This window comes from Rhinoraja longicauda, chromosome 27 (genome assembly GCF_053455715.1).
Source record: "Rhinoraja longicauda isolate Sanriku21f chromosome 27, sRhiLon1.1, whole genome shotgun sequence".
Taxonomy (NCBI): domain Eukaryota; kingdom Metazoa; phylum Chordata; class Chondrichthyes; order Rajiformes; family Arhynchobatidae; genus Rhinoraja; species Rhinoraja longicauda.
This window is the reverse complement of record NC_135979.1, coordinates 16,259,560-16,403,738: the sequence shown is the minus strand read 5'-3', so window position 1 is coordinate 16,403,738 and position 144,179 is coordinate 16,259,560. Positions and strand designations below refer to the sequence as shown.

The following is a 144,179-nucleotide window of genomic DNA, read 5'->3' as shown; positions in this document are numbered from 1 at the left end:
GGGGCAATGCAGTAATCTCCCAGGTTATATGAAAGGGCCATTGTTGTTCAGTGTTCAGGGCCAGTGTTCAGATGTGGTGTCATATCTAGGATCATGCTCAGGTATTTAGGATGGATAAGCTACTTTTTGCAGAAAGAAACCCGAATCCATTGTATAACATGGACATTGCTGTCTTATCTGCTTCAGGTCAGAGATGCCAAGTTCCATAACAGTATTCTAATAATTGCAAGTGGATGTAAAGGCATTCCTTGTTTCCTCTCGCATAAATATTTCTGTGAGCTAAACAATTTCACAGGCATAGAGACACAAGATACTGCAGATGCCAAGATCTTTAACAAAGCATAAAGTGCTGGAGGACCTTAGCAGGTCAGACAGTATATGTGGAGGGAATGGACAAACTGAAGAAGGGTCCTGACCTGATGTCATTTGTCGCGAAGGGTCCTGACCAGAACTGTTCTGTCCATTCCCTCCGCAGGATCTGCTTCATCCACTTTGTTTCTTGTTCAAGATTCCTGCCTCTGCAGTTTCTAATGTCTCCATTAAAATAGACTTCTTGCTGGATAGTTTTATCCTTTGTGCAGTTTTAGTTTTCTACCTCATAAAGTGCCAACTTTGTGAATTTCTATAAAGGGTATTCTATTATTCATCAATGTGTATTTTCTGTGTTGTCAAGTGCACCAGAAAACAAGCATTGGGAATCACAAATATTTAAGAATTAACCTCAGTCTGAAGAAGGGTCTCGACCCGAAACATCACCCGTTCCTTCTCTCCAGAGATGCTCCCTGACCCACTGAGTTACTCCAGCATTTTGTGTCTACCTATGAATTAACCTATTGCTTTCCGAGTAACATGGTCGTAGAATGCAATAAGTCCTGAGCATGCTGTTGGATGGTATCTCAAAATTAGAGATTAACATAACTGAAAGCTAATCTGCACTATTCAGTCAACCTTCACCTCTTAAAGTGCAGTTTATTGTGGCTGTAGTTTAAGGAGCGTCTTTGCAAAACTTATTCTGAGTCTTTGAATTGAACTGGCAACTGTGAAATGAAAGCTGCATTCACTTCCAAATAGCTCCAGGCTAAGGTTCAAGGCCTTAGCTAACTTTGACCGGCAATGTGATGGGTAAGCTACTTTTTGCAGAAAGAAACACGAATCCATTGTATAACATGGACATTGCTGTCTTATCTGCTTCAGGTCAGAGATGCCAAGTTCCATAACATAACACCCTGCTCCAAGGTTGGATTTATATTGCACCAGATGGTTTTTGGTGATGATGGTCCTATTGATGTCAATACTGCTTTGTGGAAATGATCTCCCTTCCGTTGAGCCTTTCCTCCCTCTCGTAATAGCTCTGTATCTTCTGTTTATTTTCGTCATCATGCTGTACTTTCTGCTGGAAACTGGTTATTAAAGAAGTCTTGGATTCAAGAAAATGTATTTTAGCATCTGCCATGCTACTCCTGCAGACCTCTGCAACTTTAAATGATTGTAAAGTGAGCAAGTCGCGGTGGTACTGCTGATAGACCTGTTGCTTCACAGCTTCAGCGACTTAGGTTCGATCCTGAATGGGGCTGTTTATGTGGAGTTTGCATGTTCTCCCTGTAACCACGTGGGTTTCCTCCCACATCCCAAATATGTGCAGGTTTGTAGGTTAATTGGTCTCTGTAAATTGCCCTTAGGTTGTAGGGAGTAGATGCGAAAGTGTGATAATATAGAACTAGTGTGAACGGGTGGGCTAGAGGGCCTGTTTCCATTCTGTATCTCTAAACTCTAAAAGTTACATAAATATACCAATAGCTGGTAAAAATCAATTAATTAATAAGCTGAACACATATAATGGTTTCTTTGAAAGGTGCTGTTGTGATGTCTTTCCTGATGCTTAACATGTGGTCAGACATATATGATTGGGAGAGGACAATAGCTGCAACAGTGAATTTCAAATTGGCAACACTGATCATCACATCAGCATTGAAAACTAACTTCATGATCTGCTTTCTCTGAATCTCTCTAGCAGATTTTAGCTGCAAATGTCAATATTCTCATCATATGGGATCCAACATGGCGCAACAAACATGATTAAAAAAATATGTAATTAAAAAAAATGTTGTTACACCCATATATTTGGATAATTAAACCTCCAAGACTCAGCCTGGCAGTGTTATGAATCAGTAATGCTCACAATAACACCAATCTTCCATGTCTTACTTTTCTTAACTTCTGCATCGTGTTTAGCATTATATCCTCAGTCTGCATTGATCTATTACCACAGGGATTTTATGTCCAATATATTAGGTGGTCATAGAGTCATAGTGATACAGTGTGGAAACAGACCCTTCGGCCCAACTCACCCACACCGGCCAACAATGTCCCAGCTACACTAGTCCTGCGCTTGGTCCATATCCCTCCAAATCTGTCCTATCCATGCACCTGTCGAACTGTTTCTTAAATGATGGGATAGTCCCAGCCTCAACTACCTCCTCTGGCAGCTTGTTCCATACACCCACCACCCTTTGTGTGAAAAAGTTACTACTCGGATTCCTATTAAATCTTTTCCCCTTCACCTTGAACCTATGTCCTCTAGTACTACTCGATTCCCCAACTCTGGACAAAAGACTCTATGCATCTACCCCATCTATTCGTCTCATGATTTTGTATACCTCTATAAGATCTCCCCTTATCCTCCTGTGCTCCACGGAATAGAGACCCAGCCTACTCAACCTTTCCCGATACCCTCTAGTCCTGGCAACATCCTCGTAAATCTTTTCAGAACCCTTTCAAGCTTGACAATATCTTTCTTATAACATGTTGCCCAGAACTGAACACAATATTCTAAATGCGATCTCACCAACATCTTATACAACTGCAACATTACCTCCCAACTTCTATACTCAGTACTCTGACTGATGAAGGCCAAAGTGCCAAAAACCTTTTCGACCACCTTATCTACCTGTGACTCGACCTTCAAGGAACCATGCACCTGTACTCCTATATCCCTCTGCTCGACACTACCCAGAGGCCTACCATTCATTGTGTAGGTCCTGCCCTTGTTCGACGTCCCAAAATGCAACAGCTCACACTTCTCTGTATTAAATTCCATCAACCATTCATCAACCCACCTGGCCAATCGATCCAGATCCTGTTCACAACCATCTTCATTATCTGCAAAACCACTAACTTTTTGTATCATCAGCAAACTTGCTAATCTTGCCTTCTATGTTCTCATCCAAAATACTTATAGCATCAGTGCAGACATTAAACACTAGTGGAATTTTCCTTCATAGACAACCCTTGGGGATAGAGGTTGACTTGTTCAGATGGCAGTTGTGCAGCCCCATGTGTTACTGAGCAATAGTAAATCTGCCGCCTTACATCTCCACTAACCTGGGTTCATTCCTCACTTCCAATGCCACTTGGAGTTTGCACAATGTCCGTTTGCACATTCGAGACAGGTAAGTTGATAGGTCAAGACACAAAAAGCTGGAATAATTCAGCAGGTCAGACAGCATCTCTGGAGAAAAGGAATAGGTGACGTTTCGGGTCGAGACCCTTCTTCAGACTGAAGAGTCGGGGGAAAGGGAAATGAGAACTGTTGACAGTGCTGTAGAGAGATATATTGTCAGAGGCCTCCGTTGTCAGAGTGAGGTCAAACACAAATTGGAGGAATAGCATCTCATATTTCACGTGGGCAGCGTACAAAGAATATTAACCAATGAATATTGATTTCTCTAACTTCAAGTAACCCTTGCATCCCCCTCTCCATTCCTCCTTCACCCAAGTCATACCAGCCTCAAAGTCGTCTTGAGTCTGATGTACAAGAACACCCAGATCTCGTTGTACTTCCCCTTTTCCTAATTTGACACCATTCAGATAATAATCTGCCTTCCTGTTCTAACAATAGGCTGTTTCCTTTATCGTTACTTTTTTTGCGAATCTTTCATTCATTTGGTCTATATCTCTCGTTTCCCTTTCCTGACTGTCTGAACGGTCTTGACCTGAAACATCACCTATTCCTTTTCTCCGGATGCTGTCTATCAGCATATGCAGTTACTCCAGCTTTTTGTGTCTATCTTCCTACATAGGTTGATAGGTTAGTTGGATTCACCCCCAATATGTATGTAAGAAAATAACTGCAGATGCTGGCACAAATCAAAGGTATTTATTTCACAAAATGCTGGAGTAACTCATCAGATCAGGCAGCATCTCAGAAGAGAAGGAATGGGTGACGTTTCGGGTCGAGACCCTTGTTCAGACTGAATGTGTATATGTGAATGGTAGAGGATCAGGTGGTGGGGAGAATTCAATGAGATTGGTGCTTGTCAGTGTAGGCAGATTCAGCCCCAAAAGTCAGTAGAATGTCTCTGTGAAGTCTGTGTTCCTTTTGCTTCTAGAGGGGGCTCATAGCTGGATGGGGCAGATAATGTTTGCAAGTTCATACACGGGTTCACTCAGGTAGTGCCTGTTTTCGCTTGCCCCACCATAGGCTCAAGTAATGTGTTCCATGCCTTCCTGAATGCTGCTCTTCCACTGTGAGGTGTAGCCTTGGCATTCCCATGTTTATATTTGTTCCCAAGACTGAGATCCTTTAAACATTTTCACATCCGACACCTTTTTCCAGAAGATAGGCCAGGAGCCGGTTGTCAAGCTAACAAAGTCCTCCCCTTTGGAGTGAAGAATTTGTACCTAGCTTAGATGCCAATATCCATTTGTTAAATGTGCCAATGGATCATAGGGAGGGTTGTGATAAAGGTTCAAAGGAATGGGTGACATTTCAGATTGAGACCCTTTTTCAGACTTCAAACGTTATCCATTCCTTCTCTCCAGATGCTGACTGTCCCACTGAGTTACTCCAGCATTTTGTGTCTATCTTCGGTGTAAACCAGCATCTGCAGTTCCTTCTACATATTGTAAAGGTCCTCCATGGCTTACGATGCTTCGACTTGCGATATTTTGACGTTGCGATGGTGCAAACGGCAGTGACCCGTAGCTTGCTTCCGGCCACGTGATTACGTGTATTCAATGCATTTCGGCTTACGATATTTTTGGTTTCCGATGGGTTTCTCGGAACGGAACCCCATCATAAGCTGAGGAGCACCTGTATTTCCAAGCATAGGGATTACTGCAAGCTGCAGTAATGAACTATCAGGTGCCAGATGAGGTAATGGGCAAACTTTTTCTCAAAAATGATTCAACTCTCAAAGTTGAATAATGCAACCAAATAATTCCCAACAGTGAGTTGTTGTTTTATGCAATTAATGATTTTTTACATTCCATTTTTTAAAATGTCACCTGCACTACCTTCAAGTCATTTAATAGACAATAGGTGCAGGAGTAGGCCATTCGGCCCTTCGAGCCAGCACCGCCATTCAATGTGATCATGGCTGATCATTCACAATCAGTACCCCGTTCCTACCTTCTCCCCATACCCCCTGACTCCGCTATCATTAAGTGCTCTATCTAGCTCTCTCTTGAAAGCATCCAGAGAATTGACCTCCACTGCCTTCTGAGGCAGAGAATTTCACAGATTTACAACTCTTGAGTGACAAAGTTGTTCCTCATCTCCGTTCTAAATGGCCTAGCCCTTATTCTTAATCTGTGGCCCCTGGTTCTGGACTCCCCCAACATTGGGAACATGTTTCCTACCTTTAACTTGTCCAATCCCTTAATAATCTTATGTTTCAATAAGATCCCCTCTCATCCTTCTAAATTCCAGTGTATACAAGCCTAGTCGTGCCAATCTTTCAACATACGACAGTCCCGCCATTCCGGGAATTAACCTAGTGAATCTACGCTGCACTCCAATAGCAAGAATGTCCTTCCTCAAATTTGGAGGCCAAAATCTCTTGATAAATTGCTAAATCATCTCTTGATCTTGCCAAATCTACACGATATTTGTCCCGTCGTAGTCCCTGGAAATCTATGGGTCTGACTTCTGATCCCGTGTATGATAGAATATATTGCACAGTAGAATGAAATGATATTTAGGGGAAAAGTGGCCGAATGCTAATATGAACAAAACCAGCTATGGCCATTGCTCCATTTGAAAACTGGAAAGTCTTGCCCCTACCCACAATATTGATTTGCTCCAAAGATGCTCTCCCACTGAATTACTCCCCAACATTTTGTTTTGACGTGGTGAAGTTAGCAATAGTCAAAGGGGAAGGTCAACGTCCACACAATCATCCACCAAATGTTTGCATGTGACTAAGCATGCAGATGCCATTTACCATATTAACCCAATAAATTTGAACTTGAAACTGAAATGGTGTTGGATATTTATTAGTTTTAAATCATTACACAACCAAAACAGCTCCTAATTAGTGAAAGGACATTTACAATTACAGATAGCTTTGGAATCTACGTTTAGAATCCATCATTCCTATCCTTTCCTTCTGAATTTTTTTCGATGCATCTTGATCAATATCCAGTATCTCATTAATACACATATTTGGCTGGTAATGAATAAACATTTTGGTGGTGTCAGTCTCAAGGTTTGCTGGATCTTGGTGGCTGGTGGTGATATTCACTTCTTCATAATTTTACTGGCAGCCTTGGTGAGTTTTCCAGATTGTTCTTTCTTAGAAACTGCCTTGATCACACCTACAGCCACCGTCTGTCTCATGTCACGGACAGCAAAGCGACCTACAAGAGAAAAGGTAGTTGTTAGTGAATCCTCTTTGCTTTTTATATTGAGAACTACTAAACCCAGATCAACCCACAATATTTAATGAAAGATAAGAACTGGAATTGGCTTACAAATGTTATGGCATTCAATATAGTACCTAACTCACCTCCTGATAGCTCAGAATCAAAATAAAAATCTACAATTTCCCCATGCTCCTCCCCTACTGCCTCAAGGCTGCATTTCTTTCGTCTTAAAATTGCTGCAGTTTCCAGTTCTCAGGAACATAACCAGCTGTAATTTTTGTTGCTTTGATTTTCATTATAGATACTTTGTTGCCTATTCCAGCAAGTCTCCTTGTCTAATTGCCAAGTACATTATTCCTGGTACCAGGTGTGATCTAACCAGGACTTGAACCAATTTAAGATATTACAGCAAACATTAAGCTTTCACAGATGCCAATGAACAAGCACAATATATACACATATGATGAACTGATGACAAACTAAAAAATAACAATCTTTTAGAAACATACCAAGAGGTGGATATTCAGAAAAGCTCTCCACACACATGGGCTTTCTTGGCATCATGGTGACAATGGCTGCGTCTCCAGACTTTATAAATTTGGGGAGATCTTCCAACTTCTTGCCAGATCGACGATCAATCTTCTCCTTTAGTTCACTAAACTTGCAGGCGATGTGAGCAGTATGACAATCAAGTACTGGGGAATAGCCAATACTAATCTGACCAGGGTGGTTCAAGATAATGACCTACAAAAGAAAATTACAAATCAATCAAACCTTTGGTAGGAAAAGACAAATAAACCAGTATTTTATTCGACAATTGATTGATGCTGGACATCATTATTTAGGACACGGGCATTTGTGGCAGCATCCACCATTTACAATTGCCCTGAAGTTGGTGGCATTCATCTTAACCTACTGCAGGGTTTAGCAATTCATTTTTATTCAACTTTGAGAATATGTTGGTGGTGTTCATATCTGCTACTCTTCCTAACGAATTTGTGGGAACATTTTGAATTAGATAACAGTATTCAATGATTAGGATGGTAGGCAGAGTGACAATAGTTAGCTTTTCTTCAAAGTTCCCTAAACATTTTTTTGACTAATATACAAAATTATTTAACACAAGAGTACATCTACCTGTGTGCATTGTACAAAACTAGATTTCAGACAGAAAGATCCTTACCAGTTCAGTCATCCAAACACCATTGTAGTAACTGTTTTCAAAAATCAATCAAGCAGGCATAAACATCATGATAATCACTAAACAGAAAGTTCCACATTACAAATTAACTAGTTAAAAATCTGGTCCTACCTGTGCAGTAAACTCTGCAGCTTCCATTGGAGGATCACATTTGTTGTCACCAGCAACAAAGCCCCGGCGAATATCCTTAACAGAAACATTCTTGATGTTGAAACCAACATTGTCACCGGGAAGAGCTTCAGGCAGGGCTTCATGGTGCATTTCTACAGATTTTACTTCAGTGACGAGTCCATTGGGAGCAAACTGCACTAACATTGTAGGTTTCAGAATACCAGTCTCAACCCGACCTACTGGTACTGTGCCAATACCTGAAACAGAACAAAGAAAAATTCAGAACGCATGCAAGACCAACAGAAAGCACTACTACTGCAAATTTCCTAATAGCAGCCACAATACAATAGTTAAAAAAACACTGCACCACAGAGATCACAATCTAAATTAGGTTTCAGTGAAGATTAGACAGAAACAATGGGCAATTTTAAGTTGGGTCTTTCATATTGTGGTACCTCTTCTCAAGGGCAGCTCTCTTGGTTAGCCCTCAAAATGCTAGCTTGTTCACTCCCACTATAAATTTTGGTACTTATACTGTGTATAGGATGAACAACTTACCACCAATTTTGTAGACATCCTGGAGGGGGAGACGAAGAGGTTTCTTTAATGGGCGCTCTGGGGGCTGAATTGCGTCCAGAGCTTGCAGCAAGGTGGTCCCAGTGGTTGATTCGTTCTTCCTAGTAACTACCCAACTGTCAAACCAAGTCATCTGTAAGAGCAGAAAATATTTGTACAAATGCCCAGAACCAAATATTTCAATCTTAAAGATTATTCAAAATTTGACAGCACTGAACATTTAAATAAATTTTGCAATGCTATTTGCTCCATTAAAACTTACATTCGGACTTGGTTCCAGCATATTGTCTCCATTCCAACCAGAGATGGGAACAAATGCGACTGTTGCTGGATTGTAGCCAATCTTCTTAATGTATGTGGTGACTTCCTTCTTGATTTCATCAAATCGGTCACGGCTATATGGGGGTTCAGTGGAGTCCATCTTGTTAACACCAATAATGAGCTGCTTGACACCCAAAGTGTAGGCAAGAAGGGCATGTTCCCTTGTCTGACCGTTCTTCGAGATACCAGCTTCAAACTCACCCACACCAGCCGCAACTACCAGGACTGCACAATCAGCCTAGAAAGAAGTAGATATGGTAAATATAGCAAATTCTGGTAGTAATATTTAGAAACTGGGCCAGGATTACAACCACAAAACTCATCCAATTGGCAAAGTGCAAGGAGAACCCAACAATGATTAAATAAAAATGAGCAATAAATACTAATATATATTCAAGGAGCAAAAATAGAGCAGCAGCAAATTCAAAGTTCCAAAGTATGCTGGATATACCTGCGAGGTGCCGGTAATCATGTTCTTGATAAAGTCCCTGTGTCCTGGAGCATCAATGATGGTGATATAGTACTTTGCGGTTTCAAACTTCCAAAGAGAGATGTCAATGGTAATTCCACGCTCACGTTCAGCTTTCAGTTTATCCAACACCCAGGCATATTTGAAGGATCCTTTCCCCATCTAGAAGATATCAGGTGAAATTAGGCAAAAACTCAGGACACATGTCAGCCTTCTAAACAATAGGTCATTAGATCAACTTGAAACTCATTGGCTACTTCAGTTTCACCAATGCCCTGGACATGTTTTCCAATTTATAATTGGCAATCACTCCAGAGTGATTTTCTCTTTTTTTTAAAAATGGGGGCAAAAAATACAAACCTCAGCAGCTTCCTTTTCAAATTTCTCAATGATTCTCTTGTCAATGCCACCGCATTTGTAGATGAGATGACCAGTGGTTGTAGATTTGCCAGAATCGACATGACCGATGACAACAATGTTGATATGTATCTTTTCCTTGCCCATTTTTTAACGTTGGGATGAGTGCTGTTAAAAGAAACAAATTGAAGAAAATCAAAGTGTGTAAATCATATCTGAACAAGCACTACATTGAAACTACTTAGAACCTTGCAATAAAACGACAAGTGCCCCCAGGCAAGCATACCACTAGCTAACTCAGCTTGTTAAGCAATAAGAGGGACGCAATTGTTAAAAATACCGTATCCTTCCAGTTTCAATGAAGGCCTCCGCACAGACGATCACATCCTTATGAGTGAGTCATTGGGGGACGTGGCAAACGATTCACTCGTCAATGCCAATGACATCGGTATTACACGACGCCAGATGGCTCCCTTCGAGAATGAACGGCAAAAATAAGTACACTGGGTGCTGATAAAAAGGCACGTTGAGAGAAAAAAAAATAGTACACGCCCTGCCCAGGAGGCGGTTTCAACAAGAAATTTCATGCGGAAACCTCTGGAGGTGAGCTCAACTACTTAAAATCCAATCCTTAAAATTTAAAGCCAATCATTGTGTGATCTTAATATCGATCCGGCGTGGATAATTAAACATGCCCCCATTCTTCTAAAGGGTCAATTGTGCGCAACCGTGGTGGGAACCAGCGGCGCGGTGCGGCGGCCCGGCCGGAACTCGCCTACGGTTGCATCAGCCGCCGAACAATGGGCTCGGCCTTATTAATTTCACCTCACTCAGCAGGTCAAAGCCACAAAACAATCCCCCCCCTAAAAAGTACAAATGACATCGCGAAAAGTTAAAAGACGGTCAAAATGTTGTATCTACCCAGTCGATGTCACCGGATGGCGAAGTATAAGTATCGGATGACAACGGATTGTGTGCCGCCGAGAGCCGCACGCCCATTCTCCGCCAACAAAAGCGGCCTTCGGCGCCGGCGCCAGCGCGCCACTCTTCACAAGGCCGCCTCCCGACCGAGAAAGGGACAGGAAATGCCTCTCCCATCGTACTGATCCGGTGGGTGGCTTTTAATATCTTTATTATCTTTACTCCACCCGCTCATGAGAGGAGAGGGAACAAAAAAAAAAAAACCGCCATCGCGGATCTGAGATGAGAAAATCCTTGACAGAAAAATCTGTCGCCAGGTCAGGACGCCGGTGACGGTCGGGTTCCACAAACCGTCCGGGTGGCCTGTTATATCTCGTCAATTAAATTGGATTCTACCTACTCGATTCCAACGTCGAAAACTGCTTTCCAACCAACATTTACTGAGTTTTTTAAATAAAAAATCCCACCACACTAAGGTTACCAAAATAACCGGCGCCGAGGCCCGGGCCCCATCCCGTCGGGCAAATCTGCCGAGTTTGGAAAGGCCAACGGCCATTTCTGAAATAGTTACCGTTTGGATACAGCCGCAAACCTCCCTTTGGTTGACTCGGAGACTAAAGGACCAAAGAGATGGCGTCGTGGCAATTTATAAGCAAGGAGGGAGGGAGGCTGACGCCCACGGCGCAATTCCTCTTCCCGCCCCCTTTTTCATGGTGGGTGAATGCACGCTTTAAATATTTTCCTCCAGGCCTCTTTCTTGCCTTTTCACGTTCTCTTCCGCCTCCAAAGTAAAACTCAAAGTCAAAGGAAACGTGACATATCCGCGATATTTTTCTTTGCGGCTTTCATAAGTGTTTTCTGTACCCAAAAATCATTTCAATCTTCCGAGATCCATTCGGGTTGCTATCCATCCGATTCTAAGGCGGGTTGACGTTATTACCTCCCATCTATCTCCAAGTTCCACCCAAGAAGTTTCAAGTATAAATGACGTGCCGGAAATTTGATTGACTTTTTGTTTGTTGACTTCTGGTGCAATGCATAATTTTAACTACCGATTTCAAGGTACTTTCAGACATACAAAATAATTCGAGTAATGATTTCTATCAACATTCCGGTTCGATTTTCAACGAATTTATTCACAATATAATAGTGATGTTTTAAAGAAATGGTTCCCGACTCCTCCCCCGTCATTGTACGATATGAAGATCTTAGTTTTATGTACACTCTAGAAATTCATGATATTTAAAACAAAACAATAATGTTGGAAATACAAGAGGCAGACAGCTTCCTACTAAGTTAAATTGTATTGAAACAGGCTACCTGGTAACTCGTATCTGAAAATACACAGTAAAAGCCTGTTATTGATTTACACATTTAATTACATTTGCCCATCCGGAGTGATTGGAATAGCCCAATCTTAAAATGTGCAGTCCTTATTTAAATTTAAGAGTAAAAGGATGCCGGTAAATGACAGAACCCATGCAGCTACTTCATTATACTTCATGATTCAGAATCCTCCACATTAATCTCTCATAGTTCTTTATGTTTTTGTGCACACTTCAACTATGGAAGAAACTATGTTCTACTTCTAAATCAAATATAATTTCACTAAAAATGTTTGGAAGCAAGTATTTAAAACATGTCCGTATAGATGGCAGTCCATCTGGTTCTTCAGGTTTGTTCCGCCTTTGATCAAGAAGATAGCTGATCTACTTCAGTGTATCTTGGTCTGCCATCTCTATATTTGTTTATGACCAGACCTAATATCTTCGTTTGAATGGAATTAGAACATCCACAGCATCAAGGGTAAAGAGTTCCAAGGGTTCCCTGCCCTCTGAACGTGGACATTTTTCTTTAGTTTTATTCTAAATGGCCTATTGCTTATTTGGGGTCAAATAATAAAAAAATGTAGATGGTCATCATTAAACTGGTATCATTTGTCTCTAATTGTAAATTGTTCAGATACATTCCCAAATAATATATCTAATTTTACAACGATTGAAAACTACTTTATATAAGTTCAGAATTTGGATGTGAACTTGTAACTATTGTAACTAATAATAACAGTTATTAGCTACAGATGGTTTCAATCTGAAAAGAGGAAATGTAAACTTTAAGCATGGAAGTTAATTTCAAAAATATAAATGTCTTGAAATACTGATTAATTAAATTAGTTTTAATACTAATTATTCTTCAATTATGCTGTCACCACGGCTTAAAAACATTTCTATTAAATGGTCAGTTAACTTCATTATCATTTTTTTAAATGTATGCAGTTTAAATAAGTAAATATACTTTTAAGAATTGGGATTGCCATGTGGTATAACTTTTAGATACATTCTTGTACCAGATATTCTTAATGGTTCAATTAAAATGTAATTTTTCATAAGATCAGAAGAAATAGCAGAATTCGGCCATTTGGCCCATCAAGTCTACTCTGCCATTCAATCATGGCTGATTTATCTCTCCCTCCTAACTTCATTCTCCTGCCTTCTCCCCATAATCTCTGGCACCCGTACTAATCAAGAATTTATCTATCTCTGCCTTAAATATTTCCACTTGGCCTCCACAGCCTTCTGTGGCAAAGAATTCCACAAATTCAACACCCTCCGACTAAAGAAAATCCTCCTAATCTCCTTCCTAAAAGGTCCTTTAATTCTGAGGCTATGACCTCTAGTCCTAGACACTCCCACTAGTGGAAACATCCACATCCACTCTATCTAAACCTCTCACTATTCTGTACGTTTCATTGAGGTTCCCCCTCATTCTTCTAAACTCCAGCGAATGTAGGCCCAGTGCCGACAAATGTTCATCATATGTTACCCTACTCATTCCTGGGATCATTCTTGTAAACCGCCTCTGGGCCCTCTCTAGAGCCAGAACATCCCTCCTCAGATATGGTGCCCAAAATTGCTCACAATACAATACAATTACAATACATCTTTATTGTCATTGTACAGGGGTACAACGAGATTGGGAATGCGCCTTCCATACGATGCAATAAATTGATTAGTTAGTCAGTATTAACTTAAACAACCCAATGAAACAAATGAGAACAGTTTTAAAACAGAATAAAGTGCAAGTCGATCTGTGCCAGTTCACTGGGCGATGTTACCATCCGGCTCAGCAGGACCGGTTCATAGCAGCTATGGCCCTGAGGATGAAGCTGTTCCTGAGTCTGGAGGCGCGGGCGTAGAAGACCTTGTATCGTCTGCCCGATGGTAGAAGTTCGAACAGACTGTTGCACGGGTGTGAAGAGTCTTTGTGGATGCTGGTGGCTTTTCTGAGGCATTGTGTGTTGTAGATGCCCTCCAAGGCTGGTAGCTGTGTTCCGATAGTCCTCTGAGCTCTATGGACTACCCGCTGAAGAGCTTTCCTCTCTGCCTCTGTGCAGCTGAGATACCACACAGGGATGCCATGTGTTAGGATGCTCTGTATGGTGCAGCAGTAGAAGGTCGTCAGCAGCTGTTGGGGTAGACCAGACTTTTTCAGTGTTCTTGGGTAGAACAGTCGTTGCTGTGCCTTCTTGATCAGCGCAGCAGTGTTATTGGACCATGTTAGGTTCTCCGAAATGTGAGTGCCCAGAAACTTGAAGCTGGACACTCTCTCCACACTGTCCCCGTTGATAAAGATCGGAGCGTATTCCCCGTTGTGTGACCTACGGAAGTTGATGATCAGCTCCTTGGTCTTGGTGGTATTTAGGGACAGGTTGTTATCAGAGCACCAGTCCGCCAGGTTCTGCACCTCCGCTCTGTATTTTATTTCATCACCGTCGGTGATCAGCCCGATCACCGTTGTGTCGTCTGCAAACTTGACAATGGTGTTGGTGTCGAATGCAGGAACACAGTCGTGTGTGAATAGGGAGTAGAGCATGGTGCTCAAAACACAATCCTGTGGTGTGCCGGTACTTAGGGTGATAGTGGAGGACAGGTGCGGGCCCATTCTCACTGCCTGCGGTCCAGCAGGAAGTCCAGGATCCAGTCGCATAACGACGAGCTGAGGCCTAGCTGGTGGAGTTTGGTGATGAGCTTGGTGGGGATGACCGTGTTGAAGGCAGAGCTATAGTCAATGAATAGCTTCCTCACATACATGCCCTGTCTCTCTAGGTGAGTCAGGACAGTGTGAAGAGCCAGAGAGATGGCGTCCTCTGTGGATCTGTTTGCCCTGTATGCAAATTGATGTGGGTCCAGTGAGGCAGGGATGCTGAATTTGATGTGTGAGAGGACCAGCCTTTCAAAGCACTTCATGACTATAGGAGTTAGGGCAACCGGACGGTAGTCGTTCAGGTTGGCACTATGGTAGCCGACTTCAGGCACTTGGGGATATTCCAAATGTGGCCTGACCAGTGCCTTATGGAGGGAGCCTCAGCATTATATCACTGTTTTTCAAGACAAGCTCTCTCTAAATAAATGCTAGCAATACATTTTTGATAGTTCCATCACTATCATTTTCCTTTGTGAGCAACTACACAAAAGCACCTATGGACATTGAAAATATAGTCAACTGATCATCTGGCCAGTTTCCCTAGTTTACAGATCAACTGTGTGATCCCACTCCCTCATTTTCTGGATACAACTTTCTTCTACCCTTGTAGCTCAGTCTCCTGGCTGGAGCTCTGGGCTAGGCTGTCATTCTTTAGGCTGGCATCTTGAGGCAAGAGGCCATTTTCCTTATGGAGCTTTGAAGTGGGCAGTCCTTTTTTCCAGTTGTGGTCCCTGGATAAGTTGATATTCTCCAGATTTTAGCCTCAAGGTAGCCTGCCATTCTCCAGATGGAACAGGGTAAGCTACTGTTCTGCTGACAGAAGTCACAGGCCAGGCCACCGACTGCAGTGGGAACACCAGGGCCAGCAATCAGCTCTAGGTGTAGATGGCTAGTTGATTTCTTGTGGGGTACACATAGAATGTGGAATGGAGTCAGACAAGTTGTGGTCATATAACCTCATATTCTTCCACTTTGTATTCCATCTGCCTTAACCATTGACTTATTCTGCCTATCTCTCCTCCTGAAACCCAACTATTGATGTAGATTGCGAACAGCTGGGTCCCCAGCACCAATAACTACTGCATCCTGCTTACAAACTCAAAATTTGATCTGTTTATCTGCACTCTGCTTTCTGCCCATTAGATTGGGTTGCTCTCTGCTCTGCTAGCTACAACCTCAAAAATCGTAAACGCTTTGTCAAACATGATACCTCCATCTTGATTCTGCCCATTTGTATTATTATTTTCTAAGTACTGATAGTAACACATTCTGACATTTTCTCTACAACTGATCAGGTCAGGTTTTTACCACAGTTGAAATAAAACTAGGCCAGTTTCATGCACACACAGACGAATCCCTTTGATAAAGTCATATGACTCTGAGTCATCATATGCTATTTTGGTTTTAAGTAAAATCTACCACAATCATTTTGTTCAGAGAAAGTGAACACAGGTTTCAACTCCAATTATCAAGAAAGTAAATAAACTGACAAATTAATTGTTATCCTCTGAACTACAGAAAGCAAATTACATTATTTGATTTGCATCTTATACTGGCTAAATGTAAAAGCTTCAGAAAGAGTACAAAAAAAAAACTAATGTGATTCCAGGGATGTGGAACTTTATTTTGCTAGAGTTAGGGTTATTTATGTGGATAGATCAGAGATTCTGGGATACACAAGAGGCTGCAAATGCTGGAATCTGGAACAAAACATAAACTGTAGCAAGAACTCAGGAGACAAAGAGAAAGTGGACATTTCGGGTTGAGAGGCTGCATCAATGAGTGTAGAGAGAAGACAGCCAACATATAGAAGTGAGAGAGAAGCTGCTGTGGAACCAGATTGGGGAGGGGTGAATGATGGGCAGATAGAGCCAGGTAGGGGAGGGGGAGTGTTGAGAAGGAGGCTGGAAGGTTATCGATGGAAATATAAGAAATAAGTTAAGGCAAATGGAGGTAAGTAGGGGAGGGGAAAGGTGCAGACTGAGGCTGATAGATGATCACTCCCACAAGTCTCTCCAGGGACCTTTCCCTTTGTTTACCTTTCCACCTTCCCCCCCCCCCCAAATCTATTATCTCGACTCAACATCCTCCATCTCCTGCTTCCATCTACCCATCATCTACTTACCGATCAGGGTTTGTTCTCCCTTGGTCCACCGTTCCTGTCTTCGCCCTCATCTGGTTACATTTGCCATCACCCTGCCCTGATCTAGTTCAATCAACCAGCCTCCAAGAGCTCTTCCAGCACTTTATTATGTTTTGTTCCAGAGGAGCTAGGATTGTGTTTTGTGTTGAGTGATTAAGGTCCAGAATGCACATAAAAAGATTGTAGTAATGGCAGATTTGATTGTGGCATTGAACAGGGGGCTGGATGAAGATCCAAAAGAATTTGCATAACCATGAGGAGAGTACAAGGGAGTGGGACTTGTGTAGAAAGGAACTGCAGATGCTGATATACCGAAGATAGACACAAAGACAAAAAGGATGGGTGGCGTTTCGGGTTTGAAGAAGGGTTCCTTTTTCTCCAGAGGTGCTGCCTGACCCACTGAGTTACTCCAGCACTTTTTGTCTATCAGTGGAACTAGTTGGATTGCCTTGGAAAACATCAGCTATCGGGCTGCTTTCACTGAGACCTTAATGGATTAAAATGGCTTCTTTCTGTGATATAATCATGATGTGATTCTTATCTTTATACATTTACATCTCATTTCATTATATTTCTCAACTTTTATTTTTAAATAATGCCTTGAAATTCTACCAATCAACACTATAAATTTGTGTAAAATATTTTACATGTTGCGAACGCAATAATGAAAAGCTATGGAACTTAAACAAAATTTTAAGTCTGCTAAGATTTTCACAATTTTCTGTTTATTTTACTACAAATGTGTTTGTATGCAATAATTAAGCTTGCTCGTAGGGAGATAAGGCAATCATGTTGTTTGAAAATATCAAGAACAAAGCGGTACCAAGGTTTAGTTGTCCTTAAGAATGAGATTAAAGGCTAAAGAGTAAGACTTTCCAGATTTGGTGATATATCTAACTAATAGTCTGTTTTAAAAATAAACAGTTTAAACAATGATCAGTGAGTATCCTAATTCATACCAGTTAATTTCAAGTTTGTGCATATTGTCTTTAGCTAGAGTAAACCTGAGGGACAGACCACAGCATGGATAATAATTCAAAAGATCTTGTAACCCACTGTGCCTGGACCTGATCTTTAAGAAAACTTATTGAAATTATACTTGATGATAGGAAGAAACCTATGCCCATCAAACTGTCCCCTAATGCTATGCAATGACAGATCTGTGGCCACCAGTGAACCAATGTATCCAGACTCATTCAAAATATGAGACCAGGTTCAATATGTTCTTTGGTCCCAGTCCAGTCAGATATCTATTCCTAAGGCTAGTCAGGTCTCCAATACCAAGCATGTTATAAAAGAAAGCTCCAGAACCAGCAATGTTTGGGACCCAGAAGGACAGCAGGTGAAAACAATTCAATATTACCTCTGATTTCTACCCTTCGTAGTACTCGTCCCAGTCCCAAATGCTTCTGTTGCATGACCACTCTGACTACTCCTTTTAAAGAGCTGGGGTTGTCTTAGGGTTTCTTGAAAATATATTGTAAACTTAGGCTAATCCATGAACCCAGAAGGCTTATCTCATGTGTCGCAATCGATTGCTCCTTGCCTGAATGTCAACGATTGCTGGCTATCACATGTTAACATGCTTGTTAGTATATCATGCGGTGGTGTACTCAGTACATTGATGGTGTGATAAAACTAAGAATGAATATGTGTGATTGTGAGATTGTACAGCTGATGTGTATAAATTAGCATGTCAGAGGACAATTTTTTTTAGAAAGTAATTAGTTGACTTTTGTTAGATGTTTGCTTATTACACCTGCTCAGTGTTGTCCAACTACCCTTATTTGCTTTAGTTTAATTTAGTTACTTTAATGCCATATACACCAGGGTGCAAAGATATTCCATCTTTGCATGAATGTTTGGAGATAAATGGTCTTGTTTGATGTGGTATCTTGGTCGACATGGATGAGTTAGGCCTGTTTCCATGCTGTGTGGCTCTGACTCGTATGCAAGTTGGACTTTAGGCAGCAGTTGATTTGTACAAATATAAGAACTAAGAAGGGATACAAGGAACTGCAGATGCTGGTTTACAACAAAAAAAAGACACAGTGCTGGAGTAACTCAGCAGGTCAGGCAGCATCTCTGGATAACATAGCATGGTGACATTGAAGAAGGGTCTTCATCTAAAGCGTCAGCTATCCATGTTCTCCAGAGATGCTGCCTGACTTGCCGAGTTACTCCAGCACTTTGTGTCCTTATAAAAGCAAATAGTTTGATATAATTTAACAGAACAGGGTGAAATGTAGGTTGTTAAGGATAGTGGTGATGATAATATAGAAGTTTGGGCATACCACTTCCAAGCTATGAAAAATGTTATATGAATGCAATTTGTTCTTTTACTTTAGCTGGCACCACAAAAGAACTAAATTATTGGCTTTTGATTCTGTGGTAAATCTGTTACTGTACTCATCAGATTATACTTTGTGAAAACAGGAAACAGTTTGCAATAATATTTCTGTTTTGACTATTCTCTTTTACATTGTACTTTTTCCCCAAATGTTACAGGGTATCAAATGTATAAATCAATATCAAATTGTATCGAGCATGATTGAGCAAACTACTTGCTCAATTGTAACAAATGATTCAAGATTGTCCTTGAATCATAGTTTCAACCAGGTTTGTAGGTTAATTGAAGGTAGACACAAAATGCTGGAGTAACTCAGCGGGACAGGCAGCATCTCTGGAGTGATGGATGGGTGACGTTTCGGGTTGAGACCCTTCTTCAGATTGATATTGGAGTGGGCGGGACAGAGATAGAACGTAGTCGGAGACAGTAAGACTGGTGGGAGAACTGGGATGGAGGAGGGGATGGAGAGAGAGGGAAAGCAAGGGCTATTTGAAGTTAGAGAAGTCAATGTTCATATCGCTGGGGGTGTAAGCTACCCAAGCAAAATATGAGGTGGTGTTCCTCCAATTTGTGCTGGGCCTCACTCTGACAATGGAGGAGGCCCAGGACAGAAAGGTCAGATTGGGAATGGGAGGGGGAGTTAAAGTGCTGAGCAACTGGGAGATCAGGTAGGTTAAGGCAGACTGAGCAGAGGTGCTCCTCCCACACTCCAAAGATGTACAGGCTTGTAGGTTAATTGGCTTGGTGTATGTGTAAAATTGTCCCTAGTGTGTGTGGGGATCGCTGGTCATTATGGACGCTGTATCTCTAAACTAAACCCCTCCATCACACACTCTCTGAGAGTCCCTTATTAGGCCTGTGGGCCGCTGTAGGCCCAGACAGTATAGGCTAACGAAGTTCGTTAACATTAACGGTTCAGGGAGTGGGGCCGAGTGTGTTCGCCGAATGGAGGTTGCAACCCGCTTCCCGACCCGGGCGGCCGTCATTGGTGGAGTGGGAGCATGTGGCCGCTGGCTGGGTGAGGTCACGTGGGGTGTGGGCGGTGACATCACTTTGTCCTGTATTTAGGGCCCCTGTAATGGCAGTTTCTATACCATCTCGAAATCCCACTTCGATAGCCATTACTTCTCGGGGATGAAATGTAGTTATAGCTTACGCACACGCCGCACCCTTATATGACAAAACAAATCTTCCAAACTTCTTTTCTTCATTAATTGGTTTTTATTTAAGTAGCACAAATCATAGAGTAATTCATCAGTTTCCGTACATTATCAACTGTTTCTTCTTCTAACAATATCTAGAATTCTTGCAGTTATTACCGTATGGTTCTTACAAATATAACCGGTGCGAGCGCATGGTAAAGAACTATATGCTCACCATCATCCGAGTCTAAACTGACCCACAACCTCTGTCGACACGCTAGTCTCTCCCATCTAGACACTCCCCATTACGCATTAAGTCACACCCACAAGCAGGCAAAAAAGACATAAACTAGAAATATTAAAACATAGCCATAACACAATGACAATAAATGAATTAAGCATAAATGGCTCCTACAGCCCCTTTATAACATATGCGACGAGCCCCACACTAGCTTAATCCGGCCCTGTGGAGGAGTCCACCAAGTTCTCTATGAGAGACGTGCAGAGCCCAGACACTGACCTTTAGTGTGGAAGCCCTGTTCAGTCCTTTGCAAGGACTGCATGACAGTATTGTTTACTAGTTATGATATCTGCTGTATATATGCAGATGGAGGCTCCATAATATTTTTCTGTTTTTGTGCAGTCTCACTTTGGTCCATATGCCCTTTTGCATTCACCCTGTCAAAAATATATTCCCTTTGTTCTACCCATGAATCCACCCAACATCTTCAACTAGAAACCAACTTGTTTTTCTCTTAACTTTTTAGTCTCGCCATAGATGCTGTCTGACCTGCCTTTTCCTATGTTTTCTGTTTTTATTTCAGATTCACAATTTCAGCATCACAATTTGTTTTTGATTTTCATTGTATGTATATAAGTGTAAGTATGTTATTAAGAACAGAGTGTACCATGTGGTATGACTTAATTGATTTAACTGAGACCTTACTGCCTTCAATAAAGGGAAGTGCAATAAACAATACCTGCTACGTCTCAGTTATTTGTATTTAAAACATCAACACACAGAGCCATAAACACTGGGTTGTCACTCTAGATGTACAAAATGTTGGTGAAACCATACTTGGAGTAATGTATCCAGTTTTGGACACCCTGCTTAAGGAAAGGTGCCACTAAGCAGGAAAGAATTCCGAGAAGATAGATGAAATTGTTCGGGACACAAGGATTTGTAGATGTTGTTTTACCAAAAAAGGCACACAATGCTGGAGTAATTCAGCGGGTCAGGCAGCATCTCTGGAGAACATGGATAGGTGATGTTTTGGGTCAGGAGCCATCTTCAGACTGAATGAGGTGGGGAGAGAAAGCTGGAAGAGAAGTGGGGGCAGGATAAAGCCTGGCAAGTGATAGATAGATACAGATGATGGTAGGGAGGGGAGAAAGAAAGATGGGAAGGAGGAGGGGGCAGGATAAAGCATGGTTTAGCCCACTAAATCATTCCCTTTATCACCAGCACAAATAATCCCCCTCGCCTGTGTCTACATATTACCTGCCAGGCTTTGTCCTGCCCCTTCCTTTCTCTCAGCTTTCTGTCAATCAGGCAAGCTGTTCTGGGTATTGTCACGTTTTGGGAGTTGTTGGTGCTACATTTATCCAGGCAAACAGAATATTTCATTACACTCCTGACATGTACCATGTCGATGGCCTTGTGGTATTAGGAGATGAGTCATATGTTATATGATACACAGCCTTGACCTGCTGTTGGAGCTTTGGCAATTATGTGATTGGTCTAGTTGAGTTTCCTGTTAATATGACAGCACTTCTCTTCCCCCCCACCTGCTTTTCCCCTACTCTTCACTGTGCCACTGGATTCCCTGAATCCTACTGGATTTTCACCCATTTTTCCCTTTTTTCCCCTCCTCTCGTCGCTTTTCACCTATATTCCTTCTTTTGGTTCCACAATTCGCACATCTTCTATCCTTATCTTCTTATATCATACTTTTTGTCTTTTCATCTCCGGCCTTGATCTGACAATCAAAAGCAAGCCTCACATGTATCTATCACTTGCCATTACCTATTATGTATTGCGAAAGAAGGAGCCGCAGATGCTGGTTTAAACTGAAGATAGACATAAAAAGCTGGAGTAGCTCAGCGGGACAGGCAGCATCTCTGGAGGGAAGAAATGGGTGACATTTCAGGTCTCTCGGAAGAAGGGCCTCGACCTGAAAGGTCACCCATTCCTTCTCTCCAGAGATGCTGCCTGTCCCACTGAGTTACTCCAGTTTTTTTGTCTACCTATTACCTGGCGTACCACAGTGGTATGGATGCGCAGCGGTGGAGTTGCTGCTTTGCAGCCCCAGAGACCCGGGTTCGATCCTGTCAATGGGTGCTGTCTGTATGGAGTTTGTATGTTCTTCCTGTGACCTGTGTGGGTTTTCTCCGAGTAATCCTGTTTCCTTTGACACTCGCGTTTACTCCACCAGCATGTAGGCCTAGGTACGTAACCTGTAGCCTATGTACAGGTTTGTAGGCTAATTGGCTTGATAAAATTGTAAATTGTCCCTAGTGTGTGTAGGATAGTGCAAGGACGATGGGCTGAAAGGCCTGTTTCCATGCTGTATCTCTAAAATAAACTAAGCTAAATTTACCTCTGCGCCACTGTGTTGCTCTTTACAAACACAAGTAGACCTGTCTCATCTTTTTCCATTTAACCCCTTCCCCCTCCCGGGAATGAGTAGCAATATTATGTCTGGGCATGGAGGAAATCATAACGAAGCCCATAATTTTCTTTAATTCATTGTCTGTGAAAAATAATCCATTCCAGGATTAATTAATACCAAATGGAACAAAGATCTAGCCTCACTTGCCATTGCAGCTGACATCAGCCAACTTTTCAGCAATTTCCTAATTCAATTGGTTTCTTATATCAGACATAGACCACAGCCTATTTAAGTGTTTGCTTGCTCAGTCTAAGACCATCATCTTGCAGTAATGTATATAATTTATAACTGCATATAGTCGATGGTTGTTCGTCTCCACACCAGCATGGTGCTTTTGGGAGCACATCTCGCTTTACTGTTTCGATCTTTGGTGGATTTTGGTTCATCTCTTTTAGGATTGGGTTTTAAGATATGTACTTTGACTAGGCTTGAAGAAAATAAAACTTACTGATGGACAAAACTCAGTTCCACACTTATTTTATAAAGGTATGTTCAATACCCAGTATCCTTGTAAAAGTAGATAGAGGCAAGACTCGTGACTGCATCATCACATCCAATATTCTGAAATGCGTTTTCATGTTAAATTGTTGTACACTATTTTCTCAAATATAGTACCAGCATGCAGATCATTGAAGTTGTTATTTAATCTCACCATTTAGGCATGTTTTACATTCATTAAACCAAAATTACTTGTTGGTGGTCACATAATGCAAATTAAAGTTGGCTTTGGATAATCCAGAACAAAAAAATCAAAATGTTAACCTATGCCCAAACTCCCACAGATGCTTTTCTCAAGTGGGCACTAAGAGATAAACAGAACCGCTTACCTTGAGTTTCCTGACAGTTGATGCTTGACCTTGGTTTGGCATCTGATCTTTGTGTTACAACCAATGCTGGAAAATTTCTGTGAAGCAAATACCATGAGAGAACTTTCTGCAACTTTGTGGCATGTAATTCAATGCTCCATTTCAACGGAGTAAATTTTGCAAAATGTATTAGTGTAATTTAAAAATAAACTGCAAGATGAAACATAGAAACATGGAAAATAGGTGCAGGAGTAGGCCATTCAATATGATCATCCAGTGAATTGGTCTCCACTGCCTTCTGTGGCAGTGAATTCTACAGATTCACAACTCTTTGGATGAAAATGTTTTTTTCTCATCTCAGTCCTAAATGGCCTATCTCTTATTCTTAAACTGTGACCCTTGGTTCTGGACTTCCCCAACATCGGGAACATTTTTCCTGCCTGTCTTTTACCCTGGATTTTCTACCCTGTCCAATCCTCTATGAATGTTATATATTTCTATAAGATCCCCTCTCATCCTTCTAAATTCCAGCGATTACAAGCCATTGACACATTCTTTCATCAGATATGTCAGTCCCGCCATCCTGGGAATTAACCTAGTGAGCCTATGCTGCACTCCCTCAATAGAAATAATGTCCTTCCTCAAATGAAGAGACCAAAATTGCACACAATACTCCAGGTGCGGTCTCACCAGAGCCCTGTATAACTGCAGTATGACTTCTTTCCTCGTATACTCAAATCCTCTCACAATGAAGGCCAACATGCCATTAGCTTTCTTCAGCCTGCTGTACCTGCATGCTTACTTTCAGTGACTGATGTACAAGCACACCCATGTCTCATTGCATCTCTTCTCCTAATCTGAAACCATTCAGATAATAATCTGCCTTCCTGTTCTTACCGCCAAAGTGGATAACCTCACATTTATCCACATTATACTTCTGCCATGCTTCTGTCCACTTGCCCAACCTATCCAAGTCACCGTGCAGTCTCATAACATCCTTCTCGCAGCTCACTCTGCCACCTAGCTTTGTGTCATCTGCAAACTTAGAGATGTTACATTTAATTCCCCCGTCTAATTCGTTGCTATATGTTGTAAACAACTGGCATCCCAGCACCGAATCTTGCGGCAACCCACTAGTCACTGCCTGCCATTCTGAAAAAGACTTACTCTTTGCTTCCTGTCTGCCAACCAGTTCTCTACCCCCAATTCCATGAGCTCTAATTTTGCACACTAATCTCTTGTGTGGGATCTTGTCAAAGGCTTTTTGAAAGTCCAGATACATCATATCCAGTGGCTCTCCCTTTAACCATTCTACTTGTTACGTCCTCAAGCATGATTTCCCTTTCATAAATCCATGCTGACTTTGACCGATCCCGTCACTGCTTTAACATCTTTAATAATTGAATCCAGCATCTTCCCCACTACCGATGTAAGGCTAACTGGTCTATAATTCCGTTTTCTCTCTCCCTCCTTTCTTAAAAAGTGGAGTTACATTGGCTACCCTCCAGTCCACTGCAACTGATCCAGAGTCAAGAAAACATTGGAAAATTATCACCAATGCATCCATGATTTCTAGGGCCACCTCCTTGAGTACTCTGGGATGCAGACCATCAGGCCCTGGGGATTTATCTGCCTTCAATCCCAACAGTTTACCTAACACCATTTTCTGACTAATGGGGATTCCCTTCAGTTCTTCCCTCACACTAGATCCTCGGTCCCCTCATATTTCTGGGAGGTTGTTTGTGTCTTCCTTAGTGAAGACAGAATCAAAGTACTTGTTTAACTGTTCTGCCATTTCCTTGTTTCCCATTATAAATTCGCCTGTCTCTGACTGTAAGGGACCTACATTCGGCTTCACTAATCTTTCCATTTTTACATACATAATGAAACTTTTACAGTCAGTTTTTATATTCCCGCAAGCTTTCTTTCATGCTCTTCCCCCCCCCCCCCCCTTGTAATTAACCCCTTTGTCCTCCTCTGTGTTCTAAATTTCTCCCAGTCCTCTGGTTTGCTGCTTCTTCTGGCCAATTTATATGCCTCTTCCTTGGATTTAACACTATCCTTGACTTCCCTTGTCAGCCATGGTTGAGCGCCTTCCCAGTTTTATTTTTTCGCCAGACGGGGAAGAACAATTTCTGGAATTCATTCATTTGGTCTTTAAATCTTTGCCATTGCATCTCCACTGTCAACCCTTTAAGTATAATTTGCCAGTCTATCCTAGCCAATTCCCATCTCATACCTTCAAAGTCTCCTTTATTCAAGTTCAGGACCCTAGTCTCTGAATTAACTGTGTCACTCTCCATCCTAATGCAGAATTCCACCAAATTATGGGGCCTTGCACAACAAGATCGTTAACTAATTCTTCTGAAAGAACCTTTAATTTTAATAAACAATATTAATTAAGGTCAGATGAGCTTTGTGCAGTTCCTCACATGGTTGATTTGATAAAAGGAAGAGTAGCTTTAGGGCAGATTTGCTCTGATTGCCCTAGGCTTGATTCTAGTTCGTTTCAAGTCAGTTGGAATTGATAAGGATGTTGCGATGAGTCAACCATAGCCTTGAACTGCCCATGGGTAGAGTTTGGAAACCAGCCACACTTCCTGCAGCACAATACCAATTAGTGACTCAATTAGAAGCAATGCCTGTTGGTAAATACAGAAACAAATACTGGTTGTACCTTGGTGGCATTGCTGCCACTTAGACTTCCACATTCTAGGAATCACCACGAACCGGAATTTAACTGGACCAATTGAAGTCATGAATATGATAGAACCCGCAAAATTAAAGAACCACAGTAGCATACACTGTGTCTGCAAAGCAGAGTGCAACAACTCAACACGGATTCTGACAGCAACTCCCAAAACTACTACTTCTGCACCTAGAAGGCCAAGGAAAGCTAGTGCATGAGATCATCAACAGCTGTAAGTCCACCTCCAAGTCACACACAATTTTGTGGATATTTATTCATTGTTTGCTTGATCTACAGCCTGGGTCCCTCCCTATAGAGGAGGATGCTAAGAGGCTGCAGGGTGACTTGGATAGATTGGGTGAGTGGGCAGATGTATGGCAGACAGCAGTGTAATGTGGATAAATGTGAGGTTATCCATTTTGGTGGCAAGAACAAGGCAGATTATTATCTGAATGGTGTCAGATTAGGAAAAGGGGATGTGCAACAAGACCTGGGTGTTCTTGTACATCAGTCACTGAAAGTAAGTATGCAGGTACAGCAGGCAGTGAAGAAAGCAAATGGCATGTTGACCTTCATAGCGAGAGGATTTGAGTATAGGAGCAAGGAGTTCCTACTGCTGTTGAATGTGACCCTGGTGAGACCACACATGGAGTGTTGTGTGCAGTTTTGGTCTCCTAATTTGAGGAAGGACATTCTTGCTATTGACGGAGTGCAGCTTAGGTTCAACAAGTTAATTCCTGGGATGACAGGACTGACATATGATGAAAGAATGGATCGACTGGGCTTATATTCACTGGAATTTAGAAGGATGAGAGGAGATCTCATAGAAACATGTAAAATTCTTAAGGGATTGGACAGGCTAGATGCAGGAAAAATGTTCCCGATTTTGGGGGAGTCCAGAACCAGGGATAGGCCATTTAGGACTGAGATGAGGAAAATATTTTTTCACCCAGAGTGTTGTGAATCTGTGGAATTCTCTGCCACAGAATGCAGTGGAGGCCAATTCACTGGATGTTTTCAAGAGAGAGTTAGCTCTGAGACCTAACAGAATCAAGGGATATGGGGAGAAAACAGGAACAGTGTATTGATTTTGGATGATCAGCCACGATCAGATTGAATGGTGGTGCTGGCTCGAAGGGCCAAATGGCCTACTCCTGCACCGATTTTCTATGTTTCTGTCATGTGGCAGAGCATGTGAAAAGCTTCACCATCTTTAAAAAGCTTAAAGCTGCAATAGTTCAAAAAAGTGACTCACCACCACTTTCTTGATAACTAAATAACATTTTATAGTTAGGATTTAAAAATAATGTTCAGCTAAGTGCACAAAATATATATTCTGCTGAAAGGATGGAACAAACGAAAGGTTATGAAACTTCAGCAATGAACGATGACATAGGGAACAAGTTGGGAGAAGGATAGAGGTATATGTTAAGTACATTGACAGTTGGGGAGTACGTGCCAAGAGAGTACAAAATGGGAAGGAAATAAGTCAAAATCATTCAGAAGCAAGGAGGACCTATGACGTTATCAAGGAACGTAAAACAAAATAACAAAATATTGTTCATACATCAATAAAAATGGCAGGTTAAGATGTAATGGGGTAGATAGTAAAGGACAGGCAATGCGAGAAGACATTCATTTTGCTTTGCTATTTACCAGGGAGATAGAACTGATGAGCAATAGATGGTGAGACGAGGAATGAGATTAATCGGTTAAAAAGGCAGAAGAGCTATATCAAATAAATTTATCAAGCTTAAAAAAAGTAAAACTCCTGATCTAGATAGATTGCATCTATGTGGAATGTGGCTACACTAACATTCATTGCGGGTCAGGAAATTCCTGGGATTGCTTCTTCTACCAGTTTGATGAAATGCAAGTTAAGTTCTTTACAACAGTCAGATCTCTCCAATGTACCACAACTACTATTCCCATGCCTTCGCACAGCCTCAGCACACCGCCATCGCAGGACCAATTCGTTTGAAGTATTTATAACATGATTATAAATGCCATAAAAATACGTTTACCATCGCCAATTCTCTGCTTGTTAAATACAAATGCATCTTGTAACGGCACAACCGGAGTACTAGATTCAACGGATTGAAGCCATTCGTGGCCACTCGGTGGAGACTACATCACGTGATTTGAATCATGTGACTTGGGCAAAATGGTTGTACACGGAGGGACGTTGTCGCTGCTGCTCTTCTGCTCCGTCCTGGAAGCATTACCATGGCAAACAGTCCGCAACAGCACGCAGCCGCCTCCCGTGATCATTTGGCACGGCATGGGTGAGTACAAGGAGACAAAATATCAAAGATATTGACAATTAAATATATTCAATTGATTGATCTGATGTTTCTGTCCCTCTTTGGTGGCAGAATCGTCGATGCTTTATATTGATGTGCAACTCATAAACAGTTAATTCAGAATTATTTAAAACGTCAATTGGAACAATTCAGTGTTTGGTGTAGTATTCTCTTGCACTATGCACTATGTTCCCATTGCACTATGTTCAAGCTTTGAGATCACGAAATATAGAAGTGAAAGTTGTTAGGACGCTCACGGGAAAATCATTCTAAATACGCCTTTATTAAAATTATGCAAATATTTTGTGCCGTAACTTGGAAACATAAATATTCAAATTCAATAAACCATTGTCTAGTGTTTTACCCTTGTTTTTATATTCTGATGTAACTCAAAGAAAGTACTGATTCTTAAAAATCAATTGATCACTTTTATGAAAGAAGAAAATGATTATGCTATTGTTAAGGTTTTTATATTGTGGTGATTACTATCTTTTTATTACAATCCTGTACAATTTACTCATTTTAGGTGACAGTTGTTGTAAAGAACTTACCTTGCATTTCATCAAACTGGTGAAAGAAGCAATCCCAGGAATTTATGTCTTGTCTTTGCAAATTGGAAACAGTATTGAGGAGGTGCGTGTGAGGAAAAAATGTAATGATAACAACTGAACCAACTTTTTAAATGTGGTTGTTTTGTGCTCTTAATTACCATGTAGCTGTTTTATTTTTTTGAATGGTTTGCACCAAAAATGATACTGAACAGAGCCGACATGGATTTATGAAAAGAAAATCATGTTTGACTATTCTATTGGAATAGTTTGATTTATCTAAAAGAATAGATTGTGAAAATGGTGGATGGGGTGTATTTAAATTCTATGCCTTTGACTCCTTTTTAAAGCATACCTTAAAATCTGCCATTTAAACTACAGTTTAGGTGGTCCACTCTAATAACTTCCTCTATATTGTCAAATTTTGTTTGGTAATGCACCTGTGAAGTATTCTGAAACAGTTAATTATGTTAAAGGCACTACATAAGTAAAATATGTATTGTACTGGATATTGTAGTTATTAGCTGTAATGAAGACTGCCTATATTTCTTTAGAAAATAAAACAAAGTGTTGGAGGTATGCAATGGATCAGGCAGCATCTGCGGAGGGAATAGATAAATAATAGACAGTTTTGAATCACGACCTTTCAGACTGCATCTAAGGTTTTTGTGTCTATATTTCTTTTAAAGACGTTTATAGACCTCCCTGGTGATTGGGTGGCTGTAATGCATAATGAGATAGATAAGATTTGGGCTAATTCATTTCCCTCCTTTCCTAACCCATTGAGTAACGTGACATTTACATTTTGTTTCATCAATGTCATTTGGAAGTAAATACTTGAGTGCATGTAGGTTAGGACTTTTGCTCCCAGACTATGTTTTTTTTAAACAAATAATGGTGCTAAAAATTTGAATGTTGTCTGAAAATATCCCATAACACACATTCACTTCTCTTGGTTTAATTTTAGGATAGGGAATAATGCTGAAGATGCAATCAGGCTGAAAATTTGGCAGATAAAACAATTTTTGTTTTATATATCCTCTTTTAAAGTTCTGTTTTATGTTAACTTTCTGCAAACCATGATTCCACACTGAAAACCCACCACTTCCACCACCACCAAATATGACTACCAGTAAATGTTTTCTTCATGGTTGCTTTGGCTAGTTACATTGATTGCCCTGTTTTTATTAATCTATATAGTTATTTTTGCAGGTTTGTGATTGGAGATCAATGTGGCAAAGACTAATACTCTTGAATCTTTCAACCATATTTGCACAAATCTGAGGCGTGGGCTGGTAATGAAAAACATAACCATTGCATTATAAATTTATTTAGTTGGTCTACAACATAACCCTAAAGTATGCAACCAGAGAGCAGCTAATGCTACAGTCCAAGGAGTGAAGCTGTGAACACATCTATGTGGTTCACCACATACAGTGCCTTCCATAATGTTTGGACCAAAGACCCATCATTTATTTATTTGCCTCTGTACTCCACAATTTGAGATTTGTAATAGAAAAAATCACATATGGTTAAAGTGCACATTGTCAGATTTTAATAAAGGCCATTTTTATACATTTTGGTTTCATGTAGAAATTACAGCTGTGTTTATACATAGTCCCCCCATTTCGGGGCACCATAATGTTTGGGACACATGGCTTCACGGGTGTTTGTAATTGCTCAGGTGTGTTTAATTGCCTCCTCAATGCAGGTCTTTCCATCACCTTTGGAAACTTTTATTGCTGTTTATCAACATGAGGACCATAGTTGTGCCAATGAAAGTCAAAGAAGCCATTATGAGACTGAGAAACAAGAATAACATTGTTAGAGACACCAGCTAAACCTTTGGCTTACCAAAATCATTAAGAAGAAAGAAAGCACTGGTAAGCTTATTAATCGCCAAAGGACTGGCAGGCCAAGGAAGACCTCCACAGCTGATGACAGAAGAATTCTCTCTAGAATCAAGAATAGTCCCCAAACACCTGTCCGACAGATCAGAAACACTCTTCAGGTGTCGGGTGTGGATTTGTCAGTGACAACTGTCGGCAGATGAAATTCATGATTAGAAATAGAGGCAACACTGCAAGATGCAAACCACTGTTTGGTCGCAAAAATAGGATGGCCAGGTTACAGTTTGCCAAGAAGTACTTTAAAGAGCAACCACAGTTCTGGAAAAAGGTCTTGTGGACAGATGAGACGAAGGACGAAGATTAACTTATATCAGAGTGATGGTAAGAGCAAAGTATGGAGGAGAGAAGGAACTGTCCAAGATCCAAAGCATACCACTTCATCGGTGAAACATGGTGGGGGGAGGGGGGTGTTATGGCCTGGGCATGTATGGCTGCTGAAGGTACTGGCTCACTTATCTTCATTGATGCTACAACTGCTGATGGTAGTAGCATAATGAATTCTGAAGTGTGTAGACACATCCTATCTGCTCAAGTTCAAACAAATGCCTCAAAACTCATTGGCCGGTTGTTCATTCTACTGCAAAACAATGATCCCAAACATACTGCTAAAGCGAAAAAAGGGTTTTTCAAAGCACCCGATCTGAACCCAATTGAGCATGCCTTTTATATGCTAAAGAGAAAATTGAAGGGGACTAGCCCTTGGCTGCAAGATGGCTGCAATACAGGCCTGGCAGAGCATCATCAGAGAAGACACCCAACAACTGGTGATGTCCATGAATCACAGACGTCAAGCAGTAATTGCATGCAAAGGAAATGCCACAAAATACTAAACATGACTACTTTCATTTACATTACATAGTTGTGTCCCAAACATTATGGTGACCTGAAATGGGGGGACTATGTATAAACACTGCTGTAATTTCTACATGGTGAAACCAAAATGTATAAAAATGGCCTTTATTAAAATCAGACAATGTGCACGTTAACCACATGTGATTTTTTTCTATTACAAATCTCAAATTGTGGAGTACAGAGGCAAATAAATGATGGGTCTTTATCCCAAACATTATGGAGGGCACTGTAGGTTCATAGTATTTTATTAAGGTAAAAATGAAGTGGATGTTGCAAGATTAACACAATTTAGACATGTGTATTATGTTAATTATTAAATGATTAAAAATTAAACAGCCAAGTTTCAAAAATCAAAAACCTGGTCTAGACTTGTTAATTATACAATTCCTCAAAGTTGATATGTATTAGGAAACTTTCTTTTTAGGACATTAAGAACGGTTACTTCATGAATGTAAATGATCAAGTAGAGTTGGTGTGTAATATATTATCCAAGGACAGGAAGCTGAAGAATGGATACAATGCAATGGGCTTCTCTCAAGGTGGCCAGTTTATGTAAGTGAACAATAGGACCATTGCGTTGGAAAAAATGTCATTTGTAGAATGTATTCATATTCCAAAGTATTTTGTGCCAATTAATACAGTTTTGTAAAATGTAGTTAAATAAGGGGCATTTTATAGTTGGCTGCTCAGTTGGCAGATGCAATTCTCTCATCATGATTCTGTATCCATTACAGAAGAGCTGTAGCACAGAGGTGCCCTTCTCCTCCTATGATTAATCTTATCACATTTGGAAGTCAGCATCAAGGTAACATTTACCCCTTTGTTCTATTGTAAGGACTTATCTGCCAAGCTACACTGACTTCCCACACTCGACAAGGCCCACCCCATTCTGCTTCCTAAACCATTCTCATATTTTCCATTACCATCCCTCAAAAGTTACTGCAGGAAGCAGAAACAAAGGTGCATTATTGTGACTAAAAGAAATTGATAATGGTATTCCAAAGTTAACTTCAGTAATTCCATTCAGCAATTAAATTGGGAGAAACACCCTTCTTGAAATTTCGTTTTATCGAGATCAATCACTGCCTAGAAACTAAATGCATTCCAGTGATGTACTCTAATCAAGAATGTTCTCCTCTCTATTTGTTATATCTCTCCAAAATTGTCGTGGCATTTGAACACGGACTACAAAATTTAAAATTAAACTAAAATATTTAGATGAAGCATAAGGTCATATGATCATACCGAATGGAAACAGGCCATATGGCCCAACTCTGCCATGGCGACCATTGGACACCCTTCCATATTATTCCCTTCTCCAGCACTTGGCCCATAGCCTTTTGTCTAAGCGATTTCAAGTCCTCATCTATCAGGGTCTGTGCTTCATCCACTCTCTCAGGCAGTGCACTCCAGCAGGCAAGATGAGTTAGAACAGATCTGGAACCAAACATGCAATCATTACAGCAAATCATATTGAATGTACCAAAAGCCTGAGCCTGCAGATTTCACATTGTATCAAAGTTTTTATTAACAAGGAGAACAAATTCTGTACTTTCATTTAGATTTGATTATTTTATCTCTTGCACCTGCCTCCCCCCACCTTCATTTTCACCACTCGGAGTGTATGGAATTGATGGCGTATTGCATCAACGTTTTTATGAACAATGAAAAAAAATCAGATCTTTCATTTAGATTAAATTATCATTCTATCTCTTGCACCTTTCTCTCCCCACCTTCATTTCCACCATGAGGAGTGTATGGTTTACCCCGCTGTCCTGGAGAAAGTTCTAAATTCTGCAATTGGATAAGGAAATTGCTGAACTTTGGTGCTTACAGAAACTCCATTCAAAAGCAGTGAGTACCAACACTTATGTTTGAAGATATTTCCATCTTGCACATTTCATGAATTGCCTGACTAGTCGAAATTGAGGCAAAATTGAGACAGTAAATATATTTTTGTGCACGTATGCCCTTGTCTTTTCCAGTGGTTTGGAAGAGAATCACTGCAGATTTCTCTTCTAGAACATCACATTTTCTAAACTGCAGTTTTGGTTCTATACTCTAACTTTGTGTATCTTTAGTTTAGAGATACGGCATGGAAACAGCCCCATCTGCCACCGAGTCCTTGCCAACCTTCAATCACCTGTCAACACTAGTTCTGTTATCTCACTTTGAATCCTTTGATGTGTATCTTTTCTTCATTTTTATATGGCTTTCTTACTAGTTTGGTGCAGGCAGAATACTGGCATGATCCTTTGAATGAAGAACTTTACAGGAGCAAAAGTGTTTTCTTGGCAGACATTAATCAAGAAAGGGTATGTAGTCAATATTATTTAATTATTTTGCTTCACGTTGGAAATTCCAAGTTGTGAACTCTATCCATTAAATGTATCCAGCCACCATTACGACACACTTTGTATCTAATCATTTTTGTCTAGCACTGTGTTCCCTCTTGTATCACAGACTATCAATTTTGCTGTTGGTTTTGAGCATTGTTATATAGTAGCAACTGAGTTTCAATATGCAGAGGAAACTACTGTAGATATCAGATGATATTTAAATCTGTGGTTTAAATGTTCTTTTGGGAATGTAACTGCAACCAATATTGTGTTGCAGGTCATCAATGAAAGCTATAAAGAAAATCTGCTGAAATTAAAAACGTTTGTAATGATAAAATTCTTGAACGATTCTATGGTTGACCCCATTGATTCGGAGGTGAGAATGCAATGTTTTGATTCTCTATTTTTAATGGCATTTTTTGGTATTAATAGTTGCAGTTGTATAAAGTTATATAAAAAGCTGCTTTTAGGACTTTCTTGTTCATATGGATTTGACTGTAATATCAGCTACACCTCTTCCCATCTCTGCATGAGCATTTAAATAATCCACCATCTGCTCCCTTATCTTTTTGAACTGTAGTTTATGTGGAATATATGTGTCATTGACAGAGAAGGAAACCCATGACCTATTGTCTCTCCAGTTACAGGAAACGGCTACCTCCTCCAGCCTGGAAAGGGACTAGGGAGAGAGATGAGATCTCTTGTGGTCCACTGTACTCTTGCCTGTATCCTTGGCAGCTTCGGACAGCGTTAAGAATCTGTTCAGTTAAGAACTAAATTAATCAGAAAAACAAAGGTGGCTATTTCTGGATAAAGTTACTGGGAAATCTAACAAGCACAAGGATTGATGGTAGTTCAGAATTCAGCAACAACAAACCAATATATCGATTAAGAAAGGTGGAAAATTCATATGAGAGTAATTTCACTTTCCATAGAGGTAGTGAAATGACAGTTCATCAAACTGATTATTGGGATGGATGAACTGTCATATAAAAAAAGGTTGAGTCCTTTCCACCTGAGTATTGAGTGAAGCTCCTAATTTCTACTCCTACTCCACTCCTAATTTTCTGCAGGCTCCTGTTAAAGTGAAACTGAATAATTTTAAATCATTGTTTCAAAATTCAAGCAGCATCGCAAGCTGTACAGTGCTTTATATGACACAAAATTTATCATTCTGAATTCTGTTCCAGTGGTTTGGTTTCTATAAAGCTGGCCAGGCCAAGGACACGTACACATTGCAAGAGAGTGCCCTTTATCAGGAGGTAAAATTAAATTTTATTTGTAATTTCCCTTTTTCTATAATATACAAAGTTAATTGTTAATTCGTTTTTTAATTGATAGGATTTGTTTTGCTGTCAAAGCCACAATTTAATACACTCAGTGTGCTGAACCATTTTGATTTGCTTCAGTCTTTGTAGCAAAAATTAGATTTTGAGTGCAATGGTTTATGACTTGGCAGTGAGTAAGGAACAATGACATGTTTCAGAAGTATGTGACTTGGTGAATTTGCACATGGTGGCATTCCCATGTGTGTGCTACCTATGCTCTTCCAGGTGGTAAAGATTTCAAATTTTGATGTAATCAAATGTAAGATGGTGTGCCAGAGGAAGGGAAAGTTAATTGTTAAAATAGAGACTGGGGTTCCCATCAAGTGGGGGGTTTGACCTGGATGATGGTTTGCAACACGTTCATCTAGGCTGTGGAGTGTGTTCCAATACTTTTGTATTCTGATAGAAAGGTTTTGGGGAGTTCAGGGCAGGAACTCTTGGCGTCTGACTTGCTCAGTTGGCCAGAGTATTTATGACGGGCCAAATGAAGATTCTGGGATGTGGCAATGCTAATATGCAGGTCTAAAACACTGCTGTTTTTCTGCATCCCCCCATTTCAATTGTTGTTATATTCTGATAGGAATCTCAGCAATCAAACTAGTTCTACCAAAATTTGGCTAGATGGGGTCCAGATTCAGTTGTTGGTGTGCACTATATTTCATGATCTCAACTGAAGAAATGGTGAGGTGGTCAGCTTGCCTGCTTTAGATCATTGTTTAGCAACCATTGGTGGAAACACCAGTTGTGCGAGAATAATTTATGGCTTGGATAAAACAGAACCTTTGGGAGACAGGAATGGTGGCCAGATGAGCAATTTACCAGAAGTCACCAAAACGGCAAGAAATGAGTGTTGAATAGAAAATCAGTGAAAATGTTTATTTTGTTTCCAGGATCGATTGGGGTTGAAGGCAATGGACAAACTGAACAAACTGGAATTTCTAAGCGTGGATGGGGATCACCTTCAATTCTCACAGGAATGGTTCATCACTCATATAGTTCCTTACCTAAAATGATCTTGTTAACGCTGCAGCAGCTGAACTAATCGTTTTGGCCTAAATCAATGCATCTATTTCCTTGCAATATAAATTCTATAAAGACTAATTCACTCAAAATATAATTGTTCAAACATAATTCATCCTTGTGACCATTCTATGAAGACAATACCTTTTTTTGCCTAAAGGGGATAAATTCTGTACACAGCTTCCTTATAAGGTGATGAGGTTTGTCTTGAACCCTTATTTTATAATGTAAAAATCACACCTGAGACAATTTGATTGACAAACCTCAATCCCACATAAACCCTCTTCATCTTGTCTGTTTGTCCAAGTCCACTGAAGGAAAGGTCAGCCTGTTCGAGGATTTGACCATCGTCTCACACAGATGTTTTGATTAGAAATACTCTGAGTTTCTCAGCAGTTTGAAAAGCTGCTGATCGGTTGTTGCTCAGCAATGACTTGAATATTAACATTTTGGAAGGCTCGGTAAAGTTGCTAGGTGCTTTTTCTGTAGATTTGTGAGTTCTATAGACCGGCTAAACACAGGTTCAGAGGAAGTTCCCAGTTCTCTTAACTGGTTTCCATTTGAAAAGTTCATTTAAAAAACCTTTGGTTGGGCTGTAACCCCTGCTTTCCCTCTCTTTGTCCTTCCCCTACCCTAGTTTCACCATCCTCCTGATTAATTTTACTGTTGTATGCCTCATTGTCACCTTCCCTACAGCCAACAATGAACCATTCTACATTTCCCTGATCAGCGTCTGCTTTGATCTGTCATTTTCACACCTTTCCCTTCAACATGTCTAATTTCCCTCCCCTGACTCTCAGTGTGAAGAAGGGTCTTGACGCGAAACGCCACCCATTTTTTCACTCCAGAGATGCTCCCTGTCCCGCTTGGTCAATGTTTGGATGTGACAAGACCACACAATCAAAACAGATTTTTGAACCCTTTAATATTAGGTTTATGTGAAATTTTACTTACGCTTTCTTAAATGGCAGTGTACATTAACATTTGCTGTAAACTGCTGAGATACCAATCACTAATTGCAAATTTTGCATCTGAGATGTTGTGAACATTATGTACATTGTATTATAAAATGTGCATAAAATGCTGAAATTGCCACCATTTCTCTGTTAAGGCGTTGCATAGTGATAAGTAATGTTTTAAATTTTGGAATTGCCTTGACTCATCTTTAAGATTAGTGTTTTCAAAAGCTTCACTGCATTTCAAAATGATTACATAAGGCATGCATGTAAATTTTCATTATTTTCTTTCAACTGTTGTTTTAAATAAAATCCCATTTTCATTTTGAAACTCATCTGCCTTTGTTTATTCAAATCACAATGTGGAATTATTTTATAGACACTTCTAGCTCCTAGAATATAGGGTTGCAGGTGTGGTGTGACTGAGAGACCAATAAAAAGTATACACTTTTTAATGAAGCTACCTTTTAGTAGCAAGAACACGCTGTGGCAATATATACTTAACATTACTATTTTAAACATGGATTTCGTCCTGCTATTTCCATTTTAATTTCATATTTTGTTTCTACCAGGAACAAATGTATCGGAAAAGCCACCATGTGTAAATGTATGTGAAATAGAGAGAATGTAGGATTGGGCGAATGCACAGTCTTAAACCAGAAGACAGGTTTAAGGTGAGAAGGGAAAGATTTAATAGGATTTAATAGAAACCTGAGGGGCAACTTTTTTTTACACAGAAGGTGGTGTATATATGGAACAAGCTACCAGGGGAGGTAGTTGAGGCTGGTACTGTAACAACGTTTCAAAGGCATCTGGACAAGTAAATGTATCGGAAGGATTTAGAGGAATATGTGCCAAATACAGACAGGTGGGACATGTAGGCATCTTGGTCAGCATGGGCAAATTGGGCCAAAGGGCCAGATTCTGTGCTAGATTCTGTATGACTAAATTGCCTAATAAGCATACGAGGAGAATCTGCAAGATAATGTTGAGATACCTATTCCTTTTCTCCAGCAATGTTGCCTGACCTGCTGACCTGCTCCAGCATTTTGAGTCTGTCACTGTCAGCATTTTGTGAATGGCATTGTTCCGCATCACCCGTTCTGGCTAATTATTTCGCCGGTCAACTTGAGCCAACAAGCTACTGCAGACGCTGGTTTATGCTGAAGTAACTCATCGGGTCAGACAGCATCTCTGGAGGATCCTCTTGCATCCCTTCTCTCTCTCCATCCCTCCCCCGCCCTAGTCGTTGTACTAGTATCACTGTCGTTCTGGTGAGTTTCATTGTATGTATAACTCATTTTCACCTAGCCCACAGCTATCAAGGCACCGTTTCCTTCATCATCATTACTTTTATGCATATTTTTCATTCATTTCTTCTATATCTCTAGTTTCCCTTTCCCCTGACTCTCAGTCGGAAGGGTCTCGACCCAAAATGTTACCTATTCCTTTTCTCCAGAGATGCTGCCTGTCCTGCTGAGTGACTCCAGCTTTTAGTGTCTCTCTACAGACAGATGATACTTCTGATTAATTTTACTGTTTGTATGCCTCGTCACCTTCCCCTCGGCCAACAATGAATCATTCTACATTTCCTTGACCATAGTCTGCTTTGATCTGTCGTTTTCACACCTTATCTCGTCTCCTTCTCCCCTGACTTTGAAGAAGGGTCACAACAAGAAACGTCACCCATTCCCTCTCCAGAGATGCTGCCTGTCCTGCTGAGTTACTGCAACGTTTAGTGCAAGGTAAAGCCAGCAAAGAGCCAGCTAGAAATATGGAAGGATAATCTGAGAGACAGCAAATAGGTAGATAGTAACTCAGCACTGCTCTCTGGTTGTGGTAGGATGATTCAATTGCCTGATAACAGCTCAAGCAACGGTATCATCCCACCACAACCAGAGAGCAGTGCTGAACTACCATCTATTATCTACCTCTACCTACTATTCACCTCTTTGATGTCCCTCTGACTATCCTTGACTGGACTTTGCTGGCTTTAACACTAAACGTTATTCCCTTATCATGTATCTATCTATACACTGTAAATGGATTGATTGTAATCATGTATTGTCTTTCTGCTGACTGGTTAGCATGCAACAAAAAAGCTTTTCACTAGACACAAAATGCTGGAGTAACTCAGCGGGCCAGGCAGCCTCTCTGGAGAGAAGGTACAACTATTTAGTGTCTGCCTTTAATGATGTTGCTGGTCCTAGACTGAGCCCGTGGGGAGATCACGTGGCGCCGCCGCATCATCACGTGACCCGGCAAGATGGCCGCGCAGGCAGTAGGGTGGTCGTTGCTGCTCCTCCACTTCTCCACTTCACAATCATGGACAGTCCAGAACAACACGCAGCCACCCGTGGTCATATGGCACGGCATGGGTAAGATAAAAGAGGCGTACAAATCGAATGTATTTAGCAAAGGCGCTCTCGCTCTGGGAAGGACACAAAGTGCCGCAGTGGTTCAGGCGGCATCTCTGGAGAAAAGGGACAGGCAACGACGTTCCAGGGGTCGAGACCCTTCAGATTCTTCTCCAGAAGGCTCCCGATGCATAGTTCTCCAGAGATGCTGCCTGACCCACCGAGTTACTTAACAGTTTCTGTCCTTTTGTGTATTAACCAGCATCTGCGGTTACTTGTTTCTGCATTTTCTGGGAGTTAAGTCTACCCGTAAACGAACCGTATGTCTCTCGCTCTTTACTTCAATTCATCCTATTACCCTATTACATATTTTTTCAAAAAAGTGTTTGAAACGTTGTGTTTCAATATTTGCTTTAGCTATATTATATATTATTAGATATATTATATATTAAATATCTCGATATTTGCTTTAGAAACGTTCTAAATATCGGTCTATTATAATTATTACAGCTATTTCACTCAATAGGAGCATTAAACTGTTTTCTGTGAGGCTTTGTTGTTACTTTAATCTTCCTCCTGATATCCAGTCAGGCAAATCCTATTAGATAGTAATTAAGCGTGGCGACAAAATACAAGGGACAGCTTCAATGTGGGCACAAGGAATTTTAATCTATTTTTTTTTGCAGTATCCAAGATACTAATCTGCAAAAGAATTGTTCCTTTTGAATTTTTTTAATTGATGTGACTTTGTGCTGCATGTGAAACCACGTGAACATGCAAATAAGTCATAGGAGCAGAATTAGACCATTTGGCCCATCAAGTCTACGCCGCCATTCAATCATGGCTGATCTTTCTTTCCCTCTCAATCCTATTCTTTGGCGGCACGGTGGTGCAGCGGTAGAGTTGCTGCCTTACAGCGAATGCAGCGTCGGAGACTCAGGTTCGATTCTGATTACGGGTGCCGTCTGTACGGAGTTTGTACGTTCTCCCCGTGACCTGCGTGGGTTTTCTCCGAGATCTTCGGTTTCCTCCCACGCTCCAAAGACGTACAGGTATGTAGGTTAATTGACTGGGTAAATGTTAAAAAAAATTTTTTGTCCCTAGTGTGTGTAGGATAGTGTTAATGTGCGGGGATCGCTGGGCCGAAGGGCCTGTTTCCGCGCTGCCTTCTCCCCATTACCATTAACACCCTTGCTAACCATACAGATATCTTTGGTAGAATGTAAGTATTTTATTATATTTGTTTTTTGGTTACTGATTAGGGAAAAAGATGAGAGGAAGGAAATGTCAAACATGTTATTCCCTTATCTTGTATCTGTACATTGTAAAAGGGTAGTGAGGGGCAGGATAAGGACACCAAGGTTGATTTGAAACATAAGTAATTTTAGTGACTCAGACAACCCTACGAATCAGGGCAAAGAGGCTGGAATTCTTTCCAAACTGGCTCACGACATAACTTTATTCTCAAATCCAGGATTATCCTCTATCTTGATAAAAACATAGAAATATGCTGGACGTGGTATGGAAGGATATAATTTTACAGCAAAATTGAGCATCTTGTCTGCTCAGGGCTCCGATGTCAGGCTAGCACAATTGTCAATGTGTATTATTGGTTGTTCCTTGTATTGATAATACAACACACTTAATTTACTGTAACAAAAAGCAAACTACTGGAAGAACTCAGTCTGTCAAGAAGCACCTATGGAGCAAAGGCACAATGTTTCAGGTTGGGCTTTGCATCAGGAGTGGGCAGAAATGTCTTGACCCAATCCTTGACTATCCCTTTGCTTCCACAGATGCTGATTGACCTGCTGAGTTCTTTGAGTAGTTTTTTTGTTTTTGCTCCAGACTTCAACATTTGCAATATCTTATCTCTTGCACAATTAAGTTTTTTTCCCGATATTTCATAGTCAAATAGTAAAGCTGGTGAATGAAAGGGGTGTGGGAATCAGGTCCTGTTGAGTGGGATGCTGAGTTATTGGGATCTCTGAATAGTTGGATAGTTGATTATTGGAGTTTTATTTTATTTTTGACACGTCAAGCTGTTGCTTTGGAATATGTATGATGCTACTTGTGTAAGGGGTTTCTGCGCCGAGCTTTCGCCTGACCTAAGGTCCCCGTGCCTTGCTCTGATCCCTTGACCAGGCCGTGCACACTGGTTCCTCGTGAGTGGTTCGACCCACTCACCCCTTACGGTTCTAGACACTGGACTTAGATGCAGGAGCTCTTATAGTGCAGAAAAATTCCACCAGACCAGATTTGAAAACCAGGGTTTAAATGAAAATGCTTTTATTTAGCGCCTGGGACTATTGTCCATGAATATTTATACATTGCTATATGACATATCTATTAAACACATATTGAATCACATGAATACCTTTGACTTATGAATCACAAAACGCACAGTTCCACAAGACATATACACGAATACCTTTTTCGCTGAATTCTTAAACACACAGTTCTACAAGACATATACACGACTGTAAGATGGGGAACGTACGACACATCGCAAAATTGACCAACACATATTTCTTCACACACCCAACGTTTATTCAAACCACCCTCCCCTCTACACTAAACTATGTCCAGGATATGCAGGATTTGGAGTACATGCTCACCATGGGGCTATTACTGGGGTTACTGGCTGTTCGTTTTTCAGTATTTCTCCTTGAGTTGCGTGCCTGTTCCTCTCTCTTGCATCCGTTCTTCTTGCCTGTCGTTTCTTCCTCCTGCATTCGTTTGACTTCCTTCTCGCGTCCATTTCTTGGAACCCGGTTTTCTATGCGTGTCTTGACTCGAGGTTTTTTCTTTACTTTTTGACTTGAGTTTAAAACCCAAAAGTAGTGGCCAGTTATACTATTTCTGACCCGTCCTATCTCCCGCCAGATCTTGGAATCTCTTTGTTCAAAAAGATATGTACGAGTTCTTTTCTGATCTGCGCTTATGTCCGGGGATACTGGGGATGGCCAGACGGTGTTAATTGGTATTTCGTTGCGAGGTGATGGGTTTAACTGGTTTCCCATCACCTACCAGGTAGTTTTCTATGGGCTATTGTGCCCCCTTAACGAGATGAACTGTTTAGGTCGGCTTGGGGCATTGTGAGTATGCTGATGTTAGCGCCCCAGTGTCTGTACTTCGACCTGGTTTCGTAGGTTTCTGCATGGCCAATCCCCATCCATTGTTCTGGCCGTGGCTTTGCAGAAACCTAGAGACTGGGTTGTAAGGTTTTTACTTTTTGTGGCTGGTCACGAGGTCCTGCGGCCATTTTAGGACCCACGGATTGTGACATCCTTTGGTAATCTGACCGCAGCCTTTCTCCGCTATCAGCCCCAGTCTCTCGTTTAAAATGTCCAAACTGCAGCTCTTTGGTTTGGTGTTGCTTTCCAAATGAGGGAAAACTTCTCAAATCTTACACTTGGACCAATTGATACACTTCAAAGGACCAATCCTGCTTGAAGTGTCTAGTCAACATTGTTAGAACAAGAATATGTAATTGCAATAAACAGCATTGCTGCACTAAAGTAGAAGTGACAATAGCACTAATGAGGAAATGGTTAAGTTGAAGCTGTAATATGGGAGGAAGTTTGTGAACTTTAGATAAACCATTTGGAATGGCGAGTCTCTGCAATTTTTTAACAAAAGTAGCTATAGTAATACTTCAGTACAGTCCTGAACTGTTTTGTACAAATTAACTAGGTGACAGCTGCTGCAACCCTCTCAGCATGGGATTCATCAAGAAACTGGTGGAAGAAAAAGTTCCAGGAATTTATGTTTTGTCTTTGGAAATTGGAAAAAGTATTACAGAGGTATGTTTGAATGAGAGAATGAATTGAAAATGTGGTCCAATTTCTTTGAAATTCTTTTTTGGGTCATGAGGTTGGGATGGATCATTAAAGATCCAGAGACAAAATTAAATCTTCCCATAGTAACTAAATGGTTTAAGTTCCATTAAATATCTTGGAGAGATGTTTTTACAATAATATGACTGGTTGATTAATTCAATCCATGCTTCTTGTTTAATCTAATCTGTGTGTGAATAGTGCCATAGCCATTTGCATACTTCTGAACTCCTAGCAAGCCATACGGATCTAGGGCAACTTGGGACTGTCACTGAATAATTCAGTAAATAGATTCAAGAACAGTACAGTGGTACCATAACTAGTGGCAGACGATGTTGAAGGACGAGCAACAATTGAAGACTGCAAATTAGAAGTGAGGAACTAGTCCATTTCAGATGTTTGCAGTAGGGTTTCTGTTCCTAATTCCAGTCCAGCTATCCCAGCGCAAACTTTTCAATAGGATATCTGTCAACTTCGTCGAGATAGAGCTCAACTGTGTTTCCTCATTTAATAGTTCAATCCACAGTCCCAATTGTGCTTTAAAATAAAGTTCTTTATTATGACCACATAATTCAGATACTAGATATTAACTAAGTTTTGCTCAAGATGCTTTCTTGGAGTGAAATTTGAACATACATGGTTTTAACTGCTCTTTACAAGTATCTGTTACTTGAATTATCCTAGATATCTGTTGGTCAAGCTTTGATTGTGGGAGATTTAAGAGCAAAGTCTTGATTAATGGTTCCAGTCCTTTTACCAGGACTGTGGAGTCCAGTATTAAAGGACACAGGTTTAAGGTGAGAATGGAAAGATTTGAGAAAGCTGGTGGGTAATTGAGGGTGGTGGATGTATGGAACAAGCTGCCTGAGGAATTGGTGGAGGCAGGTACAATGGTGATGTTTAAAAGACATTTAACCAGGTAAATGGATAGGCATGGTTTAGAGGGATATGGGCCAAAAGCAAGTAAGTGGGATTAGCTCAACTATAAAACCTTGTTAGTGTGGATATGTTGGGCTGAAGGGCCTGTTTTCATGCTGTTTGACATGATAATCTAAATGTGGATTATTCTTCTCTGTGGTTACAATATAATCCTTCATGTAGATCTTTAATTTTGACCTTTTTCTTTAAAAAGGACATGGAAAACAGTTTCTTTATGAATGTAAATGACCAGGTAGAGCTGGTGTGCAATATATTATCCAAGGACAAGATGCTGCAGAATGGATATAACGCAATGGGCTTTTCTCAAGGAGGTCAGTTTCTGTAAGTATCCTATCAGATAAAAGTTAAAAAGCAGCTGTTCGGTTTATAATTTATTTAACTAAAGAACCTAATTGTGGATTTCTACCCATTACAGAAGGGCTGTGGCACAGAGATGCCCCTCTCCTGCCATGAAAAATCTCATCTCATTTGGAGGCCAACATCAAGGTAATATTTAAGGACACTATTCATCTGCATAATTGTATGAAAAACCTATTAAAGTAAGAGGTTGCAAAATCCAAAAATTATTACATCTGTAGGTGATACTAGGTAGGTAATTGTATAGAACCCTGATTGGATTATTATTTAAGATTGTGCTACCATCTTTGCACTATTCTAATGTTTTACATTCATTGATGTATTTATTTATTGTGATCATCATTATCATGTATACTGTTTATCCTGAGCTGAATAGGAACAGGGAATTTCATTGCACCCTGCTGTAAATCAGTAGTAAACTAAGACAGTAGGGCGGCACGGTGGCGTAGCGGTACAGCTACTGCCTTACAAAGCCAGAGACTTGGGTTCGATCCTGATCGGGTGCTTGTCTATGTGGAGTTTGTACATTCACCCCGTGACCTGCGTGGGTTTCCTCCGAGATCTTCGGTTTCCTTCCACACTCCAAAGACATAGTAGGTTAATTGACTTGGTATAAATGTAAAATTGTCCATAGTGTGTGTAGGATAGTGTTAGTGTACGGGGATTAGTGGGCCTAAAGGCCTGTTTCCACATTGTATCTCTAAACTAAACTAAGCTAATGTGAAATCTGAATCAGAATGCAGCTGGAATATTGTACATTGACCGAGTGTCTCCATCTACAGGAGAGGATCTACAGTTCTTGCTTTGGAGGAAGTGCAGTAAATATTCACCAAATTTATTCCTTTTAGAAGTGGGTTGAGAAAAGTTGCCCTTAAGAGCTCTATCCAGCTCTCTCTTGAATCCAGCTCAATCTTGAGTTTAAAAGGATTGGAGGTGGTTTCATTGGCACTTAGAAAATTCTCAATGGGATAAATACAGGCATTTGTTTTCCCGTGGTTGCGGTGTTGAAATTTGGAATTGGTCACACAAAATAGGGTCTTCTATTCAGGACTAAGATGAGAACATTTCTTTACCTGTCAGTAGTGAATCTTGGGGAATTCTATATCCATGATTACTGTGTGGAGGTTTAGTTAACAAGCAGATTGTAGACGTATTATACTTTTTTTGAATGTTAGAATTGATCAATGTGATGTTACTTTGAAAAAGTGGTGCTTATCTGCAACAGGCACTAAAGGCAAAATGGCCAACTCCTTGTTATTGATTTTGATCCTACTGCAAATTCAAATGTGTTCGGCCCCTAAACAGAATGCACCAGGCTCATCAAAAAGCTGACCCTCAGCATCCGAGAGGCAACCAGTGTGTCAGAATGGCGTTGAGAGGCAGGTAGGGCCTGGAGATCTGCTGCAGAGACTCTGCCTCAGCATGCCATTACAGTCTGTTGCAGGCAGACTCTGACTTGAGGTTTTAAATCCTGAAACTAAAATAACTTTGCATTTCAAGTGGTACTAATTCTGTTTCTCCCAATCTTCCTTCACAGGTGTATATGGTTTACCTCGCTGTCCTGGAGAAAGTTCCTATATCTGCAATTGGATAAGAAAAATGCTGAACTGGGGTGCATATTCCAGTCCAATCCAAGAGCAGTAAGTAATAAGCAAAGAATGTGGATAAGCGATTGAAGCCTGGAATAGATTAGAAGTTTTGAATTTGAAGTGGTGAACTTTGACAACAGTTAAGAGGCCATCGTAGGCATAGTGAAAAGTAATTTAAAGACAGTGGAGGAATGTGATGTTGTGATCCATGGGTAGAGGGTAAACATTTGTTGACTGGTTTGACTAAATGACATCTTTTATTTTTTAGAAGTGCATGGGAATTGCACAAAACATAGAAAATAGGTGCAGAGTAAGCCATTTGGCCCCTCGAGCCAATTAATGCGATCATGGCTAAGCACCCAAAATCAGTACCCCATTCTGGCTTTTTTCCCCACATCCCTTGATTCCCTTAGCCCTAAATCTAACCCTGCCTTGAAAACATCCAGTGAATTGACCTCCACTGCCTTCTGTGGCAGAGAATTCCACAGATTCACAACTCTGGGTGAAAAAGTTTTTCCTCATCTCAGTCCTAAATGGCCTTCCCCTTATTCTTAAACTATGACCCCTGGTTCTGGACTCCCCCAATATCAGGAATCTTTTTCCTGCATCTACCCTGTTCAATCCTCTAAGAATTTTATATTTTATGGTTTACATCATTACTATAACATTTCAGATTTCATTATGAAACAAATCCATAGTCTATTTATTTTCATTTCAATTTCTGCCGAGGTCATCAGCCCCTGATTGTCCACAATGACTGTTTGCAGTGCATGAGCACGTTTGATAATGCAGAGGAGTAATTATTCTGATCAGCAAATATGGCTACACAATATGTCTATCAAATTTTGAAATTTGTTTTCAGACTAGAAATGAAATTCTGCATGGAATTGTTTAATCCTCAGTTGGCAGCTTTCAATTTCCTGGTCCAACCAGGTCGTCCTCGCCATGGATGTCCAATCCTGCTACATCTCAGTCCCACACTAAGATGGCCTTGCAGCCCCAATTGCTTCCTCAAGTGAAGGCTCAACCAGTAGTTCTTCACCACCATCCTTATTTGCCTGGCTGAGCTCATTCTTACATTGAATAACTTCTCCTTTACCTCCACTCACTCTCTACATCAGAGGTAAAATGTAATCTGCATGGGTCTAAAATAAGTCAGTATCTTTGTGGAATTGTTTAAGTTAAGATGGAGCTCCTTCCTTCCCCTTCGTACACTGACCAGATTGTTGCTGCTTCCTGTACTCATGCGGAAGTTAATTTATTTAGTTTTTCTGCCAATCTCCTTTCTGCTCTTATTTTTATGTGGTCCATATCCGACTCTTCCCTTTCTTGACTTCTCTATCTTGGGGATGACGGTAGGCTAATAACAATAACACAGCAGGGCCCATCCACTACCACAGCCATCTTGACTATAATTTGTTTCCCATCATTGTAAGTTTTTCCTATTTAATTGTTGTAATGAGGCTTTCTGCACCTAGTGTCTCGGATGGCTCCCCTTTTCTTTAACCATGGCTTATGCTCTACAATAGTTGACAAGAGCCAAGTCACTTTATTTCCCATGATACCTTCCCTGTCTTCCCAGCAGAGCAATGAGGTTCCACTTATTCTCGCCTTCCACCCTTCCATCCCCGATGTTCAATGGATCAACTCCATTAATTCTGCAACTCCCCTCTCAGCATTCCAAAGGGATTGATCGCTCTGACGCCCTGGTTCGCTCTGGCATCGTCATGAGCCACCTCCTTTTCGCAGTACTTTCCCATGCAACCTTTGGGAGGCAACACCCGCTCTTCACCATGTCCCTTCCCAACACCGAAAAACCCAAAAGGTATTTTTTGGGTGAAACAGCAACTTGCCAGCACTGATGTTTGTTATTAGTACTACAATGTGGGCTTTTATCTTGGAGAAACAGTGCTGAATGAGTGACTGTTTGCAGCATATCTCTTCAATCTGCATCGACAACCAGAATTCCCAATTGCCTTTTTAAATCTCCATTGCTTACCAACGTTGGCTGCCACAGTTCCAATGAAGCCCAAGAACAGCACATCATCCTCTGTCTAGGAATGTTTGAATTCCAAGAACTTGTATTGAATTCAGTTTTGAGTAAACAGCCATTGCTGTTTGTGATAACTACATATTTCTGGTGTGAAGTCACCACCTGTAAGAGTTCTGGCATATTGCTTTGTTCTATTGATTGGCCTCGCCTCCCTCTGTTTGCACTCCACATACAAAGATACATAGACGATAGGTGCAGGAGTAGGCCATTCAGTCCTTCGAGATCAGCCATTCAATGTGATCATGGCTAATCATCCACAATCAGTATCCCGTTCCTGCCCTCTCCCCATATCCATTGACTCCGCTATCTTTAAGAGCTCTAACTCTCTTTTGAATGCATCTAATGAATCAGCCTCCACTGCCTTCTGTGGCAGAGAATTCCACAAATTCACAACTCTGTGTGAAAATGTTTTTTCACATCTCAGTTCTAAATGGCCTACCCCTTATTCTTAAACTGTGGCCCCTGGTTCTAGACTCCCCCAACATCAGGAACATGGTTCCTGCATATAGCATGTCCAAGCCCTTAATAATTTCATATGTTTCTATAAGATCCCCTCTCATCCTTCTAAATTCCAGTGAATACAAGCTCAGTCACTCCATTCTTTCATCATATTGACAGTCCCGGGAATTAACCTTGTGAACCTACGCTGCACTCCCTCATTAGCAAGAATGTCCTTCCTCAAATTAGGAGACCAAAACTGAACACAATACTCCAGGTGTGGTCTTGCCAGGGCCCTGTACAAATGCAGAAGGACCTCTTTGCTCATATACTTAACTCTAGATAGGTCAGCTATGGTTAACAAACATTCGTCATGCTCTGACAGCAGCAACAACACTTGTCATCTGGATAATTTTAACCTCCACCTGATCGCAAAAAATCCTTTACTTACCCATTTCACACCCTCTTTTCTGCAACTTTTAAAAATAATTCTCATTTTTCCAATTATATGAAAAATCGTTGACCTGAAACATTAAGTGTTTCTCACCCCATGTATGCAGCCTGACCTGTTTGAGTCTTTGCATCAGTTGTTTATATTTCAGATTTCTAGCATCTGCACTTGAAAGTCTGATTGTTTATTATTGCTTTCCTGACAGCTTAGTGCAGGCTGAATACTGGCATGATCCCTTGAATGAAGAGCTCTACAGGAACAAAAGTATTTTCTTGGCAGACATCAATCAAGAAAGGGTAGGTATTATTGGAATAAATGCTACCAAGTGCCTACCTCAACTATGTTGTTAGACATCTGACCATGAATTGTATTCATGAACTGTCAATAGAGATGTGGCATGTAACCTGTAGTGCTGCCACAATGCACTGCTATATCAATATTCCAGATAGTCAGTCTTCTCATTTGAGTAGTTTTGATCAGTTTTACTGCACTGTATTAGCACACTATATGCTATATCAAGTAGAGTCAAGACTCAAGAATGTTTCATTGTCATAAAGATCAATTAAATTCTTGCTTTTATCAGTCATACTAGGTAAATCAGACTGTTTTATCCAAGCCAAAGTATGTAGTGCAATCTTAGTAGTACAAAGTCCTTAGTATTTCAGTGCCTAGGGTTGTGCAGGGTGGTTAATATTGGTTCAGAGCAGATTTACTAAAACCATAGGTGAAATGGGTGGAATGCCTTGTAGGTAAATATTGGACGAGTGGTATCAGTGAATTAGAGTAAGAGGGATTGATTGAAACAAAGAATTCTGAAGAATTTAGAGGGGCTGTTTCCTGTCGTCACTCTTTTAAAATAAGAGATCACCCATTTAAGATTGATGAGTTGCAATTTGTTTTTGCTGAGGACATTATTTAGAACTCTGCTTCCACAGGCCTTTGAGGAAAAGACTGAAAGCTTTTAAGAAAGATTCTTGATAGGCAAGATGGAGAGTGGGCATAAATGCGAAATTGTTGGGGTCAGATTAGCCCTAATTTTATTAAATGGCACGTGAGAAAGAAGGACTGAATTTTTGCTCCTAATTTGATTGCAGCAGTTAAGTTTCAAAGTGCCCTGAGGTAGGGGGAGCAAATTGCACTTGCATGCCTGTATCTGGGTTTAAAATGAACAAATTGCAGTTGCATAGCTTTATCTGGGATTAAAAGAACACAACTATTACTATTTGTTGCAGGGCATCAATGGAAGCTACAAGGAGAATCTGATGAAGCTGAACAAGTTTGTGATGGTGAAATTTCTGAAAGATTCCATGGTTGTCCCAGTTGATTCGGAGGTGAGGATGGAGCCTTTTGACTTCTACTGGTAGTCACTATTATAGTTACATTTGAAATGTCAGAATTTGGTTTTATCATATTCCCATAGGCACTTTTTGTTTTTGAATGTTTTGGCATTCTCCCATAGCTACATTGAAACTGGTCGTGGAAAGTTTCCATATATATATACACACAAAGATAAACCTTTTGCAATCTAAAGAAATCAAACTGACCTTTACTAAGAGTCATTAGTTTTTTTCCTCCTTATCCCCCCGTCCTCCTCCACCAAAAAAAATAATCCAATATTCGCAGACATTGGTCAGCTATCCATCCTCATAAGCTTGGTATCTAACATTTTCTCTACAACCAACCATTTTGTTTACTCTTTTCCTGCTACTCCAACAATAAAAACCCACATAAGTTCTCTTTTTTACCTTGATGGAGCCCATTTATTCAGCTACTGCCTTCTACCTCCCTTTAGTCTCAAATGTTGCCTTTCCCAGTTTCTTTTCTACTTTTGTTTATTTACTTCCTGATCAGGAAGGATGTCAAAGGCAACGGGGAGAAGGCAGGAAAAAGGGGTTGATGGAAAAATGATCAGACTCAGTGGTCCATTCTCAGTAAACTGATCAAACTCATTTTGTCTTTAAGTGATCTTAAAGTTCTCTTCCCTAGTGTAATGTCAAGAAATCTTCAGCATGGCCGACAATTTACCCTTTCTCGCATCACGACTCTTTATCCATCTTTCTCATTGCCTCCTTTTGAATCTCTCCAGACTTTAGCATTGAAAGGCTGCAACAACATAAAACTTTACAAAATTGTAAACATTCTGTTTAATGGGACATGTTCTTGCATTCATGGCATAATCGACATGCATGCTTTGAGCTCCTTATTCACAGGCTTCGGACATCTTCCAGGTCTTTCTCAATCTCTTCTCCAAACATTTGACTACACCTCCAATTGCTGCCACCTTTTGTCTTTGCATTTGTACTTTCCAATATCCCTTTGGAACCATGGTATAGTTTTCTCCTCAGTTACCATACTATACAAATCTAGAAATGCTTATTCTGTGCTTTCTGTTCTATCCCCATTTACACCACTTTGGTTCGAGATTCTGCTTAAGTGGGGTAGGGGGGAATGTGTAAAGAAAAGTTATTGTAAAACATCATAGTTGGAAAGGGAGTTTCAGCGAGTTAATTCTCGGCAGATACAGTAATCAGTTACATACAAAGCAGTTTTTTATTCACAAAATGCTGGAGTAACTCAGCAGGTCAGGCAGCATCTCAGGAGAGAAGGAATGGGTGACGTTTGAGGTCGGGACCCTTCTTCAGACTGATGTCAGGGGGGCGGGACAAAGGAAGGATATAGGTGGAGACAGGAAGACTGGGAGATCTGGGAAGGGGGAGGGGAAGAGAGGGACAGAGGAACTATCTAAAGTTAGATAACTTCAACTTTAGATATTCCCTCTTCCCCTCCCTATTCCCAGATCTCCCACTGTCTTCCTGTCTCAACCTATATCCTTCCTTTGTCCCGCCCCCCTAACATCAGTCTGAAGAAGGGTTTTGACCCGAAACGTCACCCATTCCTTCTCTTCTGAGATGCTGCCTGACCTGCTGAGTTACTCCAGTATTTTGTGAATAAATACCTTCGATTTGTACCAGCATCTGCAGTTATTTTCTTACATACAAAGCTGATCTGTTGTGTGTCAGTATTATTTCTGTTTAGCCAACCTGGAGCCATTGTATGATGGGAACTGAAATTCTTTCTTTTCTCCCCCTCAACTACTAATATAGCTAATGAGTTGATGGTACAGGTTGCCCAAGAAGTGGTGATACTCAATTAAAATATTGGTGGTGGTTTCCATGTTAAACAGTTGAACGATTACAAAGCTCCACAGGAGCCATTTGAAAGATCTATTGATCATCTTGGAAAATATAGGAATCATTTTAAAATGTTTGATTCCATTACTGAAAAGCTGTGACGTGTGGTTAAATAACTTTACTGTCACTTTAATTAACATTTATTTTTAAATCTCTTCCAGTGGTTTGGTTTCTATAAAGCTGGCCAGGCCAAGGTCACATACACCTTACAGGAGAGTGATCTTTATCATGAGGTAAGAATCACAATGTTACTTGAGTAATTTATAGAAGAGGCAAATTGGGTAGATGTCCTCTCTCCACCAGCAGACCTTTGGAGATGGTGGTATAGGACTGTTCCCTTCTGAAATCTTTATTTGAATTTGATTCCAAAATTGCGTGAAATGGATCTGGGTAGCCCCAAGATGTTGAATTGAAGGCAAACTGTGGTCAGAGATGGAAAACTGGCTTTGAAACAATTATAAAAATGGATTTTATTTGTTAGAAGGGGTTTGGAAATGTATGTTTTGTCAGTTTTACCTCTGTAGAATGATTCCTATAAAATAAAGCTAAGATACAAAGAAAGGGACCGGTAAAGCCAAAAGAAAGTTAGCTAAAAAATGAATGATAAATGTTTTGAGTGTTGGGAATGGGATAGACCTCTGGCAAAATGTCAGGACTGCTGTGACCAATGAGTTGCACTGTCACCTGATAAGTGGAGGCAGTGGGGCATAATGTTGATACATTTTATGACCGTATAACTGACACCTCTCTGCCCGAGGGGAGATGGGTGGGTAATTTTCTCTCATCAAGCATGAATGAGCAGGGCGATTGTGGACAAGGGCTTTAATTTGACCATTCAACGAAAAGGAGGGTAATGTATATGTTATCAAAATAAAGATAAAAGTGGCTGAAGGAATTATTCCTATCCATCTAAATTTTCTAATTGGAAAGTTAGTTGATATTTGGCTGCTTCTATTAACCAGACATTATGCTTCATTGTTGCGCTGATCAAGATCATAATCTAATTTGATGACCTTGAACTGGGACCAACATATAACATTGGAAATTTTTCATGAGGACTGTACTAGTTTTGAACACTTCAATTTATCCAAACAGTTTTGAGAACTTTGATTGTTTCATTGTTTTCTTTTTTTTAAACCTGGTGGTTTTGCAGAAACATGAGATTAAATGCACTTTTGTTTTGCCTATAGGATCGATTAGGATTGAAAGTGATGGACAAAGCAAAGAAACTGGAATTTCTAACAGTGGATGGGGATCATCTTCAGTTCTCAGAAGAATGGTTCATCACCAACATAATTCCGTATCTGAAGTGATTCTTTTACAAAGCTAGTAATTTTCTACTAATTGTTTCATCACTTAACATATTGAATTGTGAAGCACTGGATCTGTTTAATCTGTTTAAATTATAATGCATTGCTAATCCAACCTACTGCAGTTTTAGGAAGCAAACACTTTGGCTCCCTCAAGAATGAGGGCTTGTGATTGAAAATTCACGCCTGCCAAGCAGAATGGACAATCTGTTCATTTAATACACATATGAACGTTTCATAGTGATGAGTGCAGACAAAGCGAGTCTGGAAATTAATCTGCATTTTCCTTTCACATAGGATCTAAAGGAAATCTATGCCCATCTAATGGCAAGGAGTTCTTCTTGATCATCTAATGTTTATATATACACACATGCACTATGAATAAGAAAGTGTTATAAACATTTGCCAAATGTTTTTAAACATACCAAGAAATGCAACTCTTCAATGTTATAATTCAAACTGAATTACTAAGTTTTAGATTAGCATTTCAATGCATTTTGTTTAACATGGCCAGTGTTCAAAGCTAGTCTTGTACCATGGGGTGTAGATTAGTGTACTGTAATCAAAGCAAAACTTGGCAGTCAGAATTTCTGTACCTTGTTATCCCTCAGCTACCTCACCTGTTTGATTTGTTTTTAATTTTTATAAACTATTTAAGCAAAATGTGCCTAAATCTTAACATAAATGTGGACTAAGTAGACGTGATTTAGAATGCTTTTTCATAATTGAGGTCTTCAAGAATATGTAAGTCTTTCATGCTTCGCACTGAACAACAAAAGCATTTACTTCACTCAAGTACAATGGTGAGCTATGTAATTGAATCACTTACTACATGTTCCATTGTCATTGCAGAGGGTGGATAAAATATGTACTATAATCTTTGCTAACCTGGGTGAATGAAGATGATTTATATTGTTATAAACTGCAAAGATTAAATGATTTAATAAATTAAGCAATTCTACAAATTCCTTTGTCCCCGCTGTTAATAGTTCAATTTTTTCTTCTCCAAATGCTACTTCAGCGGTGGTTTAACTCTATATCATCATTACTTTCGTCATTTCCTCACAGAACCAAGAATCAGATACTTCTAAATCTTAACCCACTTTTTAAATTTAGACCCAATGCAATTTAGCAAATGAAATTTTCTTTGGAGAGTTTTTGGTTCAGGGTGAAAATACATTATAATCAAATCTAGAAGGGATCCAATTTCTTTAAAATAATTCTTTACACATTAACCCCAACCAGATCCCCAAATCTCAGGAAAAACTAGAACACCAAAAAAGCAATAGTGCTGTATGTTCTGAATTCCTGTTTGAGGGAATTCAATTCATGGATGATAGAATTGGCAAGTTAATCAACGTTATAGCTGAACTACCAGGACAGCACTAGTTAGATAAGTATAAAACATAAAAATACAAATATAAAATGTGATAAACAAATTGATTTTTAACTTGGATGAACAAGCTGAATTATATCCACAACTAAGTTTAGTGTTAAGAATGCCCTTCCACAACTACTGAGTACATATTCCTTTGGAAATGTAACCAAAACTAACCTGCAAGAAACCAGTAGCTATTTTAGTGGAGTGGCACAGCAGTAGAGCTACTGCCAAAGAGCCGGGTTTGATCCTGACTGTACAGATTAGTATGGGTGTCAGGGGTTATGGGGGAGAAGGCAGCAGAATGGGGTTAAGAGGGATAGATGAGTCATGATTAAATGGTGGAGTAGACTTGATGAGCCAAATGGCCTAATTCTGCTCCCATCACTTACGATTACGGGTGCTTGTCTGTATGGAGTTTGTATATTAACACCGCGACCAGCATGGATTTTCTAAGATCTTCAGTTTCCTACCACACTCCAAAGACATACAGGTTTGTAGGTTAGTTAGCTTAGTATCAATGTAAATTCTCCCTAGTGCATGTAGAATAGTATTAGTGCGCAGGGGTCGCTGGTCAGTGTGGACTCGAAGGGCCTATTTCCACACTATCTCCAAACTAAAAAGTGGGGGGAAAGTGTGAAATCCAATATGTCTATGGCACTTGAAAAATATCTAAATTAGCATTTGATAACCCATTTCTGGTCTCATGCACACTACGCCATATGAACTCTATTGTTGCATCTTCTGTCATCAATAAAGTTTGCCAACTCATTTGCTGGAATTCATGGCACAATGCCTGCTTTATTTGTTTCTGATAAAGGAAATTCTTGTCATCACACTAATGCTGTAGTGCTAGAAAGAGTGCAGAAGATACTCACCAACATGTTGCCTGGTATGGTTATAAGGAGAGACTGGATATCTGTGGTGAATCATAGTGGTGAATCTGTCGCATTCTTTGCCACAGAAGGCTGTGGAGGCCAGGTTAGTGGATATTTTTAAGGCAGAGATCATCAATAAATTGTTGATTAGTACGAGTGTCAGAGGTTATGGGGAGAAGGCAGGAGAATGGGGCTAGGAGATATAGATAGGTCAGCCATGATTGAATGGCACAGTAGACTTGATGAGCTGAATGGTCAAATTCTATTCGAGTTATGACTGAAGCTGGAATTGTTCTCAATGGAGCACAAGAGGCTGAGCAGTGATCCAATGGAGGCTTATAAAATGATGAGGGGCACATATAGGATAGTCTTTTACCACACATAGGCAATTCTAAAAGAGGACAAATGTTTAAGGTGAGAAAATATTTAGAGGAGATCTGAGGGACGTCTTTCCATAGAGATTGGGGAGGGGGGGTATATGGAACAGCTGCCAGGGATAGTTTTAGGGCCAGGTATAATCATCGTGCAAGAAACCATTTGGACAGATACATGGATAGGAAAGGGATATTGGCCAAATGCTTGAAAATAGGACTCAACTGGAATGGCCAGGTTCGGCTAAAGCAGCAAAACCCCCCATTACATTATGAAATTTGGAGCAGGGAAAGGAAATCTATTCCTAACAGCATTTCAAAAAAGAAATAGACCAAGAGCGAGAAATGTAATAAAATCACTTTTGCATTGCAAAGGAATGGCTTGCTGCCAACATAACTCTTTGCCTAAGTGATCATTCTACTGAGCCAGCAGCTATCATGTAATCAATAAGTTCATACATGTAATTCCACCCTTTTAATAAAAGCTCATTTCAAATTACAATCTCTTTGATTGATTGATATATCCAAGATACAACAAAGATTTAGAGGAAACTGACTCCAGAACCCTTGGACATAGAAGAGATGTCTTTGGACAGAATCCTCACATATTGGAAAGTCTCAAGATAATTTCAACGTTGCAAACCAAGTTTTTACACAGCTCCCATTGAATCACAATCCTTTATATCCCAAAGCAATCCTTTATATCCCAAAGCAATCCTTTATATCCCAAAGCAATCCGTAGAGCTGATTAGCCACAACATGGTCAAATCATTAAAACCAGTCTCCATAGTTGCTAGGAGATCCATTTGATTCCCAACTGGGTTTACATATCTCTCTATTTTAGATCTGGCTTTTTCAAAGAAAAAACATTACCAAAGCTTTGCATTTTGCCTTAACATCAATGTCCAATACTGCAGATGTTCATAAATAATATATTTGAACCATACAGATTTAAAGACCAAGATCAGACAGTGTCACCTGTGCATGTCAAGAAATTAGAGCTGAAAAAAAGAAATTGTGTTTATTAACATTTTTCACATAAATTCTGAGTGGGAATCTATTTAATACTTTAAATTTTTGGGAAGTGATTTGTGAATTTTGGAGGAGTGAAGTTTCATTACCCAAACGACTGAAACGTGGAAGTCCCCGTTTCTTGGTTTTGGTTATGCACGTTACAATAATGTGAACTGGATCCCGTGGGTAAGTTACTGCCTCCACCAACACGAAAGTATTTATTCACAAAATGCTGGAGTAACTCAGCAGGTCAGGCAGCATCTCAGGAGAGAAGGAATGGGTGACGTTTCGGGTCGAGACCCTTCTTCAGACTGATGTCAGGGGGGCGGGACAAAGGAAGGATATAGGTGGAGACAGGAAGATAGAGGGAGATCTGGGAAGGAGGATGGGAAGAGAGGGACAGAGGAACTATCTAAAGTTGGAGAAGTCAATGTTCATACCACTGGGCTGCAAGCTGCCCAGGCGAAATATGAGGTGCTGTTCCTCCAATTTCCGGTGGGCCTCACTATGGCACTGGAGGAGGCCCATGACAGAAAGGTCAGACTGGGAATGGGAGTTGAAGTGCTCGGCCACCGGGAGATCAGTTTGGCCAACGCGGACCGAGCGCAGGTGTTGAGCGAATAGCCAGGTGACCCTAACTACTCCCCACATCGGTCCTCATCCCCCCTCCTCTGCCCTGCTAACCCACCACCCCCTCACCATACATCCCCTCCCCCTCCACCTGCCCCCATCCGACCCCAACCCCCACCATTGCCGGGTGTTTACCATCCCTCCTGACCTCCCCCTTTCAGACACCGAACGGTCTGTCCTCAGCAGAGGCCTTACCTTTGTTCCCCTCCGCCCCCACATCGAGTTCCGCGTCCGCCATGACGTGGAGCTCTTCTTCCGCCGCCTCCGCGCCTTTTTCCATGGGAAGGAGTCCTCACCCCCCACTGATGACCCCTTCTCCCGTCTCCAATGGACCCCCTCCTCTTGGACCCCCCGGTTGGCCAACTACCCTCACTAGAACTTTTCATCTCCAATTGCCATCGTGACATTAACCGCCTCAAATTCTCCACTCCCCTGACTAACTCTAACCTCTTCCCCTCCTGAACGTGCAGCCCTCCACTCACTCCGCAACAACCTGGACTTAATCATCAAACCCGCTGACAAGGGAGGTGCTGTGGTAGTCTGGCGTGCTGACCTCTACCGGACCGAGGCCAGACGACAACTCTCAGACACCTCTTTCTACTTATCCCTGGACCATGACCCCACCGACAAACACCAGACCTTTATCATCAGCACCATCACGGACCTCACCATTTCCGGCGATCTACCCTCCAATGCCTCCAAACTTATAGTTCCTCAGCCCCGCACGGCCCGATTCTACCTCCTACCCAAAATCCATAAACAGAACTGTCCCGGCAGACCCATTGTCTCTGCCTGCTCATGTCCCACCGAACTTATTTCCACCTACCTCGACTCCATCCTATCCCCCCTGGTTAAATCAGTCCCCACCTCACACGCTCTCCATCTCCTCGATAACTTCCGGTTCCCAGGCCCCCACTCCCTCATCTTTACCATGGATGTCCAGTCCAGAGCTGGTTCTTACCCTTAACAACTTCTCCTTTGACTCCTCCCACTTCCTCCAAACCAGAGGCGTAGCTATGGGCACTCGCATGGGCCCTAGCTATGCCTGCCCCTTTGTCGGGTACGTCGAACAATCCCTATTCCGGGAGTACAACGGCCCCATCCCCGAACTCTGCCTCCGCTACATCGACGACTGCATTGGTGCTACCTCTTGTACCCATGCAGAACTCATTGACATCATACACTTCACTTCCAATTTCCATCCTGCCCTTAAATATACCTGCACTATCTCCAACATCTCCCTCCCATTTCTGGACCTCACCATCTCCATCACAGGAGACAGACAGTGACGGACATTTACTATAAACCCACTGACTCGCACAGCTATCTGGACTACACTTCTTCCCACCCTGTCCCCTGCAAAAAGACTTTCCCCTACTCCCAATTCCTCAGTCTACGCCGCATCTGCGACCGGGATGAGGTGTTAGAGATAACACTAAGGCGTTAGAGATGTCCTCATTCTTCAGGAAACGGGGCTTCCCCTCTTCCATTATAGATGAGGCTCTCACTAGGGTCTCTACATCCCACAGCTCTGCTCTTGCTCCACCTCCCCCCACTCGCAACAAGGACAGAATCCCCCTCGTTCTCACCTTCCACCCCACCAGCCAGCAGATCCAACAAATCATCCGCCAACATTTCCGTCACCTACAACAGGACCCCACCACTGGCCATATCTTCCCATTCCCTCCCCTCTCTGCGTTCCGCAGAGACCGCTCCCTCCGTAACTCCCTGGTCCACTCGTCCCTTCCTACCCAAACCACCCCCTTTACCTCCCCCCTCAACTCCATCCAAGGACCCAAACAGTCTTTCCAGGTGAGACAGAGGTTCACCTGCACCTCCTCCAACCTCATCTATTGCATCCGCTGCTCTAGATGTCAACTTATTTACATCGGCGAAACCAAGCGCAGGCTCGGCGATCGCTTCGCTCAACACCTGCGCCCGGTCCGCATTGGCCAAACTGATCTCTCGGTGGCCGAGCACTTCAACTCCCCCTCCCATTCCCAGTCTGACCTTTCTGTCATGGGCCTCCTCCAGTGCCATAGTGAGGCCCACCGGAAATTGGAGGAACAGCACCTCATATTTCGCCTGGGCAGCTTGCAGCCCAGTGGTATGAACATCGACGTTTCCAACTTTAGATAATTCCTCTGTCCCTCTCTTCCCCTCCTCCTTCCCAGATCTCCCTCTATCTTCCTGTCTCCACCTATATCCTTCCTTTGTCCCGCCCCCTGACATCAGTCTAAAGGGTCTCGACCCGAAACGTCACCCATTCCTTCTCTCCTGAGATGCTGCCTGACCTGCTGAGTTACTCCAGCATTTTGTGAATAAATACTTTCGATTTGTACCAGCATCTGCAGTTATTTTCTTATATTCCTCCACCAACACGGTTTGAACATTTTGAAGCATTACTAGTGCAACAACACACCTCTTGACAGTGAATGTTTTATAGTTTCTTCTTACAAGGACAAATGAAAATCAATTCTTATATTGATGGCGCCAATGATCGCTTACAGCGAGGATCATTGACATTTATTGACATTTTGCCGAACAAAGCTTGCCATAAAATGATGTAGTTGACCATTGCTGAGAGTCATTGAGGCATTGATTAACTCTGCCAGTCAGGAACCCAATTAGTGTACACAATTAATAGTTTTTGATTATGTAATTATATTGTTAATATTATTTCTCATAACAGGTTTGCTTATAAAGAAGCTCAAATTTAAATTCCCCCACCCCATGTTTCACACCCATGGACAGTGATCTATAACCTTGAACAAATGAAGAAAACAAACAACATGAATTATGACAATTTAGAAGTGTGTTGGCAAATTTTATTTTGCAGTTAAATTCCTGTTGTACTTAAGATAGCATAGTAACCGTAAGTAGCAAGAACTGAGTTTGATCCCTCTTGTACATCACTGAAAACTTAGCAAATTGATACTGGAACATTGATATCAGGTTGTGAAAAGAAAATACAATACAGCAAATTATCACAGCAAAAGAGGTTGTTCACATCAATCTGCTGATAATATCCTACATGATGGAGGGGCAATAAATTGTTAAGAGTACAAGAATTGCTCTGAGCAAGTTCACTTTAAATGTAAAAAGTCAAATGCATTTCTCAAACTAATGGCAACAGTTCAGGAGCAATTACATCAATCTTATTTTAACTGCTACAATAGTACTGTATCCATATGTAATCGCAGCATATTCACTACCTGGTAAATTCCCACAACTCTCAATTTGCAAACTTGTACTAAGATTGCAAAATAGCTCCACAGAACTCATGCATGTGAATACACCATAATCGGAGTCCAATCGTCCATTTAGAAATTAATATACATCTTGTAAGGCCCCAATTATTTCCCCACCTATTAGTACAACATTGATATTTTTGAAAAATAACTAAAAATTAAGCATAATGCATAGAGCGCCAAACCCAGAATATGAAAACAGAAGCACTGAAAAGGAATGCTTTAATTATCTGGCATAAATGTTCTACTATATACCAGTGGAACATTTTAAATTGGAAAAAAAGTGATCATACATTGTGCAACCAGTGCTGAAATGTTAATAACCAAAGAATATAGTTTTTAATGTCTCCTGAAACTCAAATTACTTAACATTGTTTTGAGGAACCAATGAGTAAATAATGGGCATCGGGATAACTTTACAGAAGAAACCCCCAAAACATCTGAAAGACACCAAAACCTGATATTCAAAATAATGATGCAAATCAGATATTTTATCTAAATCAGCAGGAACAAGACCCTGAGAAAAGATGAGCAAAGTTTAATATTTAATATATTTTTGGAAACAATTGAGGACAAACCACATTAGGGTCCAAACCTCATCTTACAACTATGTTAGAAATAAAACCCAGGCCAATTATGTTGTCAAAGTATTATTGTGTTAAAGTGATGTCCAAATGATAAAAATTTGAGAAACAATGCAGTGTGCATGTTACTGGAAATCCGCATTTGGTTTTGAAGCCATGGAATGTTTTAGAGCTACTTCATAGTAACCCACCCGTACCCACATCTAATTTCTGCAGGAATTAGACTGATATCTTTTTTTAAAGATTTCAAGTATAGATCACAAAATTGGAAAGCTATATGCCCAAAAATAAATTCAGGATCTCGACCCCTCACAAGTTTTGATCTGGTTCACGGAGGGAAGTTCTTACCCAAGAATGGGTACCAATTGTGCACATTAGACTATATATATATATAGTTTCAAAGGATAAAAAAATCTTAGTAGTGCAGTGAAGAGAATTTCACCCTTTAAGTCAAAAGCACAAGCAGTCCCAAAACCTAATTAATCAAAGCAAGAGGCACAGGGCAAGTAGAAAATTTAAAAATTGTAATTGCATATTAGAACTCATCTACGCCTATTTGGCAGGACTTAAGATCAGTCTGGGATACTTGCATGACAAATTTTAGAAATAATTTCTTTAACCGTGTGAGAGGAAATAGAAAAGCCTTTCCTTGCCCAGCAGAATTAAGAGCTCAATGTTAGTCTAGTAAATTGTATTTTGGTGCACTATACTCACTCATCAAAGCTCTTTCCAATTGTTTCCATCTCCACATTGTTCTAACCCCATAGATTCACAAATATACCCTGCTAGATTTTTCAGGACAGCAGCCATCTGCTTTCGGCCATTTCACACTGGAAAGGGCAATTCCAGTATTGAGGTATATGGCGTACCAGAATAAGTACCTCTTGAGTAGAGTGATAGGACAAACAAAAAAAAGAGTGAATTGTGCAGAAAGTTAGCTTGTTGCTTCTACAGATTAATCAGGCTCATGACTAGCAACAACATTAAGACCATGCCTGTGGGTTAAAGTCCCCATGATTCATATGCTTAACAGCTTATTTCAGTAACTGTAGTCACCAATTTCTTCCCATTCCAGACAGACTTAAATTGTTCTGCGATAGGGTATTCCGCCTGTAAAACAAAATCAAAAATAAGTGAGCAATTACTAGAAAAACACTTTATTTTAACTACACAGCCCGCCGAGTCTGCACCGACCAGTGGTCCCCGCACATTAACACTACCCTAATTAGGGACAATTTTACACTTAAACGAAGCCAATTAACCTACAAACCTGTACGTCTTTGGAATGTGGGAGGAAAACAAAGATCTTGGAGAAAAAGCCACGCGGTCATAGGGAGAAGGTACAAACTCCGTACAAACAGCACCCGTAGTTGGAATCAAACCCATGTCTCTGGTGCTGCAAGCGCTGTAAGGCAGCAACACTATCGCTGCGCCACTGTGCCACCTTTAAATGTGGTGTGTTTAAAACAGGAGAAGCAGAGAGAAAAAAAAAATCACAGAAGTGGTGCCTGGATTGGAGGGCTTGAATTATAGACTGGGACTGTCCCTGGAGTGAAGTTTGATGGATGACTTTCTAGAGGATTATAAAGTTATGAAGGGCATGGAAAGGCTTGATTATCAAAGTCTTTTATGCAGGGTATGGAAATCTAAAATCGGAGGGCACTTTTATGAGGTGAGAGGGGAAGATTTAAAGGGGATCTGAGGGACAGGTTTTTCCACACAGAGAGTGTCACAGGTACACGGAACGATCTGACAGGTAAGGTGGCAGAGCCAAGTGCAATTACAACATGTCAAAGACATCTGGACAATCACATCGATAGGAAAGATTTAGAGGGACATGGGTCAAACAGAGGTCAATGGAATTAGAATAGAAAGGCATCTTGGTCACCATGGATGCATTGGACCAAAAGGGCCTGTTTCCATGCTGCAGGACTATGAATAAATAGCTTCTGCAGTCTCTCCATAGACTCAAACATGGAGACTCTGCCCTCACTGTTAACACAGAGGATGTGGTAAGAGTCTTCAAAAAGAACAAATCAAACTCAGCACCTGGGCCAGACGTCAGTGGCTGTACCCCAAGGTGCTGCGCTGAGCAGCTAGGGGGCCTATTCAAGCTCCTATTCCAGAGCTCCATGGCCAGCTGCATAGTCCCCCAGCTGTGGAAACACTCCAGTTATTCCCATACCAAAAAAGGGCACCATCAAGGTCTTGAATGACCTCAGGCCTGTGGCTCTCACCTCTCTTGTGGTGAAGGCTATGGAGAGGGTCATCAAAAACCAAATCATTAAGGCAGCAGTCTCACAGATGGGCCCACACCAGTTTGCATACTGTGCGGGTCGAGGGGTTGACGATGCAAAAGCATTCATTATAGACACCATACATAAACATCTGGAACTCCCCAACACTACAGCCAGGCTCCTGTTTGCAGACTTCTCTGCGTTCAACACCCTGCAGCCACACATTCTTGCAGAGAAACTCACCACCCGTTTCCACCTAGATGACCGACTAATCCTGTGGATAATGGACTTTACCAACAGGTCACAGAGAGTGCTGGTCAATAACACCTTCTCCAACCTCTGACACACATCAACCGGGATGTGTCCTCTCACCCCCGCTCTTCATTCTGTACACTGATGACTGCAGGTCAACCCAGCCAAACTGTCATTTGATCAAGTATGCTGATTACAGTTCTCCTATCTCTGCTCTCAGGCCCCTCACTGCACCACAGCTCAGCTCTTCATGCATTTGTGGAGTGGTGCGACAACTCTTGTCTTGAACTAAATGCAGACAAGACCAAGGAAATGGTAGTGACCATCTCCAACAAGCAGAGGGAACTGGCTGCGGCAGTCATCACTACTATCCACGGGAAGCCTGTGGAGATTGTTGAGGAAAACAAGTACTTGAGCACAGTCTTCGACAACCTGCTGAAATTTGCCTCCAACACAGAGGGTATCCTCAGAAAATGCCAGCAGCGGCAGTATCTCTTGAGGAAGCTCAACTCCTTTGGGGTCAGCAAGGACATCCTCATAACGTTTTACTACTCCTTCATTGAGAGCGTCATCATGTTCTCCTTCACCTGCTGGCTCCACTCCAGCCTTCAGAACAGAAACCGCCTGCAGAGCACAGCCAAAGTCTGTTCCAAAATTATTGGACTCCCTGTCAGAGCCCTCTCCACCCTATGTGACCAGCAGATGCTAAGGTCAGCTGGCAGGATTTTACAGGACCCCTCACACGTCCTGTTCTCTGCGTTTGAGTGGCTCCCCTCAGGACGCCGGCTTCGCTGCCCAGGCTGTAGGACACAGAGGAGAAGGGCAACCTTTGTCCCCAAGGCTGTTCAGCTCCTCAACTCCCAACCACCCCTGTCCCACTGCTCACCCTGCTAATCCCCCCCCACCTCCCCACACCAAATAGTTTTTGTACTGCTCTACGTGCCTTTGCAAATTGCCACACGGGGACAAATAAAGTTTTTTTTGAACTTGAACTTCTCCAAAGACCACTCCATAGATTATGGTGGCAGCATAAATTCTATTATTTCCCTGAACTCCATTTATTTCAAACCTTACTACGATAAATCCATACTATTGCCCGCTTATGATATCATATCCAAGAGCTTCATTTTCCCCAGTTTTGTTTCAGTCTCGTTACTTGTTGCATATATTAGATTCAACAGTTCAAGGCTAATGAGTAATGTTCCCTCTCTTCATTCAATTTCTTTTTAAAAACCATTCAACTCTAAACCTACTTTCCAACCTTGCCCCTCATCCCATTTGTTGTTCTCCATGACATCATGTGCAGAAGTAACTAGTTTCAAGCTCCTGACTAAATCAATAAAATGTACTGAAAATGTAATAGACATTCAATTACAACATCTGCATCTAGCTGTGCAATATGACAATATCAGCTACAGTAAGCAGAAGTCATAATTTTTGGCATTTCACAAGCAGATCGATTCAGGCAATTATTGTCCTTGTTTTGTCCATGTTAATATTCAACATCAAACGGTCAGTGGAAGATGAGGTGAAATTGACTGGTTCACCTTTAAATTTTGAGGGCTTACAGAAATAGAAGTGTTTCTGGCCTGATAAGAGTCAAATCTTATTAATCTGAAATGTCCAAGAGAAGTAACAATCAGCAAGGAAAGACAAATCAATGAACATGGATTACTTTTTGACATGCAGACTCCTTCCCCATTGTAGCAATGTGGTCAGATAAAAAGAGTATTATTCTAAACTGGCTTTCTTAAAATGTCACATTTGCAATACATTACAGAGAAGGAAAGATAAACTTGAAAGCAATAAACCTTTGCTCATTGTGTTCTCCGGGATACTGAGTTACTCGCATTAACATTAAAAAATTTTTTTTAGCGAATTGTACTTACAAAGTCATCCTTTTCAGGAATCAATATGTTCATCTCAGAGGACTTGGCACTGACAATCTCACAAGCGAGAGAATCCTTACTAAGGTAGATATGGCAGCCATCGGTCTTATTGATGGAGATAGTTGGCACGGTACCCAAAACCTACAGAAGAAAAATTACAGAACCACATTGAACATGGGCTTTGCACAGACAGCAAAGTTCCAAAGAGAAACAATCAAGAAAGGTGGCATATTGGAAAATGTAAAACTGAAGAAAACAAAATTAGCTTCAAAAACTTCTGCAAAGTGTGGAAAAAGGTGAGTTTGGTTGTGTATCTACTGAATCTGAAGTTTTCCTTCATAAACAATGAAAGTAAGACCTTCAGACCTGAACATTTTGCAAACTGATAAACTCAATTCAAAAATCAGTAAAAAATTGTTTTCCCACTTTAATTTTTACACTGGATTCTTGCAGGTAAAGTGATCCATTGCTATCTGCATATATTTGAGGCTGCACGTGCATGCTATCAACACATTGTGTAACTATTGTGGATGTGATTTCCACTAATGAAAAGAACTTAGAGACGATCTTGGTGCATATTTAGGAATAACCGCATACGCTTTAAACTGCATACGCAGGAAGTGACAGCCTTTCATCTTTGGGCATGCAGTAGAAGACACAATTGGAAATAAAAGCTGCATTCGAAGACTAATATAAAGACATTCTTTTCTAATGACCGCAGTTGGTCCTCTTTGCATTGTCAAGCAACTTTTATCTTTCATAACACAGCATAATATTCTTTACTTTTAATAATAAATCAATGGCCCAGATTTTGATTATACTGACAATTAATAGAATAATATACATGAAATTGACTGTGACTTTTAGTTTACACAGCCAATGAAACAGAAACCTGCAATCCGCTGAAAGTGTTTTGTCCTTTTTTGACTTAGCTGATGTCAGAGATGGCTATAAATTGATGAGAACAAAGCTATAAACTACGAACACTCCCTGTTGACACGCTCCTCTAGTACTGATGCAAGACAGACATTTCAAAACCAATAGATAGATCAAAGTTGTGGAAAGCTGAAGTTGACGGTCACCAATATATTTGCAGATACTAACATCATTTTAATGATATGTGTTGGAGGGTGTATATAAATATCAGTGAAAAAAATTAAATGAATTGATTTTCGCCTCCAACCAGTTCACATCTAACATTTAATTCTTCCAAATAGATACGGGCAAAGTAGATATGTTGTTTCAATTACCTGAACTTTCACATCCTTAGAATTAATGATCTCCACAATTCCAACAACTTGTTCAAAAACAAGACCCAGCTTTTTACAGTTATCTGCAAAACAAAAAGAAGCAGGATATTCATCAGGGTATACAAAGCTAAGATTATAAATATTAAGAACGTTCACTCTCATTTGCATTTAGGAAGTCTTCTCCTACATATAGAGACTTACACGTATAGATGCAAAAGGATTTTTACATAATCTTCTGTGCATTGATTAAATGGTTGGATACATTCCAGCAATGTATGTTAAGGTGTATGGTCACAACTCCAACGATGTACTGAAGAATGTCAGATAATTCAGCAGACTTCATAATTTTACTTGAGTAGCTCAGTTGTTCACTGAATGTTTGCAGATGCGCATGGAGATTTTCAATTACCAATATAGCCCAGCATTGTTGGCAATTTATCTAAGGCGGTAAATTAATGTATAAAATTAACAGGTATCATATTTGATCAGGGCAGCACGGTGGTGTAGCACTAGAGCTACTGCCTCACAGCACAAGAGACCCGGGTTTGATCCTGACTACGGGTGCTTGTCTGTATGTTTTCCCCGTGACTTGCGTGGGTTTTCTCCGAGATCTTCGGTTTCCTCCCACACTCCAAAGATAACCATATAACATATAACCATATAACAACTACAGCACGGAAACAGGCCCGTTCGGCCCTTCCAGTCCACGCCGACCAATCTCCCTGACCTAGTCTCATCTACCTGCACTCAGATGTACAGGTTTGTAGGTTAATTGGCTTGGTATAAATGTAAAAATTGTCCCTAGTGTGTAGGGTAGTGCTAATATGCAGGGATCGCTGGTCGGTGCAGACTCTGTGGGTCGAAGGGCCTGTTTCCGCGCAGTATCTCGAAACTAAACAAGATGGAGAATACAGCAAAATGTATTTTTACATAAATATGCAATTTTTTAAATTATACTTGAAAGTTGCAGACAAATAAAGCCCAAAAAAACTGATTCTTAAATTCTAGGAGCACAGGAATAATAATGCATGAAAAAGATAGAAACCAAAACTGTCTTGAAAAAAATTAAGAATTTTAAAATCATTTTGATATTTAACTGGGAGCCAATCAAGCAAAAGATGAGTTTCACTAATCGATAAGGTGAGACAGGGTAAAGTCGTGTAGAGTGGAAATAGATGGTCAACTTAGGCTCAAATATGGCACCAGAGTGCCTAGCTCAGTTTCAGTTGCAAAGGAAAGGATGCAGTTGTTGGCTACAAAGCAGTTTGTGATAGGGTCCGTCATGGGAGGAAAATCACAACATTATACAGGTCTATTAATTTGCTCACTTGATGAAAGTAAAGCAGATTATTACATTTATTTTCATTGATTAGTTTGGTGGTAAAATATGTCTCAGACTCTTAAAAAGTAGCTTGAAGATTCAATCCTTGCACATTTCCACTTACCGATAATGATGGAGTTGATCTTCCCTTTGATGGTGAGAGTGGATTGTGTACATTTATAGACATATACAACCTGCCTCAATTCAGTGTCCTGAATAACCAGGTTACTGGCATTCATTTGGTGTTCCTACAAGCAGAGCACAATCTTAAACCATTTCACAAATGAGGTGGAAATACAGCTCATGTAGTAAAGAGAAAACTTAGTAATTCAATTCATGCACAATCTCTGGCTTATCATGCAGAGACACTTCTCAATTGTAAAAATATGACATTTTATCCAAAGGATCTATCTGTAATGAGATTACACGCTCCCAAAAAAAATGTTGATATGCAACAACGATTTTTACATTATTGCCCGACTTATTCTTCTTCACTTCAAGCCTAATCGCTCCTCAATGAGGGGCAGTTCCACACTCAGTCACCCCACGGTAGCTCAGTGAAATAGCCATTGTTGAAATGTGTCCATTTTCCCCATGAGCATCATGGCCAAGTCAAATTTTAGTCCCATCCTTCCATAGGCAAACCTCCAGCTGTTGGATTACTAGATGATCAGACACAGAGACTGGACAACTTTTCCACGTAAAACATTTGCTACTCAGTTTATCCTGCACGGGGTAACTGGGCTACTATCACACCCCAGACCCCCCCTCCCTACACGCTTCTACTCCCACAAACCTCAAATACAAATCAGCTAGAATGTAAAATCTCTCGAATCTTCCACATCAGCCCTTCCACACCACCCACTTCCCCCAAGCTTCGAGTCTACACAATCATAAAACCTCTCCTTATTTTAATGCTTCCAGACTATAATGGTTTCCATTGACATGCAGAGATATGGTCATTATTTCAATCGGCACGTGAAAACATATTAAGCATGCAAAGCTGATGAGTGTCTCCATATCCATAGGATGTCAAAAATCAATTGAGCTCCATGTGGAAATACAGCCAAATCAGCCGAGCAAATACCAGAATAAACAAATAATTGGTTTATTTGGAATTTATTGAATAATATGTGCTGCTTAAACCCAGTAAAATCAAAGATACACTGTAATGTAATCTATACACAGGACAGCTTGACCCGCAATCACAATAGTTTTTCCGCTGACTGGATACCACGCAACAAGAGCTTTTCACTGTGCCTCGATACACGTAACAATAAACTAAAACTAAACGAAGGTGATTCTCCAGCCCATATGAAATCATTTCTGGGACACTGAATACATTTTGTGACTCACCACTACCCATTTCTTTCCTTGAAGTTCCAGCACGGGTGGCTCTTGTTTGGCTGCTGGCTTCACTGTTGGAGTAGCCGCTTTGAATGGCTTTGGACCAGTAGCTAAAGGTCCAGCTGAAGTTTTTAATGCAGGATTCTTGTGGGTTTTACTGTTATTTGGTACATGCTTCAGCCCTGAGTTAACAGAATTTATAATTAGAATACTTAAATGACACCTGGACAGGTATATGGCAAGGTTTAAGAGTGATCTGGGCCAAACCCAGGTAAATGGAACTAGCTCAGATTGACAACCTGGTCAGCATGGAAGAGTTGGGCCGTAATGTCAGTTTCCATGTTGCATAAATTTATGACTGTTTACAGCAGAATCAAGTTGTGCTTTTCTGGAACATTTTAGTTCATCACCTGTTCAATGCAGCAGAATGATAAGCAGATATTTAGAAGAGGGGAGAGCCAGATCAGGGACCATATGAAGAGGGGATGGTTGGGATAGTAAATAAGTACTCAGGATATCATCCTTGACCAAGGAAGACACTGTCAGATGTCGTAGAAGACGCGATAGTCAAGACTGCTACAAATTGATAAGGGCCTGTTACTAGAATAGCTGAATATAAAGTAGACAAGTCGTCACCTGTAGATGGGATCTCAAGCATCACGAGAGAAGGGAGGACTTTGTAAATGGTGTTAATTTTCTTCCTCATCATTTGAGGACAATGTCGAGAGATTGTAGAATTGAAAAATCACCAGTATGATGATTCAGAATCACCATTCAGTGACTAATTCAGTTAGGAAAACCTTAGTTTAGCATGCAGATACAAGGAACTGCAGGCACTGGTTACAAAAAGGCATGAAGCACTAGAGTAACTCAGTGGGTCAGCTAGCATCTCTGGGGAATGCTTCGGGTCAGGACCCTTCTTCAGACAGTGGTGGGGGGGGAACAGAAAGCTCGAAGAAAGGTGGGGGCAGGATAAAGTCTGGCAAGTTAAAGGCAGATATAGGTAAGGATGAGGGAGTAGGCTTGATTTGCAAATGGTTGGACAAAGACCAGAGCTGAGAAGACAAAAAAGTACAGACATAAAACCAAGAAGAGTAGAGAGTAAGCAGGAATTTCCTGTGGACATTCCTCTCAAAAACACGTAGACCCTTTTGGATACCGAGAGAATTACTTTTCAGAGGAGAGCAGGGGCAAAAGTCGGGTCTGCCGCACCACGCCTGGCTCTGAAGCATAGCAGAAGGTGAAGTCAAAGAGGGTTATGGTGATATGAGTCTTGATAGTGAGAGGGACAGATACAAGATCTTGTGGCTGCAAATGAGATGTCAGGATGCTGTATTGCCTCCCTGATGCCAAAGTCTAGAATGTCTCAGAGTCGCTGTAGAACACTCTGAAGGGGAAGGGTGAACAGCCAGAGGTCACATGCACATCAGTAGTAACAGCAGAGGTAGGAAAAGGGATGAGGTCCTGTGGAGTGAATACAAGAGATTAAAAGTACGACCTCAAGGGTGGTAATCGCTTGTGAGGGAAGAAATAGGATAAGCAAAATGAAAGTATGGCTGAGTAGCTGGTGCGGGGGTGGGGCAATGAGGCTCAGGGGTTTGGATCATCGGGATCTTTTCTGGGGAAGAGGTAACCTACACAAAAGGGACATGTTGCATCTGAAGTGGAATGGGACCAATATCCTATGAGGGAGATTTGCTAGTGTTACATGGGAGGGCTTAAACTAGATTGGCGGGGCGAAGTGTGAAAGTCCCAGAGTTGAAAGGAGGCAGATAAGAGAACAGGGACAAATAAGGTGCAACACAGTATCACAGGTAAAGTTGCTGCCTTACAGCACCAGAGACCCAGGTTCGATCCTGACTATGGGTGCTATCCGTTCAGGTTTTGTATGTTCTCCCTGTGACCCCCTGGGTTTTCTCAGGGCATTCCGGTTTCCTCCCACGTTCCAAAGCTGTGCAGGTGTGTAGGTTAATTGGCTTCTGTAAATTGTGCCTGGTGTATAGGATAGAACTAGCACACGGGCGATTGCTGGTTGGCACGGATTCAGTGAGCTGAAGGGCCTGTTTCCACGCTGTATTTATAAACTGTAGAAATAAAGATCAAGATTGGGAGGCAGGTGCACTGTAAAGACCAGTGGTTTAAATTGTTTATTTCAATACCAGAGGTTTAACAGGTAAGGCAGACAAATCCGAGTCAGGGCGAGGACTGAGGGCACTGGCATATTAGATCGTAACAGAAACATGGCTGAGAGAAGGGCAGGACTGGCGGCTCAATTTTCCAGGATACAGATGCTGCAGTTGTGAGATGCAGGTAAGGGGTGGTTGCTTTTTTGATCAGGACAGACACAACTACAGTGCTCAGAGAGAATATTCTTGGAGGATCGTCCACTGAGGCTATATGGGTAAAACTTAGAAATTGAAAAGGAACAATTACATTTTTTTTAGGACTGCATTAATGGCCTCTCAAATGTCTGTGTGGATTAGAGGAGCAGATGTGCAGGGAGATTGCAGATAGTTGTAAAATAATAGGGTAGTATTAATGAGAGTTCAACTTGCCTTATTTTGATTGGATTGCTCGCTCCCTAAGAGGAGATCCAGTCTTGTGCCCTCTATGTAATGATTAAAGAAGCTTTCTTTGACACTTAATAAATTCCTTCGTGACCAAGTCCTTTACAAAGTCAACTGTGCGATTCCTCCCATTTGAATTATTTTTAAAGGATCAAACAAGAGCTCCCATTTGATATGCACTTTTAAGAGAGTTGTCAGACTCATCCACTTTCTCCTTAAATTCCTGTCAGCATATCAGCTAGCTATTGACCACTGATATGAACTGAATTCAATTTCATTAACATACTTAAAATAAATGTTAATTTCTCAAAAGTACAAACTCCCAGGTTTGATGTCGAGAACACAATCTTGGAAAAGAGATTAGATTTGTGAATAAAGAAATACATTTTAATGCTAAAACAGAAAAATTGTCAGTTTTAATAAACATTATTGGGATTTTGCAAGCTGCACCCACAATTTATCTTGTGAATGGTGTAGCAGAGAATGAAGTGGAAGAAGAGGAGGATATTTAAACTTTTATTTAATCCAACTGGTCACTTAGATGCTTAATGTATACGGGGTTATTACTGTTCATTAGACTTCCCATAAAGATAATGGATACTACATTTTTTTCCCAAGGAAGTAGCCATATCTTTACCAACAAGATAGACACAAAATGCTGGAGTAACTCAGCAGGTCCAGCATTGTGTCTGACCCGCTGAGCAACGCCAGCATTTCGTGTCTATCTTCGGTGTAAACCAATATCTACAGTTCCTTCTTACATTCTTTACCAAAAGTTTTGTTCGAAATAAATCCTCCTTACAATTCACCCTTTCCTCAAAAAGGGATACTCTAATGCTTTGGACAATCTTTACTTTTTCAGGTCCAACTGTCAGGGTTCAGAAACATCTGTAGATATTATCGCTCGATTACATTTGCTTTTAGAATAATTATCAACAACAAACTTGCTGTACATTACTTACTACTAGTAACATTGGCTCCCTTATTAAGGTCATCAAACAGAGCCAATCGTGAACCCTCTGTGTCACCTGTAGAAACCGCAGGAGGAAGTGCAGGAGGAAGTGCAGGTGGTGGGGGAACAGGGGCTCCTCCAGACGGTGGAGCAGAACCAGCAGAGACAGTTGCTATCTGACCCTTGGGAGATGAAAACAAGATAGAGATATATTTTTCCATACCATAGGCCAAGATAAAAGTGTCAATAAATACTGCTGAGACAAGATTTAGAAATGTCACCATATCAAATTGATAACAAAGAAGAATCTTCTAAATAGATTTTATCTTATATTTGTAACAAAGTAAAAGAGGCCTTTTGACCCATCGGGTCTTTGCAAGTTACCCGGTGAGCAAATCCCATTCGCCATTGCCGTATTTCCTTGACATCTTTCAATTTATTCTCTATCACGGATAAGAAAGATTTAGAGGGATATGGGCCAAACTCGAGAAAATCTTAGAGGCGGCTTTTTGGTCGGCACGGCTAAATTAGGCTGAAGGGGCTGTTTCCATGCTGTATGAGTCTGTAATTCTATCCCATCAACTCTCCTTTGAAATGTTTCCATTAATCAATAATAAGGGATCATTTACAGCAGCATATTAATCGCTGGGACGTAGGAGAAAACCTTTGCACTCATGGAGAGAATAACAAACTGTATATTGGACAGCATCTTGGGTCGGGATTAAACGCTGGTCCCTGCAGCTGCAAGGCTACTGCACCACCATGCCACAGAAAAATGTAAAATGATTTCTATTTCCTTTCAAATTCAGACTCTTGGACAAAATTTGCCTCAAAATCCTAAATTAATTTTCTATCACCCTTAAGTTTCACAATTTGGTATTAATGGTGGCACTGGAATGGGTTTTAGGTCGAAGGGAGGATAACTGCCGCTCAAATTAAGTTCAATGCTCACATTTTCACTACATTCTCCAATTTGAATTTATAGCCCCTTGTCAATACTACACAATGGAAATGATTTTTTCTTTATTCATCATCGTACTTCACAAAAAAATCCCCAGCTACCCTCATTATTTCATGTTCAAATTCAATTTCTCGATATCCATCCCATCTATTAGTTGATTTGGCTCATTTAAAGTTAATTGGAAATTGGATAAAAATGAGGATTGAGCTGGACATTTGCAAAATACATAGGTCGAGAATAGTTAATGGTAATTTTTATTGTGCAATTGTTAAAATTATACATGATATGTATAATTTAAATTTATATATATATATACATAATATATATGTGTGGCACAGCGGCAGAGTTGCTGCCTTACAGCAAATGCAGCGCCGGAGACCCGGGTTCGATCGCGACTACGGGTGCTGTCTGTATGGAATTTGTACGTTCTCCCCGTGACCTGCGTGGGTTTTCTCCGAGATCTTCGGTTTCCTCCCACACTCCAAAGACGTACAGGTATGTAGGTTAATTGGCTTGGTAAATGTAAAAATTGTCCCTAGTGTGTGTAGGATAGTGTTAGTGTGCAGGGATCGCTGGTCAGCGATGACCTGTGGGCCGAAGGGCCTGTTTCCGCGCTCCATCGCTAAACTAAACATTGCATACTGATTTGAGCAATGAAAACTAAAGCTGATTAAAAGGCACTTCCATTGAAAGCCTGGAGCACAATGAATACAATTGAATCTGCTTTTGGTTCTGTGATTAATAAACTCCTCTAGACAAATGCATGTATTTGAAGTAGGCAATTGAGAAAATTATGTTAGAGCCAGACCTTCTGTTGGAAGGAAAATAAAATCTCTTGACAATGATTCTTTTCTCATTGTTTTCTATTTATCATTATTAAATATTTATCTTTATTTTGCTCCTCACGGGATTCTATTAAGGAAGAAATGAAAGATAGACACAAAAAGCTGGATTAACCCTGAAATGAATCCAGGAGTTAAATTTTTTACATTTCACCAATTTCAACCTCGGGTAGCTTATTTCATACATTTTTAATCTTGTCTAAATGCCCATTTATGCATATTTTACATTGGTGAGTTTACATTGAAACTGCCTTTGTTGAGAAAATATTAACTCCCATATTCTTCGTTGAATTCAAAGTATTATAGATTTATAAATACTCTTATTCCAATTAATAACATTTATTCAATTTATTGCACTTTCCAATGCTGTAATTTCTGGAGGGAGAGAATATATCCCCGGGGAATGGCCAGTTCCCATTTCACCCAAGCTTCCATTACCTTCCAAATCATTTTTGAAAAACACAGAAGCTCAGAGTATATTTATGCTTAAAAGATGTCTTTTTGATTTCCAAATGCCCATGAGAATGAATATATCCACAGTAATTGCAGCAATAAACCACAACGTCTCAGGTTTGATTCCTAATCTATACTATTAACTTATCTTAAGGTAGGAAGAAAATGAGTTGGCCCAATTGCTCTAACATCACATGGGTAAGGGGAAGGGAGGAATATCAAAATTCCATTAAGGTTGCTATTGTCAAAGATGGCTGCTAACATTTGCTCTGACAACAGAAGCAATCAGCCACAATGAGAAAGAGCATGCAAAGACATTGAGCCCATGCCAATGGCTCCCCAGGTGGTCACAAGTGGCATGGCAAGTATAAATCATTGGTTAGCAAAGATTACATTTGGCACTGCAATATTCGCAGACACTGGCAGAACTGTAACAAGAGACGATATCAGTGACCTGCATCACCCTGGATTGTGCAATTCCATATAGTAAAGACACAATAATCTAATGAACAAAACAAATTAAGAACAGAATACAAAAAAAAGAATCACTCACAGATTTACTCCACGAAACCCCTGTGGTGTGGTTTGCTTTGATGTAGGCCTGAAGTCCAGTCCAGAAACCTATGTAGGCCTTGACCCAATCCACATGCTGCTTATCACTGAAATATTAAGATGATGTTCATTAGTGTACATATCACTGCTTTCTGTGCATCTCTTTCTTTTTGTGTACCTCTGTATGAGATTTATTACATTTCTCACAAAATATGTCAGGGTAGCAAGAAACAAGGGGAGCTTAAGTCAAAAAGGGTTTATGGGAAAGGTAAAAGGCACCAAAACCTGAAATAGAAGCCATCAGATCTTCCCATAACTATCATGCTGTATCTATCACTATCTCCAGATCAATGCTGGCTTCCTCTGGAGCTGTTGCTTATGGTGAGGAAAAAAAAGTCAGAGCTTTCGAGTTGCAGTTGTTAGGTGGGAAGAATATTAACAGAATGAATTTGAACGTCTACTTTTGTTACCGAAGTACCCTCCCTTCTTTTCGTAATTTACTGAAAAAATTGTGATGCATGTCTTTCATCACAGCAGCTCACTCAAACTCCCTCTTCCCCCTCTTTTTGGTGTTGCCTCACTCTTACTCTAAGAGGTGTAATTTTCAGAAGCAAGTGTGGAGTGAAGCAAGCAGGCTGAAAACACATTGTTATTTGCGAGACAATTTAATATGGTTTGTATACATAAATTGGGTAGAGGCAACATGGACATTTATTACAGATCATCCATGATCTTGTTAAATGGAGAAACAGGGTAGAACATTTAAATGTCATTTATCCTAAAGAAACATAATCAAATGAAAAAATATTTGCAAGGCGTGATTAAAACATTGCTGCCATTTTGACTTCAAGATCAATGTAAAAGGTTAAAACTAAAATCTGACCCTTCAGTTGTATTTATTCACAGGATGTGAACATCAGAGGCAAAGTCACTAATGACGCCAATGCCTGAATTGGTCCCTGAACTATTTGGGTTACAAGGTCATTTCAGAGGACAGTCGCTTTGCCTCAAGTCACACAAAGCCCAGGCACAAACGGCAGATATTTGTCCCCGAAAGTCATTATTGAATTAGATTATTTTTTCTTCCTCAGCATTCTGATAGGTTCATGGTCAACATTAGTGATACGAGATGAAACAATTTTTTTGGCATCCCAGAGAGAGAAGGAAATATTTTAAGATTAGATAATTCATTACAATTCACAAGATGGTGCTCAGAAACTCAGCCGATCAGGCAGCATCTAGGAGAGAAGGAATGGGTAACGTTTCAGGTCGAGACCCTTCTTCAGTTTGAAGAGGGGTCTCGACCCGAAACGTCACATATTCCTTCTCTCCTAGATGCTGCCTGACCTGCTGAGTTACTCCAGCATTTTGTGATACCTGCGATTTGTACCAGCATCTGCAGTTATTTTCCTACACTAGATGTCGATCAGAACTGCATTGGGAATAAATTGATTACTTGATCACAATTGATCAAGTAACTGGTGGATGCAAATAGAAAGATGCTTCATGCACTGGGAATTTACAGGAGAAAAATACCACATATTCTGGAAATCTGTTTAAAATAAAACAGAAAATGCTGGAAATATTCAAGTCTAGGTGAAATTGGTGAATATTTCAAGTCAAGTCAAGTTTATTTGTCACATACACATACACGATGTGCAGTGAAATGAAAGTGGCAATGCCTGCGGATTGTGCACAAAAAAGAATTACAGTTACAGCATATAAATAAAGTTAATAAGTTACTATAGTGTAGACAAAAATTTAGTCTCTAGAGTTATAAAAGTTGACAGTCCTGATGGCCTGTGGGAAGAAACCCCGTCTCATCCTCTCCGTTTTCACAGCGTGACAGCGGAGGCGTTTGCCTGACCGTAGCATCTGGAACAGTCCGTTACTGGGGTGGCAGGGGTCCCTCATGATCTTGCTTGCTCTGGATCTGCACCTCCTGATGTATAGGTCCTGCAGGGGGACGAGTGTAGTTCCCATGGTGCGTTCTGCCAAACGCACTACTCTCTGCAGGGCCATCCTGTCCTGGGCAGAGCTGTTCCCAAACCAGACTGTAATGTTGCCGGACAGGATGCTCTCTACAGCCCCAGAGTAGAAGCAATGAAGGATCCTCAGAGACACTCTGAATTTCCAAGTTTATAACTAAAGCAATCCCAACTTTTGATTGTAATTACAGAAAGCATCAACTTGAAGAACATCTGCATGTATTTAAATGTTTAAATGTTTAAATTAAGCATGCATAATTTTTTATCTGATTGTTTTCAGAGTCTTACTTGGTACAGAAATTAAGTACAGCCGTGAGATTTGCAGCTAAATTATCTGATTGGGATATTTAAAAGTTATGCAAAATCTCATTACCGCAGTTTGCAGAAAATGAGACTATGTAAGTATTAACAGATTCCATTAAATGCAAAAGAATGTAAATGGTACTCATACGTGTCTTTGTACTCCTTCAGAACCCTATTGGTGTAAAACGTAGCAGCATCGGTCATCTCTTTAACATAAGGGCCAGGTTTTGGAGTCTACAAAGAAAAAGTAATTTCATTAATTTCAATGCCTCTAATTTTATAATTCTTATACACTCAAAATTATTTCTGCCATCAAGATTTCAACGAATTTTCATCACGTGCACATTTCTCAAACACTTGCAACCTCCCTTTATTAGCATAGGAGCCACCAATACCAAGCAAACAGGATTAAAATTGGAACTGACTCCTGTGAAATTGACAAAGATGTCACAGTTGAAGGATTCCAACCCATCGACCATTTCCCACCAGATACTGCTCGACCCACTGAGCTCCTCCGGCAGATTGTCTGTTGCTCCAGATTCCAGCAGCTGCATTCGCTTGCGTGTCAGTATAAAGTCTGCTGTCTATTTTAGGGACTTCAAAGTTCTTAAGGGTCATTAGGACCCTAGTGTTGGGAAATTCTACATATTGATATTTATCCAGAGGTAAAAGCAAACAATTAAGAGGCGGTTTCTAAAAGGCAACATCAGGAAATCCGCACAGTACTTAAAAATACAAGTTTTTTTTTATTATTCAAAAATGTATCTTGCTGGCAGAATTAAGTTGTGCCGCACTAGATCAGCAATTACATTACTTTAACACATTCCAATCCCCTTTGGAGCTGTCCAACACCACAGATAGAAAGTACACTTGCTTCAGCTCCAACAATACCCAAATGTAGCTACAATGTTAACAATTTGTTTTCATTTTACTCATTCTCCACTTCAGGCTGGGCAATCTCTTCCATCTCATATATTACCCAGCAAGTGACTCCACAACCACCAACATAATCGCTGGAGGCACAAAATGCTGGAGTAACTCAGTGGGACAGGCAGCATCTCTCGAGAGAAGGAATGGGCGACGTTACAGGTCTCAACATGAAACGTCATCCATTCCTTCTCTCCAGAGATGCTGCCTGTCCCGCTGAGTTACTCCAGCATCTTGTGTCTACCTTTGATTTAAACCAGCATCTGCAGTTCTTTCCTAAACATAATCGCTGTTCCAGTTTGCAACGCAGCACTGAGTGGTAAATCTATGCCATAAGTTCACTTACAAAATAAAAGCTCCTTAACAAGAACACAGCAAAAAGTATGGCATATGTTCATGATTTTCTACTGTGTTCTTATTAAGGAACTGCTCTCCTCTGGGAAAGGCTGCATGTTTAAATGAACAAGCAAATGCTTATGGAGATAATACTTATCAGATTGTAACAGGTACATAAATGCTACCGGTGCTGATCTCACTCCCAGCAGCTGACTACACCCCCCCCCCCCCCAAATCTGGTTTCTATTTGTCTTTTTTCCCTTTCGATCCAGCTTCCACCTACCATCCACCTGCATCTGTCTCCAACACCACCCCTTCTCCTTCCGACTACATTTGCCTGTAATCCTCCTTGGTCCACCTATCATCTACTGGCTCATCTCACCCCTCCCAATCTTAATACCAGTTATCATTCCTCTTCATTCTCATTCCTTTTGCATTATTTCAGCCCAAAGCGTGGACAATTCCCCTTCCCTCCCATTGATGCTACTCAATTCCTCCAGATGTTTGGGGTTTTTTTGCAATAAAATACTCACAATTGTCAGCCATCCAAGACCAGGAATGCTTTCACTAATTGCTGATAGATGATTAAACTGCTTGCATCCACGATTTTTCTCTCTGAATTCTTGAATCTGCACAATTTTATTGGACAGTGGCTGGAGTAGTGCGGTCAAATTAGCCTGAAGAGACAAAGCAAATAAACACTGCTATAATTGCAGAAAACATTGCAGAATGTAGCGTAATAAACAGAACATCAAAAGTAAAATACATTATTCACTGTGCTTGCAACAAGCACAACTATAGAAAATTACGACTAAAGTTTCTGAAAATGTTCTCTTCCCTAATGAGTGTAATGTCATTGTCAAAACACAATTTAATTTACTTCAGTACTTGGAAAAGGTGGATACAGAGATGGATGGAGGTGGGAGAGACTTCAACCTTCAGGGGTAAAATAACATTAATCATAGCATGCAGCACAGAACCGGGGCCTTCAGTCCAACTCGTCACGCTTCATCCAAGCTAGTCTCATTTGCCCGCAGTTGTCCCAGGAACTTCTAAACCTTTCCTATCCACATATTTTTCCAAGTGTCTTGTAAATGCTGTTAGAGTACCTATCTCAACTACCTGCCCTGGAAGCTCATTCCATATACACACCACACTCAATGAAAAAGTTGACCCTCAGGCTCCTATTAAATTTAGCCGCTCTCACTATATACCCATGTTCTCTGATTTTTGATTCCCTTACCCTGGATGTGTATTTACCATATCTATTCACCTCATGACTTTATACATCTCTATAAGATTATCCCTTAGCCTCTGCACTCCAAGGAAGAGTCCTAACCAGCCCAACCTCTCCCTGTAGCTCAGCTCTCTAGCCCTGGCAAGAACCTCAATTCTTGACTGCACTCTTTTCAGCTCAATTACATCCTTCTTATAGCAGGGCGACTGAACACAGTACTACAAATGTGGCCTCACCAATGCTTCTGTAACAATGTCCCAACTTATTTTATCCATATCTTGATTGATGAAGGCGAATGCCTTTTTTTAACCATTTTATCTACCTGTGAGTCACTTTCAGAGAACTATGTACCTGTACTCCTAGATCCCACAATTCTTTAACAGTCCCCAGGACCCTGTCATTCACTGTGAAATGAATTAGACTAATCACTAGTTTGGAAAACAGATTGTTGTTTCTGGAGTGTCAGAGGCTGAAAGGAAACCTAATAGCGGTATATAAAATTATGAGCTGCATAATGTAGACAGTCAGAACCTTTTGCCTCCCAAGGTTGAACATGAAAGACTAGACATAGTTTTAAAGGTCAGCAGGGAAGGTTTTAAGGAGATGTGTGCAGGGCATTTCCCCCCCCCCCCCCCCTCCCCCCCTTCACCACCAATAGAGAAAGTTGAGGGATGGAAGCTCCCTTACTCTATCCTAGTGAGAATGTCAGCAGTTGTCAGCTGGTTGCAATCTCACCTTTCTGTGAAAAGAAGGGATTAAGTAACATTTCACAAAAAAAAACTAGGGTGACATAAGAGTTGCTGTGGTTTGGAAAACATGCCAGACTGTGTTTTGGGACATCCTGAAAAATGTGAAGGGCACTTGAAAAAAAAGATATTTTATTTGCAGTAGATTAGTCAAGCTCAGCATTTGACCTAATCAAGGGCCACAAACCAGATCCCATGAACGTATTCAACATTGATTCTGATAACATTAAATACAGAGCCTGCATAAATGCAACAAAACCCAAGTAACTTTTCATCATTACTGTAAACTTTCAATTAATGACTATTTGTTCTCTTCCCTTTTAATGCGATAATTTTCACAAAAAGTTCTAAATTGGTAAAACAGGCATCAGCACATGAAATATTATCATCAAAATGGCAAAATAATTCTCTCCATACCTTATTAATTGTTCCAACAAATATTGACTTTAACATAGCGTGGTGAGGTACCGTGAGAGATACACGGTAAATAACCATAATACATTATCCATGATAAAGGAGCATGATGCAACTCAAACCATGCATACTATTGTGTGGAACCCAATTTATTAAGTCAACTCTGAGCTTTCATTCAACCAGGTGTACAGCAATACAAATAAATCTGATTACAAATGTCTGGCATTGGGCCATATTATTATTCTCAATAGTGTTCATTTGCAAGAATCTCATTGATTCTGCTTTCATAACCCCTGCCCACCCCCCATATACAGACCAGTTTGTAATAAAGACAGCAGATTTTTCAACATTTCATGAGCTTCCAGAAGCCACTTTAAAGTACCGTGGAGAAAAATCAGATCGCATTTTGTACTTTCTTTCTGCTTTGAGTTCCTCACAATGAAACATGCTCTTAAGTTGTACTGTAATTGCACTATTTTCCTTAATGACTCTCACAATCTCTCCTGCAAACAATCAAATTAGAACCACAGGTTTATTAAAGCTAACCTTTTCAAGGGTCACCCTGGTCATTCCCTCTTCTCCCCAACCTCATCAAGCCAAAAATACAAAAGCTTGAAACAATGTACCTCCAGATTTAAGAACAGCTTCTTCCCCACATCAGAATCTTGAATGGACTGCTCACATGCCAAGGTTGTTTTCCTGATCTTCCAATCTACCTCATTGCAGACCTTGAACTTTAAAAAAAAAAACTGCACTTTTCTCTGTATCTGTAAATATTATATTCTCCTTCATCTGCTTCATCTCTCTTTTCGGCCGGCACACTGGTGCAGCCAGAGCTGCCGCTTCAGAGCACCAGAGACCCGCGTTCAATCCTGACCTCGGGTGCTGTCTGTTTGGAGTTTGCAGTTCTCCCTGTGATCTGTAGGTTTAATTCGGATGCTCCGATTTCCCCTTCCATCCCAAAGATGGGAGAGTTTGTAGGTTAATTTGCCTTTGCAAATTGTCCCTAGTTTGCAGGGAGTGGACGAGAAAGTGGGATGGAGCAGGTGTGGATGGGTGATCAATGGTGGACTCAGTGGCCGGTGTGTCTGTTTCCATGCTGTACCTTTCAAATCAATTCAATCTTTTCACACTACCTGTTGTATTCATGTTTAGTATTTTTTACCCAGATAGCAGGCAAAATAAAGTTATTCATTGTATCTTGATTCACATGACAAACATAAACCGATATTTAAGTAGATTCCTATAATAATTTATACAAAGTAAGTTGTTTTTGAAATTTCTGTTGGGAAATAGGTATTCATAGTTAAAACCCACTAGCACAATTTTAAAAGTGATTATGGCCTTTTCCATAATCAAGTTACAAACTTTTAAAGATCTGCTTTTATTCTTCAATGAGAAATCAGTTTTGCATTTTATTTTGAATTTTGGATATAGAAGCCATTTGTCCCAGTAGCCCCTAGGGATTTTTGGAAAGAGCATTTATCCCAAACCCAGTCATTCATTCTGTTTGTAATCCCTATTATTCCTAACCCTGAAATCTTTCCTCAACTCCCTTTGAAAATTCAAATTTCAGACAATTTGGTCAAAAACAATTCAACCGATTAGATCTTTTGCCAGTGGTCAGGACATGGGTTGCGAATAAAACCTCTTGGATGAACGTTACTTCCAGGATCAATGAGGATAAAACTATTTTAAAATAACTCCTTGATGTCAAATAAAGTTACATGTAAAGTTACCTATTAACTGTTCACATTCTTTATTCTGTTAAATATTTAATACCAAAATGGTGAAGCATTATTATGTTATTAAGGTCATAGCATTGTCTTAAAATGTAACCAAAAAAATTTAATTTTAACACAATGCCAATATTTTATGTCTGTTGTTTACATTCAAATCAATTTCAAGTTACCTCTGAAGGATTGTTTTTGACAAACATGTTACTTGTTAACTATTGCACCTATTCGGTCTAGAATGGGTCTCTACAGAGGAGTTTGAACATTGTACCTTTCATCTCAGGCAAGAATATCGGAAACACAAAACATCTGTCCTCAAATTAATTGCAATAAATTCAATGAGATTTTAATTTGAACATATATTAAAATAAGCCAAATGAGATCCTCATTTTTCATTCTGTGCCTTCATGATTTGATTATTGACTTTTAACAGACAATGTAAAGAACAGCCACACTAAGGAGCAGAAAATTTACCAGAGGCTATAAAATTACCAGGTGACATCCAATGTTTGAAATGGGTCATAGTTGTAAGCATGGAGAGTCGCAAATCTTGTCAAAAAATATAGACAATTGGCATTTGCAAGGCCTTTGTGATCAGATAATTGATTAGAAGACCCCAAGTGCCATCTCAGAATTGTTCCAAGCATACAAATCCAAAAAAAGTATTTGCCTTTTAGCAGTATATTCTAAAATAATCATTAATATAAAATTAAATCATAGAATGTAAATACATAATATGCCCAGGGATTCTCCTTAACCCACCTTCTCAAGGACAATTCATAGCCCCTTTTAATGTTCCTAATTCTAGTTTAATTTCTTTCCCACTTCCTTTGTATTCCTCATCTGATTCCAGCATCCTAAACCTTACACATGCTTCTTTTTTCGATTAAGATTAATCTCTCTTGTCATCCAAGGTTACCCCACATTGCCATCCTTATCTTTCATACTCACAGGAACATACTGTCCCTGAACTCTAACCAGCTGACCTTTAAGAGATTCCCATGTCAGATAAGGATTCCCCATCCCCATCTCAAAAATCCATTTCCAATGTACTGTCCCCAGTTCCTGCATAATACTGTTGTAATTCCCCCACCAGCTCCATTTAGCACTTTCACCCGAGGACCATAACTATTCTAAAACTTACAAAATTATGATCACTGTTCTCAAACTGTTTTCTCTACTGAAACTTCAGTCACCTGGTCAGGCTCATTCCCCAATACAAGACTTTGTAGAGCCCCATTCCTTCATGGACTACCTACATTCAAGAAACCCTCTGGCATCTCACAACTTCTGCCTCAAGTAAGCCCCCAGCATTAAGGGAGTGCCAATCATCTTGGGGAAGTTCTGATCATACACTCCAATAACCAAAGATTATGGTGATAATCTTTCCATGATCTGCCTGCATCTGTTTCTCTAGCGTCTGCTAGCTATTGGCAGACCCACAGTATAAAGTCCATCACAATGATTACACCTTTTGTAACCCCAAATTCTACCCCGTTTATGATCTCTCCAAGATACTCTCTCCTGGGCAACGGTATCATTCTCCTTAATCAGTAATGCGATAACCCCATTTCCTTTACATCCATCCTTGTCATGCCAGGACACCTACATTTGAAATGCTGAACTGCTGGTCCTTAACCATGAAGCCCAATTGACCCTCTCAATTGGGTATAAAAGATTCCACGGTAAAATTACAAGTAGATGCTTTATCAGAGTGATAGTATTAGCCAAGCTACAATCAACTTCACTTAAATTATTTCATTATAACTGCTTGTGTATGGTGGGCAAGTATTAATTGCTACATTACATACATTATAACAGTATCTAAGCTTCGACAGCACTTCATTAGCAATGGTTGATAAAGTATTATTCAGTAAGCTCAATATGATCTTGTCCTCCACTCTATCTTCCTTCCTTGCTCTGAAACCTTCAGCTAAACCTTGAATATTCCATGATTTCACCAGAGGAAAGGCGTGAAGACTCCAGATTCAAAGAATAAATTTGTCTATAATGCGTGAACCCTTATTCTAAAACTGATCCTGATTCTACATTCCCCCCATAAAAAAACATTCTCTTGATCTCTCTTTCCATTAGATTCCAAAAAATACAAACCCAATTTGCTCATTCTTTCCTCATAAAACACCTTCATCTGGGGGATTAATCTGCCAAACATTTTCTGAACTGATGCTGATGTAAATATATCACTCTTTAAATAAGGAGATTGAAACTATACATAATAGTCCAGGTGAGGTATCGTCAACACCTTAAATTAAATTGATATATTTAATATCAGTTGTTGGGAATAAATATTTTAAAATAAAACCACAATGCTGATTGTTGACACATCCTTTCATTATCATTAATTGGTGGGCCCAAGGTCACATCTACCACATTTTAAAGTCTTACATTAATTTGCTGTCAAACTAGCCATCACCTTTGCAAATATTCAGTCTCACTGTCTCTGTCCAAATATTTACTTCTACTGTAAAAATAACCACTTCTCACTAAAGCAACCTCTTGAAAGCACTCATTAGGAACCATTTAAGAAAACCTTATATTTTAAAATGCACGTACAAAATTAATGCTCTTTATCAATGAGAACATGAAAGTTGTTGACAATGGGAGACTTGAAATTAACTGCATCAGTAAGCAATTTATAGACAATTATGACTGCAGCACATAATTAGCAGCTATTTTTAATCTTGTGTGGCACCTCAATTAGTCTCTGGTGGAAACCTTAGCAAGGAAAAAACAACCAAACATCTCGGCATTACTGCACATTAGGATTTCCATAACAAAAAAAATGACTGCAAAATACTTCAATTACCAGATTCCCTATGAAGTATAAATTGAAGACAGAGACAAACAGCTGGAGTAACTCAGCGGGACAGGCAACATCTCTGGAGAGAGGGAACGGTTCCCCACCTCCGCTGTTGATTCCTCATGCCAAATAAATGAAACATTTCAGGGAAAAAAATCAAATAGTAATAACTGCAATTCAGGAGTTTCATAGGTCCAACAATCCAACTTCTATCCACCCACTTCTGCCTGATGTAAACTCAGTGAGCCAAAGGGCCCATTTCTGTGCTGTACGAATCCTTACTTACACAGGCTAATGCTCAATCATTGAAGTGCTGGTGCAAGTAGTGACCCGGAATGTCACCTATCCATGTTCTCCAGAGATGCTGTCTAAACCAGCACCTGCAGTTCCTTGCTTCTCTTTTTTTTTTTCAATAGTCACACTTTGTTGCCTTTATGAAGCTGATGACATATGATATTATGTGGTTCTGCATCCACAGGCAGATTTTTGGCAACTCAGTTAAATGCTGATTCATCTGTGATTCTCGATATCCATTAACTCTTTTCAGCATTACTGCTTAATACACTCAACATCCTGGCCTAAGGTACAATCTGTACATTACTTAGATGACATAGAAGGATGCAATTCAGCACGCTGTGAACTGTTTGCGTGCTACTGTATGTTTCATTTTTTTCCTTAGTACCTAATCAGATGTACAGCACTTTGGTCAATGTGGGTTGTTTTTAAATGTGCTATACAAATAAAATTGACTTGACTTGACATTGGGTCCATGACAGCTCCCAAAAGTAATCTCAACGGTCCCATTCTCTTGCCGCGTTTTCCGAGCTCTGCAATTTGCTCCCTCTCCTAATCATCAGCTTCCCTGTAATTGTTTTCACTTTCCTAGACATTAGGTAAAACAATGAACCTACCAGCGAGTTTTTGGTAAGTTGGAACACCAGATCAAAACCCAAAGTAACAGGAAGAAAATGCAAACTCCATCATGATTGAATAGAGACAACACTCTCTCCAAAAAGTTAATTGTAGAAATATTATAGTTTTGGCAATGAATCCCAAATTCAGCACAGTACAAGAATCAAATTGACCCATCATGGTCTAAGTGGCTAATTGTATGCCGAATGGCCTGAGGGCAGGCAGGTTAGAAATTTAGATATGTCATTTTGATTCGTGCTACACATTTGAAAAACTCCCTTTACTGAAGAGAAATATGATTCCAACTATTTTATGGGCTCCGATATATACACCCAAAATTCAGGCCAGTTCATGTGCATCTGTTGGAATTTAATACCAGGCACATGTCCAATGACGTCAGGGTTTTCTTGGAAACACATGGCGGAAGCCATAGTTCTGTCCCAAAAAACATATTGGGATCCAGTTTATCATGCAGAATTACAAGATATGCAAAATGTACATGCACCAGTCATATGCTCAATTTGTATATTTGTACATAAATATTTGAGACACAATTATTTAGGCAGGTGGTGAATGCAGTCTCCATTCACTTTCAAGATTATGATTGGATACGGCGGTGATCGCTTTTCCAGATTTGCAGATGATGCAAAACTTGGAGGTGCTGTGAACTGCAAGGATAAAAATAATCCAACAAAACAGGCTGTTGGAAACTAGTGCAGATGCGGGTTTAATGCTGCGAAATGTGAAGCGTTACATTTTCGTAGGAAGTGCAAGGATAAGCAATATAAACAAGATGACACGTTAAAAAGGGGCATAGGAATAGAGTGATGCATATAGTTTGCTAAAATTGGAGGAAATATTGAAAACACAGATTGAAAACACAGTGAAATGTGCATATAGAATCCTGGGCCTTATAAGCAGAAGCAGAGTGCAAATGCAAGTCATGATAAATCTCTGAGACATCACACCTTAGGAAAGATGTAACGGTTTTGGAGTGGCACAGAACAATTTATCAAAATGGGTTTGCTGTCCTTGAAACAGGTGAGATTGAGAGAATATTGATGAGAGTCATTTGAAAATACCAATAAATGGAGAAAAATTATTCCTGTTGGCATAATTGTCAAGAGCCAGAGTGACAGAGCCAGAGAGCCAGTAGGATGAATGCAGAAAACTCCAAACATGTTTGGGAAAATACAGCAAGTGATTAGGGTCCAAAAGTGGTGGAGGCAGATTCAATTGTGGTATTTAAAAGTGAGCTGTATAAGGATCTAAAAGAAAACAATTTGAAGGAGAGGGCAGGAGAACTAAGATTAGCTGAATTAATCACATAAAGCTGGTATGGATACAGAATTTACAGGGCACTTGAAGACATATTCTTACATTAAGTTTATATAGACTTGATGGGATAGAGATGCCCCCATTCTGCATTGCAACTATGTGATTCTGAGCCTATCCAGTGGTGATGGAGTCAGTTCAGAATCTGAATATGAAAAGGTGACTTAGATTTTGGGTACCCTGAGGTAGCCAACAAAATACATGAAATATATTTCATATGTTTGGCTATGTTCCAAACATCAGTCAACTTAAAAACACAAATTCTCATAAACAGCAATAACAACCATATAATTAATTTTCACAGCCTGATAAGTACTCGCCAGGCCAGTAATAAAACTCCTCTGCTCTTCTTCAAAATGGTGAGGTGGAACCTATTATGTCCACTTGGGGATAAAAAGTCCCACCTGAAAGTCTGTACATTAGGCAATATGGCACTGCTTCAGTGCAACACTCAAGTAACACAAACTGGGACCAGAGCCAAAACCTTCCAGCTCGGGCAAGACAATCATCACTGAACAATAGCGGACACTTATTAATGGTCTGCTGATTGCACGGGTAAGCAAAGTTTGACTACCTATCAGATACATATAGTATCGTCACGTTGCATTCAAAACAAATGCAAATGTAATGGTAATAAAAACAATTAAAATAAATTTAAAAATAATTACTGTAAACTTGACATTTATTACAGAAAACATCCTACCTCTCGAGGTTGCTGACATTGGGAAGCTGTTACCAGAAATCCTCTCTGGAAAATTAGAGCTTCATTCACCATGTTAGCCTAATTGGAGGAGAAAAAGTGCTGAATACATAGCAAAATCTTTTCACCCACACAAACCTGAGTTTAGGTTCAAACAGAACGGTTTTGATTCATTATTTTCACAATTAAATTTTGCCTTAATTCAATGCAAATGCATTCAATTTGACAGATACTGCCAATTGCCCAATCAACTCAAAGCCAGCTCAGAGTAATTGCATAACCCACTAATTTTACTGTGACCAACTCACCTTATATTCCCATTCACGACCCCAGATTCTACACCTATATATCCACCAGGGGCACATTATGTGCGGCCAAATAACCTACCAATGTTCACATCTTTGTAAATAGCAAGGAAACAAGAACAGAGGAAACCCATAAAGACAGAGAGAACATGCCAACCCCACTCAGAAAACACTGGAAGTCAGAACAAAACTCAGCTTGATACTGCATGGCAGCAACACTATTACCTATGCCAGTGTGCCGCACTGTCATTATAAAAAACAAAAATGATGATAAGTTTGAGTCCTACATGGCTATCCTCTGGACACTGGATCAGTTACAATGTCAAGGAAAGGTACCAGTAACCCAAATGAAGACTCACCCAATCCACCACTGACTAGAAAAATCTCTTAGACACTCTTGGACAGTCAAATAGCACATCTCCAAAAATCAGATACGCAAGTAGACCAGGGACCTACCATCTCCCCGAACAACTGACAACATCTAGCCAAAACAAGTTAAACACACAGGAACCTATATATTAGCCCAGGTAACACATTTTGTTGTTACATACACCTAATCTTCATTATCAATAAAAGGTAGGGTCATGGACTTTGCGCAGATAACAGAAAATGCTAATATCAAACACCTTTCTCTGGTCCCTAATACATAGCTTGTCTAAATAAACATAAATATGCCCTATTATGTTCTATCGGCATTAAAACACCAGCGCATACATTGTTGTGTTCAAATAACTAAAAAAATCATCTTAGTTAATAAAATACTTCCATTGTACGTACTGATACTTACAAGCAGTGATTGGGGAAGTTTGAAATAACTGGGTGCAGCGACAAAAGGAAAGATAACTCTCTACCAGAACAATGTACAACAGGGTGCCCTTTGACACTAGTAGTCTGGAAAGACAATGACCGATTTCCTTAAAATGTACATTTATGTAGATATATTTGAAAATTCCAAAATAAGGCCATGGGCCAATCGCACAGGTACATTGATCCGTGGATAGCAAATCAGCAGATAACGAAAATCAAGTGTGCAGTGCAGCAATACTGTAATCGTTTAGGATTTAGGTGTTAATTAGCATCAATTTTTCTGGTGGATAGTGTTGATGACATACCATTGACTGAAATGGAGATAAAATTGTACATTGTGATAAGCGAGGTTGTGGAAATTCTGTTACATGGACATTCTTCCCACATTGCTTTTATGACAGTACCAATTTTAAGACCATAGGCTCCAATAAATATCTTATATCACTGCAAACCAAATCAACATAGATTTAAATATTGTCCACAATATTCAATCACAGTGGTATTGCGGGCATTTTACCGCACGTATGTTTTACTTCACCACACTATGGATTACATGCAAAGTATTAGCTATCTTTAAATAGCTATCTTTAAATTTTCATCCCCCTAACATCAAGCAATTCAAGATATTATTTTTCTGGATTTCAACTGACTTAAGAATTGAACTGCAGGCTTCCTGATGAATCAGTTTATTCATAACAGCAGGGTCAAAGCAGAATGTTTAAAAACTTTTTCAAATAAAGCTAATCATGATGACTCCACCACACTTTTCACCCTTCCTTATTTTATATAACAAGATACAAAATCAATCAAAATGAAATTAGATGCTATGAGTGAGCTTCTTCCTTGTCATGATCCCATTATCAGGAATATTGTGACATAGCTACCTATAATGTAAAGACAAAGTACTCACTTGTGTTGCAACATCTCCACCAATTTCTTTGCTTAGTTTATAATATGTTGCCATTGGTCCAGCAAGGAGCTCATCAAATGCTTCAACATAGGGAGCAACCTCTGTAGAGAAGCAAAGACATTGTTAGAGGTTGCAAAAGCATTGTAGTAGGTAGACAAGTAATAATGCACAAAAGTAGATGTTACAAAATGGAGGATAGTTACATAATATGTTATAGAACAGAGAACTAAGTAGGTATTGTGGTTTTTGTCCACATTTCATTTCCGTGGGCTTATATACATAACTGACAAGCTAGGCCTCCGTTATTAGCTGTGAGGCAGTTTGAGCACAAGATCGTAGAATATAGGATTGTTGGAGCTTCAAGACCATCCTTGTGGGGGATGGAAGTGTAGAGTGACTGGACATCCATGGTAAAGATTATCAAGACCATCCTTGTGGGGGCCAATCCCCACCACCCTCCGTTTTTTCCTCGACCGTAGAACCAACCACTCCCCATCTACTAACACTCTCCTCTGCCTAGCAGAGCTGGTTCTTACCTTAACAACTTCTCCTTTGACTCCTCCCACTTCCTCCAAACCAGAGGCATAGCTATGGGCACTCGCATGGGCTCTAGCTACACCTACCTCTTTGTCGGGTACGTCGAACAATCCCTGTTCCGGACTTACACCGGCCCCATCCCCGAACTCAACCTCCGCTACATCGACGACTGCATTGGTGCTACCTCTTGTACCCATATAGAACTCACTGACTTCATACACTTCACTTCCAATTTCCATCCTGCTCTTAAATATACGTGGACTATCTCAGACATCTCCCTCCCGTTTCTGGACCTCACCATCTCCATCACAGGAGACAGACTAGTGACTGACATCTACTATAAACCCACTGACTCGCACAGCTATCTGAACCACACTTCTTCCCACCCGGTCTCCTGCAAAAAGTCTATCCCCTACTCCCAATTCCTCCGTCTACGCCGCATCTACGCCCGGGATGAGGTGTTTCACACTAGGACATCAGAGATGTTGCAAAAGCATTGTAGTAGGTAGACAAGTAATAATGCACAAAAGTAGATGTTACAAAATGGAGGATAGTTACATAATATGTTATAGAACAGAGAACTAAGTAGGTATTGTGGTTTTTGTCCACATTTCATTTCCGTGGGCTTATATACATAACTGACAAGCTAGGCCTCCGTTATTAGCTGTGAGGCAGTTTGAGCACAAGATCGTAGAATATAGGATTGTTGGAGCTTCAAGACCATCCTTGTGGGGGATGGAAGTGTAGAGTGACTGGACATCCATGGTAAAGATTATCAAGACCATCCTTGTGGGGGCCAATCCCCATCACCCTCCGTTTTTTCCTCGACCGTAGAACCAACCACTCCCCATCTACTAACACTCTCCTCTGCCTAGCAGAGCTGGTTCTTACCCTTAACAACTTCTCCTTTGACTCCTCCCACTTCCTCCAAACCAGAGATGTCCTCATTCTTCAGGAAACAGGGCTTCCCCACTTCCATTAGAGATGAGGCTCTCACTAGGGCCTCTTCTACATCCCGCAGCTCCGCTCTTGCTCCCCCTCCCCCCATTCGTAACAAGGACAGAATCCCCCTCGTTCTCACCTTCCACCCCATCAGCCAGCGTATCCAACAAATCATCCTCCAACATTTCCATCACCTACAACGGGACCCCACTGCTGGCCACATCTTCCCATCCCCTCCCCTTTCTGCGTTCCGCAGAGACCGGTCCCTCCGTAACTCCCTGGTCTACTCGTCCCTTCCTACCCAAACCACCCCATCGCCGGGCACTTTCCCCGGCATCCGCAGGAGATGCAACACCGGTCCCTTTACCTCCCCCCTCAACTCCATCCAAGGACCCAAACAGTCTTTCCAGGTGAGACAGAGGTTCACCTGCACCTCCTCCAACCTCATCTATTGTATCCGCTGCTCTAGATGTCAACTTCTTTACATTGGCGAAACCAAACGCAGGCTCAGCGATCGTTTCGCTCAACACCTTCGCTCAATCTGCCTTAACCAACCTGATCTCCCCCTCCCACTGGCTGAGCACTTCAACTCCCCCTCCCACTCCCAGTCTGACCTTTCAGTCATGGGCCTCCTCCAGTGCCATAGTGAGGCCCACTGGAAATTGGAGGAACAGCACCTCATATTTCGCTTGGGCAGCTTGCAATCCAGCGGTATGAACATTGACTTCTCCAACTTTAGATAGTTCCTCTGTCCCTCACTTCCCCTCCCCTTTCCCAGTTCTCCCTCTATCTTCCTGTCTCCACCTATATCCTTCCTTTGTCCCGCCCCCCTGACATCAGTCTGAAGAAGTGTCTCGACCCGAAATGTCACCCATTCCTTCTCTCCTGAGATGCTGCCTGACCTGCTGAGGTACTCCAGGATTTTGTGAAATAGAATATAGGATTATTGTTCTTGTTCAGGACACAACAAAATGTCTGGTTTACATTAGGGCGAGAGGCAAGAACTGTTCATCAACAGTCCATAAGATGGTTGGCGCTTTCCTCGATGGGTGTACATATAATATAGGTTGATATTACAGGTTTGTAATAAACCGCGAAGAGCTGGAAATAATGGATTTTCCCTTTTGTTCCATGCAGTTGGCTGACAGAGATTTTTTGCGATTGACCCAATATAGTCATTGAGTCGTACAGCGTGGAAACAGACCCTTCGGCCCAACTTACCCACCCCAACCAACATGTCCCATCTACACTAGTCCCACCTGCCTGCGTTTATCCCATATCCCCACTAAACCCATTCTATGTATCTGTCTAATAGTTTCTTAAAAATAAACCTTGTGGCCGTCATTCTTATGTCCAAGATACCTCACATGCCCTTCGTCTTTTTAATGACTTCCACTTTCGAGACCCCACCCCCTCATCTTTACTATGAACGTTCATTCCCTCTACAACTCCATCCCCCACCAGGAAGGCATTAAAGCCCTCCGTTTCTTCCTCGACCGTAGAACCATCCAATTTTCCTCTACTAACATTCTACTCCACCTCGCGGAGCTGTTCCTCACCCATAACAAATTCTCTTTTGACTCCTCCCACTTCCTCCAAGTTCAATGCGGAGCTATGGGTACCGGCATGGGCCCCAACTACGCCTGTCTCTTTGTAGGGTATGTTGAACAATCCCGGTTCCAGACATACACTGGCCCTATTCCCAAATTCTATAATCGTTACATTGATGACTACATTGGTGCTACCTCCTGCACTCATGCAGAACTCATGGACTTCATCAATGTCACCACCAATTTACATCCTGCACTCAAATTTACTTGGACCATCTCCAACACCTCCCTCCCCTTTCGTGATCTCACTGTCTCCATCATAGGAAATAGACTATCGATAGACGTGTATTACAAACCCACTGACTCCCACAACTATCTCGACTACGCTTCTTCCCACCCTGCTTCCCGCAAAGACTTTATCCCCTACTCACAATTCCTCCATCTACGCTGCATCTGCGCCCAAGATGAGGTGTTCCATACCAGGATATCCGAGATGTCCTAGTTCTTTAGGGAACTGGCGCTCTCCTCTCCCATCACAGATGAGGCCCTCATTCGTGTCTTGGCCCCTAGTCCCTTACCTTTCACCCCATCAGCTGTTGCATACAACACATAATTCCCCAACATTTTTGCCACCTCCAACGGGATCCCAACACTTGTCACATCTTCCCATCTCCACCCTTTTCCGCCTTCTGCAGAGACCGTTGCCTCAGCAACTTCCTGGTTAACTCATCCCTTCCCACCAAAACTACCCCCTCCCCAGGTACCTTCCTTGCAACGGCAGATGATGCAACACCCATCCCTACACCTCCTCCCTTGACTCTGTCCAACGACCCCGATAGTCCTTTCAGGTTAGGCAGGTGTCCACTTGCACCTCCTCCAACCTCATCTACTATATCTGTTGTTCAAGGTGTGGACTCTTATACATCAGTGAGATCAAATGTAGACTGGGCGATCATTTCGCTGAACACATTTGCTCAGTCTGCCTGAACCTGCCTGATGTCCCGGTTGCTAAACACTTTAATTCTCCTTTCCATTCCCACACTGACCTTTCTGTCCTAGGTCTCCTACATTGTCAGAGTGTGACTAAATGCAAATTGGAAGAACAGCATCTTTTATTTCACTTGGGCAGCTTACAACCCAGTGGTATGAATTTGATTTCTCCAAGTAACCCCGGCATTCCCTCTCTTTCTATCCCTCCCCCACCCAAGTCATACCTGCGTCTCGTTTTTACCCAACATGCAGCTAACAATGGCCTGTTTCCTTTATCACCGTTACTTTTTTGCATATCTTTCATTCATTGTTCTTTATCTCTCTGCATTATTTTCCATATATCTCGTTTCCCTATCCCGTGTCTTTCAGTCTGAAGGGTCTCGACCCGAAACGTCACCCATTCCTTCTCTCCAGAGATGCTGCCTGTCCTGCATGAGTTACATCAGCTTTGTGGCATTCTTCAGTCATTCCTTTCAATTAAAAATCACAGATCTAGACTTAGATTCTTTCTTTATATCTTTCAGTTTACACATTAAGATAGACTAAAAATGCTTATTAATCTACAAGGATTATTTCATACAATTATTTCATGTGGCTTCCACAAGAGAAAACTTTTGATCCGATCATTTTCAATGTGCAAGGAAAAACTGGTAGAACAATAACATTTTGAACCTGCTGACATTTCTTGGTGCAAATTAGAGTTGAATTCACACTGGAATCAATTCAGATGAAACCTGATACAGATGTAGACTGTTTAGAGCAAACACTTTACAAAGTAGAGCCATTCAGAACGGATGAAAACAGTGATCCATTCAGTCAGATTTTTCCATCCTAGCACATTATTTATCACGATGGAAAGAACTGTTCACCAAAAAAATCTCAGTTTTTTTTACTGTCGATTTCCTATCCTGCTTTTCCGTATGGCATGACGTCAATTGACATTTCTGGCAAAATCAAAACTTGACTAGTATCCACTGGAGTCAATCCATAACAGATCTGTATTAATAGAACGGCATCCAAGCAACTACACTCCCGTTAGTCTTAGAATGATCCAGCCACAGTCCAATCATGCAACAAACTCAAAGCAGAACATAGCCATTGATATTAACACTTTGCATGGCAGAATAAAGAGCAGGCACGAACTTCATCCTTTAACAGTTCAAACAACTTGTTTTTCTTTACCATCAGAAGAACCAACTCCAGATGGTTGCAATGTCTCCAACCGCAATACTACTTGTTCCAGTCTCTGTACAAGAGTTTCCATGTTAGCCATTGTTCAAATCTAGAGAAAAAGGAGCAACAAGTTAAACAATGCAGTAGTCCAATATTATTTTATATATGATTATGCAATTGTTATGCTATCTTACCCAAGTGTAACATAACCATTTAAAAACTTCAATTGTTGGACTGCTGACACACTTATTGCAATAACTGATGCAAAGCAGTATTTCCTTCACATTTCTAACATGTGCAACATTTTAGAAAGCCTGCTTCCTTATTTTCACTAAGGCAAGTACTCCATGCAGAAACAGTACTCCAAAGTTTATCTAGGCTAATTTTGATGATTTGTTTTCAAGCCTCCGCTCACGATTTAATAGCAAGGTCATATAAAAATACTTTTCAGAAATATGTCTGAAATGTTGCATAACGTGGGGTTTTGGGAAAAATTGCAGCTTAAGTGAAAAAACATCTAGAACACAGCACATGAACAGGATCGTTGGCCCACAATGCACATGCCAAACATGATGCCAACTTAATCAAATCTCCTATGCCTGCATCTGATCCATATATCTCCATTCCCTACATATACCATGTGCCTAAGTGATCAAAAATTAAGATATATTGATCTTTCATTGTGCAGTTGTATTCCTGGCATAGCTCCTGGCTGACTAATTATAGCAAAGCAGGATAAATGCATGATCACATGGTTAAAAATTGCAATGAAATATAATTCTGGTATTGAGCAAGTGAATCATTCTTAATTCATTCACAAATCAAACAGAAGCTTATATATTGATAATCTTGCATCTTTAGGAGAGAAGTCTGCCCACCATACTGGTGTGGTCCAAACCAACTCTTGCTCTGATTGCACAAAGCCTGGCAATTTTTACTTTACACATTTAGTGATAACTCTCATCATGACTATGGCTTTCCTTTAGGTACTACAGTTTCCTCTCACATCCTAAAGGCATACTGGTAGTTTAATTGGTGACTATTCAATGTACTTAGTGTAGATAATTGACAAAAGAATAAGAGATGAGTTGATGGGCAAGCGAATAGAGTAAAGGTAAATAAAAAAATGGGATTTCCCCCATGATTCATGCTGCTTCACACACACCAAGTACAAGATAAGAAATCACCATCAACAGCATTTCCATGACTTGGATTTCTACCAAAAGCTTGCTGCATAGCACATCTCCAACATGAAAAGAGAGCCCCCTACATTTTCCACAATTATAGAATAATTATTTACGAGAAAATATATTTAGTACCTTGCCTTCAATTAAGTTAAATGTAGCACTTAAAACTCAGTGGTTATACATTTCTTAAGTGTACTCCATTTTGCAAACCACCAACTTAAGCATTTTGAGACTTCCTGTTCAAATGGCCGTGTAAAACCAACAAATCCTAATCAGTACAAAGTACACTTTATTGGAAATGACTCATTTAAGATTGACTCAGTACTTAAGTGACCACCAAGTCAAAAAGTTTTTCTTTTTGGGACTTGCATCTCACTGCAATGGTGACAGTCTGAGCTAAATACTTGCATCTTCAAAGAAACAAATGACTGATTTAAAAACAAGAGGCATTGAACTGAGAATGAACATGGATTCTTTGTCCTTCTGTTAATGGAAACATAATTGATCCACTAGTGCTATCCTGTTCTTTGAAGTACCATCGTTACATTTTGTGGATAAACGAAAACCAGCAAAATGTAGTCAAATCTCAAGATTTCCAGAAGGCCTTTAAAAACATGCCACGTCAAAAGTTATTGCAGAAAATAACAGTTCATGCCGTTGGGTGTAGCATACTGATGTGAATAGAAGATTGGCTGGTTATCAGGGAGTATAGCCATAAATAAATCTTTTTCTGCGTGGAAAGATGAAACAAACATTGCTCTACAGGATTGTGTTGGATCCCATCATTTTATAATTTATGTAATGGCAGATTAGGGCACTGAGGATAGTGTTATTTAAATTACTGATGACACAATGGTGGTGGTGAATAGAAGACAAAGAGGTTACCAATCTACATGGATGGGTTACACGAATGGAAGAATATCTAGTAAATGGAGTACAGTATAGGAAAATGTGAAATCTCCAACTTTGGCAAGAAAAAGAAAAATGATGAAAGACTGCACCAGACTTCAGATAGCTCCTCTGTCCCTCCCTTCCCCTCCTCCTTCCCAGATCTCCCTCTATCTTCCTGTCTCCACCTATATCCTTCCTTTGTCCCACCCCCGACATCAGTCTGAAGAAGGGCCTCGACCCGAAACGTCACCCATTCCTTCTCTCCCGAGATGCTGCCTGACCTGCTGAGTTACTCCAGCATTTTGTGAATAAATCGATTTGTACCAGCATCTGCAGTTATTTTCTTATACCAGACTTTAAGTGTTCAGTGTCTGATTTCCAAGTGGCATAGAGGCAAATAATTAGGAAAGCCAAATGTTATTGTTAATTATAAGGACACTTAAACACAAAAGTAGGGAAGTTTGTTTTGGGCATTGGAAACATTCATACAAGTCTATCAATTGGACAGATTGTCAATTTGTGTTTGCTACAAACCCACCGACTCCCAAAGTTACCTTGACTATACCTCCTCCCACCCTGCCATAAGACCATAACTCATCGGAGCAGAATTACATCATTCAGCTCATCAAGTCAACTCCACCATATAATCATGGCTGATCTATTTTTCCCTCTCAACCCTTCTCCACATGACCTTTGACACCCTTCCAAATAAAGAACCTATCCATCACCACTTTAAACATACCCAATGCCTTAACCTCTGCAGCCATCTGTGACAATTAATTCCATAGATTCCCACCCTTTTGCTAAAGAAATTCTTCCTCATTCTAAAGGTACATCCTTTTATTCTGAGGCTGTACCCTCTGGTTCTAGACTCTCCCATTACTGTAAATGTCCTTTCCATGTCCACTCTATCCAGGCCTTCATTATTTGGCAAATTTCAATAAGATATCCCCTCATCCTTTTAAACTCCAGCGATTACAGGTCCAGAGCCTTCAGCCCAGGCCTTGTCCCATCCTCACCTCTTCTCCAGTCTGAAGAATGGACCTGACCCGAAACCTTGCCTCCACAGATGCTGTCTACCCCATTGAGTTACTCCCGCACTTTCTACTTTGAATATGTACAGAATCAATGCCCTATTTCGTGTATTGAAAGCAGTTCAGAATCTAACTCTTGTTTGGGCAAGCTGTGTGCAGAGGAATGATTGGCAGGCTAGCACTAACTGTTAGAATTTAGAAAAGTGAGAGGAGACTTGACTGAACCTCAAGATTTGAGGCCGCTGATAGGATCAACGCAGATAATCTAGAAATGTGTTTGTCCATTTTAAACAGATGAGGTCACATTTCTTTACAGGTTCAGAATCTTTGAAACTGCTTGTCTCAAAGGGCAGTGGAAGAAAGCTCTGAATATTTTTAAGGCAGTGGTAGATACATTCTTGTTAAGCAGAGGGGTGTAACTACACTTCTTATATCTGTCAGTTCAGCTGCTGCAATGTTAAAAGCAGAAGGAAGCTCTGTATGGTATTGCAACACTCTTGGGGTGTAGTCAATACTTTAAAATGGTGTTTCATTCAGATTAGACTTGCTTGTTTAATGACCCATTGGAAAAAAGTTTATCTGTATAGCTTCGAGCACCTGTAGAACACCTAGGCATGAACATTTCACCCAAATATCTGCAATGATTCATCCATTTAAAGATTTCTGCTTCAAATAAGTGTTTACATATTCCCAACCACATTGGAGTGAAAACCTTGTATGCAATTTTTAGAACACAGCAATGTCTGTCTGACACGTCTGTCCACAACAAACACATCTCATTAAGAATGGCTTCAGTTCACAAATCTTTTTTTTCTGGAAAATGTTCACAAACCTAGAATTTATTGAACAAGCAGTTATATGATTTGTATAACTGATTTATAGAATTGTACCAATGCTCAAATTTTACCTGGTGAAAGGAAAATGTTGCTCAAAACAATATATATTCTCTTTAAAATAACATTTGGCATCAGCCTGCCAAGAACTAAAGATAGAGGATCCGACCACGCAATAGTCTTGTTGAAATCCACTTCTTGCTTGAGTCAGCAAAACATTGCATATTTATGATTGGATCACAGGGCAAGGCCATCCAATAGCTCAGTTGAAAGCATTTCAGACATGCAACACAATTAGAAGTTTAGTTTCCTGCTGAGGAATATTTTAGAGCATTGAACACTTGAGGATTGAACATAACTATTTCACCAAAGTTTCTATAATGAATCAATCATTAAAAGATTCCTGCTTTGAATAACCAATTACATGGTCCCAACCACATGAGTGAAAATCCTAACGTTTTATGCACAGCATTATTCAGAGATTTCACAACACAGCATTTTCTGTCTGCCACATATCCGTTCATTTTATTTTGAAACCTTGTGAAGGAACTCGCATACAAAACGCAAGCTTACAACCTCTAAATGTGGGAACACAATGTTCCCCTCTAGGTTGCGCACCATTCTGACCTAGAAATATACCACCACTCCTTTATTTTTGCCGTTCAACCCCCGAATCCTGTTCTCCAACAGCATTGTGTGAATACCTTCCAAGGGATCGGTTCAAGGAGGTAATTCATCACCACTAGTGAACTGCTAATCCTACTCTCACCTTCCATTGCTGGAAGAGGTTATTCAAAATAAATGCTGACCTTACCAGCAACACACAATCCCATGAGGTACACAAAAAACTCCTCTAAAAACAGAATACATTTTGAATCGTGTTTTAAAACCAGACACCATTAGAATAGGACGTTTATTTTGTCAAAACTTAATGAATTTAAAATTCACTGAAGAACTCTAACTCTAACAGTGGCCGTGAACACCAAAACAGAAATTAATCTGATTTTTACTAGATTAAGCAAATAAAGGATAAACACCTTGACAAACTACTCATTTCTAATATGTATTGTGCACCAACTCAACAGCCCAAATTGATCAACACATTCCAACCCTGGCAAGTTAGGGCAAGCATGTAGAGATGCCTAATCAAGACCAATGGAATGAATAGGAATTTTAACTCTTTATTACTTTGTCAGTATCCTAAATGCACAAAAACATATTCTTTATAGAGCAATTATTTTATATTCACTCCATATCATTAATTTGGCTTGTACTCTTAATTCAGTCAAAGAAATAAAACAAGACACTCAAGTAACGTTTTTACATAACAAGAAATATTAATTTTCAATAAACTCAATAACTCATCACCACAAGCTTTACAGTAGAGAATTATACAGGTTCACCACCCTCTAAAGAAACTTTTCACCCCCCTGGTCCTATACATCTCAGCCAAGTAAGCATGGTCCCTGTCAACCTCTTTAATAATTTGTATGTTTTGATGAGATCCATTTATTCCCACTCTGTTTTTTGTCCAATAAGCAATTCTCAATTAATATTGGTATACGTTTCTCTATTTCATGTGTTCTAACTTTGTCAATCAACTTTCCCAAAACACAAACTCATCAAATCTACTTGTTTTCCACATATCTATTGTAGAGGTTATATACTCAAAGGACTGTGGCAGATTAGTCAAACGTAATTTTCCTTTCAAAAATCCATGTTGGGATGGCAAGGCACTTTGCTATTATATCCATATTGTAGATTCTAGCTTTTCCCCCTCCATTGACAAGTTAATAGCTTTGTTTTGTCTTCCTCCCCTAATATCAAAACGTAAAAAACTTTGGAAGATAATTTCCAAACTATCGAATTTGTCTAGAAATCTATTTCAAAACTGTAGATCCTTGAGATTTAAATGACTTCCAAATCCACCAATGCCTCAAGAGCCAGTTTGTCGAACAATTCAGTTCCTTATTCTCAGTCATTGATTCTCTAATATATCCGGTACATTCATGCCGAGAAGTTGCAAATCCAAAGGCAAATCTCTTAGTAAAGTAAAGCTTTTACGAACAAATGTTCCTGTATGTGCCATTATTTATAAAGTCAGACAATATTGCACTGAATGACTTTCTCGGAATCAACGTCCTTTTCTGCTATTACCACACCATTTGATTTTAAATGCCTCGAGACGATTACTGCAATTGATATCAAATTGTTTAGCTTCAAATCAACAAATCTTTAATGACTCCAGGGTAACCTTTACTCTTAACACTCACCCTTGTGGAGAAATTGAACATACAACCCAACGCCTCCTCACGGTGCCGCCCTGCCCACGAACAGGAAGTCAAGCAGCCAGCAATTCCTCTACAGACAAGTTTAATGTTTCAATGTAGATGTTATTTCTGCCCCCTCCCCATACCTTCCCGTCACCATGGCAACTCCAGCACCACCTCACCACCTCACCACCTCACCCCCTGCTTTGCCGCTTGCACGTCCTTACCTGCTGGGGAAGACGGCAAGCAAACAAAAAAGAAATAGACACAAGTATGCACCTACTGAATGCGACCGCTGATTAATAACCCCGAGCACGCCCAATAACAATGCTGGGCTGCACGAATGCAGTTCAAATACAAACTTCGCCTGCGGGCGCAGAGAGAGAGACTAAACTCAGCGCTCTCACCGTCAACGAGCAGTCGCTCCCCTGCCCTGCCGCCAGAATCCAACCCCCGGAAGTGGCCCGAGGAACCGGGCCCACAACACCCTGCGCGGCGCCGGCCGCTTCCACTATCTCCTAATATGGAAGAAGCGGCGGTTGGGCTCGAGGAGCCGCCAGAAAGGTCGCCGTCGGATGTGAGAGGAGAGCATCTCGCGGAAGGGCGGTGTTTTTAGTTGCTTTAACCCACCCCACCTCACTGTGCGTTATAACTTTCGGCAGGCTTTGCTGTTGTAACCCGAACGCACAAGTCCAACTAGCGCCTGGAATTGCCGGGGTCCGGGGCTGAGTCGAGCTTTGCAGAAGATGGGTGCAGCCGTGTGGACCACACTTCACAGCGCTCTCCCCAGCATTGCACACACTGTGAGGGGTCGCAACCACCTGTCAAGAACTCTCAAAGCTTGTCGCTGGAGTCAAGGAAGGGGTTTTATTGTCATATGTCCCGGACAAAACAATGAAATTCCGAAGAAGGGTCTCGACCCGAAACGTCACCCATTCCTTCTCTCCAGAGATGCTGCCTGTCCCGCTGAGACACACCAACATTTTTGTGTCTATCTTCGGTGTAAACCAGCATCAGCCGTTCCTTCCTACACAATAAAATTCTTACTTGCATATCCCAGAGGAAAACAAAATCTCCAGCTGATATAACGCCAATCTTGTATATAAATAGCATATGCAGTAAATGGCTACATTTGAGTACTGTCACATATTTGCAAATGATTTTTTTGGGGAGAGGTGGAGGATGGGAAAGAAAGAATTTGCCCTAATTACTTCCACTTCAGCTCCCAGATCTCAAACTTTTTAACAGGTTCAGCAGTTCCCGTTTATATTTAAGCATTCTCATGTTGTCAAGAGCCAAATGCAGCAGCTGGAGCGTTATTTGCGTGACTATTTTGTAAATCGTGAATGGTTCTTTATTCAGAGTTTATTTTTTACGTAAAATAGGAAATGCTGCTCAAGCCGAATCTGCAGAGAGAAACAAGTTAACATTTCTTATTGATGACCATATTTAGACAATTCCAAAACGAAACCATATATTTTTTAAATGTACTTTAAAGATAGAATTGTATTTACAAAGGGGTTATCACAATCTCAAAACCTCCCAAAAGCTTTGCAATTAGAATTTAGCTGATCCAGAGACAATTTTACTTGCACAAAGTTCTCAAGAAAAATAGAAGCTACAGTTAACTATTTACACCTCACGCCTGCACTGTCATGCGGTAAGGTCAGGGCTGATTCTTTTTAACCTTAGTGCAGCATTATATTTTATATGTGCTTTTGGGCGATAAACTTGAATTTTTTAAGCTCTAACAGAATGTAGACAATACCAGCGTGGTTAATAATTAGTAGTCATTGCCAACTTAAATGTTGTCTTGCTTGTGAAGTAGTGTCACAATGTTATTTGGGACATTTCTGGGATCTGAATCATGACATTTTAGAAGTAGAGATATATATGAAAATTATATTTCCCTCCAGGGATGAATAAAGTTTTATCATATCGTATTGTAAACTTTAATATTTGGAACAATAATAAAGGGAAAAATGAAGGACTTTTTGTAGTGTGTTCAGAAGAACTTATTGACTTTCCATTTTTATTTCAATTAATTTTTATTGCAAAAGCATTCCATTGAATGCTCTTCCCACGAATGAGTGGAAGTGGATTCAATTGCGCTATTCATAAACATTTGAGAAGTACTGAAAAGAAAAAAGCAAACCTACAGCAGTATAACAAGTCGAATTGGACTTGTTTGGTCAGCATACACTAGTTGTGCCAAATTGCCCCCTCAACTGCTGTAATCTGTGGTTTCCAAGGAAGGATGTTGGACGCTCAAAGGAATTTTCCTGATGGCAGTTTACCATATGCCTTGCCTGTAAGGATGGTGCAGATTGAGAACCAGGGAATTCCTGTCAAAACCTCAGTTTCTACAGGGCATTTTAAAGATGATGCATGTTGCAGTCAGTGTGCCAGTGGTGGAGTGACTACATTTTCATGGTGGTAAAAAGGATATCGATCTAGCATATTGTTTTACTGTGGATAATGCTAAGATTGGTGCAAGTTGGACTGACATCTGCCTTATCAATGGAAATAATGTGGAGACACTCAAGTCTCTTGCTGCAGAATAGCTAGTATTTATACACAAAATGCTGGAGTAACTCAGCAGGTCAGGCAGCATCTCGGGAGAGAAGGAATGCGTGACGTTTCGGGTCGAGACCCTTCTTCAGACAGTCTGAAGAAGGGTCTCGACCCGAAACGTCACGCATTCCTTCTCTCCCGAGATGCTGCCTGACCTGCTGAGTTACTCCAGCATTTTGTGAATAAATCGATTTGTACCAGCATCTGCAGTTATTTTCTTATACAGCTAGTATTTATATGGCTGCTCCATACTGGTCATCACATACTCCTGCTGTTGTTGCACTAGTCACGTGCAGAATGACATGTAATCTCACAGTTTATGCAGACCAGCCCTCTTGTGCCAATTTCAAAGAGCACATGATTTGAATAGAGAATTTGAATTTTGAAAAACAAAGGTTTGTACAATAGGTTGTGTACTACACACTAATTACAGTGATCAAGTTTCACTCTGTCACAATACCGAGAGGACATCAAAGCACAGAAAAAGGCTCTTAAACCACCACATACATGCTGACCTTTTTACTCATCAACAATCAATCTCATTTGCTGCATTAGTACGATATTCTCATGCCTTCCCTATTTAGATATTTTTCTACATGGCTCTTAAACAGTATTTTTATCTAATATTGCAACATAATTGGTGATGTGATAATGAAGATGATATTAGACAAAATGCTGGAGTATCTCAGCAGGACAAGCAGCATCTCTGGATAGAAGGAATGGGTGACGTTTCGGGTCGAGATCCTTCTTCATACTGAGAGTCAGGGTAGAGGGAAAAGAGAGGTATGGAAAGATAAAGTATGAAAACAAGTGATCAAAGGGGACAAAGTTCAAGGAAAATGTAGAATAGATAATTGTTAACTAAGGGAAGGTGATAAAGCATACAAGGTAAAATTTAATCAGGACAGTCAGACTGGTCGGAGAACTAAGATGGGGGGGATGGAGATAGGGGGAAAGCTAGGATTATGAAGTTAGAGAAGCCTGTATACCGCTGGGTTGTAAGCTGCCCAAGCAAAATGAAGTAGATTGTTTAAAGCTACAACAGAATATAGATCAGTTGGAAAGTTGTGCGACGTGTTGGCAGGTGGAATTTAATAGTGCAAGGTGATGCATTTTGGGAAGTCAAATGGGTAGAACTTGTTCAGTAAATGATGATCAGAGAAACCTTGGGGTCCACGTCTATGATGCCATGAAATGGCATGGAAGTCTCTGGAATAGTTAAGGTGGTGAATAGCATGTTTGTTCACTGGTCGGGGCATAGAATAGAAGAGATATTTTTGTTGTAACTATAAAACATTGATTGGGCCATACTTGGAGTATTATGTGCAGTTCTGGTTTTGACAATTAAAAATTTCCCCAAATTCTGTGGAATCCTTCCATTCTTCTGGCAGTTCTGAGGAAGGGGTTCTGACCTGAAACATTAACCAATTTTCTGATCAAGGAAACTCCTTGGTTGGTTGCGTTCTCCTAGCATTTGTATTTATCAGATCCAACTTTCACGTAAGCAGAATAAAAGCTAATAACCATAGCATGCTATCCATTTATTACATGTTAGTTTTCTTTTATAAATGATCCTCCCTTAAGTCCTCCAAGCTGACACCAATAGATAACTATCACACAAGTAACTTTCTCCTTCCAGATAATCCATTGTTATAACTGTCTTAGGAAATCTCATACATGTGGATCGCCTTGACACTCTCCCCTCATATGTTAAGCTTATACTCCAAAGCAATAGTTTACATTTTAGATTTCCAACAATGCTATCTGTTCTTAGAATCATAGTCTGATTGATACAGCATAAAAAGAGGACATTTGGCCCATAAGAGTCCACATCAACCGTCTATTTTTATATTATTCCTACCTCAATCTATTTTATTCTTCTTACATTCCCGTCAACTCCCTCCAGATATTTGGAACGTGGGATAAAACTGGAGCATCTAGAGGAGCATGCAAAAACTCCGCACACCACTGGAAAGGGCCAGGACTGAACCCTGGAACTGTGAAGTAGAGGCTCTTTAGTTGCGCTGCAGCTAGTCAAGCAGCAGTTCTTGAATAACATGGTGATATATATATATATATTATATATATAAAATTAACCCAAAAGGAACATCATTCCTAACCAATGACAACTCAACTCATTAGACTCGTCAAACCCAAGTAATCTAGAGAGGAGATGAAAAGGGTAAAGAAATTGGGATACGAGTACAGCCTTGGAGAAATTTTTTTAAATCCCAAGACTTTGAAAATGTACTTCAGAAATTCAATTATTTTTGTAGCTAATTTGCTTATAATTTAAAGGATTATCAATGTGTACAAATTAACTTTGGAGTTTCTATATTTTACATACTGATACATGGCCTGTATCTCTCCTCCCCCCAACTATCCATAACCCTCCAGAAGCCAGTGAATTTGATAAAGCCAGGGTGCTGATCGCTGAAAATTGTACTACATATGCATTTTAAATTGCCCCCTTTTAATTATTTTTACACAGGGCACACTCGATGTTGAAAGTTGGATGCACATTTGAACCCCATTGGCAGTATTTGGGAACTAGTAAAAAAAAGTCAGTGCATCCTGTTCTTGTAACACTATTAAATGTAAAATCTATACAAATCCTCTTTGGCAACTATGGTTCGTTACATTTCACAGTAGAGTTCTGGTCAGGAGCCCTTATTTCAGAAGGTAATGTCATTCAACAACACGAAGATGGATCCGTATTCCATGATGCAGTAGGTTTCCCCGTTTCCTGTAGACATCCTCATCTTACCTTTTCCAAAGAAACTGTTACCACAGGCATAATGTTATGTCCTACCGTCATTAGGGATTACATGGTTAGATATTTTCACAGGCAGCAAATTAGATTCAAGATCTGAATACATCTTACATTAGGGTATCTCTATAATGTACACCAAACAAATCCTTACAGTTGCAACTATGTGGGAAATGGAGCACTTGTTGTATATCCCTACCAAATAAAAACAGCTCTGTTAACTAAGTTTATAAATATTCCATTCACTGGGTAATTTATTATTCAGAGCAAAAAAAAGTTTTATTCATACAGTGATTCCTGGTGCAAATACTTAGAGAAATAAACAGTGTTGATCAATTGTGTAATTTCATAAATGACCCGAACTTTATTTTCTAGGTATCAGGTACTGTGGACTGGCTGGATGCATGGCAATCCAAGCAAAAGAATTCCAAAATCTTTCCACTCATGATATAGAAATTCTGGTCAAAGTATAAAGTTCCAATTGTATAAAAATCCTGAGTCAAGCATGGGATTGCAATGTAACAATCCCTTAATATTGAGGTCTGTATCTGCATGGAAGCATTTGAAAAAAATCCATAAAAATTGAAGAATTTAGTCGATTATTATGGTAATGTTACATTTTCCCATTTGTCATTGACTGATGTTACAATTTGACATCAAAATTTCCCTTCAACATTTTGCTGGTGTTAGTTGACACTAATCTAGTGGGTGGCTACCCACTTAATCCTTATAGCTTGTTTTGTGCCAGATAATAAATACGTTTCCAGTACAAAATCCTTCAATGCTGACTTTTACCTTTCAGATTAGAAAGGCAACAAAGATTAGAAATACACAAAAGTTTTTATTTCCAAGAGTCCTGAAGTGAGGGACGGGCAAGAGGAAAATGAACCAGTAAGTATAACAATTTCTGGGACTTCCCTCTACTTTGGATTCTGTAAGAAGCTTTTAAAAGTACTATTCTCAATTCCAATACAATGGCAGTAGGTCCAATTGTTACAGCTTACACGTGAACCCGCAATATTAGAAGTTCCTTTGATTTCAGGCAATGTTGCATGAAAGTAACCATAATGCTATCGTCTCTGAAGACCAGCCGTATGCAATATTGTTGGCTCATGCTGACCTTGGCTTAAATTTGGAATTCCAGTCTGTAATGGAAGTTGCACTGTGTAGGCGTAACCAGGATTAGGATAATGAGAAGAAATCGGGTAGAGATGTTCATATGCTGGATACTGCGAGTACAGGGCTACATTGGAATCCAGATATGAAGTGGAGGGCAGAACCAAGCCAGGCTGAAGGATGGTCTGTGGGATCAGGTATGGCCCAACTCTGGAAAAAGATTGATAAAGATTGATCAGAGTACTAATAATATTCGATAGGATTTAAGAAAAACATGCAGATAATATAAAATCTGTTATAGATTCTGTAATTAACATTTAAAGAAACTCCTCAATAAAAGGTTTTCTTTTCTAAGATTAATCACTTACTCCAGGAGTTCTATTTGAAAGTTATATGACTGTGAATGTGCGAAATGGACCACTGTGTGTGGGGGAGAGGAAAGAAGGGAATGATGATCAGAAAAATAAATTCTGATTAGGAAAGTGTGGTGTACACAAATTAATGGCCCTGCAAAATATTATTCTTTAATGTGAATACCAAAAGATCAAACCAAATATTTTCGAAAGATCAAAGAAACATGCAGCACAAACCAGAAGTCCTTCGTCTGTGAGGACTTAATATCTTTGCCTGCTGACAGCAGGATGCTTACTCCGATCTCAGCAAGCTTGGAGTTAGGAATTCTGCCATGGTCACTACTCAATCCTACAGAACTTCAAAGCTTTATTCATATTCATAGTTCAGATATTATAAAGAGGGAATAGCCATTTGGGAGAGATTCTGGTAGCTTGGATCAGTACTTCATAGATCAACACCTTCACAGAACAGGGGGGAAATATAGCAAATTGAAAAACGTTTGCTTTTGCTTAATATTTGAACCAAGGTTTTCCACCAACTTGGTCTCAGAAAATATACTAATGGATGATTTCCCTTTTCTTTAGGGAGAGTGAGTGTTTGCATAAGCACGAAGCACTTCCACAAATTAATCCAAGCAAGGTTAGAAACTCAGCGTTCAAAATAACTATTGCTCCAATGTATTAGTAATTTTGTCAAGAGCTGAAATGTCCCAATTTCTTGAGTTTCGTCAAGTCTATGTGTATTGATTTGATACCATTGTATAAATCTCGTACAACAGATTTTAAACAAAAACTCTCTTTTCTTAGGTAGTCAGATAAGCGCACAGAAAGGAATATGCTTACTTACCCATAAGGTCTCTGCATCAGAGCTGAGTGAACTTGTTGGAGGCCAAGACTTCCTGACATTTAAGTGGAAGAGAATTTATTAATAAATGAACAAGTTCTTTGTCACCTGGTCTCAGGTCACCAACAGAGAGACGGCAACGTCATTATTACTGCACCATTGTGTGATGCACCAGAGTACTTTTATCTAGTTAGGAAAATTGATACGTCCTGCATTAACAGCTCTCCAACACTACTGCCATGATCAGGTATGTTTTAGCTATTTCACCCTGCCAAAAGTTCCTACTCTTAGAGAAGTGAAAAAACAAGTATTCTAGAACAGAATCTGAGAATTGACCAAAACCTGAACGGTAGGATCGAACCATTTAAACCTGGAGCTTAACACAAGTTTTCTGCATACAAATTCCTTGCAGTACTACTGAACATTACTATGTTCATTATTTCAAATAGGATAAATAGCCCCAATTTGGGAATTTTTGGCTCGGTGCTTGTCTAACATTGCTGGGGAGCAATCATCAGTATTAGTGATTATCGTGGCTCCGTCAACCATTTGGTCTGGTTAAGGGTTGGCAATCTATGTGGCCTTAACAGCACCCCATTTAAAAAAAAAATCAGCTAGAATTTATTGTGCACAACTAATATCCAATAAATTGCTGTAGGCAGATATGATCTTTTACACCGAAAGCTGCTACAAGTTAGAGATCAAAATTGTACAAAGCGTTCTCGGGTTTTCCTGGATTTGTTTGAAGAGAACTGTTTCAGAACCAGGAAGTATAAGTAAAAAATTAAATCGAAGGAGGAAACAAAATAAAGATAATAAATGTTGAAAGCTTCCTCAAGCTATTAAAATCCAAAGCAGTTATCTCACTTAGAAAAGTTGATTTTCAGGGGATGCTGGGTTTAGACTTACCAAAAAACTTAAAAAGGGGACTGTGTGTCTAAAATAAGCCAGGTTTTTCGATCTGGTTCATTCCATATCTAATTTGCAAATACAGAAACAACGTACTTGAATGAGGAACTAATCACATTGCTATCTTTGGTTGGCCCATTTTTGTGCATCTCAGACAACATTGTGATTTTGTTTTCATATGGACTGTACTTTAGCAATTTTCCAATTTGCATATAAAATCGCAAACGTTAATGGTTCACTCTTGGTTTTAGAACTTCTAGGCCTTTATGCCAATTATACACACATACATATACACACACACACACTCATATCTACACACACATGAAATAAATTGATTTATTGAGAATAGACTTTGTGCTTTATTACCAGTTACATTTGATGAAGCTAAATCACATTTCATACTGTAGGTTAATTGGCTTGGTAGATTGTAAATTGTCCCTAGTGTGTAGGATAGTGCTAGTGTACGGGGATCGCTGGTCGGCGCGGACATGGTGTGCTAAAGGGCCCATTTCCACGCTGTATCTCCAAACTAAACTAAAAATCCAAAATCAGATAGTAGGGAATTTTCACCACCAGTAAATTCTCATGGATGTCAGGATTGGACTGTCCTGTTCCAAACAATATCCAAAAAGTGAATTTATGTGGACAGATCAGGATACAGCTGAACACTAGAATCACTCTCTATATTTAGCTAAGTAATAGCATGGGAACTGGACAACCTCCCGCAAACAATGAAGGAAAACATCCCAGTTTACTTCAAGGGGACAGACACAGATCTTTGGGAAAATAAAATCTGCTTGAGAGAAACCATACACAGCTTAAATTGCCCAACCCCACCCACTGTACTCTTTATTACCATTTCTTTCCCTCTAGCTTTGCACAAAATCAGAACCCCAAGGACGTTAAAACATACCTGAATGTACTGTGCGTGGTTTGGCACCAAGATAAGCTAGGTTTACATTAGTCTTTCTTCCATCAATAATGGGATTAGGATCTTTACATGCCCTCTCTGCTGCAGCCCAATCTGCCATGGTGACCTGTGATTCAATCAATAGGGTTAGGAGGGAGCATGAAATATAAATAAACATTTTTTTAAGTTTTAGGGATTAGTTCAAGCAACACGCAGCTCCAATAGTCTGGGTTTGGCCCTAACCCATGGGCAAAACAATCAAAATGTAATCATCCTTGCTTGGCTTTTCAATACAGGCAACTCTTTCAGGAATAAGGGGTCAAAGAGTAACAGTTGACTTCCAGTACTGCAGCCAAGTGTAAACCTGGACAGATATCACTATTTAATCACAGTGGTCATATTTCCGAGCCATGGACTCCCCTTCCAGTAGAGGGCTCTCCATAGTTAGTGAACGGAGGGGTTGGGCATACCTCATGTCTGATGCTTTAGTGTTGTACCATATTAATGAAACAAAGTGGAATCAATAGGCATGCAAGAGAGATAAGAAGTTGTTCAGGGATAGGGAAATAAGGAGAAGGGGAATGGGATAACTGGTCCATTAATCATGGCCTTATTAATTTGACCAGGTCATCAACTTCCATTAAAAAAAATTGCAATTTTACACAAATATTACATCTTTATTTCACAATCATATTTTAAGTTAATGGCTTAAGCATTGTAAACATAATTACATTAAAAAAAATAGTTAATGCGATATTTAAAGTTTTTCAAACAACCTGAATATCATCACCATTTAAAAGAACTTTCACAGCACAAACTGCCTGGGGCTCCCCGGGCAGTGTTGGGGAGGTGCAAGATCTGCATAGGGGATAGCTATAGAACTACAGTCAATGTTGTTGGGAGCCTTATGGCTGCAAAAGGTTAATGCAATTGTAGGAGCTATGCAGTGTGGGTGGAGGGGAGGTTAGAAAACAACAATCATAAGGAGAGGGTTGAATCTTATACAATCTGGCCCATTGGGGAGAAAATGGTACCAAATAACAATCACACTGAGGCAATCTGGTTATTTGCTTCACAGAATTGAAACATTGTGGCCAGTTGGAAATCTCTCGCCAGTAATGGCTAATTCAGTAGGAAAGAACTGCAGATGCTGGTTTAAATCGAAGGTAGACACAAAATGCTGGAGTAACTCAGCAGGACAGGCAGCATCTCTGGAGAGAAGGAATGGGTGACATTTCGGGTCTGCATCTCTGGAGAATATGGCTAGGTGATGTTTCGGGTCGAGACCTTTCTTCAGTCTGAAGAAGGATCTCGACCTGAAACATCATTCATTCCTGAGATGCTGCCTGTCCTGCTGAGTTAGTCCAGCATTTTGTGCCCTTTTTCAGACTGCTGGGCCCTGACCTGAAATGGCACCTATCCATGTTCTCCATAGATGCTGCCTGCCCCGTTGAGTTACTCCAGCACTTTGTGTCCTTTTGTGTAAACCAGCATCTACAGTTCCTTGTTTCTACGCACTAAAATAGGATATTTGAAGCAAGAGGGCACAGTGGTATTGCTGTTTAATTAGTTGTAGAGCGTTCCTGCAAGGAGCTGGAATACACATGGGCCATAAGCTCTACCTCTGCTGTAATCCCTGTGGTTCAATAGGAAATAAGATCATCTTCAAACCATGCTGAATTAGTCATTAGGTGGTCATAAAATGCTGGGGTAACTCAGCAGGTCAGGCAGCATCTCAGGAGTGAAGGAATGGGTGACGTTTTGGGTCAAGACCCTTCTTCAGACTGATGTCAGGGGGACGGGACAAAGGAAGGATATAGGTGGAGACAGGAAGATAGAGGGAAAACTGGGAAGGGGGAGGGGAAGAGAGGGACAGAGGAACTATCTAACGTTGGAGAAGTCAATGTTCATACTGCTGGGCAGCAAGCTGCCCAAGCGAAATATGAGGTGCTGTTCCTCCAGGTTTAAGAAGCAGCAATATCGTGTATAACAGATTGTGAAATCATTGTTGTAGCAATTTAAAGGTTTTGCAAGATTTTGCTGGTTCCACTTCACTCCATTTCTCTTTTGCATCATGAAGTACATTTTTGTACATACTTTGAAACTAGTTAACAATTTACAAGATAACCTATTGCTCTTGATCTATGTGACAGATTTGTATCACCAATTCATCAATTAAAGGATATTGAAGTTAGCCCATCTTGTCAAATTTTGGTACATCAGAATTTGATCCAAAGATTGTGAAGAGTACAAGAGGAGATATATGGTCTCACAGGATGAACAGGTCCAATGAGGGCAAGAAATTATGGATTAAATCTTTTGGAAATAAGGATATATGTCAAGTACACTCAAGAGCACCTGGCAAGGGCATTAGCAAATAAAGGGGGTGTTTGAACAATATTAACCCATATAAAGACACAAGGACGCACAAAGGCAATTTTAAATGTGGAGGATTTTAGTTAAACTGAAAAAAATAGAATACACTCCAGTCGCTAGAGATTATGGTTCTTGCTTGGAAGACCGATATAATTTATAATGACTTCTTCTTTTCCCCCTGTCGGTTCTCACAGAAAAGAAAAATGTTAAAGGACTTATTTTGTTATCTTCAAGAATTATCAAAGGTGAATAAAGATAGATTTGCACTGCATAATTTGAGAGCATTGAATTTAGAGATAAATGACAAAAAAAATTAAAATGGAGAGATGCAGTTATTAAACAGAGGGTAGTTAATATTTGCTGTTTCAACATAAACTGTAGAAACATTACACTTAGTAAAAATGTATTTGAGAACTGTTTTAAAAATAAAACTATTAAAGAAGCTGGGAAACAGGCAGTGGCTCAAGATTAGAATATGGCTCGGGTAAAATCATCTACAGTGATGATGGGCAGAATAATTACACATAATATGGTTCAATGACTTCATTGCTTCTAACACCAAGTAGAAAATTTGCTGTTTGAACTTGGAAGATTTCCTGTATTACAAAACATTTTAAGGACCCTGTACTACAGACAGAATACTAGCTTACTATTTGATTTGATGACTACATGTTTATTCTTTACAAAATTAATATGAGTTGATCATTTCCATTTTGCATGGAAGCAACTGGGCGTACCCAAATAATCATTCTGCCACTTCTACCTCCTCTAAATAATTGTTATTTTTAAAACTTGTCTCAGTACCCCCTTTTTGCCAAGCATAATCGTCCATTTTATTATTTAGTTGGTCCCGAATTCCATCCTATCAAAATGTTACATTCTCATAGAATTAAAAAACATATTTCTCTATTTTCACCAGTTTTTAAGGAAGTTAGTCCATAAATAGAGCTATACAGCACAGACACAGACCCTTCAGCCTAACTCATCCATGCCAACCAGAGCTAATCCCACTTGCCTGGGCCTGTCCTTCACCCTCCAAAGTTTTGTATCCATAAATTTGCCTGTATCTTTTAAGTGCTGTAATTGTACTCAGCTCTACGTATTTCTCTAGCAGCTCACCCCGTGTAAGAACCACCTCCTGCGAGGAAAAAGCTACCCCTTAAACCTATGCCCTCGTGTTTTAGACTCCCCTACTCAGGGTAAAGACTGTGGCTATTCACCCTTTCTATGTTCCTCTTAATTTTATATATCTCTACATGGTCACCATCGATTTCTTATGCTTCAGGAGCTAAAGACCCACCCTATCGAGCCTCTCCTTATTTCTCAAAACCACCAGACCAGGAAATATCCTCAAAGTATTTTTGTAACCTTTCCAGTAACCATTTGTAGCATCCTTCCTATAGCAGGTCGACCTGAATTAAACACAGCACATGTGGCCTTACCAACATCTTATGACATCCCAACTCCTGTATTCTATACCCTGATCAATAAAGGAAAGTGTGCCAAATGTGTTCTTCCTGGTGCTATCCACCAGCAGCATAGAGCAATGTATCAGCACCCATAGTCTCTCTGTTCTGCAACACACTCCTGGACTCTACTGTTTATTGTGTAAATCCTGCCCTGGTTTGTCCTACCAAAATGCAACACCGTACATTCATCCTAATTAAACTCAATCTGCCATTTTTCCATAATTAAATCCACAGATCTCTCTTCACTTCCTTCACCCCTCCCCCCAACAACACCATTCGCTTATTACATGGTGTTTTGAGCAGCCAGTTTCTATTCATTCACATTGTTGTGGATTGGGCTCTGAACTACATCCAACAGATCCCCCATCTGTTCCTTGATCATCACCAATTAAATTTCATACAATAAACAATTTAAACTGCACCTTAAAAATGTGACTATGTAGGCTTCTTCTACATCCAGGCCCTGAAGTTTGGGAGAGTATAAATTACCCCTTGTTCGAGAGGTAGAATTTAGATTGGGGGCAATTGGTGAAAATAAAAGGGAATAGTGCAGGTTTCATGCAAGTGAGTGCCTGATGGTCAGCGCAGTGTCAGTGGACCGAAGGGTCTGTTCTTTTGTACATTTTAGTCTGCGTATTTTCAGCTTTTCTTTAATATTTTTTAGCATCCCTTGTATTTCATACAAGTCTAGGCCACATGACCCAAAACTCGTGTCTGCGTCTGTATTCTTCGACCTATTTTGTGTCGATTGGGGAAGAGATGACGCAAAGTAACGTGTTGACTGCCTCACCTGGTTACTCCTTGGTGGCATCAGCCAAGTAAATACACAGAGAGGAGGTGGAAAATGTAAATGTATGTGTTGCACTAAAATTAGTGAAGGGCTTGTCAACAATCTCCGTTGGGTAGCACCAGAGCTGAAGGACGATTTAGCCACCGAACTGGCCTCCACGGGCCTTTGACCCCGCTGCCCTCTTAACAAATTCGATACTCACAAACCCGTATCCTCGAGAACGCCCGGTCAACTTGTCCGTTATCACCGCTGCTTCTTCAATCTCGCCGAACCGCTGGAAATAGCGCCTGAGTGACACCTCATTGGTGTGATACGGTAACCCACCCACAAAGAGCTTCCGAAACACCCTGTCCTTATTCATAACTGGCATCGGGTGGGTGAGGGGAGAAGAGGCACAAGAACATATCATGAAACAATTACATTTTTTTTAACAAACCCACACAAGAACTGTGAGATGATTGTCAATAATTAACTCGTTATTGTAATTAATTTGGGGATAAAACAGAAAGCGCTGTTTGGGGTTTTTTTTTTTTTTTTTTTGCTATGAACTGATCTCGCAAATAGACACACTTTAGAGTAAAGGTCTGCGTCGCCACTCACTGCCCGGGGTAAACACGAGTCCGCTGCCCGATTCACCGCGTCTTTGTCTCGCCACTCGCTTCTCTTCACAGTTGCTTTTGTTTCTTTGTAACTCACAATGTAACCACACGAGAGCCGCCCCCCGCCGCCCCATTGGACAATCCGCCGCCTGTCCCCGCCTCCCCGACGCAATCTACCTCCCTATTGGCTGCTCGGCATGTCCATCACTGGCACGACCCATACTTCCTTTTACTAGCAATCAATTCACAGCATCCAAATCGGATTTAAACTCACCCACCCTACAACTATCAAATAATAAAATGTGCTTGTTGATCCCCGGTTATTTATTGCTGATAACTACAGGATATGTTTAACATTACTTATATTCCCCCCCCCACCTGTTTGTAATGAGCATGTGGAAAGTGGAGGGTGATGGGAGAGGGCTGACGCTGTCTGCTGGAGAGAGAGGGTCACTGGAATATTATTATCTAGTCAGTGGGTCTGGAATTCCGGATAATTTATTTCACGATGTTGTCTCCACCCCATCCCAGCCCCCAATTTCTTCCCAGCTGCAAGGCTACGGTGTTTTATCGGTCATTGTTCGTGGTTGAGCCAAACTACCAGTATCAGTGGGTCATTTAGTTGTGAATCCCGATGCATCCATATAGGGGCGATGGATACCTTGTTGTCATTCCCACAATTTAAGAGCTGCTTTTTCTGTTGTTGCCCAGATCAGCAATTTGAAGATGAATTGGCTTTCAAACTTAAGCCCTGCAGTTTTCTATGGTCTCTTTGAAACAGGTTGCATAAATCGCATGTTGTACAATTCTTGAATAATCTCCAGGCTTGGGTGAAAAGTGGCAAGAGTTACTGCAGATAATTGTCGAGAGAATGATATCACAACTTGTGGGTGGAATGATTACTGTATAACGATATTTTTAAAAAACATCAATATTCCGAGCTCACCATTGACCTAAACATAAATGGACCAGCCTCATAAATAACATGCACGCAAAAGTAGGCTCCAAGTGTGAGTATTTTGAAGCATGTGACTTGCCTCCTCTGTCATTCCACCATGTATGGAGCACTCAAGAAGCTTAAATGACACCCAGGACAGTGAAACTCCACCCTAACCTCTCAGCATTCACTCCTTTCCCCATCATCTAAGATACCCGGTAACAACTCACCAAAGGTATATGACAGTTTCCCAAATCTGTGACTTCTAATGCCTGGAAGGACAAGGAAATGCAAGGAAACCATTAACCACACACTATTAAGATTCAAACATACTTGCATGCTATCTTTGGTACTTAGTCAAAATCCAAGAATTCCTTGCCCAACAACACTTTAAGTGCACTTCCACTACATGGACAGCAGAAGGTTTAGTTGACAGTTCAGTAAAGCATTGGAAATAAATACTGGCCTTGCCAGCTTTCATCATAATAAAGATTGCAGGTCTTTTATAGTCTTTGCTCATATGACTTCCACTTCTTGTACAGGTTTCTCCCTTTGGCTGTGGCTGTGGCTGGTGGCTGTGACTAATTTGCCTTGTAAATATCCATATATGGCTGTCTAAGTGAAGAAAATGTATTGTTCCAGCCTTAGCCAAGAGACATCACTTAGCATATTTGTTCCACAAAATGGAGTCTCCTTTTTCTGATTTTTTTATTAGCGATTTCAAAAGACAAGAAACTAAAAGACACACTCCACCCTCTGCACACTTTCTATTCATATAGGAAGTATTAATGTTTGAGAACTTTATTCATTTTAAATTAGGGAACTTGCCTTGTCCATTAGAAAACAAAAATAATATTAATGTTGTCCCTGCTTTTCCAGAATTATAGAAGAATCCTTATGTATTTCAGAGATACGATCAGACAAAAAATACAGCTTAAAGTGATAAAAAGATTTTTAGAAAGGAAACCTAAAGGCTTCACTAAAAAGGTGAGTTTTAAGGAATGTCAAAGAATGAGAATGATTAATTTTAAATCATGGGACTATGATACCTGAAAGCATGACTGCCAAATGCAGAATTATACAAAAGCCAACAGAATCAGTTAAAGAGACTCTTCAGATGGTAGGAAGGCTGTGGAAGTGTACAGAACAGGGAGGGGAGAAACCAGGGAGGGATTTTGAAAGTGAATGAAGCCCAAGATTTTCATTGATCTATTTTAAAAAACAGCGAACCTAAAGGGAGAAATTCAAATAGTTTGCAATTATGGTTAGTGCCATTTGTAGCTGCACGTACCTAACCAAAACAGTATATCAACAATGCGATGGGGCAGAGCACATACTTGATGCTGCTTGACTTGCTGAGCGTTTCCAGAATCCGTAGTATATTGCTCTGATTACATCGTCCCTTTTGCCCATGTCTTTTTTTGTTAAAAGAGCGCCAAACAAAATAATGGCAGAATTAGTAAACTGATGCTGGACTGATGCCATGTACTAAGCAAGGACAGCGAGCTGGTGAGAAGCCAGTGCACATGACAGCAATCAGATGGCCAGATGATTTCAGTAAGAGTCTTTTTATATATTCATTGTATTTATACTTTAGAATCATGGAGCACTATATCCTGGAAATGCAGCCTTTACACCACTAAATCCACACCAACCATCAAGGCCCCATTTACAATAATCCCATTTTATTCTGCTTATATTCCTATCAAACCTTCCCCTCCCAGATTCTACCACTCACGTTAGCAGCAAGTAACTAGTCAACCTAAGGGAGGTGGGAGGAAACCCACATGGTCAGAGAAAGAATGTGAAAACACCACAAAGAGAACACTGGAGGTCAGGTTTGTGCCTGGGTCACTGGAAGCATGAATCAGCAGATGACAAACTAAACCACTGTCCATCCTGAAATGTCTCTTAACAGATGCGGTTGAAAATGAACAATGGAGCCAAGATCAACAAGGAAAGCCTTTTTTCTTCCATGAAGGACATTTATAAAGCAGATATATTTCAGCATAATCTGATAGTTTCACATAATTATGATCTTTTTAATCCCTTTAAATGTAACAATTATTGAATCACTTGTTGCCATGTTAAGAGTTGAACTTGCCGCTGAATTAACATTCAGAACTTTGGGTGCTCTTTCATTAACTTAATCACAATGCACTTATAAGGCTGGTCATCACTAACTGACTTCTCAATGAAAATGGTCTGGATGTTGGTGGGAACCAGGTCCCTGGTATTAAAGTTAATCCATTAAAATATGCTGCTGCAACTGGAATGAACAGAACAAATAATGTGGGAGAAACCATAAGTTGACACCAAGACGAACTTGTAGGACAACATGCTCAGGGAAGAAATAACTTTGACAAGGAAAGTCTTTTCAAATAAAATATAGAATTTTTGTATGCGGTGGTAACTGAGAAATAGAAGAAACAAAATAGTCTAAAACATTTCTATGGCAATTTGTGGAACCTATGTAATCTAGAAAGCAAAAACAAAATTTAAAACAGTAACAGGGAACTTCTACTCCAATTACATCAAAAAAATCAAGTTTCAAAAACATGTGCAGGTGGTTCTGCAACACCTATCCAGTCAGGTTTATATATAATCCTAATTTAGATAATGTTGTCTGGCTGTTCAAACGTGAGGTGAATGGACTTAATAGCCAAGAAACACCATATGTTTGATATCACTTCACTCATTTTCCAGAATAGATCACAAAAGAGCAATCAGAGAAGTAATGTTCTAATTATATTTCTACCGCATCTCCTTTCAAATTCAATGGCTTGCTGGAATTACTGTCTCCAATGGTATATAATTATTCACTGAGCAACTCCTACAAGCCAATCTAATGCCCACTGTTCTTACACTAATGCTATGTTTGTAGTTGCATCACATCACATCTTCAAGTTCCCAATGATTTTCTTCTTCTTATTTAACTGTTAACATGCATTTACTGAGAGAGATTAGGCACTTTTATTTATTTCCTTGGGTGATTACAGCATGTGTAATTCATTGCAACAGATATATCATTACATTACACAGGGATATTCTCCTTGCTGTACTAGATTCAACGTGATCATAATAAATCAAGTTGTCTGCATTTAATATCTGAAAGTTCCCGGTTGGGTGTACGGGTGAAACTATCCATCTTTGACACATATTTCTCAGGTGGAGTTGTGAGTTTTCGTCTTATATCCATGCTCCTGTTATCAAGGCAGAGTGAATGGGTCTTCAAGGCGATGTCTTCTTGCACTCGTGCCAGCTGTTTGTAGAGTGCAGTCAAAGCATCCCTGAAGCAAAACATAAAAACATTAAACATTCCTTGTCACTGAAAGATATATATTTTTCATCTGTCCCAGGTCAAATTCAAATTAACTAATTTCACAATCTCAGCTACATTGCAAAGTGATTTAAACCAAGTAATCGTTACCAGAAATACAAACCATTCTTAGCAGATTATTTATACCGTGGAACACAGTACACACAGATCATACAACAATCTTTGCACCATTCTGCTGTTTTGCATTTGTTGTTCTACTTATTGCTATATCTATCATTACAATGTACTGCTAACTCTGTGAGCTTCATTTGAACAAGGAATTTCATAGCACCCTCATATATGAAACTATAAACTAATCTAAAAGTACACACTGGAACTGGCCTTTCAGCCCACAATGTCTGCATTGACCATAATGTCAAATAAAACAAATCCCATTTGCCTATACATGGTCAGTATCCCTCTTTTAAGAACACCTTTGGCACACTCCAGGCCATTTGTTCTTCAGGATAGAAAATACAGGCAAATAGAGGCATGCAACAAAAACAATAAATTAAAATGCCTGAAAATATTAGGACAAATAGAAGCTGGCATGGACACTGTCATTCATTGTGATCATGGCTAATCTGGCCCATCATTTATTCCTGTGTGCCAGTTCTCCATCAGCCTAATTTCTCAGATCTTTCTAAAATATATATCTGGTTTCTCTTTAAATACCTCTGATGATTTAGACGCTAAATTGGGGGTAGAGAATTCCAGAGATTCGTCACCCTCTGCATGAGGATGTTCCTGCACATCTGTTTTAAATGAGCAGCCCCTAACCTTGTAACTCTGTCCACTCATTTGAGATTCTCCCACTTGTGGAAACATCTCATCATTTACCCTGTCATGCTCTCTAAGGATCTTATATTTTTCAATAAGATCAACCCTCAATCTTCTAAATTCCAAAGAATAGATATATAAATATAAGGTATTTAATAAGTGTACCATTTTGGTTTTAAAATTATTGAGAAAGGGTATGGCATGCATATACTTGAGACACTTTTGCCATGCTGACCCAGACTAAAACAAAATTATGTCCTTTTTAAAATCTGAAAGAAATATAATAAGTATTCATGTACCTAAAAATGGAGATCTTGTTTTATATGTAGAAGATGGCAACCTAATCAGCATGTAAAGAATACAGAACTTACTGAGATTGTGCAAGTTTCTGTTTGAGGGTAGCAATGGTCCCCTCCAACTGGTGTACCTCATCTATCAGTCCATACTGCGCCTGTGGGAAAAAAAGAATCACACGTGATACTTGGGGCATTTTCATCGATTCACATTATAGCTAATGAAGATAGTTCTCTTTCAACTTTACCCAAATGTAATTTGCATCCTTTCTCTGCCCATTATACTGTAATGATTGAAATATGGGAAAATAATCATCCTACTGGACAGACTTATTAAACCTATCCACCCATGTACACCGTAAAAAGGCTATGCTTAAAAGGTGCAAGGGATTCAGCAGCAGATGAACAGGCAACTGAAGAGATAAAAGGAAGTGTTTTTTTCCAATGGAGAAATTAGTTTGTTGCTTGCTCTTTCGTTCAGTCAAAAATGGAAATAGAATCAGTGTTAAAAGTCCTAAATGAGTGAAATGTCACAACTTAATAAGCCTTTATTCTTACTTCATCTCTGGTGAGATCAACATTGGGTCTGTAGGTACGAGCTTCAAGTCTTGTGTGAGCCACCTTCAAAGGAGCAATCTTAGCTCGAAGATCTGCTTCAAGGCGTCGAATGTCCTCTTCAAGATCTGCAATTTCTTCCAAGAGCTAAATGAGATCATTAACATAGAAAAACAAGATTTATGGCTTCACAAGATTTTCCAACAAACAGAATACGTGGCTTCACAAGCTCTTTCCTTTTGTTTATGAATATGGTATTTTGTGGGTGACAGGCATATTTTTCCTTAAACCCAAAATAAAGAGGTGTGCAAAGCAAGGGTGTAAGAAATATGCAGTTATATTCAGAAATCACATATGAACTGTGCTACTTCAACTAATCTTAAAGGAGAATCCATCCTGAGGGACAAAATTGGAAAAATAAATTAAAATGTTCAATTCAATGTTAGTTTCCTACAGAAATTAAAATGATAGGGTAAGAAATATATATCTAAGTGTGAGATAGAAAAGATGAAGGAAAAATATTAAAATAATCAAAATGAAGGAAAATGTTTTTTTTTGTTCTAGAGGTTTTGTTATAATCATTACATTAATTTTAAAAGATAAATAATTGAAAGGTAAATCCCTAGCTTTCTCATTAAATAGTCTTATATTAAATGTCTACAGATCTGATTTGTGAAACTGGTTTGTATCAGATTGGCTGACCCAAAGCTATGAAGCAAACTATCCACTCTTGAATATAGAGTGGTTCCTTAAGAAACCATACAATTGGTATTATTGCAGTTGGTTTTGATTATATCTCCCTTATTTCAAGACCCAATTGCAATCTATGGGGTATTATATTATTATGAAAAGACCTTAATATTTTAATCAGCTGTTATAGACCCAGCATTGATATCCAATTTGAGTACCAATATAGCAAATAAACATTCTTTTGACATTTTTACTTGAGAAATATATATGTTTCAAAAAGGTTAAAGCACAGTTAAATGAAAAATGTTCCGATATAGAATGAAGTTCATTACATTTTTCTCCTGCCACTTTAATTCATTAAGGGCTTGTTCAAATTCATGAATTCTCTTCCTGAAGGCAAAGTCAGTGGCAACTCGCTGTGCCTCCACTTCATTATCAGTCTGCAATGACATAAATCAGGAGTCAAGTTACGGGTCATTTCATTTTACACAATGTCCATTGTCCTCTTATCCTTTTCTAAAGACCCCCTTCACACCCCGTCTGACTTTCATAATTCATGACTCTGTTGCTTCATAATCTGCTGATTGGGGGACAATTTGCTGCCCAAGGCATAAACATTTCTCTCCTGCAAGGTTTTATTCACAGTGTGAATATGTTAATGCCTAACCCTAGAATCTTTACTTCAACTTTCCTCCTTTATATTCTACCTTTTATACACATAGTATGAATTGAAGAAAGAATGATAATCCAGCATTGTAGTTATAGTGATTACACCACAATCTGTGAAATATCTATTACCACTATGTGGTCGCACTGTTTTATAAGGAGATAGAAAATGAATTGATACTACAGGTTAAGGGCCCTGATTCTTGGCTCTAAATTGTATATTTATTATCATCAATAATAAGAGAAGATGGAACCTAGGCAGATAACTTTGACAAGATAATCCCTGCTTTTGCATATCCCAGAAATAGAAGATAAGAAATTCTCATTTGGACTTACAAATTTAATGGTGGCGACAATCGCTTCACGAAGATTAGTTGAAGCTTTCATCTCTGCTTCTGCTCGATCCTTGTTGTAACGACTGAACATATCCCATTGCTGGACAGTGGTGGACCTACCCACAGCAGGCAACAAAGAAAAATGTAGTTGTGCAGTATTTTCATAGTCATAGAGCACTTAAGGACGTCATAGGTTATGGGGAGAATGCAGCAGAATGGCCTTGAGAGGGAATAATAAAATAGCTATGAACGAACGGTGGAGCAGATTCAATGGGCTGAATGACCTAATTCTGCTCCTATTTCTTATGGAAACAGGCCCTTCAGCCCCACCTGTCCATGCCGACCAAGGAGCCCCATCTAAGCTAGTCCCATTTGCCTGCATTTGGCCCATAAACGTTTCTTATCCAAGTACCTGTACAAGTATATCAATGTTGTTATTGTACCTGCCTCAAACACCTCCTCTGGCAGCTCATTACATATACCTACTACCCTCTGATTTAATAAGTTGCCCCTCAAGTTCTTATTAAATCTTTCGTCTCTCACCTTAAACCTGTTTTTTGGTTCTTTCTTCCCCCACCCTGGGTAAATGACAGTGCATTCACTGTATCAATTCCCCTCATAATTTTATACACCTCTATAAGATCATCCTTCAGCCACCTGGTAATAAAGTGCTATCATGCCCAATATCTCCCAATAGCTCAGATATGTGAGTCCTGGCAGCATTCTCATAAATCTTCTCTGAACTTTTTCCAACTAACTGACATCCTTCCTGTTAAGAGGGTGACCAAAACTGGACAATACTCTAAATGTGGTCCACTAATGTACTGTACAACTGCAAAATAATGTTCCAACTTCTATACTCAATACTCCAATGGAGGAAGGCAACTGTATCAATAGCCTTTCTTTACCTACCTTTCTATCTGTGATATCGCTTTCAGGCAACTGTGTAACAGTATTCCTAGATCCCTGCTCTGCTTCACTCCCCAGGGCCCTATCATTCACTGCAAAGGTCCTGCCATGGTTTGACATTTCAAAATGCAACATCTCCCAGTTACCTGTATTAAACTTCATTTGTTATTCTTCAGCCTAACTGTCCAGCTGATCAAGATCCTGCTGTAATTTTTGTGAGACATGATCTCCCACATATGGGCTGATCCCGAATCAGCTTCTGTCTATCCAATTGCATATATAGAATTCTCTCCAGTAACTTACCTACCATAGATGTTAGGCTTATTGGCCTCTAGTTCCCAGTCTTTTCTTTGCAACCCTTCTTTTCCCCTCTCAGCTTTTAGTTTATTCTTCTCTACTTTTGGAATTTACATGAACACCACATTGATGAGTGTCTATGTCTCTTCATTAGGACACTATATGTTTCTACATTGTGTGATATTGAGCTAGAAAGGACAAGATCACTGAAAACTGAAAATCAAATTAGGCAGGCAGCCGTTGAGATGCTACAATTGACCACAGGATTAGTGTTCTCAGTTCTGATCTACTATTGTAAGATGCCGAGTGAAAGTATATCTGGTGAATATAGAGTAGAGAATACATCAGAGTGACTGTTGTAATCACAGTTAATTTGCCTGTTGATGCTCAACGTGTCTGAGCTTCCACAGGAAAGATACAGTCATACGGTAACATACAGTTTGGGTTGGGTTCTTTATATACAAAATTTCAACTACAACGGCTCAATGGGCAAATTGACTATTAGATAAGCTACTTTCATTCAAACTCGTTTAGGCAATCTCAGACAAACAAAATGGAAGCTTCAAGGAGCCTACGAGTGTGGCATACGCAAGATCTGTGTTGGCAATGCTGCTCTGCAGATGAATAACCTGCTTGGACTGAATGACAAAGAAAGAAGAGCTACTCAGTCAATATGTTGTATTGTCAATGGCAACTAGGGAATTGTTAGCATCCTGATGAACAGGGACAGAAATTTGTGGTGGTGGGGAACATAAATTAAACTAAGAATCGATATAGTGATATAAACTCCAGATTAATCAGAATTGTAAAACATAAAGGTTCTTCTTACCCTGGAGGGATGCGCAATGGGTTTGGTTTAAGTGAAATATTTGTGGAATTATTGTTGAGAGATAGAGCAACTCCATCAATATCCAAAGCTTCATTTTTATTCTTGATGTCAAAGATCAGCTGCTGACGTGCTTCTATCAACAAGCTGCAAAAGAACAGAAAGTACCTTCCATCAATAGATCACATCAGCTGAGAGGATGAATTAGTCATAGAGTCATAGAATGATACAGTGTGGAAACAGGCCCTTCGGCCCAAATTGTCCAAACCAGCCAACATGTCCCAGTTACACTAGTCCCACCTGCTTGCGCATGGTCCATATCCCTCCAAACTTGTCCAATCCATGCACCTGTCTAACTTTTTCTTAAATGGGATAGACCCAGCCGCAACTACCTCCTCTGGCAGCTTGTTCCATACACCCACCACCGTTTGTGTGAAAAAGTTACCCCTCAGATTCCTATTAAATCTTTTCCCCTTCACCTTGAACCTATGGTCTCTGGTCCTCAATCCCCCTACTATGGGCAAGAGATTCTTTGCATCAACCCGATCTATTCCTCTCATGACTTTATACACCTCTATAAGATCACCCCTCATCCTCTTGTGCTCCAAGGAATAGAGACCCAGCCTACTCAACCTCTCCCCATAACTCAGACCCTCTAGTCCTGGCAACATCCTTGTAAATCTTCTCTGAACCCTTTCAAGCTTGACAATATCTTTTCTATAACATGGTGCCCAGAACTGAACACAATACTCTAAATACAGTCTCTCCAATGTCTTATACAACTGCAACATGACCTCCCAACTTGTATACTCAATACTCTGACTGATGAAGGCCAATGTGCCAAAAGCCTTTTTGACCACCTTATCTACCTTTGACTCGATCTTCAAGGAACCATGCACCTGCACTCATAGAAACATAGAAAATAGGTGCAGGAGGAGGCCATTCGGCCCTTCGAGCCAGCACCGCCATTCATTGTGATCATGGCTAATTGTCCCCAATCAATAACCCATGCCTGCCTTCTCCCCATATCCCTTGATTCCACTAGCCCCTAGAGCTCTATCTAACTCTCTCTTAAATCCATCCAGTGATTTGGCTTCCACTGCCCTCTGTGGCAGAGAATTTCACAAATTCACAACTCTCTGGGTGAAAAAGTTTCTTCTCACCTCAGTTTTAAATGGCCTCCCCTTTATTCTAAGACTGTGGCCCCTGGTTCTGGACTCGCCCAACATTGGGAACTTTTTTCCTGCATCTAGCTTGCCTGGACCTTTTATAATTTTATATGTTTCTATAAGATCCCCTCTCATCCTTCTAAACTCCAGTGAATACAAGCCTAGTCTTTTCAATCTTTCCTCATATGACAGTCCCGCCATCCCAGGGATCAATCTCGTGAACCTACGCTGCACTGCCTCAATTACAAGGATGTCCTTCCTCAAATTAGACCAAAACTGTACACAATACTCCAGATGTGGTCTTACCAGGGCCTTATACAACTGCAGAAGAACCTCTTTACTCCTATACTGAAATCCTCTTGTTATGAAGGCCAACATTCCATTAGCTTTCTTCACTGCCTGCTGTACCTGCACACCAGCTTTCAGTGACTGGTGTATAAGTTCACCCAGGTCTCACTGCACCTCCCCCTTACTTAACCTAACACCATTGAGATAATAATCTGCCTCCTTGTTTTTGCCGCCAAAGTGGATAGCCTCATATTTATCTATATTATACTGCATCTGCCACGCATCTGCCCACTCACTCAACCTGTCCAGGTCACTCTACAACCTCCTAACATCCTCTTCACAGTTTACACTGCCACCCAGCTTTGTGTCATTCACAAACTTGTTAGTGTTGCTTCTAATTCCCTCTTCCAAATCATTAATATATATGGTAAACAGTTGCGGTACTCCACTCGTCACTGCCTGCCATTCTGAAAAAGTCCCGTTTACTCCTACTCTTTGCTTCCTGTCTGCCAACCAATTTTCTATCCATGTCAACACCCTACCCCCAATACGATGTGCTCTAACTTTAGTCACCCGTGCGGGACCTTATCAAAGGCTTTTTGAAAGTCTAGATACACTACATCCACTGGCTCCCCTTCATCCATTTTACTTGTCACATCCTCAATAAATTCCAGAAGATTAGTCAAGCATGATTTCCCTTTCATAAATCCATGCTGACTTGGACTTATCCTTTTACTGCTATCCAAATGCACCGTTATTACCTCTTTAATAATTGACTCCAGCATCTTTCCCACCACCGAAGTCATGCTAACTGGTCTGTAATTCCCTATTTTCTCTCTCTCGCTCCTTTCTTGAAGTGGGATAACATTAGCTATCCTCCAATCCACAGGAACTGATCCTGAATCTGTTGAACATTGGAAAATGATCACCAATGCGTCCACTATTTCTAGAGCCACCTCCCTGAGGACCCTGGGATGCAGACCATCAGGCCCAGGGGATTTATCATCCTTCAGTCCCATTAGTCTACCCAATACTATTTCTCGCCTAATGAAAATTTCTTTCAGTTCCTCTACCCCCCGAGATCCTCTGTCCTCCAGTACGTCTGGGAGATTGTTTGTGTCTTCCTTAGTGAAGACAGGTCCGAAGTACCTGTTCAACTCTTCTGCCATTTCCTTGTTACCCATAATAATTTCACCCGTGTCTGCCTTCAAGGGACCCACATTTGACTTTGCTACTCTTTTTCTCTTAACATATCGAAAGAAGCTTTTACTGTCCTTTTTTATATTCTTGGCCAGCTTCCCCTCGCACTTCATCTTTTCAGCCCTTATTGCCCGTTTTGTTACCATCTGTTGTTCTATGAAAGTTTCCCAATCCTCTGGCTTCCGGCTACTCTTTGCTGTGTTATACATCTTTTCTTTTAGTTTTATTCCATCCCTAACTTCCCTTGTCAGCCACGGTTGCCTCCTACTCCCCTTACTTCATTCTTTTTGGAATGAAATGATCCTGCGTCTTCCGGATTACGCCCAGAAATTCCTGCCATTGCTGTTCCACCGTCTTTCCTGCTAGGATCCCTTTCCAGTCTACCTTGGCCAGCTCCTCCCTCATGCCTTCATAGTCCCTTTGTTCAACTGCAACACAGACACTTCCGATTTAACCTTCTCCTTCTCAAATTGCAGATTAAAACTAATCATATTATGATCACTACCTCCAAGCGGTTCCTTTACTTCGAGTTCTCTTATCAAATCTGGTTCATTGAACAACACTAAATCCAGAATTGCCTTTTCTCTGGAAGGCTCCATTACAAGCTGCTCTAGATCCCTCTGCTCTACAACTCTACCATTCACTGTGTAGGTCCTGGCCTTGTTAGACGTCCCAAAATGCAACACCTCACACTTCTCTGTATTAAATTCCATCAACCATTCCTCAAGCCCACTTGGCCAATCGATCTAGATCCTGCTGCAATCATTCACAACCTGCACTATCTGCAAAACCACTCACTTTTGTAACTTGCTAATCTTGCCCTGTATGTTCTCATCCAAATCATTAACAGTAACGGGCCCAGAACCGAACCCTGAGGCACACCACTAGTCACAGGCCTCCAGTCGAGAAGCAACCTTCCACCATCCCCCTCTGTTTCCTTCCGTGAAGCCAATTTGCTATCCCTTCAGTTATCTCTCCTTGGATCCCATGCAATCTAACCTTCTAGAGCAGCCTACCTTGCGGAACCTTGTCGAATGCTTTTCTGAAATCCATGCATACAACGTCTACAGGTCAGAATTGGTAGCAATCTCACTGAGTCAGAAGGTTTTCTCTTTGATGATAAGCGAGTGCAGTTATCTTGAAGTAAAACTCCTTTTACTTCATGCATTCGGTTGGAAATCAAAGTGTGTATGTGCCAGCCAAAATTTCTAAGTAAAGGAGTATCTCATATGAAAACAATAAACACAACAATTCTTGGATAATATTACAGTAAGAACCTGTCCAACAGGAGTTCTACCAGATAGATTCCAAATAGCCTAAAGTTTAGATGTTGGTATGGAAGGTGGAAGAGAGAGGAGGGGGGATAATTGGCAGATGGTGGAGTAAGAGAGACTAAAGTTCTAGGGACAAATGTCAAAACTGGACAACGTTGCATCAATGGATTTTATCCTTGCATCAATGCAATTGTCACAATCAGAAATACAAATAAATAAAAGCCCACATGCACATACCAGAGTTGTTCAAAGGCTTCACTGATTTTCTGCTGAAGAGCTTTCTTCGAACCATCAATCACCTCAACTTCCTTAAGAAGCTGTTCATGCACTTGGTCTGTCACAAGATCAATGTCCTTCCGACCTTCCCGTAGAGTTAGAGATTCAATGACGACATCCAGATTTAAATTCTTGGCTTCTAAAGCACGCTCTGCTTCTTCCTTACTCTGGAAGAGATCGCCAAAACTGTTCAACTGTACTAAAACCTATTCAGATTCAGCAAAATCAAACTGCTGGGTGGAACTCAGTGGGTCAGGCAGCATCTGTGGAGGGAATGGACAGATGACATTTTGGGTTGGAATCCTTATTCAGACTGATGGAATAGGGAGGCAGAAAGCTGGAAAATAAAGTCTGGCAAGTGATAGGTGGATTCGGTGAGTGGGGAAGGGTAGTGAGGGTAGCCAGTGGAGTAAATGACAAAGACTAAAGGTGAAAATGAGACAAAAGGGTGCCAGACAAGGAAAGGAGGTGTGAAAAATGAAGTCAGAGGGAGGGAAATATGGGACTCACAGATGGGAGATAATGGGAAAAATTTGGGGGTTATTAGTTGAAATCAACACAACCCCCTTCCTCTTTCCCTTGTCCCCATACCCACCCTGGTGTGTACATATTTCTCCCATAATCGTTCAGGGATTTCAACTGGGCCTGTAGCTTTCTGAGAGTTTACTCTCATGAAAACATGACTTCTGCCACCGAGATGTATGGGACAGAGCCAGCAGGGGATGGTGGTGAAATGCCTTGGTGAGACTTTGTTTGCTTGTTCAAAACAGGTGTAAAAGGTATTGAGCTCATCCAGAAGAGATATGCATTGCCAGAGATTACCCCTGACTTGGAGCCTGTAGCCTGTGATGGTATTCAGGCTCTGCCACAGAAACAAGGAACTGCAAAACAAAAAGACACAAAATAGTACTGGAGTAACTCCAGTTAGAGAACATGGATAGGCGACATTTCAGGTCGGGATTCTTCTTCAGTCACCTGGTATTGAATTGAACCTCTAGTTTGTTCTGGCATTCTCTCTCAGCCTCCCTGATAGCCTTACAGAGATCATACTTGACATTGATATCAACTTCAGATAGCTCCTCTGTCCCTCCCTTCCCCTCCTCCTTCCCAGATCTCCCTCTATCTTCCTGTCTCCACCTATATCCTTCCTTTGTCCCACCCCCGACATCAGTCTGAAGGGTCTCGACCCGAAACGTCACCCATTCCTTCTCTCCCGAGATGCTGCCTGACCTGCTGAGTTACTCCAGCATTTTGTGAATAAATCATACTTGACATTGTACTGTTTAATGTCAGCCTTCTTGAAAGTCTTGTTTAAAGGACTTTAACAGTCCTCCACATAAAAATATATTGGGCATTCTCTGTGATTAGGTTGAATAATTTAGATATATTACATGGCTCTGGATAATGAAAACTCCATATATTTGAGTCACACAGAAAGGTAAATCTCAGTTTTGCAGCAATGAGATTTTTGCAATCAATTTCCATGCCTCGTCTTTGTGATTTTGTGGAGCCGTGATGAAGGAAATGAACATTGATGATAGATCTAGTATTAGTGATAGAGCAACAAACTTGTGTCTCTGAGGCCCTGCCAAGTGCTTGCAAAATTCCATCTGATATTAATCCAGATTAACTAAACTATTTGTTGTCCAATTTTGCCTCATTCACATTGCTCAAATATTGCTTGTGAAAGCTCTCAAATGCAGTAATTTGAATTGTAGTGGGCAAAATTAGAGCACATGGTATTGGAGGTAGGGTACTGACATGGATAGAAAATTGGTTGACAGACAGAAAGCAAAGAGTGGGGATAAATGGGTCCCTTTCAGAATGGCAGGCAGTAACTAGTGGGGTACCGCAAGGCTCGGTGCTGGGACCGCAGCTATTTACAATATACATTAATGACTTGGATGAAGGGATTAAAAGTACCATTAGCAAATTTGCAGATGATACAAAGCTGGGTGGTAGTGTGAACTGTGAGGAAGAAGCTATGAGGTTGCAGGGTGACTTGGACAGGTTGTGTGAGTGGGCGGATGCATGGCAGATGCAGTTTAATGTGGATAAGTGTGAGGTTATCCACTTTGGTGGTAAGAATAGGAAGGCAGAGTATTATCTGAATGGTGTCAAGTTAGGAAAAGGGGACGTACAACGAGATCTGGGTGTCCTAGTGCTTCAGTCACTGAAAGGAAGCATGCAGGTACAGCAGGCAGTGAAGAAAGCCAATGGAATGTTGGCCTTCATAACAAGGGGAGTTGAGTATAGGAGCAAAGAAGTCCTTCTGCAGTTGTACAGGGTCCTAGTGAGATCGCACCTGGAGTACTGTGTGCAGTTTTGGTCTCCAAATTTGAGGAAGGATATTCTTGCTATTGAGGGCATGCAGCGTAGGTTTACTAGGTTAATTCCCGGAATGGCGGGACTGTCATATGTTGAAAGACTGGAGCGTCTAGGCTTGTATACACTGGAATTTAGAAGGATGAGAGTGGATGTTATCGAAACGTATAAGATTATTAAGGGTATAAGAAAATAACTGCAGATGCTGGTACAAATCGATTTATTCACAAAATGCTGGAGTAACTCAGCAGGTCAGGCAGCATCTCGGGAGAGAAGGAATGGGTGACGTTTCGGGTCGAGACCCTTCTTCAGATTATTAAGGGGTTGGACACGTTAGAGGCAGGAAACATATTCCCAATGTTGGAGGAGTCCAGAACAAGGAGCCACAGTTTAAGAATAAGGGGTAGGCCATTTAGAACTGAGATGAGGAAAAACTTTTTCAGTCAGAGAGTTGTGAATCTGTGGAATTCTCTGCCTCAGAAGGCAGTGGAGGCCAATTTTCTGAATGCATTCAAGAGAGAGCTAGATAGAGCTCTTAAGGATAGCGGAGTCAGGGGGTATGGGGAGAAGGCAGGAACGGGGTACTGATTGAGAATGATCAGCCATGATCACATTGAATGGCGGTGCTGGCTCAAAGGGCCAAATGGCTTCCTCCTGCACCTATTGTCTATTGTCTATTGAATCTACACCTCTACAGCACAGAACATTTAGCCTAAATGTATCGAGCAATTGAGCAAAAGAAAAAAATTGAGACCATTTTCAAAATAAATATGAGGTGATGCTGGTATAAACTTACTTTGCTTAAAGCATCTATCTCAGCATTAATGTCGCAAAGAGCTATCTCCAAAAGTTCTTTCCATCGGTCCACGTCATCGATTCGCTCAGCGAGCCTAGTGCTGTTATCTTCTTGATCCCATTTTGTCTGCAATAAATAATAGATCTCACAGTTCCAATAGATTGGTAAATTGAATTGGATCGTAAATATTAGCTGTATTTAGTTGGTCCGAGTGGCATCATCATCAGGTACTATGTATTCTAAATAAACTTTTCCAAAAGACAGTTTTATTCTGATGTTTCCACGCAATTAACCTTAGAGACACGGTTCCAAATATGAATTTCTCATCAGTGGCTGTGAGAATAGATGGCAATGGAATGAAAAGGTTTTTTTATGTTGCAATCCATGAGAGCAATGTTTGAGCAGTTTACCAAATAATTAAGCTTGCTAATATCAATTGCCAGGATTAACCATCCATGCTTTGTATATACATGGCAGAAAATGTACAGTGATATGATTGTGATATTTTGTGAATCCCATTCTTAATCTGTAGGTTAGTATATTGGACAAATTATATATATGCAAGTAGATTTTGGTAAGGTTGACTAATATTTGTTCTAACACAATGGTAGTCTAACTTTTCTCACTACCCAAGCTTCAGTCTAAAATGATTTTTTAACAACTGGCAAATCTGCACTCAGCTAAGTTCAACTGCACTTCCAAGGCCTGTTCTTTTGGGTCACCATAACAAGCAATGTATGGATCTGCTTCCAGGACCTAGGCCGTCATCTAAATACTGCTACCATTAACGGGAGCCAAATAGCCTCATTGAAAAAGGAAAAAAAGATATAGAAGATGTTCTATGTTATCCCATTATCTTTATATAACATTTAAAAGTATCTATTGCTTTATGGCTAATTATCCCTTTCTCCTTCTCAAAAACCAGCGAGACAGAGGAAAATCAGCCATGTTGTTTCATATGTTTGGGAATTATATTACTATCAGAGATAATCTCTAAATAGTTTTTCCAATTACTTGGATCTAAAATTGCTGTGGCTTTCTAATTAAATCATGGTCTTTTATATCTTTAAATGAAAAATAGCACAAAGGGATTGAAGAAAAAGAATAAATGAACAAATGAATCTACATTTATTTAGTGCCATTCACAAATCATGAACTCAAAAATTGCTTTAAAGTCATATTTTTACCTGTGAGGTATCATAACCATAAATATTAATTTTGTGGCAAAATGTCAAAAAACACTCATACATAAGATTCCACAAATATTATCCAAGAAACCTATAGCACACACTCAAATGGCTGAATGGCAAATTGACTCAATTGGCCACTTGCAGGCAGATATGCAGCTTAAATTGGCATCATGGTCGGCACATACATTGCAGGACAAGAGGCCTGATCCTATGCTGCATTGTTTTATGGTGACCAAATTCATCATCAAATTAATATTTTGACACAAGTGTATTAAGAGAATGAGAGAGTGAGCAAGAGCAAGAGGGCGAGAGACTGAAAAAAAACATTAGCTATAATAAAATGAAGAACTTCAGTTTCTAATCGTACACAATGATCTCAAAGTGTAACTAGATATCGGTCTCTCGGCAGTGAGAAGAACCCACAGGGATACCACATCTTACTTTTCCAAAATAGTAACTTACAAAAGAAGGCAAAATTAAATTTAGACAAGTGAAAATGAGCAATCTTCTGCAAGGCGGTCATCACTTTTGTATTTCTAGGGAAGCAGAGTAATGAGTAATTGTGTCATCAAGGGTGCAACAAATGGACTAGGATCCTATTATGAACATCAAATGAACAAGAGCTGTTTATTAAACTTGCATTTATCCTACCTGATTGTTGGTTTCATTTCGCAGGCTTCTACCTTCCTGTCGGATCTGATGGGACATATAACGCTGTCTTTCCGAATTGGTTGAGATCTGGTTATTATTGGCGAACCAGTCAGGAACTGTGTATCGCTGAGCTGACTTTAAACTCAGAGTTGCCATTTTGCCTTCGTGAACTCAACTGAAAGATAAAATTTAGATATACTAGAACAATGAACTATGGTTGATCATTATTCTCCTCTCTTAGTGACAGTGATATGTTTATCCTCAGTGTACTTCAAGAAAAACAGTGACTTAGTGGATATTTACATGGCACCCTACATAATGAAGTGATAATCCAATGGAAAATCCAAAGGATAAGTGCAAAACATATCCAGGTCTGAGTCCTTGGTTTGAAAGGTCCCCCGTTTCTCTCTCCACAAATGCTGCTTTGTTACATAGCATAAAAGTACAGTAAATTATGAATAGTTATGCTCATTAACTCTGAAATTGACTTATTATCCATGCTGCGGTCATACATCTTGCTTTTCCTAATTTTCATATTCATATTTTTCATGTCTCTCACCAGTTCAATCAGCAGGTACAATCGAAGATAGACACAAAAAGCTGGAATAACTCAGTAACTTCAGTGTGAAGAAAGATCTCGACCAGAGATGCTACCTGTCCCGCTGAGTTACTCCAGCTTTTTGTGCCTATCTTCAGTTTAAACCAGCATCTGTAGCTTCTTCCTGCACAGCAGGGACAATCTCCTATCTGTGGCAACTGATCTTGTCCTGCTTTATCTGACAAGTGTTGGTTTCACAACCTCCTCTGTTCACAAATAGATCCCATATCCTCTATTGCTAGACTTCCTCTACAATTTTACTATTATGTGAACACTTTAGCTCTCAATGAAACATCTATATACTAAAACTCTCATTTGTTTGTTTGTTTGTTTGTTCCTGAACTGCAGTCAAAATGGTACACGATCGCGCAACAATTTTAGGCCCACCTTACTCACCGTCGTCCCTTTGGTGCTAATGGAAGAAGTTTCATTGAAATCGGTGTTATATTTTTTAAGTTATTCACATTTTAAGGTTAAATCTATCCCCTAGGGAGTGAGGGGGGAGGGGGTGGAGGGAGAGGGGGTGGAGGGAGAGGGGGAGGGAGGGAGGATAAGGGGGGTTGAGGGGGATGGAGTGGGGGGGGGAGGGGAAGGGGAGGGGGAGGAAGGAGGGGGGTGGGGGGTGGGGAAAGAGAGGGTGCTGCACCAATGCAGGAGAGACTTGGTCCAATATATCTACAAAATTCAAAGAAGTGCACCCAGTATGCTGACAGGTTCTAACCAAGAGATAATACCCTTTTCACTTCCTGATTCTAATTTCAAATCTTTTTGATTATTTTCCTCGCATTAAGTGCCCATGCTCTGTGTAATCCTGAATTTTCCTGTCAATATGAAATAATTTGTTTTTTAACTTTCCTATATCCACACAATATTAAAACTAGAAAATACAATTCTGCTTCCTTTTCAGTTATCTCAAAATTAGAAAACTTTTTGTTCCTTCTCGACAACAAATTATATTAAGAAAGTGTTGACCTAAAGTTTTCTTAGTGATTTCTCATCTGCAAGGATTGAAAAGTGGGATAAGGGGAAAGAGAGAAAGAAGGGATGAACTCACAATTATTCTTCCAATATCCTCAGTTAGAAACAAACTGCTGCACTCAGCAGGTCAGGCTGCATCTGTGGAAGGAAACATTAGCAATAAACAATAGTTTTTATACGTTTCGAAGTATTTTACAGCAAATGAATTGCTTATTAGTTTTAGCTGTTATTAATGTACAGATAAAAGTAGAAATCAGTGAGGTGATCAAAGACACTGTGAAAGGAGATGTAAATGGAGATGTTTGAAGGAAGATACTTGTAGAGTGCATGGTTGTATTGGATGAAGATTCCACGTTAATACATTACTGGAATTGACTGGAAATTAGAAAGCAGAAGGCTAGCATTTCTCTTCTTCCTACAATCCAGACATTTAGAATCCAGACTTGAATCCATTCAATAACGGCTTCCTGAATAATAATTTTCTTTCAGTTTAGTCCTGGTGACGTCCTGCACATTAAACCTCAATGTTTTTTAAAAATGTGAATTGTTCATAAGATCATTAATGATAGGAACAGAATTAGGCCAGTCGGCACATCGTCTACTCCGCCATTCAATCATGGTTGATCTATCTCTCCCTCCTAACCCCATTCTCCTGCCTTCTCACTGAATTCAGCAGTTCCAAAATTCATATGCAAGTTGGATAGGTTTCATTCTTAATCATCTGAAATGTAATTACCTGCTAGCCTGCTCTGGTCTCACAAGTGCATGTTCCTGCATAGCCTACAGGAAACAATCAATAACTTACATTTCCTCTTTGCTTTCTTGCTCCAGCCTGCTGAGGACCTGATTTTTTTCTACTTCTTATACTCCGATATGGGAAGGCCCGTGGGAATTGTTTTAATACCTGAAGTTTCAAGCCATTTTTCTACAGTACTGGAAGGTGCTGATCGTGTCATTTGACGGTTGGAGATAACAAAAAGAAAATAAGAGTTGCTTTTACTGACCCGCCCTGGAGTAAATTCAAACATCAGATTGCAAGGCGGTGCTTACCCAACTGGCCCGGGTTGTTAGCTCAGCCCTCAGCCCGACTCCATGAAGCGGCCGCCGGCTTCTCTTCGGTGCGTTCCACTCGCTCCGTCCTAAACACCAGCAGGGTTGCCCGGAGACGGCCCCTTCGCACCAATCACACAGGCAGTACCTGGACAACACAACCATGACAACTGAAGAGGCAACAATACCACCGTCGGACACGTGGCCGCTTCAGCAAGTGTCCATCAATAATTCATTCTCCTTTGCTAAAGTGTGCCAAAGTTAGGAGAGAATTTCAGTCTGAACACATTTGGCTGAGATCCTCACTCTGCTCTTCGGGGTTAGCGAGTCAGGTGGTCGCTGAGGTGATTCGATTAAGGAAAGTGCTTGAACTTCTAAATCTAAATCTAAACTAAATTGAATGCCGAGGATCGCGAAGCGGATACACAACGCGGGTAAAAATCACCATGGAAACATCAGCGAAAATATTTAACACTGAAACAAGAAAACACTGAATACACGCAGTTGGTTGAGGTGGTGTGTGGGATGATTGTGTTTTCCTCAGGCTGTACCTCAGGGTCGACTTATTTAGTCATTGAGTCATACAGGATGGAACTGCCCAAATGCCGACCATTTTGCCCCATCTACGCTAGACCCATTTACCCGCGTATGGTCCATATTCCTCTAAACCTTTCCTATCCATGTACCTGTCCATGTTTTTTAAATGTTGTTATTGTACCTGCAGTTCTTCAAGGAGACTTTGGGACATCTGTGAACCTTTTCCTCTGTGTAACAAGGACCTCAGTGCTGGGGTTATTGGTCTGGGAGAGGACACTGACATCCGTTCACTTGTCCTTCCAATGAATTTGAAGGATTGTGCAGATTCAGCACGAGTACCTGGTGATGCCTGCTGTAGATAGTCTAGGTCTCAGGAATACATGGAGGACAAGGAGCACTGGTGTCTGGTAGATCATAAGCAATCTGTGCAATTCTTCATCAAATAGAAGAGTCATGGTTAAGGAGGTCCTCAAAATATTCTTTCCAATAGGTATTGACTGCTTCTTAGTTTCTGATAAGTTCACCCCTATTCCTGGCTCTCAACGAGATGGGTCACGAGTGTTGGGACTTTGGATGAATTTCACAGCACGGAAGACGTCTGTGACACATACCATGGTTGTCAGTGAGTTACCAGGCCTCCTCTGCTCTGTCCGCCCACAACCTGTTCTTTAGGTCAGAGGATTTCTGCTGGACATCGGCCTTCAGGTGCCTGCAAAGCCATTCCCTTTCCTCTGAGAAAGGTGGTGCCTCAAATCCAGGTACTTATATTTAAAGTTAACTGCTTCTTGTTACAAACACCTAGGATCTCTACAAATGTCCCAATTGTGGCAGACTTCAGAGCAGCCGAGGAGCTGTGGATACTTAGTGTCCCGTGTGCTGAAAGTTGATAGGTGCTGGTTGGACCGGCTAACTTTGTGGATCTTTGAGAGCTTTGACTTTGATCTTGTGGTACTGCTTCCGTTGAAACATTGTTTGGGGTCAGGTTGATGAAGAGCATAGAGTGGATTTGGCAATGATCATCAGCGCCCATCATGACATGGGTAATGTGGACGTCTTTGTGGTCCATCGTTTGGGCAATCGTGCAATCTATGGGACGATAACATAGAAAATAGGTGCAGGAGTAGGCCATTCGGCCCTTCGAGCCTGCACCGCCATCCAATATGATCATGGCTGATCATCCAGCTCAGTAGCCTGTACCTACCTTCTCTCCATACCCCCTGATCCCTTTAATAGAAACATAGAAAATAGGAGTAACATTTGTACTGTGTTGTCATGACATCTTGTGCTTGTTGCGGTAAGGCCACACTACAAGCATTTTGTCAAGAAGAGGACCTTGGAGATACTCTTCTCCACTCCTTCCTTGCTGCTCACTCCTTGCCAGACGATTGTAATTTCTCACTCATGCTTTGGAATCATTTAGCAGGATCTGTTTGTCTCCCTTTGGCCTGTACACCAAGATTTTTTAAAGGCATGAGCATAAGTCTTCCTTGGGACTTTCTGAATCTTCTGTGGTTGAGACATAGGCACTGATTACTGCAGTGTGTTGGTTCCATATTAGAGCGAGCATAAGGTGTTCATTAATTCCAGAGGACAAGTTGGTGAGATGCTGACCAGTTCATTCTTGATGATAGAACACACTTGATGAAGGCAGTATATCTCCTTCAGTTTTCCCCTCTAAAGGTGTACCTTATTCTTCCAAATTGAAATCTCCTGTCCATTGTATCGCATTCAATGCAGGGAAGATGTTCTTGAGATGTGATAGTGATGGGTGTTCAGGACTACTGGGATTGTTCATGAGGATGCTGAACTTCATATTGTAGAGTAGCTGTTTTCTGTGAGCAGTTTATTTTAAAGAGGAGTGGCTGTTTCACACCAGCTTCCACAGGGACTTCACAGAAGCAGGTCTTGATACCGCAGAAAAGTGATCCAAGGTGATTGGAGCCCAGAAAAGGACACAAAGTGTGAAGTAACTTAGGGGGTCAGGCAGCATTCTTGGTGAACATGGATAGGTGATGTTTCGGGTTAAGACCTTTCTGAAGAAAAAGATATTTTCTAAAAATGTCACTTATCCATGTTCTTCAGAGATGCTGTCTGACCACTGAGTTACTCCAGCACTTTGCGTCCATTTGTGTCTCAACCAGCATCTGCAGTTCTTTGTTTCTACATTTTGACTGGAGACCAGGCTCTGCTGCACAGGAGTTGATGTTTCAATATATTACATTAGTGAACACACTTCTAAGGGTTACTTAAGATGTTCACATTTTCTTGCTGAAGCTGAGCCTCATGGGAGACTTCCCTCTCAGCTTCTTACCCTTTAGTTCAATTCCCAATATACTCCCAGTCTGAGCTCCACCATGTGCCGGGCCCTGCTTCTGGAAGTACACCTAACCACACGAGCTCTTAACTCTTAGGTAGACACAAAATACTGGAGTAACTCAGCGGGTCAGGCAGCATCTCAGGAGAGAAGGAATGGGTGACATTTCGGGTCAAGACCCTTTTTCAGACTGAAGTCATGGGGGGGGGGGGGGGGGTGGACAAAGATAGAATGTAGTCGGAGACAGGAAGACTAGTGGGAGAACTGGGAAGGGGGAGGGGATAGAGAGGGAAAGCAAGGGCTATCTGAAGTTAGAGAAGTCAATGTTCATACCGCTGGGGTGTAAACTACCCAAGCGAAATATGAGGTGCTGTTCCTCCAATTTGCACTGAGCCTCACTCTGACAATGGAGGAGGCCCAGGACAGAAAGGTCAGATTGGGAATGGGAGGGGGAGTTGAAGTGCTGAGCCACCGGGAGATCAGATAGGTTAAGACGGTGTAGAGAAGTTGACACCTGGAACAGCAGATACAGTAGATGAGGTTGGAGGAGATGTAGTGAACCTCTGCCTCACCTGGAAAGACTGTTTGGGTCCTTGGATGGAGTCGAGGGGGGAGGTAAAGCAGCAGGTGTTGCATCTCCTGCGGTTGCAGGGGAAATTACCTGGGGAGGGAATGGTTTGGGTGTGAAGGGATGAGTGGACCAGGGAGTTTCGGAGGGAACGGTCTCTGCGAAAAGCAGAAAGGGGTGGAGATGGGAAGATGTGTAGTGGGATCCCCTTGAAGGTGGCAAAAATGTTGGAGCTCTTAACTCTCTCTGGTTTGGGTCCCTGCCAAACACCTACACTCTCACAAAATGTTGACAGGGTGTGTGGATTGTTTGAATCACACGTTATAGCCTTCTCTTCAAGTTTAAAGCATAGTGATTTGTTGCTCTGTGTTGCACTTAATGCACAATGACACAGTACTGGTAAATGCCAGTGAATGCAAGTCATGCACTATACAAATGAAATCATGGACCATGCATGGTTGTTTAATTACTGCATTCCATAAACTCAGGGCAGCTTTACTTGTTGGTTGCTGCAACTGCAAAAGATTTGTACTGAAGCAATTCTGATCAACAAAACAAAGACAATGACGGAAATAGGTGTCAGGCAGCTTCTGTGGCAAAAGAAAAGAATTCACACGAATGACCTTTCTCAGAATTATCCCAATAATTGAACAAGATTGGAGAGTCTTGATGCTCTCACAGACCAATCTGATAGTGGGGATTTAAGCAGCATCTCTCTTGACACTTCCAACAGATTTAATTTTGTAGACTTCTTAACAAGCACCTGATCCGTATAGTGTAAACATCTGAGAGAAAATACACCTTACAATTGCAAGGAAACACAATGCATTACTTGGGATACTGAAAGTGAAAAGAATAATCCATTAAG

At 40.5% G+C, this 144,179-nt stretch overlaps 6 protein-coding genes and 1 long non-coding RNA gene across 13 annotated transcripts; 3 read left to right on the top strand and 4 right to left on the bottom strand.

Annotated features, from left to right (window-relative positions):
• Positions 1 to 6,260: 6,260 nt before the first annotated feature.
• Positions 6,261 to 11,331, bottom strand: LOC144606706 (elongation factor 1-alpha 1-like). Of its 2 annotated transcripts, none has more exons than XM_078423015.1 (8): positions 11,173 to 11,331; positions 9,684 to 9,848; positions 9,306 to 9,485; positions 8,796 to 9,092; positions 8,516 to 8,666; positions 7,958 to 8,214; positions 7,155 to 7,389; positions 6,261 to 6,639 (listed from the first exon to the last, which is right to left on the bottom strand). In XM_078423015.1, the coding sequence occupies exons 2-8, from the start codon at positions 9,825 to 9,827 to the stop codon at positions 6,521 to 6,523; spliced, it is 1,383 nt and encodes a 460-aa protein (XP_078279141.1). In that variant the 5' UTR covers positions 9,828 to 9,848; positions 11,173 to 11,331; the 3' UTR covers positions 6,261 to 6,520. The 2 variants fall into 2 exon arrangements, with proteins under 2 accessions (XP_078279141.1, XP_078279142.1); XM_078423016.1 differs by lacking the exon at positions 11,173 to 11,331 and adding an exon at positions 10,602 to 10,731.
• Positions 10,201 to 21,236, top strand: LOC144606707 (uncharacterized). Its single transcript, XR_013548977.1, has 3 exons — positions 10,201 to 10,283; positions 10,392 to 10,790; positions 21,045 to 21,236. It is a non-coding gene; the product is annotated as an uncharacterized LOC144606707 (long non-coding RNA).
• A 7,317-nt stretch (positions 21,237 to 28,553) lies between these two features.
• Positions 28,554 to 37,974, top strand: LOC144606883 (palmitoyl-protein thioesterase 1-like). Its single transcript, XM_078423340.1, has 9 exons — positions 28,554 to 28,672; positions 29,217 to 29,323; positions 32,425 to 32,552; positions 32,735 to 32,805; positions 33,752 to 33,854; positions 34,225 to 34,315; positions 34,617 to 34,715; positions 35,530 to 35,601; positions 36,558 to 37,974. Exons 1-9 carry the CDS (start codon positions 28,669 to 28,671, stop codon positions 36,678 to 36,680), a joined length of 798 nt encoding a protein of 265 aa, XP_078279466.1. The 5' UTR covers positions 28,554 to 28,668; the 3' UTR covers positions 36,681 to 37,974.
• Positions 37,975 to 39,870: 1,896 nt separating this feature from the next.
• On the top strand, positions 39,871 to 55,341 carry LOC144606882 (palmitoyl-protein thioesterase 1-like). The gene is made up of 9 exons (XM_078423339.1): positions 39,871 to 40,021; positions 43,697 to 43,806; positions 44,972 to 45,099; positions 45,194 to 45,264; positions 46,673 to 46,775; positions 49,872 to 49,962; positions 50,899 to 50,997; positions 53,019 to 53,090; positions 54,048 to 55,341. The coding sequence occupies exons 1-9, from the start codon at positions 39,910 to 39,912 to the stop codon at positions 54,168 to 54,170; spliced, it is 909 nt and encodes a 302-aa protein (XP_078279465.1). The 5' UTR covers positions 39,871 to 39,909; the 3' UTR covers positions 54,171 to 55,341.
• Positions 55,342 to 60,852: 5,511 nt separating this feature from the next.
• cap1 (CAP, adenylate cyclase-associated protein 1 (yeast)) lies at positions 60,853 to 104,315 on the bottom strand. Of its 4 annotated transcripts, none has more exons than XM_078422899.1 (13): positions 104,188 to 104,315; positions 97,575 to 97,674; positions 92,374 to 92,474; positions 90,355 to 90,432; positions 80,984 to 81,127; positions 79,336 to 79,421; positions 76,898 to 77,003; positions 74,099 to 74,270; positions 70,579 to 70,751; positions 69,347 to 69,470; positions 67,902 to 67,984; positions 66,652 to 66,792; positions 60,853 to 63,383 (listed from the first exon to the last, which is right to left on the bottom strand). In XM_078422899.1, exons 2-13 carry the CDS (start codon positions 97,663 to 97,665, stop codon positions 63,300 to 63,302), a joined length of 1,383 nt encoding a protein of 460 aa, XP_078279025.1. In that variant the 5' UTR covers positions 97,666 to 97,674; positions 104,188 to 104,315; the 3' UTR covers positions 60,853 to 63,299. The 4 variants fall into 4 exon arrangements, with proteins under 4 accessions (XP_078279025.1, XP_078279026.1, XP_078279027.1 ...); XM_078422900.1 differs by having other exon boundaries at positions 104,064 to 104,200; XM_078422901.1 differs by having other exon boundaries at positions 104,060 to 104,189.
• A 3,932-nt stretch (positions 104,316 to 108,247) lies between these two features.
• Positions 108,248 to 118,573, bottom strand: LOC144606815 (RNA-binding protein 24-like). Of its 3 annotated transcripts, none has more exons than XM_078423211.1 (5): positions 118,492 to 118,573; positions 118,094 to 118,254; positions 113,260 to 113,383; positions 111,441 to 111,492; positions 108,248 to 110,450 (listed from the first exon to the last, which is right to left on the bottom strand). In XM_078423211.1, the coding sequence occupies exons 2-5, from the start codon at positions 118,250 to 118,252 to the stop codon at positions 110,195 to 110,197; spliced, it is 591 nt and encodes a 196-aa protein (XP_078279337.1). In that variant the 5' UTR covers positions 118,253 to 118,254; positions 118,492 to 118,573; the 3' UTR covers positions 108,248 to 110,194. The 3 variants fall into 3 exon arrangements, with proteins under 3 accessions (XP_078279337.1, XP_078279338.1, XP_078279336.1); XM_078423212.1 differs by having other exon boundaries at positions 118,462 to 118,571; XM_078423210.1 differs by lacking the exon at positions 118,492 to 118,573 and having other exon boundaries at positions 118,094 to 118,445.
• Positions 118,574 to 121,775: 3,202 nt separating this feature from the next.
• On the bottom strand, positions 121,776 to 140,020 carry tekt2 (tektin 2 (testicular)). Its single transcript, XM_078423027.1, has 11 exons — positions 139,893 to 140,020; positions 138,919 to 138,980; positions 137,267 to 137,441; positions 135,426 to 135,551; positions 132,266 to 132,471; positions 128,101 to 128,244; positions 126,067 to 126,181; positions 125,397 to 125,504; positions 124,378 to 124,521; positions 123,898 to 123,977; positions 121,776 to 122,717 (listed from the first exon to the last, which is right to left on the bottom strand). The coding sequence occupies exons 3-11, from the start codon at positions 137,420 to 137,422 to the stop codon at positions 122,504 to 122,506; spliced, it is 1,293 nt and encodes a 430-aa protein (XP_078279153.1). The 5' UTR covers positions 137,423 to 137,441; positions 138,919 to 138,980; positions 139,893 to 140,020; the 3' UTR covers positions 121,776 to 122,503.
• Between the last annotated feature and the right edge of the window lie 4,159 nt (positions 140,021 to 144,179).

Coding starts and splice junctions, on each gene's coding strand:
- LOC144606706 (XM_078423015.1), bottom strand. CDS start 9,827: ATGGGCAAGGAAAAGATACATATCAACATTGTTGTCATCGGTCATGTC. Junction 9,486..9,683: donor TTGAAAAGGAAGCTGCTGAG/GTTTGTATTTTT, acceptor GATATCTTCTAG/ATGGGGAAAGGATCCTTCAA. Junction 8,667..8,795: donor TGCTGGAACCAAGTCCGAAT/GTAAGTTTTAAT, acceptor CTGCTCTTACAG/ATGACTTGGTTTGACAGTTG.
- LOC144606815 (XM_078423210.1), bottom strand. CDS start 118,300: ATGATATGTTCTTGTGCCTCTTCTCCCCTCACCCACCCGATGCCAGTT. Junction 113,384..118,093: donor GTTCTCGAGGATACGGGTTT/GTGAGTATCGAA, acceptor ATTGAATCACAG/GTCACCATGGCAGATTGGGC. Junction 111,493..113,259: donor ACCACGCACAGTACATTCAG/GTATGTTTTAAC, acceptor CTTAAATGTCAG/GAAGTCTTGGCCTCCAACAA.
- cap1 (XM_078422899.1), bottom strand. CDS start 97,665: ATGGCTAACATGGAAACTCTTGTACAGAGACTGGAACAAGTAGTATTG. Junction 70,752..74,098: donor GGGAGCCAATGTTACTAGTA/GTAAGTAATGTA, acceptor CTGTTAACTCAG/GGCTGAAGCATGTACCAAAT. Junction 66,793..67,901: donor CTAAGGATGTGAAAGTTCAG/GTAATTGAAACA, acceptor TTTCTTCTGTAG/GTTTTGGGTACCGTGCCAAC.
- LOC144606882 (XM_078423339.1), top strand. CDS start 39,910: ATGGCCGCGCAGGCAGTAGGGTGGTCGTTGCTGCTCCTCCACTTCTCC. Junction 40,022..43,696: donor GGTCATATGGCACGGCATGG/GTAAGATAAAAG, acceptor CAAATTAACTAG/GTGACAGCTGCTGCAACCCT. Junction 43,807..44,971: donor TTGGAAAAAGTATTACAGAG/GTATGTTTGAAT, acceptor TTCTTTAAAAAG/GACATGGAAAACAGTTTCTT.
- LOC144606883 (XM_078423340.1), top strand. Junction 32,806..33,751: donor ATTTGGAAGTCAGCATCAAG/GTAACATTTACC, acceptor TTCCACCATGAG/GAGTGTATGGTTTACCCCGC. Junction 34,716..35,529: donor TTGACCCCATTGATTCGGAG/GTGAGAATGCAA, acceptor ATTCTGTTCCAG/TGGTTTGGTTTCTATAAAGC.
- tekt2 (XM_078423027.1), bottom strand. CDS start 137,422: ATGGCAACTCTGAGTTTAAAGTCAGCTCAGCGATACACAGTTCCTGAC. Junction 135,552..137,266: donor GAAATGAAACCAACAATCAG/GTAGGATAAATG, acceptor TATTTATTGCAG/ACAAAATGGGATCAAGAAGA. Junction 123,978..124,377: donor TTGATCTCACCAGAGATGAA/GTAAGAATAAAG, acceptor TTTTTCCCACAG/GCGCAGTATGGACTGATAGA.